At 42.5% G+C, this 144,179-nt stretch overlaps 2 protein-coding genes and 1 pseudogene across 2 annotated transcripts; 1 reads left to right on the plus strand and 2 right to left on the minus strand.

Moving 5' to 3' along the window:
- Positions 1-24,625: 24,625 nt before the first annotated feature.
- On the minus strand, positions 24,626-81,258 carry MBTPS2 (membrane bound transcription factor peptidase, site 2). Its single transcript, XM_041000328.1, has 12 exons — positions 81,060-81,258; positions 77,947-78,095; positions 75,972-76,188; positions 63,884-63,987; positions 61,905-62,032; positions 37,618-37,736; positions 32,418-32,598; positions 30,163-30,257; positions 29,601-29,796; positions 27,906-27,981; positions 26,353-26,831; positions 24,626-26,294 (listed from the first exon to the last, which is right to left on the minus strand). Exons 1-11 carry the CDS (start codon positions 81,132-81,134, stop codon positions 26,609-26,611), a joined length of 1,563 nt encoding a protein of 520 aa, XP_040856262.1. The 5' UTR covers positions 81,135-81,258; the 3' UTR covers positions 24,626-26,294; positions 26,353-26,608.
- On the minus strand, positions 46,985-48,424 carry YY2 (YY2 transcription factor). Its single transcript, XM_041000343.1, has one exon. It carries the CDS (start codon positions 48,389-48,391, stop codon positions 47,288-47,290), a length of 1,104 nt encoding a protein of 367 aa, XP_040856277.1. The 5' UTR covers positions 48,392-48,424; the 3' UTR covers positions 46,985-47,287.
- A 60,728-nt stretch (positions 81,259-141,986) lies between the features above and the next one.
- LOC121171600 lies at positions 141,987-142,497 on the plus strand (annotated as a pseudogene).
- The last annotated feature ends 1,682 nt before the right edge of the window (positions 142,498-144,179 follow it).

Below are 144,179 nucleotides of genomic sequence, written 5' to 3' on the forward strand. Positions count from 1 at the left end.
CTTCTTTACAATCCTGTACCATTTTTTTTTTCAAAGACAGGATCCAGGGACTGTATGTATCAAAATCACATGTTTTGCTACTCAAAAATTAAGATTCTAAGGCTGGCATCTCAGACTTCATTAAAAACTGTGATACAGGAAAATGTGCCCTTTGATAAGTCTTCAGACAATATTTTTAAGACCTAAGTTGGGCCACGCCGCAATAGTTCAGTTGGGAGAGTGTTAGTCTGAAGACCTAAGTTGGAGAAATTCTGCCCTAAAACTTGGCCCAAATCTCTTAGCAACAGGCATTTAGAGGATATTATTTAATTTTTGTTTAGAGGTCTGCCAGGGCAAAAGAATGCTGCAAACATGTCCTGGATGGCAGGTGGTCAGGGCTTAGCTCTCCCATTCCGCCGCCCCCCCCCCACCACCAATCTGAAAGTCTCCTCCTTAAGACAAGATGGTACCAAGGAAACCCTCTCAGGGGCCCAGCTGCCATCCAGAGCCAAAGTCTGCTCCTCCCGCATGCACCCACATCAGCAGTACAGCTCATTCCAATTGGCCAGAGCAGGCTCATCACTGATCCTGTTCATTACTAGGGAAAAGTTTCAGAAGGCCTACTGACTCTCAAATTCACTGGTAAAAACAACTGCAAACTAACTTCTCACACACACAAACACACACAGGGCGGGAGAGAGAACAAAACAAAATAACAGGGCCTGGGATCCCATAAGGGTGCCGGTTCTAATCCCTGCAGCCCCTCTTCCCATCCAGCTCCCTGCCTGTGGCCTGGGAAAGCAGTCGAGGATGGCCCAAAGCTTTGGGACCCTGCACCCACGTGGGAGACCCGGAAGAGGCTCCTGGCTTTGGATTGGCTCAGCTCCAGCCGTTGCGGCCACCTGGGGAGTGAATCATCAGACAGATCTTCCTCTCTGTATATCTGCCTTTTCAATAAAAAAAAAAAAATCTTTAAAAAAAAACAACAAAATAACAAAGTCTGTAAAGTCCTTTCTTTTAGGAAATGATGGCAGTTACAAATCATGGTTTTCTTAACACTTTCATTTGTCAAAATGAGAATTACCATGCTGGTTTTCAACACTATTTTGAAGTTGTACTGGCTCAAGAAACCTGTAGCTCACAGACTTACTGGCTCACATCTGCACAAACCACTTGAGATTCCAATCTCCCAGAGCACTCTGGGCCTGCCTGCTGAAGTGTCCGCGAGCAGCAGGCGGATCTGCATTCCACACTGGCAGGAGCATGATTAACGATGTATTTGGATTAGCCAACAGAAACCTGTGTTCCTATGTCACTGTGACACGGTTACTTGAATTTCTTAGCTGTGGTCTTGCTTTTGAGTCCCAACGCTTTCTCGAATGTTTGCCTTTGCTTTCTTGCAGGAAAAACATGGAGCCAAGCAGTTGGTACACAACATCTGTGATTTCTCGCTGCTGCACTAACAGACGCATCTTACACTTGACTCAAGTTTTAAAAGAAAGCCTTTGTGTGTGTGCTTGTGTTTTACCCAGCTGAATAACCTTAATAGGAAAATGTGCTCATGTTACCCAGCAGAGGCTTCAATAGAAAGTTTCAGAGAATTTGAGCTTTTTAATCAATGATCCCACTCTCAGAGAAAAAAGAATTCCACGGGGAACCTGCTGTTCAGAGTAGACTGTGTTCTATTGTAATATTTCTTTTCTTTGATTGCTGCCTAACCAAGAGAACATTTTTCAAAAACCACCTGAGTAAAGAGACCAAGTTGTTATGAGAATTTAAAACATCAAATCTGTTATGGAAATTATTATCAGTTGGAGAGTGGTTTACATGTAAACTGCGGTAAATTCATGAAAGTGAATGCAACTCTGAGTATGCCTTATGGATGGAATCATGTTTGCCACTGCAGTAACCTAATAGGCTGGGGCCACCTATATAACCTATGGCAATTAAAAAATAAAAATCCCATGTTCACATGGTTTCACTGAGCCAATGAATCTGATTATAAGGGAACTGTTGAGGCCAGTTGGGTCTTTCTGGGTTATAACTTTAAAGGAAAGATAATTTCAACATCTTTAAAATCACACTTTACAATTTGGGAAGCAAACGCATTCACTGGTGTCCCAGAGGCACAATGGTGAACTTGCTGTAAATCCTCAGCTTTGATTTCTGTCGGCTCATTATAAATCCATTCATGGATCTTTAGTCTACCAGCTTTTCCCAGGGTGGTTTCATATGTCAACTAAGGGGGGTTAGATAAATGCAACATTCAAGTGTATTAAGAAAAATTATCCAACATTTAGAAACCAGGCAAATGGAGGACTGCTTGTCTCCTCAGCTGCAGGACTGACACTTTATTTAAAGACTTTTAACTAAGGAGCCCACCCAAGGATTAGTCCGTTCTTACAGGAATGCACCGTTGCTTCATTAAGGCCCAGACATGTTAACTTGGAGGTTTTTGTCCAGTTGAGAAATGCAAATGATTGCTGTGTGGTAAAAGTGATAACCCCAAAGATTATGGTTTTATGACCCTGTTTTGCTTCTAACTTAGCACAACATTTTGGCATGCTTCTCCGTTTTCAACATATAAAGTTTTCAACTTTGTCTTTTGGAGTCTCTTTGTACAGATTTCTCATCCTGCTGCTCTCCTCATTACTGCATAAAGCCTATGAGGTGTTCATTCTGTATTTTCACAGGGGTCACATTTTTTGAAAATTATACTTTGTCTCTAAGAAGAAAAGTGACAGATCTCACAAGACACCCAAGAAAATGAGCATCTAATCATTCCGGCTCCTCCAATCTTATCTCTTTGGGGAGCACATTTTGTGAGACCTCAATCAACGCATTTTGCTTTTGGCTTTTTAAATCTCATTTCTGAGTAGCCTTCTGACAGAGTCATCAAGCTTTTTGTCCCAGGAAAGAAAGGATAGACAGGTGCTGTGTAAAACAGAGAGGCCATTCATCTGCTTCAAAGCTGATCTTGCTGACTTCTTTTTGGTAAGACAATGAGCATAAGGCCTAGACTTTCGGAGGAATAGTCTTTCTAACTAACAAAGCTGCCTTTCAATACACAGGCCTCATGTAAAAGATAGGAGGGTAAGAAGAGCGGGAAAAGTATTCCCATCCCCCTTTGGGCTCAGTTGTTGGGGGAAAGAAAGGAACAGGCCACTCTGGAAGGCAGGTGGCAGGGCAGAATTGTCCTGACAGCCTCCTTGCAAGATGGAGTATGAGGGCAGGGTGGATGTCAGACAAGCTGGTAAGAAAGTAAAGGACCAGAAAGGGGCAAGGTCTGCGTGTCACCTTGATTTGGGAGGATGAATGTTTATTTGTGCTTTGCCACCACAAGGTCACGCAACAGGATGCCATTTAGGAGAGGGGTACAAGAGGAAGAACTCTTGCTGGCTGAACACACTTAACTGATTCCTCCAAGTGATACTATTTATGACGACATTTTAAATATAAGACTGAACTGAGGTTAACAAATCGGCTCCGTTTTTTTTCCCTCCTCATTTCCACCTAGAGGACAGGGATATATAACATGAATTAAAACAGAAAGAGGAAAATTATATTTTTTTTTGCCCAGATGGTTCTATCTGGAGTACATGTGAAGCACTGCTACCGAGTATGTATTGCATGCCCCTCTACTCTCTTCTTGTAATACACAACCAACAGAAACGTTGTTACTGTTTGCACAAAGTGCTCCAAATCTGCTTGTGACTTTTGGTTTCCATTTGCTATATCCATATTCTTTCCATAACTCTTGCATCTAACAAGACGAAGTTGGTCACACTGTGTAGCAAGTGGCAGGAATATGACCACTGTGACTTCAGATTTGTTGATGTGTCCTTACAGATCTGCTATTTCCTGACTGTACTCTGAGTTCCATTATTTGGTGCCATTTATGAACTATCACCTTATGACTAATCCAATCTCCACAACTACAAAGTTAAAAAGGATTTGATTTGGGAGTTTAAGGAACTGCAGTGTGGTAGACACAAGTTCTGATATCTCTGAATCAGTATTCTCAAGAAGGCAGGGGATAAGTGGGAGCTTAAATGAGTCAACAGCACACAATGCTAAAAATTCCTTTGTTTCAAACTTCTATTGAAATTGAGAAATAACAGGTGCTGTGTGACAGCAGTTGTGTGACAGAAGATAAAGAAAAGAATGTGTTTACAAGAAGTCCTCCAAATTTTCAAAGAGAATGCCCAGTATGAAAAAAAATACTATACACAGATTCCAAAATGTTTTTCACCAAAAGGAACTTACATTAATATGTCACAACATGTCTGAAGAGGATCTAATTTGGGACAGGAGGAGGGATAAAGAGCTCAGTTTTGTTCTAAGGAAGTAGACATTAGCCTGTGTGTGTGAGAGAGTTGAAAGTGGGGTTGAAGGGGAAGGGGACAACAAGGAAGTTTCTGTGGTTGCATGAGGAAAGAATTAGAGAAGCATGTCTTGGAAGCAGTACAGCATTTGCATATTGAAAATCCTGCCTATGTGTAACAACTTTATACGTGGGTCCCAGCCCTCCTCTTGGGACACCTCAGTGGAATCTTCCCAGTTCTGAGCCAGGGGAGCTATTGGATCCAATAACACTTCACTGAGAAAGTGCTGGGAGTGGTTTCAGGCATTGCACGCTTGGCAAGCACTCCCCTCAGCAATACGCCAGGAGCAGAGAGAGAAGGGAGGAGAAAGAGTGTACCGAAACCCACAAAAACTCCGGTTTCAATGCAGCCCAACTCTCATTTTTGCATTATCATAACTAAGTAGCTTGTTAACTGTTAATCTCAGCCACACATCTGAAATTTTCTAATTTTCACACAATATATCAGAAATAACTCATTCACTTTTTGGGTACATTTTCCTTTTGTGATCCATACTATTTGCACTTACTGATTTATCTTTATGCCCAAATAAACAACTGCATAGTTTTTATTCAATAATTGATGCATGAAGCTGAAAGTTATTAAATAGTTTTTACAGAGAGGAGAGACAGAGAAAAAGATCTTCCATCTGTGAGTTCACTCTCCAAATGGCCTCCATGGTCAGTGCTGAGCCAATTCAGAGCCAAGAGCCTCTTCCGGGTCTCCCACATGAGCACAGGGTCCCACTGCCATCCTCCACTGCTTTCCCAGGCCACAAGCAGGGAGCTGGCTGGGAAGTGAATCAGTCGGGACATGAACCAGCACCCATATAAGATCCCATGTAGGATTTAGCCACTGAGCCATCTCGCCTGGCCCTACTAAACAGTTTTGATAAAGATTTTTAAAATTGTATTGAAATTATTTTCTTTTGGGAAGATAAGAACCTCTGATTCAGCCATCTGCAGTAACAGTTTGCAAGGAGCTCCTATCAGAGCAACATGAACTCTGGAGAAATTGAAGTAAGAAGGGTCACATCTATGGTGAAATCATGGATACATTATAAAACGTTTTCAGTGTCAAGGCCCAAAGATATCACTAATTTACAAATGGGTAACTTGTCTTCAGAAAGGATGATGTTGAAGATGAAACATGTAGCAGTAGACAATTCATATCAATTTACAAGGAAAAAGCTCATTTTGTGTTCCAGTTGAAAAATACTGACAGAATGGCAGAAACAATAGCCAGCACCACACACATCTCAACTAGTTTGGTTGATAGAAATATTACAGAAAAATTAGGGAAATTTTTCTGCTCAATGGGTACCAAAACTGCTGTATCCAAATCAGCTGCAGAAAAGAGCAAACTTTTTAAAAAAATATTTATTTATATTGGAAAGGAGGATAAACAGAGAGGAGGAGAGACAGAGAGGAAGATCCTCTGTCCAATGGTTCACTCCCCAGGTCGGAGCTGAGCCAATCTAAAGCCAGGAGCCAGGAGCCAGGAGCTCTTCTGGTCTCCCACATGGGTGTGGAGTCCCAAGGCTTTGGGCCATCCTCAACTGTTTTCCCAGGCCACAAGCAGGGAGCTGCTTGGGAAGTGGGGCCTCCAGGATTAGAACCAGCGCCCATATGGGTTCCTAGAGCATGCAAGGTGAGGACCTTAACCACTACACTATTGTGCTGGGCCCAAGAGCAAACTTTCAATGGAAATATTCAATGAGTAAAAAACCAAGATCATGAAGCATTTCCTTGAAGAATTAACAGAAGATGGGACATGACTACTAGTATGATCTTGAACACAAAGCACAATCAAAGCAATGGCTACAAAGAGATGAAAGTGATTCAGGTATTTTGCTTGTTGACTTTCTAGAGGGCAAATTAATGATAACATCTCCTTTTTATGGGAGTGTTTTGAGCAAGTTAGCTAAAGTTTTAGCAGAAGTTATGTGAAAAACTTTATATCAGATATTTCACCATGAAAAAGCTCATTCCTGTCATCAAACAAGGGCAATTTTGCAACAGCTTCAAAGGGAGATCCCTAGGCCTCTACCTTACAATCAAAAAATTTCCTTCTGATTTTCTTTTGCAGCATGATTTTTAAAAATCTCTAAAGAGTACCCATTTTTCTTTATTTAATAAGGTTAAGAATTCTGCCATTGGTATGGTTAAATTACCAGCACCCATAGTTCTTGAGGGATGGAGTAAATACTACTTACGAAAGAAAATAAGGCTTACAAAATTGCTTACCAAAGTGTCTTCAATTTGATGGGGCTAATGTTGAGAAAGAAAAATTTTTTAATTTATTATTATTTCATGACACAGTTTAATAGGCACTGGGGTCTCCCTTTCCCAAGTCCCCTCCCCTTCCGACTGGTCTCCCCTCCAGTCCTACAATGGGTGTCTTTCATGAATTTTCACAAGCCCATCATGCTGCCACTGAGGTGTCTGCCAACAATGTAGGAGATTATCAACCATTTTGCTGTGAATCAATACTTGTACTGCATGTATAAATTTTCACTTTGTAAAGATCACTTTATTTGAAAGGCAGAGTTACAGAGGAGGTGAGAGAGAGAGCTCTCTCCCAGCTGTTAGTTAACTTCCCAAATGGCTGCAACAGCCAGATCGGGCCAGGATGAAACCAGGATCCAGAAGTTTCATCTTGGGTCTTCCATATCAGTGTGGGACACAAGGACCTGAGCTATCCTCTGTTGCCCTCCCAGACACTTCAGCAGGTAGTCTGATCAGAAGTGAAGCAGCTAGGATTTGAACTAGTGCCCATATGGGATCCTGGTGCCACAGGCAGAGGCTTAAGCCACTGTATCACAACACTGGCCCCTTATTATTATGTATTTGTAAGATTAATTTTTAATGGAATGGCAGATCATCAGACTTACAGAGAAGAGGAGAAACAGAGAGCACTCCCCAAATGGCTGCAATGGATAGAGTTGAACTGATCCAAAGCCAGGAGCCTCTTCTGGGTCTCCCATGTGGGTGCAGGGTCCCAAGGCTTTGAGCCATCTTCGACTGCTTTCTGAGGCCACAAACAAGGAGCTGGATGGGAATGGAGCAGCTGGGACATGAATCAGCACTTGTATGGGATCTTGGTGCTTACAAGGTGAGGATTTAGCCTATTGAACCATTATGACAAGCCCTATTTTTTATCTTTTAGCTCTACCTTTACAATAACTTTTTGAAGTCCTTTTGCACTTAACAAAAATGTCATAAAATAAGAATGCCTCTTGATAGGTATCTTGAATCTCTGAACGTAATTATCTTTTCTAGCTGCCTGTAGCGAGAAGATAACTGAAGGCTGGAATCCCAGGCAGTCGCTGGAGTCATGCCTGGACTTTCTCCCTTGATGGCCTCTTGATTTTCTTTTGAAAAGTTGCTTCAGTGTTGTTTTGATTGGAATTTTCCTTCTATTATCACAAAGCTATTGAACTCACTTCCTGGTCCCCTTCTGACTGAACAGGGCCATGTGAATAATTGTGGCCATAGTCAAATCAGCATAACATGGAGGTCAGGGCACTCTGTTGCTATGTAACTTTGCAGAACTTTTACTAGCAAAATCTAACATGGGGTCTGGTCCACACACTGTTTCTGCGTCACTATGGTGGACAGAGGTACCAGATAACCTATGGCTGACCCAAAGCATGGGTGGGAAAGATGACTTTGTTGTTCGGGCTTGTCTGTTACAACATACCCTAGCCCATTCTAGCTGAGACAGGTATGACTGGGGTGGACCAGGGCTGAAGTCAGCAGCCAGAAGCTCAATGTGGGTCTCTGCAGTAGGTGGCAGGACCCATGTCTCTGAGCTTCCTGCTGCAGTATACATTAGCAGAAAACTGGATTTGCGAGGAGAGCAGGAACTAAAATCAGGTACTGTGATAAAGAATTCTGAATTCTGGTATATATATGTGTGTGTGTGTGTTTGGCGGGGGGGGGTGGGGGGGGACGACGACGGGGGTCTAAACTGGTGGCTAAGAGACTGGCCCTGAGAGCAACTTAAAAGAAGCGATGTAACTGATGTGAAGCAACTAAAGTTCTTTTTCCCAAATAAGTATTTTGTCCAAGGTCACTGAAATCTGGGCCTTGATTATGACTGTTGACTGCATTTCTCACTTATCTAACCTATTTGCTCCCTTGCTGGCATTGCCATGGTGCAAATCTTCCTGAGCTAACTTTCCAAAGGCAGCGGCTTTTAACCACACTGCTAGACAACTGAGAATGTGATGTCCTTTTGAACAACGCTTGAGAGGAGGCTGAATAAAACCCTGGAGGTCTTGAAAAATCCATGGAATGTGGAGGAAGGCTTGCTTCTCCTGAACCCCTCAGCAAGGGCAGAATTTAAACATCCACCTTTAAACTGGATGTCAGCTCCTGGGAATAGCGTTGCTGTCCTCATCTGTTGTGTTTCGTAAAGTCCTATTCTGTCCTTTGGCTTACTGGTCTTGAAGACATGCAGAAGCTAACTTAAAAGAATTTTTTTTTCTTATCTGTGTGGGAAGTTGGGGTAGAGGAGGGGACAGAGAGATGTTGGATAACAATTGGATAGAAAGAATGAGTACTCATGACACAGCACAGTGGGTGAAAATAACTTACAAGAACCTGTTGTATATTCTATGAAAAATTAGAAGACAGTATCTCAAAGGTTTCAAAGCAACAATAAAGAAGAAGGAATTGCTAACTATGTTGGTTTGATCAGTAATGCTCCATACATGTGTTGAAATATAACACTGGGCACCATGAATATGTACAATTATCACGTTAATAAAAAATGCTTGAGGGTAAAAAAAAAAAAAGAAGTGACATAACTGAGCCAACATGTTTCTTCTGAGGAAGAAATGCGCTGGTGCTTTCTTTTACTGGCTCATGAGTTCACAAGTGAAATATGCAGGTAATTCATACTTACTAAAGATTTATACATATAGGAATAGGTACAGTCTTACCTCCTCCTATTTTAAAGGATTTTTTTTGTTTTTTGTTTTTTGGTATGTGTGTCCAACCATCTCAGTTGCATTCTTTCTCCTTTAATGTATTGCGAAAAGGCAGGCATTTCATTCAACAGTTAAGATGATGTTTGTTTGACATGTCCTGGGCCTAGGTCTGTGTGCTGAAATCTGAGTCCTGGCTCAGACCCTGACTCCAGTTCCCCACTACTGTGTGCCTTGGAGGACACAGGTGATGGCTGAAGTAGTTGAGTCACTGCCACAAGGAGCTGGATCGAGTCCTGGATCCCAGCTCCAGCCTGACCCCACCCAGGCTTTTGTGACCATTTGGAGAATAAAATCAAAAATTCTCTCCCTTTCCCTCTCTCAGTGCAGTATTCTTTCATTCTGGGTATGGGGAATTCAAGTCTTCTGGTCATATCAAACAAGGAGGATCAGAAAATGTCTTCATATTTTTAGCTTTTATGGCTGATTTGGGGGAGTTGGGGCTCTGGTTCAGGTGATCTGACTTGGGGAAGAGGAACTCGTTCTGTAGCTTGTGTGGGGCAAAGATGAGGGATGAGAAAGAAGGGAGGATGGAAAGTCTGGAAGAGACGGTTTCTACAGCCTTCACTTTGCAGTTACCTTCCCTGGGCCCCAACACAACCAAAATATCTCCAGACACTGCCAAATGTCCCTGGGGTGACATAATCATCCCAATTGAAAATGCTTGGTATGATACAAATGGGGTATTTCATTCTGTTGTTTAAACGCTAGTTACAGCCAAATGACAGAAGGGAAAGATGAAGCGTTGGGCACTATGTTCTTTAGCAACTATTTTCACATTGATTTCACTTTTTAAACTCTACGTGGCACATTTTGAAAAAAAAAAAAAAACCCGATATCTCACAGCTAATAAAAGTACAAGTAAAATGGGCATCATTTGAGAAATCTAAACTATTTCCAAATCTGTAAACTAAATGTATGTGCACAGTAATCTAAAATTCATTTTTGCAAAACACTGTGTATAAACAATGAATCTGTTCATTATGGAATTGCTTGTGATTAACAAAATCTTATCAGCAAATAGCTTTTTCCAATAGATAAGTAAAATACAAGGTCAGATACATGGCATGTCTATGGCATTACAGAAACAATTCAAAACAACTTTGTTTCTGAATTCTACTTTCATTCTGCACAATTTACACTGCTCTCCAAATAAACAATTTAAAGCCTGTGTTATAATCAGAATAAAGTACACATGTCAATGGAATCCTTAAAAAAAAAAAAGGCCTTAAGATTCAAAGCAATCATTTCTGGGTTATATCCTAATAACTGTGCCAATCAAAATGGCTAAAATGGTTTCTTAATCAGAATGTTTCCCCTCCTACTTCATGGACAATTCTTTCCTAGCCTTTCGTGTCCGAGGCACACCAGGGCAACTCTTGGCGTCAAAGCAGGTGAACTGTCTTTATCTTGGTGCTCTGCTGATTTACTCCTACGTTTATGCTCAGGAACACACCTTTCCAATATCTAAAGGAAATTGGTTGCAATTTGATGCAAACTGCTTTCTTTCTGCACCATATTTAAAATCCTGTCGAATCTGTTATCTTCAGCTATAAACCACAATATCCAAATTAAAGCGGCATTCTCAACAGTATGTTACGTTGCCTTAGCTGCTTTGTTTAGAGGTCAATGGTCCCAGGCTCATGCCACGATGTAAGTTGCCATCCTTAGCGTGGGCATGTCTGTCTACTACATAATGGTTGCAGTATGGCTTTCACAGTTCCCGTAAAAGAAAATGTCCGTGAAATGACAGGAAGGAAGAGAGAATGGGGAGAAAGCAGTGCTTGAACATATTTTGCTTTCTCTAGGAAGGCAAATCTTTTGAGGAGATCCCAGGGGAAGAATACTGCTGGAAGGGTCATTTTTCAATCACATGGTTAGCACAGGGTTCAAGAAAATGGAGAGTGGGGGGAGAGCGAGCTTGAGAGCAAAAGTGAGAGAAAGGAAGTGGAGTTCGAAGAGAAGTGTGTATCTGGCAATTCTGACCTCTCTCATTCAGACCTGTCAAAAGGGAAAAGTGAGTCCTCTTCTCCAGATTTTCTCTGGATTAAAAAAATACAAAATGAACTCTTAAGAGATACACCCCACTATGAGAAATATACTATATTAGACAACCACAGGTATTGCTGAAGCAAAAACCAACTTGATCTTGTTCTTAATCAAAGACAGCCTTGCATGATGGTTCAACTGGCTAATCCTCTGCATGTAAGCACCAGTTGTGTCCCAGCTGTTCCACTTCCCATTCAGGTCCCTGCTGGTGGCCTGGCAAAGTAATGGAGAACGGCCCAAAGCTTTGGGACCCTGCACCCAACTGGGAAGAAACTCCTGGCTTAGGATTGGCTCAGTTCTAGTTGTTGTGCCCATTTGGAAGTGAACTAGTGGATATAAGATTTTTCTGTCTCTCCGCCTTTCTATAAATCTGCCTTTCCAATGAAAATAAATAGTAAAAATCTTTTCAAAAGATATCCTTTGAGATCCCATGTGTTACTTGTCTCCACAGACCTTACATGCTTATCCAGATGCACTAAAACAGGCAATGATTAAACACCTTCACTTTTTAGGCTGTGTCCAGTTAGTCATTCAAAATTTAATTCCTATCCCAACTCTCCAAAATAGGTTGCATCTGTTGCTTACTTGAAATTGACTGTGGATGGAGCATGGCCTTTCTTCCTGTGAACGGGTGGTTTTACACTTGGACACGCTCCCTGAAAATTCTTCCGCATGATCTAGCAGCTGCTCCTGCCAGTCAGAGAAATGGGCTTTGAGTCCGCTTGGGGCTGCTCTGATATGGCCATATTTCCTTCGAAATTGTAAACTTGGATTTTGCTTTGAAGTTCTGATGCCTTATAGCGTGGCTGCCCTAGTGAGAAGGGACTCAAAAGTCTTCACCTTCTGAAAGTTACAAGTGGGTGGCAGAGCTAAGGACCCCAAACATGTCTTGTTTCATGTATCCTGTTCTTATCCTTCGATGTTTACAGGAATTACATGCCTATCAAATAGCATGACAGGACAAACATATCTTCACAGTTTTCAGATGACATCAAGGATTGATTGTTGGTAATGCACTAGGCGCATTCCGACCATAATGTGACAGAGCTCGATTCTTTTTCTCAGGGGATAAGAAGCATGACCAAATTCTCACCTGTTTTGCATTATCAAAAGATGAGCTTCTTTCCCTTCTTTGAATATTACTGATATATATTTTCTTTTTTTAAAGATTTATTTTATTTTTATTGGAAAGGCAGATATACAGAGAGGAAGATCTTCTGTCCGATGATTCACTCCCCAAGTGAGCGCAATGGGCCGATGCTATGCCGATCCGAAGCCAGGAGCCTCTTCCGGGTCTCCCACGCGGGTGCAGGGTCCCAAAGCTTTGGGCCGTCCTTCCTGGGCCACAGGCAGGGAGCTGGATGGGAAGCAGGGCTGCCGGGATTAGAACCGGCGCCCATATGGGATCCCGGGCGTGCAAGGCGAGGACCTTAACCACTGTGCCATCTCGCCGGGCCCTACTGATATATTTTTACACCAGGAAGCGATATAGTTCAACAAGCCTCAAGTTCATGGGCTTCCCAAGCTTCGAACCTGGGCATTCTTCTTGGCAGGCTCCCTTTGAAACAGTAAGAAAATGATCACGCTCACCCATCTGCTGGTCTGCAATAGCGAAGAGTCGAGACACCAGCATACAGTACAGCAGTGTGGGATACTTCACAGTGATCTGCATTCATTCACTCAAGAGATTTCTCCAACCCCCTTGTGAATTAGGCACTACGATGGCGCTGACAGTAACTAACAGCCAAGCATTCCAATTCTCAAGGAGTTTAAAAACCAGGAAAGGAAATGGGACACATGAGGTTACAGCTGAGTGTTATAAGCTCAAGTGTTTCTGAAACTGAAGATACAAGCTCCAACAGGGGGACTCTTGAGGCCATGCAAAGTGAAAGAAGCCTGTCACCAAAGGGGAAATACCATATGCTCCACTTTTACGAGATACGTACAGCAGTGACAGGGAAGGGTTTTTCCCAGGGCTGGGGGAAGGAGGCATGGGAGTTGTTGCTTATCGGGTGCAGGGTTTCAGTTTTGCAACATGAAAAAAAAAATCTACTGATGGATAACGGGTATACAACACTGAATGTACTTAATGTCACTGAACTGTGCATGAACTGTGATTCTAAGGCAATTTGGGAGTTGACACAGTGACATATCAGGATAAGCCTTTGCCTGCAGTGTCAGCATCCCAAATGGGTGCCAGTTCGAGTCCTAGCTTCTCCACTTCTGATCCAGCTCCCTTCTTATAACCTGGGAAGACTCCACCACCTGGAAGACCTGGAAGGAGTTCCTGGCTTTGGACTTGCCCAGCTCTGGCCGAGGCAGCCATTTGGGGAGTATATTAGCAGCTAGAAAATCCCTCTGTCTCTTTTTCTCTAACTGTGCCTCTCAAGTAAAATAAATATATATATTTTTAAAGATTTATTTTTATTGGAAAGTCAGATTTACAGAAAGGAGGGGAGACAGAGAGGAAGATCTTCTGCCCACCGGTTCACTTCCCAAAAGGGCACAACAGCTGGAGCTGAGCCGATCCTAAGCCAGGAGCCAGGAGCTCTTCCGGGTCTCCCACGCGGGTGCAGGGTCCCAAGGCTTTGGGCTGTCCTCGATTGCTTTCCCAGGCCACAGACAGGGAGCTGGATGGGAAGCAGGACTGCTGGGATTAGAACTGGTGCCCATATGGGATCTCAGTGTGGGCAAGGCAAGGAATTTAGCTGCTAGGCTACAGCACTGGACCCAACATAAATAAATCTTTCTTCTTTCATCTTTTTTTTTTTTTTAAGGTATCTTAGGATGTTTATTCCAGTGGGGCAGGAACTAGATGGAGGTGGTGGGAAAGCAAAGAGGAAGGGGGAGGAAGAGGTTGAGGGGGGGAAGCCGGAAGGAGAAGAGTCAACATAAATAAATCTTAGAAAAAGAAAATAATCAGCGGTAAGGTAATTGTGGGGAATTAAAACAGATAAAGTATGAGAAAGGCATTTAGCTAAGTGTATGGCGGGACACAAAATATGTAGTCATCATGGGGGTGTGAGGGAACATTTTCTTGAGAGAAATTGGACTTGAACTGGTCATGCAAGGATCAGGACTAAGATTTACTGAGTACCCATTGTATGCTCATCTCTGTTCATGTAGCAAATGTCTGAAGAGGTTATTCTCATTTACATTTACAAAGGAAGAAATAAGACACTGAGATATAATTTGCCCAAACCTTAGAAGCAGCTCTTTCAAACTCCTCATCCTCTCTAGTCACAGGAATTAGTGAAACAAAAAGGTGTCAAGTTTGGAAATAGAATAGGGCTTGGTGTGGTAGCCTAGTAGTTAAACTCCTCGCCTTGAGTGGCGGGATCCCATATGGGTGCCGGTTCCAATCTGGCAGCCCTGCTTCCCACCTAGCTCCCTACTTGTGTCCTGGGAAAGCAGTCAAGGACAGTCCAAAGCCTTGGAGCCCTGTGTCTGTGTGGGAGACCCGGAAGAGGCTCCTGGCTCCTGGCAACAGATTGACACAGCTTCAGCCATTGCAGCCACTTGGGGAGTGAATCAATCAATGGTCAGAAGATCTTTTTCTCTGTATCTCCTTCTCTGTATATCTGACTTTCCAATAAAAAAATAAATATATCTTTTTTAAAAAAGAAAGCAGAACAAACTAGAAAATGAAAAACAAACAAACAAACAAAAGAAAACAAAGAGCAGAGATGATCCACAAATGGAAAAACCAGTTCTTACAAAAAAAAAAAAAAAGGTATTTGAAATAATTTCAAATAAGTTTCCCAGAGAACAGAAAGAACTTCTTTACCCTGCACCGACATTCAGCAACTTTCACTGGTTTTCTACATTTGCTGTAGTACCTTTCTGTGAAATATTTGAGAATTTCAAAGGCCATGCCTCTTCGTTAGGGAGGAAAACCTTCTCTACTAGTTGAGGTTCTCTCCTTGGAAATGTGCAAATTAAGCAGGTAAACCAACAGATTTAATGATGCAAGAGGCAAGCATGGGAATTCAGGAGGAAATGTGATGCAAGGAGACTTTAAGAAGTTTGTAAAAAAAAAAATGGTATTTAAAGACATGTTTATTTAAGGGAAGAGTTTTCAAAAGGTACACATATTTTTCCCAAAATATACACACATTTTCCCCAAAATATTTTCCATTAACTTCATGAAGGTCATTTGTGTATCATCTTAGTAGGTGATGGGAAGGGGCAGGGGACAAAGGATTTTCTTAGGGGATGTGGGGAAGGCAGCACAACTATTTTCTGCTCAATATACATATATTTCAACTCTCTCTCTATATATGTATATTGCCACAATGGCTTATTCTGGATCCCTTTAACACCTATTCTTCAGCCTGTGTTTTCTGAGAGTTTAGGTAAACATAGAACATTCTCAAAATCGGGATTTGGCACTATTTCTCCAGAGCCGAGCACTCTGTGCTTGTTCCTGCACCTCTTGGCTGGGAGTTCTCATCTAGAAGTGGCGTTGGCCAGGCTTCTGTTTGCAGCTCGGTGAAAAGCCGTGTGCTAGAACTCAAATGATGCTTGACGGAGACCCACAGGCACATCTCATCGATCTTACAGACAACTATGTCCACACTAATGTTTCCTCTCTACCTGTCTTGCTGAAGGTTGCCACTCTACTTAGGCACTGGACTCTAGCTCCTTCCTTGACCATCTCCAGCAACTCGTGCCTTCAGCCTTCACCACCTCTCTCTCTCCTTCCAAACTGAACTTGATGGCATTTTGGCTTTTGGAGCATCTACCTGCATACAACCCGTGTGGCTCCTCCCCCTGCTCCAGGCTGGATCAACTTCACCAGCTGCACTGGACCAGCTCTCCATGGATGCTCTGTGAACTCTGCCGCTAGAGCCCATGGATGGTTTTCAGTCCTCATTCTACTGTTCTCTCAGCAACATCTTCATATTTTTTGGTATTCCTTTTCTTCCCCCCAAACATTTATTTATTTTTATAGGAAAGGCAAATTTATAGAGGAGAAGAAACAGAAAAATCTTCCATCCTCTGTTTTACTCCCCAAATGGCTGCTATGGGTCAGAGCTGAGCTGATCAGAAGCCAGAAACCAAGAGCTTCTTCCGGGTCTCCCACATGGGTGCAGGGTCCCAAGGCTTATGGCTGTCCTCTACTGCTTTCCCAGGCCACAAGCAGGGAGCTGGCTGGGAAGTGCAGCAGCTGGGACATGAGCCAGTTCCCAAATGGGATCCTGGCACTTGCCAGGGGAGGATTAACTAGTTGAGCCACAACCGAGCCTGATAGTCTGTTTTTCCTGACACACCCTCCTTTCTCTAATAGCAGACGCCTCCTTGTGGTTCTCTCCTTAATTGTCGGATGCTCCTTTTTAATTTCCCTTTGAGTCTTTTTGTTTCACCCAAATGCTGGCGTTCCTGAGCTCTTTACCCTGGACTCCTTCACCTCTCTTTTCATCTAAGTTCTCTGCACACTGATCTGCTTCTGCGGCTGCAGTTAGACACCTGCGGTGCATGAGCCCATTTCCAGGACCTCCAACTGAGTCCCAGCTCTGTAGACAGGCGTCTCCTTCCCATCTCCACTTGGCAGGCTTTCAGGTATTCAAACTCAAGAGTTCCAAATCCAACTGCTCCCTTTCTGGCATTCCCCAGTGCTGCGAATGGAACTGTCATCATTTGTCTTCTTGTCTCTTTCTTGAGCCTAATCCACACTTTGCACAAAAGGTGGATTCTGATCTGTCCTCTTCATTTCTCTCGTCACCATTCCACTGCCTGGCATCATCATCTCTTGCTAAAGATCACTGAAATCATCTCTTAAGCTATTTCTTTGCTGTTCAACTCACTTCCCTCTCATCCCATATCTCATCTTTATCCAAGGTAGTGCAACCAAGATGCAAATCTGATTACAGAATTCTCTTGCTTCAAATTCTCAATAACTTTCCATTTAGGATGAAGTTTCAGTTCATATTCTTCCCACCCCCACCTCTTTTTAAGAATTTTTAAAGAAACAGTTACATAGGCTCAGGGATTCCCTGCCCACCCCCCCCCCATACACACTGATTTCCCTTATATTACTACTATAGTATAGTCCTTCACCAACAGTCATAAGTCCATCATTTTGCTATTTAATTGTATCATGACATTGTAGGTATAGACAATGGTAGAAAGTTCATCCTAGTGTCAAGATACATTTGGCAGTTTCATTGGGAGTCCATCTTATTCAGGAGTAGAGGTGTATACTACAATGTATCTTTACTCTTCAGTATGCTAGTCACCATTATACAGTTCTTCTAGATTAATAGGTGAGCATATATATAGTATGTGCATACCTTGTATTTCGCATGAAGGCTGTCTTATATCAGAGAACACATAATACCTGCTCTTTTAGGATTGGCTCATTTCATTGAGCATAGTGGTCTCTAGTTGGGACCATTTGGTTGCAAATGGTAGGATTTCATTCTTTTAAATTAAGTTTATATCCTTATGAACTGCTTTTTTTCTTTTCTTTTCTTTTTTTTTTTTTAGATTACTGGAGAGCCTAACACTAAAATTTTTTAAGGATTTCTTTTTTCTTTGAAAGGTGAAGAAATAGAGAGGAGAGACAGAGAGCAAGCAAGTGACAGTGAAATAGCCCATTTGTTCACTTCCCACAATGGCTGCAATGGCCAGACAGAGCTGAGCTAATCCAAAGCCAGGAGGTTCAGCTGGGATTCCCATGTGGGTACAGGGGCCCAAGGACTTGGTCATCCTTCATTGCTTTTCTAGCCCATAAGCAGGAAGCTGAATGTGAAATGGAGCAGCTGAGATGTGAACTGGTGCCCATATGGGATAGTGGCATTTGTAGGCAGAAGCTTAGCCTATTATGCCACAGCACTGGTCCCTGAATTTTTTCTAATAGTTGGCTTCTGCTAACTTTTTTGGCTTAATCTTTTGCTACCCACACTTGTAATACTTAGTAGTGCCAAAGATGTATCTGTCAGCTTAAAAAAAGTGCTAAAGAGAAAAACTGTCTTATCTACTGATATATTCCCAGATCCTAGATTACTGCTTGGCTTATAGGGGTGTTCATTAAATATTTGCTTAATAAATGAAAACCTACATCAGTTCCAATGATTCAGGAATAGGGAGAAAATCAAGACAAAAGAAAGAAAACTTTTTTTTTTTTAATCTTAGTGGAACATATGTGTAAGAGTCACATTCTAATACCTGGATTGGTGGCCTAGTGGCTAAAGTCCTTGCCTTGCATGTGCCAGGATCCCATATGGGCTCCGGTTCTAATCCTGGCAGCCCTGCTTCCCATCCAGCTCCCTGCTTGTGGCCTGGGAAAGCAGTTGAGGACGGGACAAAGCCTTGGGACCCTGTATCTGCATGGAAGACCTGGAAGAGGCTCCTGCCTCCTGGCTCTGGATCAGCTCAGCTCAGCTCAGCTCTGGCTGTTTGCAGCTACTTGGTGAGTAAATCAACAGATAGATCTTTCTCTCTGTAAATCTGAATTTCCAATAAAAGTAACTTTAAAAAAATCAATACTAAGGAGTTACAAAATTAATGCTCAAAAATCTACGACACAAAAACAAACAAATAAATAAAATTAAAAATTCTGTCATTTTGATGAAAATAGTACCTGGAGATAATGGCGAAGGATTTTCTCCACATTGTCTAAAGAAAACACTATTTCCACACACACACACACACACATGACAGCACCTAAAGGGAAGAAGAAATGACTGAAATGCTCTAATCCCTTCAAGTGATGAAATACACACTTCCTTGTGTTACTGAATTTTGAACAAATAGAAAAATAAATGACTCCCTATGTAAATAAAATTATTTTTCAAAGTAGAGGCAATTTCAGTGTGGTGTCCTATTGGGTAGCCACTTCCCCAAATCGCAGACTTGCTGCTCAGTACAATCATAATGAGAAAAGTCTGAGACAGTGCAAAAGCGACTCCTTGCACTGAGGACAGGCCACAGAACAGCGAGTCCATCATCCTGGGCTCTGGTCTCTTCTCTGTCATTTCCCTGTGCCTTTCGGCTGGAGCCACCACTGATTCATACTTTTGGTCTGGCAATGCGTGGCAATGCACTGTTAGCTTGACTGAGCCTGCCAGCCCTCCTTCCAAGAGAAAACATCTGACAGCAAGTCTACATGCTAGGGCCAGTGTCAGCCGTGGCCCAATGGCCAGGCCAGATGACACACTCAGGCACCTAACCACGCCTGCCAGTTAATCATGCCTGCTGGCTAGTAGGGCGGACGCCCCTGGTGAGTGCGCCACCCCAACCACCGGTGCCAGGTTTTTAACCCTTTGCGCCAGGAGGTGTGGGAGCCTGGAAGCGATGAGGACAGTTGCACAAAGCACGGGGAAGCTATGGGGAGAGCAGCCACCTCCTCATTTCAGTGCCCACAAGGACCTGGTGAGGCCTGGAGAATGAGTAAGCATACACAGAACACACACCCCACTACCCCTCACCAACACGTGGCCAGGACAAGGCACACAACAAGCCAAGTCTGGTGTAAAAAACAAAACAAAACAAAAAAGCTTTAGGGCACAGGAACAACTTAGACCGTGTACCATTAACAGGGAGATTAACAGGAAGTGAGATCCAGTGCATAGAACATTGGACTTTTAGATAAGCACAACTATTTTATAAACTTATAATGCATTTTACATAGTTGAACTCAAACAAAGATCTCTCCAGGAATCTGCCGAGAAGGCCCAAAGTCAGAGAACTTAGCTTACATCTTTAACTTGAAAGCACTGTCCGCAATAAACATAAGCTGAGAATGGATTTAACCTGAACACTAACCAAAGCTGTGGGCCAGATCTAGTGAGAATCAACGTAATCACGTAAACTCCTTGAAGACTCGATTCCCCCACATAATCAATGCTCAATATTGGCAACAGAAAAACACCTGACACTTCCCCCAAAACGCGCAAAATTCTCATTATTTAAGTCAGTTACAACAGCAGAGAAATACGCTGACTAAAAAGATTAGCACATGACATCAACATTTTCTAAGCCTGGAGGGCAGAACATTTAGGTATAGAAACAACTGCATTTTGTTTACCAGCAAACTCAGGGGCTTCTTTCCTCAGTTTAGTATAGAAATAAAAAGTGAGGAATTGGTTGCAGACAGAGAAGTTTTGTGAGTGAAGCGGCTAGGTGAACATGAAAGGAAGACGGACAGGAAAAGCACCTCCCAGGAGAGGGTCGGGGGTGGGGTAGGGTGGGTTGCCTCTTGGAAGGAGAGAGGGAGAGACCACAGGTTTGAGGCAGGGCCTTGGGATTTTAGGAGTTCTCTGACTCCTTGTGTGGGCAGATGTTTCCCTTCTGTGGGGAAACATTCCCAGTTGGCGCTCTCCCAACTGATTAAGAAATGGCTGGGCAATCCCCGGGCTGCCCACTTGAAGGTGTGGCCAATATTTTAGCAGGCTTGGACCGCCTCATTTGGTCCCATATGATGTAATTGCAAATTACAGAGTCCCATAAAAGGAATTGCAAATATTTTCAGAGAATTACAACTGCATGACAAAAGTACTTAGATGATGCCCATGGGTACTCAGCAATTGGCATTTCAGAAGGCACAGCAGGACTGTGGACTCGCATCTCTCAGGCCTCATGACCTACGATGGAGGACAGTGGTGATTGGAGAGTCCTGGGTTCAATCAGCTTAACGAGGCCAATGTGGCCCCAACTGTAGAACAGAAAGATCTCAAACAAGTGGGCAGAGACGGCCATAATTAGGCAGAAGGGCTAGCAGGCCTACTCTTGCTAGTCTAGAATATTTTAGGAGGGAGTTGGAACCAATGGCCCTGCAGGTATTCCAAATAGTATTTCAAGCGAACCATGTCATCCAAGTGGCAATCAAAGAGGCAGGGAAATGTAGCATGGGAAGTAGGGAAGGCCAGCTGAGGCCAGGCACTGCGTCTCGGCTGTCAAACAGCCTGGACATTTCTCCCACTTGCAAACATTTGAGACAAAGGAGAGAGTATAGTGGACAGATAAACAAGGCAGGGCCAAGATGCCCTGGGCAGAGAGCGTGAAAAAGGAAATGGCCTTGGCCTCTTATAGAAGAGTCCCCCTGCAAAAGCTCGGCCAACTTTGGCTGGAAGAGACAGAGCAGGGCAAAGCTAAGGTGTTTAGGCTACAAGAAAGCCGGCCAGCCTATCAATTGTTGATGGAGAGACTCCAGTGGCCACTAAACGAGGCAGGGGAAAGGCTAGAAGCAGCAATCCTGGGAATGAGGGTGCTCAGAACTCACCCCTGGGCCTCCTCCGGAACCCATGTTGGGCGTCACGGATGTTACCGGGATCGGTAACTGCTCTCGGCTCCTGTCTTCCTGTGCGAGAATTCAAGTGTGAGATAAAGAGTGTAGTAAGTGTGCTAATAAAGCTTCAGCAAGAGAACTAATGCATGCATGCAGAACACCTGAGAGAGCAGCCAGGCATCTCAGGCAAGAACTGGCCGGCCACTCTTCACTCAGAGTGGAATTGGTAATGGCTGTTGGGTATGGGTTTTCTTTTACATTTGTTTATTTATTTGAAAGAGAGAGAGAGCATGCCTCCATCCACTGGTTCTTTCCAAAAAGCTGTAAGAGCCAGGGCTGGGCCATTCTAAAGCTAGGTACGAGGGTCCAAGGACTTGGGCTAACCTTTGCTACACGTTAGCAGTGCAGCAGCCAGAACTCTGGTGCCTATATGCAATGCCAGCAATGCAGACAGTGCGTTTACCTGCAGAGTCACAGTACTGGCCCCAGTATGGACCTTCTTTTTCCTTCCCCTACACCCTTTCTGGAATATTGCTGGCTGGCCAGCTTTCTGGGTGTGGGATTCCTCCCAGAACTTGAAGAGTCCCCTTGGTGAAGGGCAGCTACGACTCCAGGCCTCTGCAATGCTAGGAGGGCGGGGGGGGGGGGGGGGGGGGGGGGCCCTACTCAACCACAAATTGAACAATGGCAAGACTTTGGATATGTAAATACTAGTTTGCCTCCAAGGCTTGCTTCTATCACACAGAAAATTCTCATTTTTCTTTAGCCCCTCACACACACAGGCCCTTGTCTACCTGGTTAGCTTAACACTCGTTGCATTTATTCTCTCCAGAGGATGTAAACTTCTCTCTCCCCTTGGCCGGTACGAAAATAAGAACCAGCTCCTTTGGGACAACTGCTTAGTCAGTTCCAGAAAACAAAACATAGGGTTATAGCCCTCCCTACTTTGCAGTAACGTCAGATGATATGACAAGTGGGCTAAAAAGTTAAAGGCTTGAAAAAAATCCAATCATAAAAATTTTAAGGATGACAATTGTGAATATAAAACTCTCTGATCAGGAAAAAATTAAAAATATATCACCAGGGGCAGGTGTTATATATCAGTGATTGGCTCCTACGCTTTTGATCCAGCTTCTTGCTTGTGCGCCTGAGAGGCAGTAGATGATGGCAAGTCCCTGGGACCCTGCCACACATGTGGGAAATCCAGATGCAGGCCCTGTGTGACGGATAGGCTAGTCGGCAGTTAGCTCAGGTCCCTGCTGGAATAAGAAAAGGGTGAAAGATGCTTTCTTTTTGCCCAAAAGGTGCTTTTAGCAAGACCAAAGTGCCATCCCACCCTTCTGAGTTTCTAGTTTCCCAGGTGACAAACGGGCAGCTGGATGGGAAGTAGAGCAGCTGGGACATGAACTGGTGCCCACATGGGTTGTGGTACTTAGAGCTGGAGGATTATCCAGCTGAGCCAATGTGCTGGCACATGCGTTCATGAGAACAGAAAGAAGTTAACCATCACACTCTTCAGATGGCTCTTTTATTTTGTAGTGAGCAGGCTAGAAATAACTGAAACATTTTTTCCTCCCAGTCTTTTATGATAGGTAGGTTACATTATACTAAGTATATGTACACTATTGTTTGAATAGATACGAAAAGAAAAACATTGCATACTTTAAAGGAGTGAATTTTATGGGATTTAATTATATCTCAATAAAGTTATTAAAACAGCTTAGAAAATTGGTCATTTAGTCTTGTGGCTTGTAACTGTAGTGCAATGGGATGAGAGAGGAGAAGGAGAGGAATGAGGCAGTGAATGAGGAGTTGGGCTAAATTCCCAGCTTATTTGGCCCTTAGTAATGCAATAGAGATAAAGAGACAGAATGGGGACAGAGGGAGGGAGGCTGGCGCTAAGGAAAAGGGAGGCAGTTCTAGGGCAAAAGGTTAAGAGGAACCAAATGTCACAGCTACAAGACTTTAAAGAATTCTTCAAAACATGAACTATGTGACAGAAGACTTCTGTCAGACATTAATGGAAGAAAACATGATAGTTCTTTTCCTTCACCCATACACCAGCCACTTCCAGAACTGCAGCAAGAGTAGAGGAAGCTTACTTAAAAAGCATATTTCTCAAGTCTGCAACAACTTTCACATACAGATTATATGAATGAATACTATAGGCTGTTTTTAGAATCAAAGATTTAAAACAAAATCAGATCTTTATGCAATGGGGAAAATTCTGATAGGAAATGAGCACAAACTTGATTTTGTTTTAAAAAGACAACACTTAAGATGCTGATGAACATAAAATGCTGGTACACATTTATTCTTTTATTGCTAAACATTAAATGCTGGCAATTTTATCTTCAAACCAAAGCTTAAGAGTGAATTACAACACAGTCAAAAGATTTATAGAAAAAGAGTTGTGCATCATTGCACAGACATTCAACACATATCCTAGGACAATGTGACGACTGGGAGCCACCTAGCTATGAAGCACATGTGTACAGTCCACTGTTGGCAGACACAATGACCTGTAAGGGCGATTATCAAAAGGTCGAGTTTAAATGAGCATCTTTTCAAGCAGAGATGCTGAAAAGAATATATACATTCTTTACATATGATGGGTGACTTAAAATAAAAATCCCTAAAAATGTAAACAATGCAGAGTTGGAACACTGAGAATAAAGTTTCACTGTTGGACAAAGTGACAGCACAGAAACAATGCTCTCTTCAATTTCTTGAAATCATTTTTCTAATAATTGTATAGAAAACCAGATGGATCCTTTCTATAAAGATGATAACACACCAAGGACACTAAGACCTTCTAAGTTTTTGTTTTTCATGTTGATGTGTATTTACAGTAACTATTCAATAATACTTTTTACAGCTTACTTAAATAGAAACATGCTTTTCTAATCCATAAATAACATTAGTCATCATCCATTCAACCATATTTGTTAAGTACTTATGACATCTCATGCACTGGGCCAGGGAAGCAAATAGAAATCTGATGTGGTCCTTGCTCTAGAAGTGCCCACCAACGAGCTGAAGAGACAACACGTAAGATTCTCTTTCTTACACAACGAAGCTATTTCTATACAACTGGTACTGAATGCTCAGTTTGCTATCAGAGTGGTTCCTATACCCTATGCATCAAAGATCAAGGTGTTAGACAGCTAAAACCAAAAGGCATTTTGATTTTGTGCTCAGAAAAAGAAGTTAAGGGATAGTATTTTTTTTTTTTACTTGTTAAAATCTATTCTCAGTTTTTTTTAATTGACTTGGCACATACCTTATACCATTTTCTTAGTAAATTTCTTAGTCCATGTAATTGAATTAATTAGGTATTTCACAGAATTTCCCACGCTCTACTACGTGAACAGGTCCAATCATTACTACACTAACATACTTTGACCCCAACTGACTATCTAAGAGCAGAATAAATGCAATGTTTTCTTGGATAAAACGGCAATTTGCACAGTTTTAGTAAATAAGGTTGATGAGTCATTAATAAAATGTTGAAATGATGTCCAATTTAGTTTCATTTTAAGACAAATTTGTAATAGAATCAAAAAAATTCTAGAAATGATACAAACTGTTTTAGTGTTTAAAGAGCAACTGAATGGCCTGAGAAAGTGACTCCATCTAACATCTCACTGAAGAAGTTGGCTGCATGGCTATGAATGAATGATTGCCTTTTATTACTTTATGACTGTGTGAGAGAAGCATGCATTTTTCATCAAGGAAACAGCATGCTTGTGACCCTAACCCTAACCCTAAGACCAACAGTTTCACACTAGGCAGTTGACTTCCCTAATTTCCTAAGGCTGTGTCTCAACAACAGAAAACCTTAAACCAGGAGTAGCTCTATCCAGCTCAAGAGTTCATTCCCAGGATCTGGACAATCCACACTGGTACTCATGGGTAGCCTTTCTCACTATACTACCAAGTCTTACATGGACCCACAGAGGTAGCTTTAGGGAAGAGATGGCAAACAAGGACCAAATGTCTAATGACCGGACAGAAACATGGGAGCCGCTGATGAGGAGAGTATGGCTCAGGGCTGAAGTGTGTTGCTTCTTAAAGACAGGAAGCCTGCAGTGAGGCCCTGCATGGCTTCATAGCACAAGAGAAAATGTCTACCCTGGAAGAGTTCCAAGCTTCAAAGCTCTACAGGAAATAGAAAGGAGGACTGCTAAGGATCTCGTGGTTGGTCTTGAGATTTGTCAGAAGGAAGACGGGGCTCTGCTGAGAGGTGCACACATGAGCGCTGCTGCGGCTCCTTTGGGGCGGTGAGGCTGCTGCCGCCTCAGAAACAGTGCATCTTGTCACACACAGGCCCTGCTACTTAGGGTTTATATATTTGGCATCACTTGAGAAAGATTTTCCCTTTCTTGTCACTAGATTCCTTTATAGAATTTTATTATTTACAATCAGACCTCGGTTGTCGGAATACAAAATGATACACTGTGAAATTAAAAAAAGTTTTTTTTTTTTTTTTTTTTTTAAACAAGACAAAGAACAAGAGATACAGGCCAAGAAAATGCTTACCATTTGAACTTGGCCACAGCCTGGACTCCTACAAATTGTGATGAACCAGGCTTTTGCCAATAACTTTTTTTCCTAATTAATTCCACCTAATTCTGTTCTCCTTTAGGCTCTACAATGATATGCAGTTACCAAAAATGTTATTACATCATTAGCGCGCCCGGCTAGCTCAGTCAATAGAGCATGAGACTCTTCATGTTATTACATGATTGACTTTGTACTTACTTAGAAAATGTTCCACATCCACGTGAAATGTGGATTTGCAGTCTTTTTAAAACCAGACTGTAGTTGGGGACTATGCCTTATTTCCTATGCTCTGCCTCCTCTCCCGCCACAGGGTGTGGTTATCCTGGTACTTTTAAGGAAACACACTTCCTATTTCATACAAACTAAGGTTTTGAGTGGTGGTGGATCTTACTGTAACTCAGAGATTTGGTTAGATGAGGACGCATGTTACCGTGCCGTAACCATCCAGAGGCCGAGAGTCACGTTGGCAGCCAAAAGGACACTGCCACCAAGCAAAATGAAAAATCCTATCAGGTCTTTGACATCATTGTCTCCAATCACTGAGGTAAGAGTGGCATCCAGGAAAGAGTTTAAAATCCACTGGCCATCCAAAGCGAAGCAGGGCACTGCATTAACAATAGCCAGAGCTCCAGACAGAGAAATCAGGTACCTGGATTACAATCAGTTAAGGACGTGATAATGAGGAACGAGTGGAAAGTACATTTCCATGAGTCAGGAGATATGTAACTGCAACTGAAAGCAATGTTCCACTAGATTTCTCTACTTTCTTAAAATCTTTGCCCTCCATGATTGAATCTCTGATTGAACTAAGTGAGTTTATATTATGTCAAGATTCAAAAACCTTGACTAGAAAAATAAAGGCCAATGACTTATAAACTAAGACAATCTGTAATGAACTCTTAGCAAGACTAAGCCTTTCTAGTCCTCTAATGGCACAACAAGGAAGCAGAAGGTGGAAGGAGGAAGGAATAAGAGGCCCTGACGTGGTGGAGGTAGACACCTGACGTGTTACAACACCTGGCTCTAGTGCTAGGTTTTAGCTTGCCATGTGATCCTCGGGCTGCGTGCACACCACCACAGCCAGCCTCTTTCAAAGGCCACATTAATGAGACCACTGGAAAGTAAACTGTGAGATGAAATAAACCTCCCTTCCAAAGTAGCTCTGATATTTAAGTAAAAACAACAAAAAAGCTGACTAATACAGTCAGGAAAACGAACAGTCTGACCCTTGAACCCTGCTTCAGTCTACTATCAGCTATAAGACTATTAACTACATACCATAAAAGTACAAACTCTAGAAGGTAAAATCTTGATCATATAATTTGTTGGGGGTGTAACTGTATGTCTGTTTTCCATTTCATTTGGCCATATTTCATCACAGACAGAAATTTGAGATATTTAAAAGTGACAAAAGAATAACTTGCAAAACTTTCCATTCATTAAGTTGCACGCTTACTGAAAGGTTTTAAATCTGTAAATTGAAGCCTTAGTTTATATTCGGGGTTCCTTTTCTTCCACATCTTAACTTTTCTCCCTGCGTGATCAGTCTTTCTCTTCTAACTTCTTTCTTCCTAGGTAGTCTGATCTCTTAACAGTAAAGCATTATTTAAGTTGCCAGTGACTAAGTAATATTCAGAAGGTCTTTACTTGCAATGCTCTATTTAAACTGATGAAGCTCTAAGCAACACACTTTTGAAATATTCTTTGCACACGGAAAGGATACTTGACAAAGGTCTCCAACACCACAGGCAGGTCTATGCTTAGAAAGTTGAAACGTGGGATGAAACTGGTGATGCTCACTAAAAAAGAAAAAGAATAAAGAATATTAAAAACTATGAATTTTACTTGACTAGCCATTACGTAAAAAAGTCCTTCATAAACATATGCAGGCTGGCTATCTCACATATAAAGACAATTATTCTATAACATCTAATAAAAGTGGTAGAATGAAAAAATTCACCTCCTAATATGTACTTATGTTTTAAATGGAGGGTAAGATAAAGCTGACTATCCACCGCATATGAGAAACAGTCTGATTTAAAGAAAAAACTACAATCTTTAACATGAGTTCTTACTCTTTAAAAGTGTTAGAACACTTCAATTTTTTTTTAAAAGATTAATTTATTTTATTGCAAAGTCAGATATACAGAGAGGAGACAGAGAGGAAGATCTTCCATCTGCTGATTCACTCCCAAGTGGCAGTTATGGCTGGTGCTGCGCTGACCCCAAGCCAGGAGCCAGGAACCTCCTCCAGGTCTCCCATGCAGGTGCAGGATTCCAAGGCTTTGGGCCGTCCATGATTGCTTTCCCAGGCCACAAGCAGGGAGCTGAATGGGAAGTGGGGCTGCTGGGATTAGAACCGGAGCTCATATGGGATCCTGGCGTGTTATAGGCTAGGACTTTAGCCGCTAGGCCATGGCGCTGGGTCCTATAGATCTTTTTTTTTTTTAAAAAAACTGATTTATCTTTATTTGAAAGGCAGATATACAGAAAGGAGAGCTATTTAAACAGTACTATGAAACCTATATATTCATCAACTGATGAATGAATAAAAAAATTTGGTGTATCCATGTGCGAATATCATTTGGCCACAAAGGGAATGAAGAATTCATTTATGTTGTAACATAGATGAAATTTTAAAATATTATGCTAAATCAGAGATGCCAGTTATAAAATATCCCATTTATACAAAATGTCCAGAACAGGCAAATATTAGAGAGTAGGTCAGTGAGTTTCCAAGGGCTGAGGATGAAAATCATCTGAGAGTATACCATGGTGCTGATTGCATATTCTGAATATATTAAAAATTACTTAATTGCACACTTTAAATGAGTGAACTCTGTGTTACATTCTCACAACAAAGAAGTAACACAAAAGATTCTGAACAACAAAATGAATTAGGTTATACGATCTTCAATCATAAGGAGAAGCCATATATTTAAGCCCAATTATGTCACTAGTAAAATGGTTGTTTATATTTACCATTTAAAGATGTATTTTTCATTTGAAACTCACGTGTGTTGCATAAACTATGTTATAATCACACCCCTTTGCCTCCAGGTACTCCCTAGGGTAGGCTGCTTCTGTTCTTGCTTTAGGAGCTCGGTGAACTTTATAAATAAACTCTCAAGGGACATGTGCGGTGTCTGCTTGACTTGGGCATCAGCAGCAGGGTGGTGGCAGGGTATGGCTCTCCAGGCGCAGGCACGGATACAGCTCTCCCTTGCTGTATAAACTCACCTTACATTCTTTCTGTCTAGATTTCGTTTGACGATTGAGAATAAGTCAAGAATACTTAAATAAGAGATCAAGCTTAAAAAAGTAAGATGAAACACAAGGATTTTTTTAATTGAGTTGTACTAATAAGAATATGTGTAATCTTAATGATTTTCTCAGGGTCTTCTACAGTGATACACACCTGTGTAGTGGAGATGCAGTGGATGTCCAACATACAACATATCAATCTGAGGCGGATGCTTCACTTTTATTAAGCGAGTATGAGTTTCCAAAGATGGTATTATACAGTAACTTGAACTTGAGCTCTTTTTACAGTCTTTATTGGTTCTACAAACTTGGGTGGCTTCAATTGCTTTCCGGGCAGGTAGACATGTATGCTATAAATAAAATACTAATTAGTCAATATTAAACCTTATTTATGAAAAAGAAAAATTCAAGTCCCATTCATTCAATTTTTTCATGACATCTAGTATACTAGGAATGAAGTCTGTATAAAAGAAATGCAATTTATGTACACCTATTGTAAGTTAGCTTCAAGTATCCCAGTTTGACCAATTAATATATTACAACTATAAATTTTTAAAGATTCACAGATGAAATGTGATACCTGAAATGCAGAGATTTTAATAAAATTGTACAAAGTGAATAGAGCAAGATGGAGCTTTCAGATTCCATTTTACCTCTTCATGCTGTTTTTGTAATAATTTTATGAGACAAGCAAGAATTCCTCAGGAACAACTTACCAAACGTTTATTAAAATTATTTCTGTAGGAAAAGCACACATCTGTGAGGCTGTGATTGTTACAGCACTCAGTAGAACCATCTAGCCGTTTGTATGCTAAAGAGAAATATGGTGTTTATTAGAATCCGTTACAGGAAATATAACAGTAATAAAAATTTTGCTTCTAATACAAAATGAGTAAGCAAAACGGCATATGAATTTGGAAGCAACTGGGTAATTCAGAATTCAGCTTGACAGCCACTGACTACAATTTGACTTTACATTACCAAAGAAGATCCATCCAATTTGAATTCAAGAACCTGCACTTACCCTCGGACAGCTGTCCTTATACAAGCTTACCCACCCATAAATCTGGAGTTCCAGGCTCTTGGTAGGTTTTGTCATAGTAACTCCCTTTCTGAAGTAGATAGTGAAGAAACGCCTATCTACTTCTGAAAAGTTTTGGAAGATGTTAAGTGGTTCTTGAGAATAGGGAAAATCTGTACATATTTCAACCTTAAGGAATCAGGTTGGTCCATCACTAACGGAGAAAAGCAGACACAGGGCGCTTTCTGAGATGATGCAACAGGAAGGACCACATACTATTCCTTATGAGATTTGCCAAAAAAAAAAGGGATTAAAAAAGGAATCCTGAGTCTAATCTAAACTTGATCACCTGTTGATAGCAAATCAGGAGACATCCGAACATGTTAGTGACATTATGAGGATGAGATGACCAAAGAAACTGAGAATGTAGGAAATTTGAGTAAATAAAAAACTCGATGTCTTAACCAAACAAATGTCAATTCAAGAAAATGGGAGACTTATTATTAATTAAAAGAGACTAGGAAGACATACCAACCAATTTAAACAAACCAATTATTAAAAACATGAAAAATAGATGTCAAGTAGATATGAATTTTGTTAGGCATGGCAGTGGTATTGTAATCATGTTTAAGGAGTTGAATCTGTTAGACAGGCTGAAGTCTACACATGCTCTGGTAGGACGCCTGGGATTCCCTTAAAATATTCCCCCCCAAATATCACTACTTAGATGGAAAAACCGGCAAATTGTCAACATTTGCTAAAGCTCATGGAAGAATATCTGACAACCTGAATATACTTATATTTTGTTATTTAAATATTTTGTGCTAAAAGTTTGTAAAACCAGATTATACATGGAAAACTAAATTTGAAAGAATTTAAAAACACAGTTCTAACTACTTTTCCTACTTTGCAAAGTGTTTTGGAAAAATTCGCAGTATTAGTCACATTTGCCTACACCAACAGACTTAGACAAATAGAGTAATTTCTTTCCTAAAAACACAGTCTGTGAACATAATCTGTATTTTCTAACACTTCCAATATTTTGAGTCCCACAGTTTTGTGTAAAATGGTGGGAGGCCAATTACTCCAAACTGAACAAACTCAAGATAAGTTCAGCAACTTCTGAGAAGACATTTCCTTCAATCCTGTCGCTTGTCACACACAGCAAAACATCTCACTTCACAGGGTATATTTTTGGAAGCCAAGATAACTTCCCGGGGAAGTCTACCACATGAAATATATAAAATATCTATTCCAGATGGCGTCAGACACGTCACTGCCCACAGAACTACCACGAAACTTGTTCAAATTATATTTTGGCCCAAAGATATAAAGGAATCTTTTCTCAATCTCCGGTGGGTTTGTGTTTACCAAGTTTCTTTTATTTCTATAAATCTTTCCTTACTGCAAGCTTGTTTTGGACTAGCAATACATTAATATAGAAATCTATGCTTTGATTTTTGTCTATCTAGTTGGTAATTTCTGATTGTTAATCTGTTCAAATATAAACTTATACAAAGGAAAAATTTATCTTGCTACACTTATTACTTGTTTTACATTTTAGAAGTACAAATTAAAGTTGTTTCCTATAGCTTCATACATATCCACAGAGATAATATTATACTGGTTTGCATTTATTTATTGGAGTTTTAGCTAACTGGCTAAAGGTGAACTTAAATTCTGCTGTAGCACAATTTCTTGAAAGCAGAAAAATTGGATTCAAGGATTATTACATACATAATTAGGAGATTAAAAACAATATACAATAAAGGAAATTTACATTCTAATATTTCACTTACCAAGAAAAGTATCTATTATTTTGGGCTTATTTGCTTTCTTAATTTACTTACAAAAGTTAGGACAAAATAATTCTACAGTTATACTCCAAGCACTAGTGAAAGCAGGTATCAGTGTTTGGAGCATGATATTACATTAAGGAAATAAACACACCTCTAACTGGGAAGCTTAACTGTTGTAAAGTCGATGCACTTATACAATAGCCAATTTGGGGCTCGTAGGCAATGGTGTCTAGACATTCATTCCAATCTTGCACATTAGTAACAGGACAGTCCTGTAGATGAGTAACAAGGTCTCCCACAAACAGGCCTCTGGGTCCAATGGCAGGTGAATCCTTGGGAAGAGAGCAAAACTAGATCAAATGATGCATGAAGACAAGCTATGATTAACCTGGGCAAATAATAACGGTCCTATGCGAACTAAATAGAATATTTCAAATACTGCATCAGTTTCTAATTGAAATTTTGTCTGAGGTATTAATCAGACTACCTCCACTTTCTTGTACCCTTCATGGATAAACTGTAACATAAATCCTTATATAACACAGTCCCAAATTTGTAGACGAACCATGAGGACAACAAACATGTAAGCCAATTTCTCAAAGAAGTTATTTTCCATTTTGCAATGTCTGAAGAGAAGATTTGATACCACCATAGTACTTTTGTATAAGGCTGTAAAATTCAGAGTTGAATATGTTAAATACAAAATATCCTGCCAGATACTGTGGGTTTCAGCTTTGTCCTATTTGTGTAATAACCAGGCTTGGCTCTGCAGGGAGGTCAGGCACGTGCAGGGAGGTATAGCTTTAGACTGGGTTTCTTCTGTCTCACTTCTTAGGACTAAAGACATTTGAGATTTAAAAGATAAAATAAAATAAAATAAAATAAAAAGCTAACAGCACCTGCCCCGGCAGCTCGCTGGGCCTGGGCTGGGGAGGGGTGGGTAAGTGGCCTGCCGCCATTCCCACCCTGGAGGCTCACTGGGGCCGGGGTTGGTGGGAAGCCTGAGAGGGCCAGTGGATTTTGGCTTGGAGCGGGGAGGGCTGGGAGTACATGAGGAACTGGGAGCTCGCCTCCAGGTAGGTGGAGCAAATCCGGGAATTTCCTCATATGCTTGGCCCTGGGTGAAGAGAGCGGAGGGCAGAGCCCCAGATCAGCATACTGTTCTGGTGTGCTGGTGGACCAGGCATGCAGAACCTCAATGGGCCTGGATCTTGGGTGTGTGGAGGAGTAAGGCACCAGGCCAGCACATGTGCCAGGAGATTGGGACTCTGGCAGGTGAGGAGAGCTTTGGATCAGCACACCACCTGCTGGGCTTCCAAAGGCTAGACTGGAGAACCCATGCACTCCTGGGCATAAGGATTGTGGACTGAATAGGAAAAGGAGCAAAGGGAAATGGTGCAGGGAGGGTCGCCACAGGAGTATTTTGCAGGTGAGGAAGGACTCCTCAGGGACTCACAAGAACAAGGACATTGTGCTTGTAGGTAAGCGAGGGGACTGAGACCTGGTGGTTTGGAGGGCAGAGATTGGAAGACCTTTTATGGGTCAGATCGATGGACCAGCCCACATGGGAGACCTGAGCTGGGATTATTACCATGGATCATTGCTGAGTATCACACGTCAGCCAGCCCCCCTGAAAGCTAGGGCTGGGGGCCTGTCCGGCAGGGCTAGATTCTAGCACCTAACAGTGAACAGAGGATGGGTCACATTAGGATGGGCCATGACACCAACCAGCACGCAAGAGAACCAGGCCCGTGGATAGATATTGTGGGGGATAAATGGACCCAACCCCATGGAAATACAAGTCCTGCTGGTTAGTTTAAGAATTCAGGTGGTGATGGACTGAGCTAGCCATGACCATGGAACCTGCCGACATGGGTACTGGGGCTGGGAACAGGCTAGGCAGGTTCAGGCTGCAGCACCTGAATGGGCACCTTCAAAGAAAGCATGGGGCTGGCTAGGCTGTAACATCCACCAGCTGATACAAAGGCTGGGGAACTGGGGGCAGGCTATGCTGGGTAAGGGCCAAGCACCTGCTGGCATATGTGAGATCTGAACCTGGGAGTGGGCCTAGTGGGGGAACATGGGAAACTCCCCTAAGGGGAATAGCTCCCACTGGTGAGCATGTGGTCCAGACCCAGGAGTTGGGCAAACTGGGCAAGTAGCCCCATTCGTTGGCAAGTGTGTGGGTTGGAAGGGGACAGACCAGGCAGGGCCAAGCAAACCTTAGCCCACTGGTGAGTGCAGATACCAGGCTGGAGTGCAGGTCATACTGGGCTAGGGTATCATACCTACTGGTTCACATGAGCCAGGAATGGGAGCAGACTGAGCAGGGCCAGGTTGCAGCATCCACCAGCGAAAGTTGGGACTGGGGGCAGGCCGGGTCAGGCCAGGCTGCAGCATCCAAAGGCAAAGGCCAAGACAGGTGAGGGGCTATGCCAAGCTGGGTCAGAGCAACCACTGGCACAGGTGAGATCTGTGGCTGGGATCAGGCCTGGTTGGGGAGCTAAGGGGACACCCTGGCTGTGGTGCGATTCCCATTGGTGAATGTGAGAGCAGGAGAGGAGGTTGTGGTCTAGTCTGGATATGGCTGCAGGGTCCCTCGGCATGGGTGTGGACTGGGTCTGGGGTGTGTCAGGCTGGGTTAGACTTCAGCACCAGGGTGGGTGTAGGACGGGCTAGGCTAGGTTTCTGCCCCTGCTGAGCCATGTGGACTAGGCTGGCTGGGCTGTAGCACCCAATAATAAGAACTGGAATGGGTGCGGGCTGGTCAGGAAAGGCCATTGTTCCTGCTAGGACAGGAGGTGGACTAAGTAGGGCTGGCTCATGGACCCACCAGAGGGTGCAAAATCTGGCATTGAGAGAGATGGAGGAGCTTGGCCTAACTCCTCTGTCAGGACACAGTCCCTGCAGGTGAGTGCAAGAATTAAGATGGGGAACAGCCCAGACCAGACCAAATTACAATACCTACCAGCCTACATTTGGCTCAGGTCTGGGGTGAGCCCAGCTGGGCCAGTTGATATCACCCACTGGTGAATTTGAGGACCTGAACGGAGTGTGGGTCAGGCTGGGTCAGACCACAATACCAGCTAGTTCACATTAGGGTCAGGACTGGGAGCTGGCAGGGCTGGGCTAGGTTATAGTCCCCACCAATGTGAGCTAGAATTCAGGGTGGGTCGGGCCGGGCCAGGCCGGGCCAGGCTACAGCAACCACTGGCAAATGACAAGGTGAGGCAGGCTGTGCCAGACTAGGCTCAAGCACCCAACTAACACACATGAGACACAATGAGGGAGTGTGGGGACGAATTAAGTAAAGGGGCTGCATGGGCCTCCCTGCCGGGCCACTACTCCCACTGGTGAGCCTAAAGCTGGGATCAGGGGAAGACTAGGCTGTGCAGGGCCACAACACCGGTGGCCTACATGTGAGCTGGATCAGGGGAAAGCCAGGCTGCGCTGACTGTACCTTCCGGTGCATGCATAAGCTGGAGTGGGTGTGGGTGGGTTGGGCTTTGCCGCAGGATCAGTTGGCAGATGCTGGCATGGAGAGCAAATTCTGTCAGGCTAAACAGTGGAACCACTTGGAGAGTGCAAGATCCTGGAGCAGGAGTGGGCCCATTAGGGAAACAGTAGACATTTCCCTCTTGGGTTGCCACTCCTTGTGAACATGAGAACTGGGACTGGGGCAGGCATGATTAGACAGAGAGTGGCACCCATTGGCACCAATGTCGACTGGATAATGAAGCAGGTTGGGATGGATTGGGCTTCAATGTCCATTGGCATGTACGAGAACTGAATGGGATGTGGGACAGACTGGACCAGTCTGCTGTACATACTGGGGAAAACATGAACCAGGGCATGGGGTGGGCCTACTGAGGGTTACTGGGTGTTGCTCCGATCTCTTTTCAGTTCCCACTGGTTTGTGTGAGGGCCGAGTGTGTGGTGGGCAGGATCAGGCTGGACTGTAACATCCATTGGTTTGCATAGCAGGCAGGGCTGGAGGCAGAACTGGCCTGGCAATTGCAACCAGCAGCATGTGCATAAGCTGATTTGGGTAACGGACTGTGCCGGACCCTGTATTGGCAAACACACATAAGAATCAGGTCCGGGATCACCTCAGATGAGGTTTCTTTGGCAATTTCCCCCAAATGAACTGCTGATCTCAGAACCCCAACCATGAAGAAAATTGTAGTTTCTATGATCTGACCGTGGAATGTCTCCTCAGTGGGCCTCCTCAGTGGCTTAGAGCAGTGGACAGCATATCCAGGTGCACATGGAGGATATGGCAGTACACTGGAGTCTGCAGAGCACACCTGGTGCCATAACAGAGGATGGAGGACGTAACAAATTGATCAACTATCCCAGTCAAGTGTTGGCAGTGTAAACCTGGGCAAACTGAGACTCTAAGGTGGACTATATCAGCCAGTGGACTCTAGAGAGATTTCATCGTGCTTGAAGTGGTGAGATCGGAAGCAATGCAGAACTGTTGAACTATCAAAACCACGTGAGCAGGACCCCCGGAGCCTGCCAATTGTGGACCTGGGATGGTTGGGAGGCTGGGTGTGTCTTTTCCCTTTATCTTTTCTCTTCCCCCAGACACAGGAAGGTAAAAAAGAGAATGTGGAAATAATGGTCTCATCTACTTTCCTCTAGACCTTGACCCTTTATACCCTAATCAGCTATGTAAAAAAATCATCAAAAAATAAAATTTAAAAAAATTCTAATAAAACAAAAAACAAACAAAAACAACAAAAAATTAATTGCAGGGCCTGGTACAGTAGCCTAGTGGTCAATGTCCTTGTCTTGCACGTGCTGGGATCCCCTATGGGTACCAGTTCTAATTCTAGAGGCCCTGCTTCCCATCTAGCCCCCTGCTTGTGGCTTGGGAAAGCAGTAGAAGACGGTCCAAAGCCTTCGGACTCTGCACCTGTGTGGGAGACCTGGAAGAAGCTTCTGGCTCCTGGCTTTGGATTGACTCAGCTCCGGCTGATATGGCTGCTTGGGGAGTGAATCAATGGATAGAGGATCTTCCTCTCTGTCTCTCCTTCTCTCTGTATATCTGACTTTCCAATAAAAATAATAATAAAAAAACTAACAGCAAAAACTAATAATACATACTATCAATCAACTACATTTTGAATAATCCTATCTTTGTAACACAGGACCAAAATGATTTTCCATGTTCTTTTTAAAAAGTCAATGTGTTTCACACTATTTTGTTAGATTTTCAAGTATCACAGTAATTTCTTCAAAAGAAACAGCATCGTGCATGAGGAAACACTGAATAAACTCTGTTTACATTAAATAACACCATGTCACATGTGGTGCAATAATGCTCCAAGTCATCCACTGTTTACCTCCGCGACTTCCGTGATAAGCACACCGACTCCAGTGTAGTAAAATGGCAAAAGAATCACAGGGAGGAGAACAAGGACTAAAATACCCAAGAGGGCAAGGACGAAATTATGCCAGATACCTGAAAAGACAAAGAACAAACACAAGAAACTCAGCAAAGTGCAGGGATGGTACAGGTCGCTGAAATTCCTAATCCCGAGCCATTCTGATAAATTAGCAAGAGACCAGAAGAAGCTGTGAAGCAGAGACCTACCTTAGCCAGGCAGCACACAGACCCTCACTTAGAGGTTGCCTTCGTTTCAGGTACAGAAATCTAAAGTGAACATGTTAATGCTAGCAGAATTAATATCTTCTAAATATACTGCTTTTCAGAAAATGTACACATCATTGACTTTAAGTTAAACATACTTGTGATGGGAAGAAACTTCAAATATATTCAACTAAAAGTTAAGGTAAAATCTTATTATTATTTTTTTTTTGAGCTGCGATATGGAAACCTAAATGCTACTTGGATGAGGAGAATGTATGTCCAGACTCCACCTACCACAGAGAGTAATGTTGGTGGGATATATAAAGCATTTCTTTGTATCATATCACAGATCACAAAGCAAGAAATCATGAAGAAGGTACGCTTTTCTTTCAAAACACCTAAAATCCATGTGATCAAACTCACCAATCTTATTGAACACATACTCAACCATTACAGCTATACAAAGAAAGACTTTCCCACCTATAATAATATACAAGTAACCATGTTTTGTAGAGCAGCCTTAAGCAGTTTTGTTTTTACATTATAGTCTTTTACAATTGCAATTTATATACGGTGTGGTTTACAGATGCATAACTTTATTCAACTGTTTAGCCAAGTGCTACTGTTTTCTCTCCCTCAACAACTAAATTCGATTTTTAACAAAGAGCAGAGCATATTTTTCATTAACATATTTCTGGATTTTCCAACCTTTTCTAGACTATTTTAGTGGCAATAAACAATTATAATTATTGGTATCAGTAATAGTTTAGTATTCACCAACTAAACACACTGAATTTATATCGCTTTATTTCTATTCTGATAGATTTGAGATTCATTTTTACAACCTCCCCAAATTATGCAAATTAGCATTTCTATGTACTTCCACATGTTTGACATAGGAACACAATCTTTCTACATATTCATTCTTTTACATCTTTCACTAAAGATTTGTAGCTTTCTCTAAAGAGGTCCTAAATATTTCTTGTAAAATGTGAATTTCTGATTTTTTGTTAACATGTTAAATAACTTTCTGAATAGGAGCATTTCTTATTATTACATTATGCAACTGCTTGACATACAGAGGGATAATGTACTGAGTTTTCAATATCTATAATCAATCACCAAATTGAACTTCTTACTTAGGATTGCTTAGTTTTAAAATTCATCTCTTGGATTTTCCTTGATCTATTCATTAGGAGCACTCTCTTCTAGCACTCCTAGCCCATCTGCACCCTTTTTTGGTCTTGCAGCAATAGCTAGAACTTCTGGAACAATGAGAAGTAGCTGCTACGGCACGTGTTTCCTCGTGAGAATATCTAAGCAGTAGCAGGGCTTCGAGAGAATGAGGGACAATTTTATTCTGGTTTATATGCCATCCAGTGAGACTGGCACAAGAATAGAAAAAAACATGATCATAGGCTTTAGGAATGAAGTGGTTCCATAAAGCAGACAATCTGTGTCCGTGACTGAAGCAGTCAGGTGCACAGAGCCCTGAAGCCACTTGTCGTAATTATTCCATGGGACTAAGTTTTACCTCAGTGAAGACTGACTTGTGCTCAGCACAGTCTGGAAACAAAAAAGGAAACACAACCACCTGAATTTCCTAAACACACGATTTATTTTCTTGGGTCATAAGAGTTAAATCTGAAAAGTTGCAATTCATCACCTGGGTATAAGGCACATCCTTTGTATGGTTACTAAATGTTTTCACCTTACCCCCAAACAAATGCCAAATTAGTATTAATAAGAACATGATTCGCAATATTTAAGAAAGGTTTTACAAGCATTTAGTATGGGGCCAATGCCATGGCTCAATAGGTTAATCCTCAACCTTCACGCTCAGGAATCCTGCACCTGCATGGGAGATCCAGAGGAAGCTCCTGGTTGTGGATCAACTCAACTCTGGCCACTGCAGTCATTTGAGAAGTGAACCAACGGATGAAATAGCTTTCTCCTTCTATTTCTCCTTTCTGAAATTTGCCTCTCCAATAAAAACAAATAAATAAGAGACAGAGAACGACCTTCCATTTGCTGGTTCACTCCCCAAGTGGCCACAACAGCTGGAGCTGAGCTGATCTGAAGCCAGGTGCCAGGAGCTGCTTCCACGTCTCCTACACAAGTGCAGGGTCCCAAGGCCTCAGGCCATCTTCTATTGCTTTCCCAGGCACAAGCAGGGAACTGGATGAGAAGTGGAGCAGCCAGGATACAAACCAGCACCCACATAGAATCCTGGTACATGCAAGATGAGGATTTAGCACTAGGCTACCCCACCTGACCCAATTAATAAATCTTTAAAAAGTGAAAAGCATTTAGTATGGAGCCAGAAAAATCAAGTTTTATCTTCAATATTTAAAGGTTAATTTAGCAAAATTTAGCAAAAAAAAAAAAAAAGTTTACAGCAATTTAGTCTTCACTTATGATCGGATAGCAGATATTGTTTAATTCTCCTCCTAAGAATTATTTATATGCGGCCTGGCATGGTGGCCTAGCGGCTAAAGTCCTTGCCTTGAACACGCCAAGATCCCATATGGGCACGGGTTATAATCGTGGAGGCTCCACTTCCTATCTAATTCCCTGCTAGTGACCTGGGAATGCAGTCAAGGATGGCCCAAAGCCTTGGGGCCCTGTACATGCATGGGAGATCCGGAAGAGGATCCTGGCTCCTGGCTTCGGATTGGCACAGCTCTCGTCATTGCGGCTGTTTGGGGAATGAATCATCAGATGGAAGATCTTCCTCTTTGTCTCTCCTCCTCTGCATATCTGACTTTGCAATAAAAATAAAAATAAAATAAATCTTAAAAAAAGAATTATTTATATGCACCAATTTAAAACTTTAAAGTCCCTCATTTACAATACATTTAGGAACTATCCTATCTCCTTTTCTCTTTCTTCTTCACCAAATTTTAGATGAACAGCTACTAGATTTCTCTTCTCAAAGTTAGCATAGCTTAAGAAAAATAACTAGGTATTTAAAACTGCATTATAAAAACAGTTTTAAATATTCCTGATTAGATTAATATAGATGATAGCTTGGACTTTTTTTCATGGAACCAAGATGACATTTTAGAAGAAATGAAATTATATGTTCTTAAGTTTAAAACCAATAAATTAAGCCGTGGGCACATTTGAATATGTAGCTCTCTAAAAATACCCTTTTCTCTATCCCCAAACTTGGGGGGAACACAACAGATTCCCTATGCCTTGTTCCCATCTGATGGCAGCGCCAAGGTGAGCTTTCATCTCAGCAAATATTTAGCAAGGAATGAGATACTAACTACTCTCTTTTGCCAAATCTTTGAATTTGCCCCCTCTTGCTTTCAGGGCAAGATAAACATTCCCTCCACCTTCTTGCCTGGGAAAGATGGCAGGGTAAAACTGCTCAGTACTCCACTCAGCTGGCAATTCAAAGCCGGGAAAGAGAAGGTGATTCTGCATAGCAAGACTAGACAGCTCTATGGCGGTTAATCCGCTCTGACGGAGATGTGGGGCACAGATACTAGTGTGGACAGACAACCTTCTTTGGCCCTAGATTTAGACATTAGGTGCCAATGTATAAGGGCAAAAAAAAAAAAATCTCAGTAAATTTTTAATCCTAACATTAAATGAATTAAAATATTTAACTGGCTTCAAAGTTATTGAATAATATATATTAAATAAAACACCCAAACAATATTGAAAAAACGAATAAAATGTTATTTTCCCTAAGTGTTAGCCCTTAACCGCTAGTGCCAGGAATCACAACAACCTACTATTAATTTCTGTTTTTATCAAACTAGATATTTTCTTTACCAACACCAACATACACACACACACACACACACACATCACAATTTATTCAAGAGCACAACACAGCAAGTTTCTAACAACTTTTAAATAAAACCTATGGGTGACATTTACAGATCATGTTAAAGGACATTAAAGATGATTATCCATTAAATAAATAATCTCAATAACTGAAGAATGAGTGTGGTATGTAGTTGCAGGCTGTGCCATTTCACATGTCTGGAAACACACACACGCAAACAATAAAAGGCTTTTCAAGACACATTTTTAAAATTCATTCCCCCCTTAATATCTTATATGCAGTCCCACAGTGAGGATAGTTGAGTGAACCTAGTGGCTTACCTCAGGGACCGCAGGTCGGCTGCTTGGAAATGGCCGTGATCGGAGTATTCATGCCGCGCAGAAACCACAGAGACGCTGCTGTCCGAAGTGCGCACCCCTGCCTCTGGAACCCAGAGGCCAAGCTCCACCAGCAAGCATCAGATAACCACTTCTTGCACTCCTAGTCTGCCCTATTGCTATTTCAGGTTTTCTCATAGAGCAGTGTGGCAGGGACTAATAGCACAAGGATGTGAGTGGATGCGCTGGATACATGTCCCCCTTGCAGGCTGGAGGCACACAGCGCTGATGGAGCTGGACTTGAGTCCACGACACAGAAGCTGCTTGCTGGGAACAGCTATAGGCAGAGCTAACAAACTGCAGAGCCTGGCCTTCATCCAAATCACAGTATGATTAGAATTACCCCAACCATTTACACTAGCAACGCTTTCTAAGAGTTTAGGTCACTGTTATTTTTAGCTACCAGAGCAGCAAAATACTCATAACACATGTTCTATGTACTGTGTTTACACTGCAAAAAGTTCCTTAAAGTGATTAAATTCCAGAAATACTTAAAACAGTTCTAATGCCAGGTCTTGTTGGACAATCTTTTCTATCGCATACAGATACATCTTTTAAAAACACCAATGGGGCCCAGCGCGGTGGCGCAGTGGTTAAGGTCCTCACCTTGCACACCCGGGATCCCATATGGCCGCCGGTTCTATCCCGGCAGCCCCGCTTCCCTTCCAGCTCCCTGCCTGTGGCCCGGGAAAGCAGTCGAGGACGACCCAAAGCTTTGGGAACCTGCACCCTCGTGGGAGACCTGAAAGAGGCTCCTGGCTTCGGATCGGCATAGTATCGGCCGTTGTGCTCACTTGGGGAGTGAATCATGGGACGGAAGATCTCCCTCTCTGTCTCTCCTCTCTGTATATCCGCCTTTCCAATGAAAAAATAATAAAAATAAATCTCTAAAAAAAAAAAAAAACCTAAGTAGCGGGCAAAAGGTCCACTTCTCTTGACTATAAGAAAATGGCCTCGGGCCCGGCGTGATGGCGCAGTGGTTAAAGTCCTCGCCTTGCACGCCCGGGATCCCATATGGGCACCGGTTCTAATCCCGGCAGCCCCGCTTCCCTTCCAGCTCCCTGCCTGTGGCCTGGGAAAGCAGTCGAGGACGGTCCAAAGCTTTGGGAACCTGCACTCGCGTGGGAGACCCGGAGGAGGCTCCTGGCTTCGGATCGGCATAGCATCGGCCGTTGCGCTCACTTGGGGAGTGAAGCATCGGACGGAAGATCTTCCTCTCTGTCTCTCCTCTCTGTATATCCACCTTTCCAATAAAAAAATAATAATAATTAAAATAAATGTTTAAAAAAAAACACCAATGGAAGTGGGTGTTTGGCCCAGTTATTACGCTGCCAGGCGGGACACCAACACTCCACTTAGCAAAACCTGGCTTTGAGTCCTGGATCTGCTTGATTCCAGATTCTTGCTAATGCACTGAAAAACAGCAGGTGATGGCTGTGTGGGAGACCTGGATTAAGTTCCTAGTGATTTGCCCAGCTCTGCCCCCGCAGGAATGTGAAGAATGAAATTAGCACATGAGAGCTCTCAAATAAAAAAATTTAAAATATTATCAGTGGTATCAAATGATTTATATCTTGCTTATTTAAATATTTTGGAATTTTCCCATGTTTATATATTCATATCTATCCCATTTCTTATATCTGTTACAAAGTAATTCATTTTTAAAAGATTTATTTTTATTGCAAAGTCAGATATATAAATACAGAGAGAGAGGAGGAGAGACAGAGAGAAATATCTTCTGTCCAATGATTCATCCTCAAGTAACCGCAAAGGCTGGTTTTGGCCAATCCGAAGCCAGGAGTCAGGAACTTCCCACATGGGTGCAGGGTCCCAAGGCCTTGGGCCGTCCTCTGCTGCTTTTCCAGATCACAAACAAGCAGGCATTTGGATGGGAAGTGGGGCCACAGGGATTAGAACCAGCACCCAGGGGCCCGGCGCAGTGGTGCAGTGGTTAAGGTCCTCACCTTGCACACCCGGGATCCCATATGGGCGCCGGTTCTAATCCCGGCAGCCCCGCTTCCCTTCCAGCTCCCTGCCTGTGGCCCAGGAAAGCAGTCGAGGACAGCCCAAGGCTTTGGGACCCTGCACCTGCGTGGGAGACCCGGAAGAGGCTTCTGGCTTCGGATCGGCATAGCATGGGCCGTTGCGCTCACTTGGGGAGTGAATCATCGGATGGAAGATCTTCCTCTCTGTCTCTCCTCTCTGTATATCCGCCTTTCCAATAAAAAAAAAAAAAAAGAATTAAAAAAAAACAAAAAGAACCAGCACCCATATGGGATCCCAGCACTTTCAACCAAGGACTTTAGCTGCTTGGCCACAGCGCTGGGCCCCTAAGAAATTCATTTTAAATAGCATATCATTTTTTTTATAAGGTTCTCTACCACTGATCAAGGTCAACATTTTCTTATAATGTTGCAATAAACAACATTGCTAATATTGTTATCCATTTAATTAAGTCTGCATCCATTAGGTTATGGAAAGTTACCTAAAAATTGAATCACTGGGCCAAAACATGGGCACTCAAATTGACTTCCAATGAGATGGTATGATTTTATACCTTAAAATTTCCCTATCCTGTAAATACTGGAAACTGTCGTAATGTTTCCTAACTTATTTCTCTAATTAGGAGTGAACTTGCATTTTTTCCAAGGTTATTTGCATGTCTTCCGTTTTTTGCTTTTTAAAAAGATATTTTATTTGAAAGGCAGAATTAGAGAGAGAGGAGAGGGCAAGGGAGAAGAGAGTCAGTCAGTCAGTCGCGATGGCCAGGGCTGGGCTAGGCTGAAGCCAGGAGCCAGGAGCTTCATCTAGTTCTTCCGTGTGGGTGTAGGGGCTCAAGAACTTGGGCCATCTTCTGCTGGTTCCCCAGGTCCATGAGCAGGGAGCTGGATCCAAGTGGAACAGCCAGGACTCAAATGAACACCCATATGAGGTACGGGCGTCGCAGCAGGTGGCTGAATTTGCCACAACATTGGCTCCTAGTTCTACTTCTTTTGTCTGAGAAGTGCATATTTTCAGACATTGCCTATTGATATGTTTGTCAATTCTTTGAATGGGTTGCCATTTTAAAAAAATCTAGTTTATATTACTGGTGTAGACATTGAAGAATGTGGTCCTCTGTGATAAGTATTCTAATTTTCTACTCCAAGTTTGCTTTGCTAGTTTTGTAGTTTTTTTCCATACAAACATTTTAAATTTAGGGGTGCTCAAATGGTTCCTGTGTATTGAGTCTTTTAAGATTATAACAGGTATTCATCTGTTTTTTCTTTTTTTATTGCAAAGTCAAATATGTGGAGAGGAGGTTAGACAGAGAGGAAGATCTTCTGTCCAATGCTTTACTCCCCAAGTAACTGCAAAGGCTGGAGCTGCACCAATCCGAAGCCAGGAGCCAGGAGCCTTTTCCAGGTCTCCCACACGAGTGCAGGGTCCCAAGGCTTTGGGCCATCCTTGACTGCTTTCCCAGGCCACAAGCAGGGAGCTGGATGGGAAGAGGGGCCACAGGGATTAGAACTGCGGCCCATATGGGATAGGGGTGTGTGCTATCCCATATGGGCCGCACGTTAGCCCCTGAGCTGCCGTGCCCTCATCTGTGTCATCTTACACCCTTCTCATAACTTCGTCAACAAAACTAAAACCCTTGTAATTCTTTGAGGCACTGGAATTTACTCTGGAGAAACTAATTTAGAATACTAGTGCCCACTCTCCCCCACCCTACCCCCATGCACACACAAGCAAGGCATGAACAGCTGACCGAAGGCGGTGGCACACAGCAGAACTGGTTGTTTTACTCTTCAGTAGTCTTCTATTTCCAGTCTGGCATGCAGCTGGCATTAGACGGTCCCCTCCACATTCCGGATTTGCCCATGAGAACCAAGCGGCAATGGGGGGGGGGTGCACTCACACCCTCACACATACTCCATTCATCTAAACAACCTCTTGTCCAGCAATGATTGTATGTACACCTGAGGAATTTTTATTACACTTTTTCCTTTCTCTAGAGCAAAATTTCTTCCCAGTGCTTCTACTGGCATTCTGAGGTGCTGTACTGTGCACCGTAAGATGTCCAGTAGCATTCCTGGCTCTCTCAGACACCAGTAGCCCCTGCCTTCTCCTGATTTTTTAGCAACTGTGCTTATAAAGGCAAACTACCAGGTTTTTCTTTAGAACAAGTATTTTATTTTTGCTTTTTGTATTGCACAGGACGTGTATGTCAGATGTTAACAGTCACTATATACGCAATCTTCTCTACTGAGCACTGCCATGATGGAGCAGGCAGACATTGTGCTAAGCAACAGCATCTGGCAATACTTAAGAAAAAATAATAACTAAAATATGCTTCCATTTACTAATCCTATTACATTAGCTAATATTCAAAACAAAACATTCACTATAGCTAAAAGATAAAAAATGTATTAACAGAATATAACCCATATTAAAACAACAAGCAAAACTTATATAGCTTCCTCCGCTCTGAGATGATATGTAGTTTTCTGGGAGGAAAATAGGCATACACCATAAATGCTCACTCTTTCAAAAAAAAAAAATCTTTCACAGATATAGTTACGACTCTACAGAAAAGAAATACAGAGAATTTGAAAGTATACTGCTAAAAGTATGAACGTTTAGAAAACGTAATCTAAAAAAATTAGTAAGAAATAAGTAAACTTCATATTGGGATAAAAACCAAAAACATTTAAAACATACCATTTTTAAAAGGCAGTGTTCATTAAGCAAACTTCACATTTAAAAAATTTGAAATATAAAAATTTTAAAAGGTAATAAGCATTTAGTAAAACTTTCCATTTATAATATTAACATCTGAAAAGTAAAAGAGCCAATAAGTTAACTTTACATTTATACTAAGAAACATAAACATGAAAAATAAGTTTTAAAAAGTATTAAGTCAAATTCACATTATTAATAAGAAAAGTCCCCTTTTTACTAGAAGTATATAAAAAACTATCTTATGATATTAATGAAATTTTCTCATTGGGACCAAACTCGACTACAAAATACTGCTATAGAACAAGGTAAAGGATCTTAGCAAGGTAAAGCTCAAAAAATGCAAAAAAGCCTTTAACTTTTCTCTCTATTCTCTCACAACACAGCCATCAGATACTTTTTCCGGTTTTTTATTTTTTAAACTATTTTCTAAAGTGAAAAACAAGGAAGTATCGTAGTTATTGCTGGTCACAGATCCTGGAAGCAGTTCTTAAGTTGGAGGAGGCACTTGCTTGTCTTCAGCGGCTGCTTTTGTTCTTGACGTGGGTCAGCATGTGCGACTTCAGGTTGGTTGACTGGGTGAACTTCTTATTGCAAGCGTCGAAGGGGCACACGTACGGCTTGTCTCCGGTGTGGATTCGCACATGGGTGCGCAGGTTGAAATCGAGCGAGAAGCGTTTTCCGCAGCCTTCGAACGTGCACTGGAAGGGCTTCTCTCCGGTGTGAACCAGCTGATGGCGCTTCAGCTTTGAGTTCTCAACGAAAGCTTTGCCACATTCGGCACAGACGTGGATCCGCGGCCCGTGGGTGTGCAGGTGTTTTCTCACGGCGCAGTTGTTCACGAACATCTTATCACAGCCGGTATGGGGGCAGACGATCATTCTGGAACTGTCCTTGGGTTTCTTTGGCTTCTTTCTGGTAAACGCTGCAAGTTGCTTCGGATCGGACAGGTCGATGCCAGGCAGTCCTCCGGGGGGCAGCTTCTTCCCCGTCATGTACTCGGAATAATCAGGACTTGAGTTGCGACTCTGTGCGTCGGCCCCCGGTTGCGGTTCCTGGTCCTTCTTCTCGTTAGAGGTCCACATGGTGACGGAGAACTCACCTTCCAGCGTTCTGATGGGCACTTGCTTCTGCTCCCATTTCTTGTTGTTGTCAGCCAGGGCTTCGCTGCTGCTGCTGTTGCAGGTTTGCCGGCGACGGCGTCTTCGGCCGCGGCTGCCGGGCTTGCCGCCCTGCTCCAGGGACGCCCCAGAGGTCAGACTCTGAAGGACACACTCTTCGCTGTTCCCCGGGAAGCAGGTCGGGTCTCCAAAGTCACTGCTGGCCTGGAGGTTGTCTGTGTCATAATAGCCCACGACTTCCTCTTGCGTCTGCACGAAGATCATTTCCTGGTCGGGGTCGCCAGGGAACAGGCTGTCGCCGAGGAGCGGCTGCAGACCGATCAGGGGTGGGTGGTCGTGGCCCCCGTGGATCCAACTGCCGCTCGTGTCTTCCAACATGTCGAACAGTTCCAGCGGCACGGAGGTCAACGGAACAGAGTCCGGCGCGGCGGACTGTAACTCCACAATCTCCGTGGGAACGCAGGTGTCCGTGGGGATGCTGAAACTGTCCATTGAGGCCATGGCTCCCGGCAAGAAGCAGTCGGCCGAGCTGCAGGCCCGCGGCTGAAAAGTAGTGAAGAAACGCTGAACGCAAGCGCTGAGGAGAAAGCCGCACTCGACGGTGGCGGCGGCGGAGAGGGCGGTTGGTGCGGAAGACGCGGGTGCGTCTGGGAGTCCCCGGCGGCGTGGGTACGTGAATGACTCGCACGTGCGCACTTGGCGCGTGCGGTTTCAGCCACTCAGCGACGGGAAACAGCACGTGCCAAGGTCGCGCCCGCCCCTAGCGCGTGCCCCGTGCCCCGTGCCTTTACTCGGCGCATGCGCGGTGACCCCCCCCCCTCCCCCCCCCCCCCCCGCCGTTACTCGGCGCATGCGCTGATGCTCGAGCTAGCCCGCCAGCCGGCTTTATCCAGTTTTTGTTAGTCGAGTACCGATATAATTATCAAGCTCCTGACAGAATTTTTTTGTGTACTTCATTTCTTTCTACATTCTTGTCTCTGGTATCAGTGATATAAGTCTGTGGGGGATGAGGGGGACCTTATCGTTTGTAATATTAATCCGTCTTTTTTGTTGTCTTACGTTCACTAACACCGAGACACATTTATAGTCCAACCTTGAATAATATCCAGAATATTTGATTTTCACAGAGACAGACACAGAGAGACAGAGATAGAAACTACACTAGAGAGCCCGGCGCGATACTCCTTGCCTTGAATGCGCCGGGATCCCAAATAGTCGCCGGTTCTAATCCCGGCGGCCCCGCTTTCCCTGCTTGTGGCCCGGGAAAGCAGTCGAGGACGGCCCAAAGCTTTGGGACCCTGCACCCGCATGAGGGAGACCCTGAGGAAGCTCCGGGTTCCTGGCTTTGGTTTGGCTCAACTCCGGTCGTTGCGCTCACTTGGGGAGTGAATCATCAGTCGGAAGATCTTCCTCTCTGTCTCTCCTCCTCTCTATATATTCGCCTTTCCAATAAAAATAAATAAATCTTAAAAATAAAAAAAAAGAAAGAAAAAATCTTTGGGGAATAGTGCTGTGGCATAGTGAATAAAGTCACAGCCTGCAGTGCCAATATCTAACCAGGGTTCCAGTTTGACTCCTGGTTGTTCTACTTCAGATCCAACTTGCTGCTAATGTGCCTGGGGTGGCAACAGAGCATGGCTCTAGTGCTTGGGCCCCTGCCACCCACGTGGGAGATTCAGAAGAAACTTCTGGCTCCTGGCTTTCTACCAGCCCAATTCTAGCCATTTTAGCCATTTGGGAAATGAAGCAGTGGATGGAAGATCTTTGTCCCTCTCTCTGTAACCCTGTATTTCTAATACATAAAGATTTTTTTAAAAAAAGAGGAAACTATTATTCACTAATTGCTCCCTTTACAATTATTTGCCTGGGTTTTCCCCACCTCCTCTGAAGTTAATTTCAGCTATTTTTATTTTCTTACATTTATCCTGTTTTCTGAAAATTTCCGTAAAGTGGTGGACAAAGAATACTTATTATTTTAAAAATCACTTTCGTTCCCCAACATAACTGCTGATTCTATAGCTGCTTTTCCTTGGTTTAATATTTTTTTATTCTCCAAAGAACTTGGAATTTTTAAGAAAAGAAATTTATATTTTTATTAGGCAAATTTATAGAGGGCAGACAGAGACAAAGACCTTCTGTCTGCTGGCTCACTCCCCAAATGGCCACAGCAGCTGGAGCTGAACCCATACAGAGCCAGGAGCCAGGAGCTTCTTCAGGGTCTCCCACGTGGGTGCAGGGCCCTAAAGGCCTTGGGCTGTCCTTGACTGCTTTCGCACGCCACAGGCAGGGAGCTGGATGGGAAGTGCAACAGACAGGACACAAATCAGTGCTGTGATTCTAGTGCTTAGAGGTGGAGGATTAGCCAAATGACCCATCACACTGTCTCTAGAACTCTTGCATTTAAAATTTTTTTGTTTTACTTTTATGAAAGGCAGCTTTATATAGAGATGGAGACACAGAGAAAGGTCTTTTACCTACCATTTCACTACTCAAAAAGTCACTATTCAAAAGTCACAATGGCAGGTGCTGTGCCTGGCTGAAACCAGAAGTCCAAAATTTTATTTTTCCTACGAGTAGTAGGGGCCCAAGGCTTGAGCCTTCCTCTGCTGCTTTCCCAGGTGCATTAGCAGGAAAGTGGAGCAGAAGCAGAGCAGGTGGGCCTCAATGGGTGTTCAGATGGGATGCCAGTGTCACAGGTGGCAGCTGAAGTTGCTGTACCACAAAATGGGCCTCAAAACCCTTAAAAGTAATGGTTCAATGTATCTTTAAGGTATATTTTCTGTATTATCACAAATAATTGCCTCATCATTAATTCATTTTATAATTTTCACATTTCAGTTGAATGTTTAAGGGATTCATTTTCATTTGCAATTACGCAATAACTGCCTAAGGCAGTGACTTTCCCTTTAAGGAGAACTTAACATATTCCAGAAAAGTGACTTCATTTTCATTATTTTTGCCACAGCAATGTTTTTGAATGAAATTGATCAAAAATAACATGAAGGGGCCTGGAGCGATAGCATAGTGGTTTAAGTCCTGGCCTTGAATGCGCCGGGATTCCATATGGATACTGGTTCAAATCCTGGTGGCCCCGCTTCCCATCCAGCTCTCTGCTTGTGGCCTGGGAAAGCAGTTGAGGATGGCCCAAAGCTTTGGGACCCTGCACTCGCATGGGAGACCCGGAAGAGCACCTGGCTCCTGGCTTTGGATCGGTACAGTTCCAGCCATCACTTGGGGAATGAACATCGGATGGAAGATCTTCCTCTCTGTCTCTCCTCCTCTCTGTGTATCTGCCTTTCCAATAAAAATAAAATAAATCTAAAAAAAAAAAAAACCAGCAATCTACAATAAAGATATAAAAAAATAACATGAAGATAAATAAATTTAATGTGAATTTATTTAGGTTCTTGCTCTTGGGAGTTTATTGAGGTTCAATTTTTATGTTTCACTGGCACTTGATATGAAATTGATGATTTTGATCAGTACAAGATAAAACAAGAGGGCCAGAAGAGGGACATTTCCAGGGGAGAGCTGCCGAGAAGTGTGTGGGCAAAAAATCCTACCAAAGAACGCCAGACATGGTGAAGCAGCCCTTAATGTGGCCACACAGCAGCAAGTGGGCACAGCACCCTTAGCTCCTGCAGCTGAGGGCTGGAGCAGATGTGTCTTTCTGACCACAATGGAACTAAGCTGAAAATTAACAACTTAAAATATTCTAGAAAATATAAAGATACATGGATATTAAACAGTCTTAAATGAAGTTAGTCATAAAACAAGTAAAAAGGGAAATAAAAATATTTCTGCCTGTGAATCAAGATGACAAAAATCACACATCAAAACTTAGGCAATAGAGAAAAAGCGATGTTAAGAAAGTTTATAACGGATAGCTCGGTGGCTCAACATGCTAATTCTGTGCCTGCAAACTCAGAGATCTCATATATGTGCCAATTTGTATCCTGGATGCTCTACTCCCATTTCAGTTGTCTGCTTATAGTCTGGGAAAGCAGCAGAGGATGGTCCAAGGTCTTGGGCCCCTGTACCCACATGGGAGAATTGGAAGAAACTCCTGGTTTTGGATCAGCTCAGCTCTGCCTTTGTGGCCATTTGTGGAGTCAACAAGTGTATGGAAGATCCTTTTCTCTGTCTCTCTTTCTCTCTGTATATCTGCCATTCAAATAAAAATAAAAATAAATCTTAAAAACAGAACAAAAAGGTTTACAGCATTTAGTGCCTATATTAAGAAATTTAAAAAGTATCAGGTAAATCATCTATCAGTGTGCCTCAAGTACTCCCTAACAAAAACAAACCAAAACCCAAATGGTGAGGAAAGAAAAAATTAAAATTAGACAAGAAACAAAAGAAGAGATCAGAGCTGTTTTTTTAAAATAAGCAAAATTGAAACAACACTTGTCCAACCAGTCAAAAAAGAAAAAAAAATAACAAAACTAAAAAAAAACCAGGATGAAGGCCAAAATTAGTAAAATGGGATATTCCAACAGATACCACAAGAATCGTCAGCAGTTACTACAAACAACCATAAGCTAACAATGTAAATTCTTACTGTAATATCAAGAAGACATGGATAGATTTCTGGACATATAATATTTCAAAATTGAGTCATGAAGACAAAGAACACCTAAATAGACCAGTAACCAAGACAAAGATTAAATTAGTAATAAAGACTCTATCAACAAGAAAGCCCATTGCAGGATGGTTTCGCTGATGAATTCTATCAGACCTTTAAGGAACAACTAATTCTAATTGTTATCAAATTTTTCAAAGACAGTTGAAAGGGAGCCATTCCTCCCTAACTCCTTCTATGAGGCCACTTTAATTGCAAGAGCAGAAAACGACACAAAAAAGAACTATGCATCAGTATCCCAGATTAAAACAGATGCAGGGGTCAGCATGGTTGCTCCACAGATTAATCCTCTAATGTCAGCGCTACCATCCCACATGGGCACTGGTTCTAGTCCCAACTGTTCCACTTCTGATCCAGCTTCTGGCTAATGGCCTGGGAAAGTAGCAGAGAGTAGCTCCTATCCTTGGGTCCCCTTCCTTCACCCATGTGGGAGGCCTGGAGGAAGCTCCAGTTTCCTGGCTTCAGACTGGCTCGGTTCTGGCCACTGTGGCTATTTAGGGAATGAACCAATGGATGGAAACTCTTTTCTCTATCTCTCCTCTCTGTAAATCTGCCTTTTAATATAAACTCTTTTTCTAAAAGAATATAGTTTTAGAAATGAAGAGATGTAAAAATGCTCAAAAAGATATTAGCTAGTTGAATCCCACAAAACATGAGAAAGACCATTCCTCCAGAGCAAGTGGGATTTAGTCCTGGTATGAAGGGATAGTTGGACATGTACACACCAAGTTAACATAGAGCAGTGCAGCCGGGGTCGCGCGCCGGGTCTACGTGGACGCGTGGGGAAAGCAGGGGCGCAGGCGCAGGGCGGGGCGGGGCGGCGCACACTAGCTCACAGGTCCTGTTGGGTGGGCTGGGCTGGCGGCTCCTCCTTCCCCTTTGCTGCTTCTCTGGGCAGCCCTGGTGGTCCCGGTGAGACGGTGACCAGGCTGGCGGAGGAGGCGGGAGGTGATTGTAGCTAAGGCCTGTGGCCTCTGCCCCCACAGTGAGCTATACACGTGTGAGCTGGGGCAGCCCAAGGCCGTGGCCTTCCTCTGCGACCCCTGTGCTTACCCCTGGCTGAAGCTGCAGCTCACCCTTCTGGCCCACAATTCCACACCCAAAGCATGGCTCACCCCTGACTCCAGCCTCCAGTGCAACGGGCCCATGGTACTGAGAGCGCGGCGGGGCTGACCCTGGAGATGGCATGGGTAGAGCCCTCCTGGACCGCCCACTGCTGAAGAGGAGGCAGTAGGGGAAACAAAGAAAGTGGGATTCCGCGCTGAGGGGCTTCCTGGGCCGTTCCCCTCAGGCCCCGGGAGGCCGTGTGGGAGCGTGTGTACCCCGGCTCTGACCCTGACTCCCAGCAGGTGGCCTCCCGTGCAGAGGTGACTTGGAGTGGGCCCAGGCGGCCTTCACCCAGTGGAACCAAGAGGCGGCGGCTGCAGCCCCAGTCCACTCCTCCCTCAGGCTGGAGATTTCCCGCCCCATCCCCCAGGAACTGGAGGCTCCAGCAGCCACAAGGAGCTCGAGTCCTTGGCTAAGGGAGCCTGCTGTTCCCTCACTACACGGGGGACCCAGAAGCAAAGCCAGCTCCAGGACAGGAGTTCTGGAACCCACTAGGAAGGGCGGCCCGAGGAGCTGTGCCTGCCCCACCCAGGGTTCCCTGGACCCTTGGGCAGCTCAGGATCCCACCCCACGCACCGAGAAGGACGAGTGGGAGGCCATCCCCTGACCTTCCTTTTGGCGCTGCTCACCTTGGCCACACTGTGCACGCAGCTGCACTGGAACTTCCGCCAGGGAGAGCATCTACTGGAGGCCCGCCAGCTACTGATGCTCCCGCGCCGGCGCAAGCGCTCACGGCGGATATCCCTGCTCCCGCCCAAAACAGACAGTGGCCCGGATGGGGACAGCGCTGATTAACCTGCCCCAGCCCTGCCTCAGCCGCATCCAGGACTCCTCCCGCTGGGAGGCCGTGACCTCAGCCACGTGGATAGCACACGGCAGCGCCCCCTGGCGGCGGACTCAGCGCGGCCGAAACTGCTCTTCCTGGAGTGCTCCCTGCATTTTAAAAATTATTTTGTGATACAGCTCCATAGGCCTTGGGATTTCCCTTACCCCCACCCCCAAGTCACCTCCCCACACTGAGTTCTCCTATATTATTACTGTAGTAACAGTCATATGTCCATCATTGCAGGCATGGACAACAGCATCCTATTGTCAAGATATAGTAAACAGTTCCATTTCAAGTCCATCTTTAGTCTACAATTACAGATGCATACTGCATTGTATCTTCATATCTGGATATGACAGTCTCCATTACGCAGTTACCATACATCCTCTTAAACGAAAAACCACAATAAAAATTCAACAACAGGAAGAAAAACAGAAATTTACACCACGAAGTTCTCAAGTGGTTTTGATAGTTCAACTGTCCTGAACTGCTGTCGATCCCGCCACTCCAATTGCGATGAAATCTCTCCAGAATCCACTGGCTGCTATGGTCCACCTTAGAGTCTCCATCTGTCCAGATATTCACTGCCAATGGTTGGTTGGAGTATTTGATCAATTCGTTCTGCTCTCCGCCCTCTGTCATGAGTACTAGGCGTCTTCTGGAGGCTCCAATGTACTGTCATATCCTCCATGTGCATCTGGATATGCTGTCCACTGCTCCATCTGAGACTGGGGAGGCCCAGCTCTGACATGTGCACTGCACAGTCAGACCATGGAACCTGCAATTCTCTCCATGGTTGGGGTTCTGAGTCCAGCGGTTCAGTTGGTAGGGAATCACCAGAGAAACCTCATCTTGTGTGTGTTTGCCAATACAGGGTCCGGCACAATCTGTCACCCAAATCAGCCTCCGCACACACTGGTAGCTGCAACTGCTGAGTCAGCTGGCGCTGGCCCTGTATGCTATGCAAACCAATGGGTGTTACGGTTCAACCTGATCCTGCCCACCACATACTCGGCCTTCAGTGGGAGCTATCTGCAATAGTCGGAGCGACCCACAATAATCCCCACAGCCCCACCCCCCAGCTCCAGTGCTTGCTAGTATGTACAGCTGACTGGTACACTCTGTCCCATATCCCATTCGGCTCTCATACATGTCAATGGGCACTGAAGCCCAGTTCACCCCAACCAGGCCCACTATCCAGTCTACATTGGAATAGGTGGGTGCCACTTTCTGTCTAGCTATGCCTGCGCCTGAAAGAATTTGCCCCCTGTGCCAGCATCTGCCAGCTGATCCTGCGGCAATGCTCAACCAACCCACATCTACTCTGGCTTATGCATGTACCAGAGGGTACAGTCAGCCCAGCCTGGCTTTTCCCTGATCCAGCTCACACGTAGCCCATCAGATGTTGCGGCCTGTCCAGCCTGGTCTGGCCACATCCCAGTTCTCATGCTCACCAGTGGGAGTGTTAGCCTCCACAGAAACAAGCCCCTGGACCCATACCCACAACCACCTGGGTTTCACATGTACTGGTTGGGTGCTGTGGCCCAGTCTGGCACAGCCTGCCTTACCTAATCACTTGCCAGTGGATGCTGTAGCCTGGCCTGGCCCGGCACACCCTGAATTCCAGCTCACACTGGTGGGGGCTACAACCTAGCCCAGTCCTGCCAGCCCCAGGTCCGGCCCTAATGTGCGATGGCTGGTATTACGGACAGACCCATACTCCATTCTGGTCCTTGGATTCTCCAGTGGGTGATATCAACTGATCCAGCCTGGCCTGCCTTGCCCCAGACCTATGCCAAATGTATGCCAGTGGATACCTTATTTTGGCCTGGTCTGGGCTGCTCCCCATCTTGGTTCTTGCACTCACCTGCAGGGACTGTGTCCTGACAGAGGAGTTAGGCCAAGCTCCTCCATCTCTCTCAATGCCAGATTTTGCACCCTCTGGTGGGTCCATGAGCCAGCCCTACTTAGTTCACCTCCTGTCCTAGCAGGAACAATGGCCTTTCCTGACCAGCCCACACCCATTCCAGTTCTTATTGTTGGGTGCTATAGCCTAGCCAGCCTAGTCCACATGGCTCAGCAGGGGCAGAAACTTAGCCTAGCCCGTCCTACACCCACCCTGGGTCTCACGATCACCATTGGGTGCTGAAGTCTAACCCAGCCTGACACACCCCAGACCCAGTCCACACCCATGCCGAGGGACCCTGCAGCCATATCCAGACTAGACCACAACCAGGGTGTCCCCTTAGCTCCCCAACCAGGCCTGATCCCAGCCACAGATCTCACCTGTGCCAGTGGTTGCTCTGACCCAGCTTGGCATAGCCCCTCACCTGTCTTGGCCTTTGCCTTTGGATGCTGCAGCCTGGCCTGACCTGGCCTGCCCCCAGTCCCAACTTTCGCTGGTGGATGCTGCAACCTGGCCCTGCTCAGTCTGCTCCCATTCCTGGCTCATGTGAACCAGTAGGTATGATACCCTAGCCCAGTATGACCTGCACTCCAGCCTGGTATCTGCACTCACCAGTGGGCTAAGGTTTGCTTGGCCCTGCCTGGTCTGTCCCCTTCCAACCCACACACTTGCCAACGAATGGGGCTACTTGCCCAGTTTGCCCAACTCCTGGGTCTGGACCACATGCTCACCAGTGGGAGCTATTCCCCTTAGGGGAGTTTCCCATGTTCCCCCACTAGGCCCACTCCCAGGTTCAGATCTCACATATGCCAGCAGGTGCTTGGCCCTTACCCAGCATAGCCTGCCTCCACCTTGGCCTTGTTTGAGCCTCCTGAATTCCAGATTTGGACAGGCTCAAGTCTAGCTGTTTTGTAGCTATTTGGGAAGTAAACCAGCAAGTGGTAGATCTCTCTCTCTATCTCTCTCTCTGTATAACTTTTCCAAGTAAAAATAAATCTGCTTTTAAAAAGAGTCCCATATGATTATCTCAAAAGATGCAGAGAAATTATTTGGTAAGATACAACACCCTTTATGATAAAAAGAAACCTTAAGTAAGTTGGGTATACAAGGAACATTGATCAACACAATCAAGGCAATATACAATAAACTCACAGGTGGCATCGTACTGAATGGGGTAAAGTTGCAGCATATCCACTAGCACACAGATGTATACTTTCACCATTGCTATTTAGAATTGTTCTATGAGGTTTAGCCAGAGGCAGTAGATAAGAAACAAATCAAAGTGATTCAAGTTGGAAAAGAGGTAAATTGCCCCTGTTTGTAGATGACATGATTCCATATACAGGGGAAACAGAAGACTCCAGTAAGGGACTACTGGAACTCATATTATTGTTAAAGTTGCAGGGTATAAAATCAACACCAAAACAAAACAAAAAACAAACAAAAAAACATAGCTGGGTCCAGGAGCGATGACTCAGTGGCTAAATCCTCACCCTGCATGCTCTGAGATGCCATATGGGGGCTGGATCATGTCCTGGCTGCTCCACTTTCGATCAAGCTCCCTGCCTGTGATCTGGGAAAGCAGTAGAGGATGGTCTAAAGCCTTGGGATCCTGCACCCATGTGGGAGACCTGGAAGAGGCTCCTGGCTCCTGCCTTCAGACTGGCTCAGCTCTAGTCGTTGTGGTCATTTGGGGACTGAACTAGTGGATGGGAGATCTTGCTCTCTGTTTCTCCCTCTCTATGTAAATATGCCTTCCCAAGAAAAGTAGATAAATCTTAAAAAAAAAATAGCCTTTGTATACACAGGCAATACTATCACTGACAACTTGTAAGATCAGTCTCATTTACAACAGCTATTAAAAATTGAAATACCTTGAAATAAATTTAATACAGGAGGTGAAAGATTTCTACAATGAAAATTATAAAACATTAAAGAAAAAGAAAATACACACAATACACACACAATGGAATGTCAATACTACCAAAAGCAGCTTACATATTGTATTTGATCCCAATCAAAAGTCTAATGGCATTCTCTTGAGATCTATAAAAAATGATGTTTAAAATTCATATGGAAACACAAGAGATCCAGAATAGCTAAACTAGTCTTGAACAACAAAAACAGAGCTGAAGGCATCTGATGGTCAGACTTCAAGACATCGCCCGGTGGTTATAATCAAAACATCCTGGCATTGGCACAAACATAGACATGTAGGTCAATGGAACGGAATAGAAACCAGGGAATTAATCCGTATATCTAGAGCCAATTAATCTTCAACAAACAACCTGAAAACAATCCCTAGAGAAAGGACAGTCTCTTCAACAATTGGTCCTGGAAAAATTTGATCTGTGTGTGCTGAATATAAAACAAGACCCAATCGGTCCACCTTGTTAAAAAATCAACACAAAATGGATCCAGGATCCAAATCTATGGCTGTGCACCATCAAATTACTAGAGGCAAACCCTGGGGAATTCTGCAAGACACAAGCATGGGCAAAGACTTAGAAAAGAGCCCAGAGGGCCCTGTGTGACCGCTTTGTGGCTAAAGTTTTCGCCTTGAACGCGCCCCAGGATCCCATATGGGTGCCGGTTCTAATACTGATGGTTCTGCTTCCCATCCAGCTCCCTGCTTGTGGCCTGGGAAAGCAGTCAAGGACGGCCCAAAGCCTTGAGACCCTGCACCTGCATGGGAGACCTGGAAGAGATTCCTGGCTCCTGGCTTCGGGTCGGCCCAGTTCCGGCTGTTGCAGTCACTTGGGGAGTGAATCATCGGATGGAAGATCTTCCTCTCTGTCTCTCCTCTCTGTATATCTCTTTGCAATAAAAATAAATAAATCTTTTTAAAAAAAACCCAGAAAGTTCAACACAAAACATAATGTACTTATGCAAATACCTCAAGCTAAGAAGATTCTGCACTGCAAAGGAAATCATCAACAAAGTGAAGAAGCAACCAACACAATGAGAGAAAATATATGCAAATCATGTGACTGAAAGAGGATTAATATCCAGTATACGTAAAGAGCTCAAGGAACTCAAGATAACAACAAAACAAACAATCCACTTAAGAAATGGGCAAAGGACACTGATAAGCAACTTTCAAAAACTGAAGTTCAAAACCACAGACACATGAAAAAATGCTCCGGACCACTAGGCGTCAGGGAAATATAAACCACAAAGAAATTTCACCTCACTTCAGTTAGAATGGTCAACATTTAAAAATTTAAAAAACAATAAACACTAGCAAAGATGTGGGGAGATCTGGCACCTTAATCCACTGCTCGTGAGAACATAAAATAGCACAACCATTATGGAAGTATGTAAGGAGAGTTCACAGAGGTCTGAAAATTGATCCCATATGACTCACCCATTCCCTTCCTGGGAAATTACCCAAACAAAATAAAATCAGGCTTCTGAAAGAATTATCCACCTACCCAGGTTTCTATCAGCCGAACTCACAACAGCTAAGAATTATAGCCAACCCAGATGTTCATCAACAGATGACTAGATAAGAAAACGTAGTACACGCTACAGAATAATATTCAGCCACAAAGAAACAATAAAATCCTGTCTTTGAGGCAAAATGGATGTAACTGGAAACCATTAAGCTTAGTCATTTTAACAGTCTCGAAAAGAAAAACGCATTTTCCCTGCAATGCAGCAACCAATAGAGAATGCAATAAAATATAGAGTGATGCAAGGTCCTTTGGACTATGAACGTCATTTTCAGCCCATGTCTATCCCCAGTGAGACTGCGCTCTTCCTACTTTTTCCTTATTGAATATTATAATTGTCATATTAACCCTCTGAAATAAAATTAAAATAATGCCTCTGCAGAAAATCTATGGAGAGGGGAGGGAGAGAAGGGTACAGGAGGAAGGGAAGCAGGTTGTCTTGGAACTGTACCTATGGAATGCAAACATCCGTTCTCTTCATATTAATTAAAATATTTAAAAATCTAAATTCTCTATCTTCAAAACAATATGGGTTCAGGCTGATGGCTCAATGGCTAAATCCTCACCTTGCAAGTGCTGGGATCCCATGTGGGCGCTGGTTCTAGCTGCACCACTTCTCATCTTGCTCTCTGCCTGTGGCCTTGGAAAGCACCAGAAGATGGCCCAAGTGCTTGGGCCCCTGACCCCATGTGGGAGACCTGCAAGAAGCTCCCGGCTCCTGGCTTTGCATTGGCTCACCTCTGACAATTACAGTCATTTGGGGAGAGAACCAAATGATGGATCTTTCTCTCTGTCTCCTCCTCCCTCTGTAAATCTGTCTTTCCAATAAAAGTATGTTATTGGAATAACTTATTATTATTATAAATAATTCTTGCTATAAACATTTATCTCTATTTTTAGAGATTTACTTATTAAAGATTTCTTTTATTTTTTATCGGAAAGGCAGATGTACAGAGAGAAGGAGATACAGAGAGAAAGATCTTCTGTCTGCTGATTCACTCCCCAAATGGCCATGCCAGCCGGAACTGAGCCGACCCGAAGCCGGGAGCGCACAGCCTCCTCCGGGTCACCCACGCAGGTGCAGGATCCCAATGCTTCGGGCCATCCTCGACTGCTTTCCCAGGCCACAAGCAGTGAGCTGGATGGGAAGTGGAGCAGCTAGAATATGAACTGGTGCCCATATGAGATTCCGGGGGGATGCAAGGTGAGGATGTAAGCCACTAAGCTATTGTGCTGGGCCCAATTTTAAGATCTATTTTTAAGGTGAAACAGGAAGAAAAGATCTTCCATCCTCTGGTTCTCTCCTCAAATGAGTGCAAATGGCCAGAGCTGAGCTGATCCAAAGCCAGGAGCCAAGACCTTATTCTGCATCTTCCACATTGGTGCAGGGTCCCAAGGCTTTGGGCCATCCTCTACTACTTTCCCAGGCCACAGGCAGGGACCTGCATGGGAAGTGGTGCAGCCAGGACACAAACCAGCACCATATGTGATCCTGGCACTTGCCTGGGGAGTAATCCCCAGGGGAGCTAACTGAGTCCTTGCACTTGGCCCTGACTTATCTATTCATGCCTTACTAAATAAGACTTATCTATCCTGAATATTTACCTATGCAATGTTAAAAGATGGGTCTCTATAATACAGTTCTTTTTCTCCTTGTGCTTTTTCCATTTTCCTTTAGTGCTTTGATGGTTATTTGATACAGCAAGGTGTACCACTATTACATTTGGTTGATTCTTGTTCCCCCTTCCTTTGATGCACATTTCACATCTTTGAACGCAGTCGATATCCTTGGTAGCTTGTAGTTTCAACTTTTTAGCCATTTTTTGCTTCAGAAAAAAGTTTTCCTCTCTTTTTTTAATGTAAGCTTAAACAATTTGCATTTTTATCTGGGTTTAAACAAGAAACTGGATTTCAAATGAGTTTTGCTGGATTGCTTTTAAGGGAGTCTCATAAATTGAATTCATTAACCAAAAGATAACATGAGTATTATTTGTGATGTGAGCACTTTCATAAAACCACTAAACACAGAAATCAAAACAAAAAATCACATATACACATTTGAAAAAATGAAGTGTTACCTGCACAGAATATCCTTAGCTGCTGCACTGGTGATATAAGTTGCAAATGAGTGGTGAACAGATCAACAAATGCTCCAGGGTAAATAATGAAGAGAAAAATCCCAAAGCCATTAAATCGAACTTGTTCCCTAAGAAATCACATTAGAAAAGAGATTTCACTAATTGTACTGCATTTGTCAAATTTGTAATGTGTGCAAACTTAAAATTCTTCATTGTAAATAAACTTCTTACTTACAAAAGAAAAAGTTACCCTGGACAGTAAAAAAATTGGATTGACACTATATACACTCATAATTTCACAAACCACTGTTCAGAGCTGTTTACCTATGAAACTGGATATTGCAAAATAGGGCATTCTGAAATAGACTTGCAACTTCACAAAATTTTAAAACCGATATGCTCAGCAAATTGAAATTACTCACATATATATGTTTAAGAAGTCTATGAGAAACTAAATGAAAAATTTGTATGGTATACTATGAACTATTTTCAGAGTCATTGGTGAACATGAAATTCAAGTAAATTATCTTAATACCTACATTTGTCACAGCTTTTACAAACAATGGTGGTGATATATCTCAGTGTATTGCATTGAGCTAATATTAACATTTTAACAAGCATAATGTTCAGAATGCCATTACCATATTTATGTCCATCAGTCCATATTCTACAAATGAACAGTATATTTAGGATACAGCTACTTTTTGAAAAAGCAGCAGCTAAATACATTGAGTTGTCATTTAATACTAAAAATGTAAGTTAACTGTATAATTTATTATTGGTATCTGAGATTTTACAAAAGATTATCCAAATCATCTCACATACTGTGAATTACTAAGCTAGTATTGATGATGCTTGTATATATAAAACTAAAGGCTGCAAAACTAAAAGTGTGGAGGCAAAGATGAAAATCATTAAGATACTACCACTCACACCTGTGCAACTGTAGATCACCTGTCAAAACGACAGTTCATTTAGGCTTGACAGGCCCTTGTTCATAAGCCAAAGACATAATAAGAAGTGATTAGATTTTATTTAATATGGTTGCTCTTTTTTTATATAAACAGTTTTCTTTTTTAAGATTTATTTATTTTTATTGAAAAAGTAGATTTGCAGAGAAAAGGAGAGACAGAAAGATCTTTCACGTACTGGTTCAATCCCCAAGTGGCTGCAAAGGACTAAGCTGAGTCAATCCAAAGCCAGGAGCTAGGAGCCTCCTCTAGGTCTCCTGTGCGGCTGCAGGGTCCCAAGTTTTTGGGCCAACCTCTACTGCTCTCCCAAGCCATAAGCAGGAAGCTGGATGAGAAATGGAGCAGCCGGGACATGAACCGGTGCTCATATGGGATCCTGGTACATGTAAGGCAAGGATTTAGCCACTGAGCCATTGCACCAGGTCCTAATACAGTGGTTCTGAACCATACATTCTTCCCATCATAATTTTAAGTGTAGAATGCCTTAAGCAAATCAGATATAATTATGCCGATGCACTGAATTTGCGGGTCTCATCTAGCACTTGGGTTCCTAGATCACCTTTGCTACTTGTTAATCCCAGAGCTTTCTATTTTTCTTGCTATAACTAGCACAGGATATGAGCAGAAGCAGGAAATTCTTTCAACTGCTAAGCCGAAGAAAGGACTAAGAGGGGTAGGCTTGCAGAGCAATAATTATCATTTCAACCCAAGGATGAATAGGAAAATTCGTTTTCAGGATTGGATAGAAAACCTTGAAGCACTATGAGGGTACGACATGCTGGTAAAAGGCAAAGGAAAGGATGGGCTGCAGCACACATACTCAACATGGTTAACTGAACATATGCTTTAACATACTTTCACTGTAAAAGCTACCGCAAGTAAAAAATTATGCATATACACTGGGCAATATCCACACAGAGAAAATAATGCAGTATCAAATTAAGCAGATTATAGTAATAAATCCTCCTAAATGAAAAGCTTTGCAAATTTCAGAATGAATATTATTACCTAATAGCTGCTATCCCATGTCCAATTTCATGTACAACACCACTAATGAGGACTGCAGCGAAGAAATAAGTCAGTTGATTGACTGGCAAATTTATGCCAGGAACCTGTTGAAAGACACAATATGGCAGTAATTAACATTGGTGGGGGTAAAAGGAATCCCAACTTGCACACCAAGGGACATGATTTTTATTCTATGTTATGGCTTAAACCTCCAAATGAATGTTCTGTAAACTAAAAGTAATATAACCATCCAAGTTTACTTCTTTATCATAATAAAAAGCAAGTTCTAACTAAAATGAGTTCTTCAAATCAGGTAGTTTTTCCGGAATAAGCGCAGCATCAATGCATAAGGAGCATCCTGAAGTCTTCATCGTGGGAAAGGCTGAACAAGCCTAGGAAAGTGCTAACCCATGCAAGGTGACAGCGAAGCAGACAGTAAATGATCCACCAACTCACCCTTAGGGACACGATATTCAATTTGGAAATTCTTGTTCAAATTGCAATTTTTCTGCATTGTTACTGCAAGGTTCCAAGAACTTGTATTTTTAAAAAAGATTTATTTATTTATATTGGAAAGTCAGATATACAGAGAGGAGGAGAGACAGAAAGGAAGATCTGCTATCCGATGATTCACTCCCCAAGTGACACAACGGCCAGTGCTGTGCTGATCTGAAGCCAGGAGCCAGGAACCTCCTCCAGGTCTCCCACAGGGGTGCAGCGTCTCAAGGCTTTGGGCCATCCTCCACTGCTATCCCAGGCCACAAGCAGGGAGTTGGATGGGAAGTGGAGCTGCCTGGATTTGAACCAGTACCCATATGGGATCCCAGCGTGTTCAGGATTAGGACTTTAACCACTAGGCCATGGCGCCGGGCCCAGAATTTATGTTAAATAAGTACTCCACCACCCTCTCCCCAAAGCAATGCATTTCCTCTTTTTTTTTTTAAATTTATTTTTTTATTGGATAGTCAGATAGAGAGGAAGATCTTCTGCCTATTGATTCACTCCTCAAGCAGCCACAAACAGCCTGAGCTGAGCTAATCTGAAGCCAGGAGCCAGGAGCCTCTTCTGGGTCTCTCACATGCATAGAGGGTCCCAAGGCTTTGGGCCATCCTCTGCTGCTTTCCCAGGCCACAAGCAGGGAGTTGGACAGAAAGTGGAGTAGCTGGGATATGAACTGGCACCCGTTTGGGATCCCGGCGTACGCAAGGCAAAGATTTAGTCACTGCACAGGGGTCTACTTATTTTACTTTTATCACACAGAGATCTATCTTCCACGGGTTCGCTTCCTGATGCCCACTACAGCCAGGTCTGGGCCATTCTGAAGGTAGGAGCCAGGAACTCCATCCTCGTCTCCTACACACGCGAAAGGAACTCAAGCAGTAAATTCACCCTTTGCTGTTTCTCAGTGCATACACTGGCAGGCAGCTGGATCCAAAGCAGAGATAAGATTCAAACCCTAGGTACTCTAACAGGGAATGTGGGTGTCCCAAGCGGTGGTTTAACCTGCTTTAGCACAACACCTGACACAGTATTTTCTGATTCCTTATGATCTGGAACAGCCACATTATATGCAATGGAATGATCTGTTGAGCATTTAATTGTCTTCAAAATTCCTGCTCTTATAAATAAGGTGGATACAAATACAAAAGCGCAAATACTTGGGGGCCTATTACTGTGTCTGAGCTCCTGGTACTATCACCAACCAGCTAGACAACCTTGAGGAAGTTATTATTTCTGCAAAGCTTGAGTTTCTTCTTCAGTAAACCATAAATAACAACATCTGTATATAGAGTAATTCTCAGGCAAATTCAGCTGATTTTTGTTCAGTGCTTAACATTATGCTTCACAGTCAGGTAACATATTACAATGTATAATTTAAAGGATTTGGAGACCTTTAATTAAGCTGCTCTTCAAAAACGGATTCTTCCATAATCACACAATCTCATTTTATTTGAAATTCAGTTAGTGGGTTTTTTTTTTTGGTTCCTATGGAAGCTGAACTTTTCCTCGATGTTTGGCCACTGTTCTTTTGGGGGCTGCCTATTCATGACTTTCCCCCCCCCCCCAAGGCGTATATCTTTGTCTTACTGATCTGTTAAGACCACTTCAAATATTAGTACTGAGCCTTTGTAATACATGCCACAAATATAGTCACAGATTTGTTGGCTTTTTAACTTTATTTTGCTGTTACTTTTTGCTATTTAAAATATTTAGGCAGCCTTATTCGTTGCTCACACCACGCGTGGACTCCTAAATCAATCAGGGACTCAGGGTGAGCCATTACCATAGTTCCTGGCCCAAAGGAATGTACTGCTATGCTGGAGGATGCTGACGAGCAGGCAAAGCATGCCTGCGTGGAGGTACGAGACGTATGGAGAATTTTGTACCTTACTTTCAGTTTCGCCAAGAACCTAGAACTGATCTTAAAAACCAACATCTTTAAAGAATCCAAAATACAGACGTCACTGTTATATTCATAAAAATTCCATGGTTTCTGACAGCTTTATTTTTTCCGTCATTTTCTGTTCACAGTCTTTTTTCTTCTACTAAGTTATTTTATATTTTAGAGTTCATTCTTTTTTTTTTTAGAAAAAATTATTTTTCTTAATTAGAAAGGAAGACTTACAAAGAGAACGAGGGACACAGAGAGAAATATCATCTATCCAACCAAATGACCACAATGGCCAGAGCTGAGCTGAAGCTGGAGACAAGAGTCATGTGGGTGCAGGGTCCCAAGGCTTTGGGTCATCCTCTGCTGTTTTCCCAGGCCACAAGCAGGGAGCTGGATGGAAAGTGGAACAACAGGGAGACGGACTGGCACCCATATGGGATCCCAGCACTTGCAGCTAGATGATTAGCCAGTTCAGCCATTGTGGTGCCCCCCAAATATTTATTTTTAATTTACTTGTAATTCATTTTTGTATACAATAGTAATTTCCACTTTTTAAACCACCTTTGGTAACCGAAGAGCAGATTCAAATAAAGCTGCTTGAATTATTTTCTGAGTTTCATTAATTCCAATGTTTAAACTAGTTTTTATAACCATCATCTTTACTTATCTTTTTAAATTTATTTATTTATTGTAAATTTTGTATTATTTTATGACACAGTTTCATAGGCTCTGGGATTCTCCCAGCTCCTCCCCAAGCCTTCCCCCCATACAGAATTCCTCCATATTGTTACAGTAGTACAGATCATATCCTGTCATGATTCCTTCATTGCGGGTATGGACCATGCAGAGAGTCCAGCATCCCATTGTCCAGATAAATTTAACAGTTTCATTGGGAGACTATCCTTGGTCTAAAAGTAGAGCTGGTGGAATATCATCTCCTTCAATGAGATGTCACTACACATTTTCAACAACAGGAAGAAACATTGAAATTAAGCACATCATGAAGCCAATCAACATGGTATTGAGTGACCAACATGTTAGAAAATCCTAGTTCTTAACCACATCCTGTAACTACTTCCTTGGCATCTCAATTTTAGTATATATACAACCAGCTGCTATAAACCCTTTTTTTCTTCCAAGCTAACATGTTTTTGAGTTTAACCTAAATCAGAGTGGCACAGGAACAGTGGAAGCATCAACATTAACATCCATCATATATACAACCGCTGAGTACAAACTTAATATCAAAGTTTCTATACTGTTACTTCTTGTTTAGCATTAACAGTCATAAATTGATAAAGTTTTTTGGGGGAAGAAAATTAAGTCACAATTTAAACTTTGCTGTATAGAGTGATTAAGCATGGTTTTACAGAACTTTGCATTTTAACAATTGAAGAATAGAAAAGTTTTAGGCAGGTGAACAGGGAAATCCCCAACAACCCAGTGAGTGAGGAAGAATTTAACTCTACATCTTACCTAGTAAAGTCTGTACCGGCCAGCTTGGCCAGTAGTATGGACACGGCGAGGGTCAGGGAATCAGACACCGACAGGAGACCAGTAGTGGTGGAAGAGGTCTCTCTCAGCCTCCCTTTATTTAGCCATATATACCTTTACCCCAAGCCTCTAGCAGCACAATCGGATGCTAATGAGTCTGACAGACCAGGTGCCACTAGCCTCCAAGCCATTTCCTGCAGGAGCCAAGCTTAACAAATGCTAATCAACTCCTCAGCCCACAACAGTATGGCCTTCTTTGTTTTAAAGCAGACTTGTCTGCGCCTGTCTTAGGTTGTGGACTCTAGGTTACCAGCCTTACCCGTCATTGGGAATCTCCGTAGCATGACGGAGCCCCTGTCTTAGGTTGGTCAGTGCCCGGTCCATCTTACCCGTCACTGGCTGCCATCCAACGCGTTGTCTGCTGCAGCTGCACAAACCATACTTGGGGAGGTTGGTTACCCTGTTCCATGGCTAGGAGTGATTTACCTCAGTAGCAACGAGCAGGCAGCAATTCTTGGGCTTGGGAAAACAAAGCACTACACAGATGAAACATACATAGAGGCATAATGGGAGACAAGAAGCCCTGACCATAGAAACATCTTAGTTCGGTAGCAATGCACAGACAGCAATTCCCGGGCCTGGAGAAACATTTTGCACTACAGGGGTTACACACAAAGAGGCATATGATGGAATACAGGAGGTCAAACCAAATCTCACAGCATCTGCTGTTCTATGCCAACAAATCAACCCACAATTACAGCGTAAGCGTGCCCACCCCTCATGTTCATAGTAAAGTCCTGTTGTTCCATAACACTGGCAGTCAGATCTACGACCTCGATCACTGTCACCACGATAGCTGCTGGTGGCGGCTGCTGATGTACTGGCTACGATGGTTGCCGTTATGCCAAAGTCTCTTTTGAGCTTATCAGGCCAACAGAGGCCTCTCCGTCAGTCCCAACAGGCACAGGCAGGATTCAGGGCGGCTGCAGGATAACAGCAGAATCACAATAGCCATTCTAGCATGCTGTCAGGGTGCACTGGAACTCGGTGTCATTCACTTTAGAGGCCTTTTTTGTCCCCTCGATCTTCCGATTCAAATGCCATCATCTTGGCTAGTACTCGAGCTTTCACAAGACTCAGCAGCAGGAACTTGCCGGACAAGCCTCTCAGGAATCCACCTTGGACCATTTTCGTTTTCTGGGAAAACACAAACTGAACCTCGCCCCCATATGAGGACAGGATCTGGGCCTTGCCACTGCCCAGTCAAGGGACCCTTCCACATCAAATAACCCTTTTCTCCTTATGGGATGGATTCCAATGACGATCTGCAGCAGACCGTCCTTCAGCATCCAAAGTTAGGAAATTTAAGATAAATAATACAAGGTTCAAATGATCTCGGGGAGTACTATACTCCCCCTTTTTAGTTTTAGTAAGATAATCCTTGATAGTACGGTTGGCACGTTCTATAATACCTTGTCCTTGAGGATATTAAGCAAGGAAGGCTTTAGGTCTGAAATACCAGGTTGTTTACTCTTATGGGGACAGTATAGAGTGAAAACTGTCAAATAATAGCTTTATATCAAAGTAAATGAGTTTGTAGCAAAGTTTTAAAAATCATTTAGATACTTTCACAGTCCTATCAGAAAGCTCTGGGAGTATCTGTAGAATTCAGAGCTCAAGGCAACCTGCATTTACTATTGATATGCAAATTATGTGTCCTGGGTTTGCAGCTAAGGATCCAGATAGCTGATGAGACAGAAGTGTAAATTTACCTGCTTTTTAAAATGTTTCCTACAGGAAGTTTAAACTTAATTCACAAAAATCTAGAACATTTTCTGACTAATAAGGAGACAGTAACACATTATTACAATTTTAAACAACTTATACAGAAGACAAACTTAAGACACACATGTGCGCGCGCACACACACAGACACAGACACACACACACTTTTAGAGACTTAAAAAAAATTGTTCTCAATTAAACTTAGTAGTAGTAGTGTTCACCAGAAACTAGTAGCTGAAAAACCATCAAGTAAATAGCTTTGAACCACGACTTTGAGAGAGAAAAGTCATATTTAAGAAATTCTTTTATCATAATAAGAATGCGAATTTTAGTCTTTTCAGTAAAACAGCTATGCTAAGGATACATAGTGAATAACCAGATACAACTGCAGAGCTAAACCATTAAAAGTGTGTAAACTAAAATTTAAACCTTCACAATTCCATAGGTGTGTACATTATGACACGACAAAATTTTACTCCATTTAGCAATAATCTTAATCCAATCAGCCTGATTAACTGTCTCCACAAAACAGGAGATAAATCCGTTGGCATTCCTGAGGCTTTATACGAATACCAAGGGACCTAGAATTGGAAACTTGAATTCTTGGATGCCTTTTTAAGGATGGCTAAGAATATCTAAAAGAAGGTTTTTGTTGTTGTTAGTCTAACGCATTATAGATTAGACTCCAATATTGACATGGAATCATCACTCAAATACCTTTAAAACAAATACAAAACCTTTACCAATTTAAAGCAGTGAGAAATTTGATAACCAGGCAAAAACACAAGACTTATTTAAAACTATAAAAATCTATGTATACAATACCAGATTAATCTAACTTATACCTTGAAATAATTTAACAATGCGTTAGAGTTTACTTCTAAAACAAATTATTTGCAATAAAATTTCACATTTTTGAAAATATCACAAATGAAACTTAAGAGATTTGCCTTGCATTACTTGTATTTCTTAGAATTCTAAAACCCCAAAAGTTGCCATGGGCCATGGATATGCAGATGAAGCTAGCTTGCCAAACATTTATCACAACAAAAGACCTACCAAAGTACAATTTGCAAGACTACAGGACAAGTTCTGTAAAAGTCTTTTTTCTTGACTTTACCTTATTTCCTGATCATATTATAAAGATATTTAAAAGGTGGACAACCAGGCAACAGAAAACTTAGAGTCAGGTATTGGAGGTCTGGATGAATCAAAAAGCAGCCAGCAAAAGCATTCAGCCAAACTTCCAATGGGCGGGGGATCCTTGGAAGACTCACTTCCATCCTCTACTCCTTCCTCGTCCTCAGAAGAGAACTCTGAATCTACTTCGCACAATTGCTCTAGACTTTGTCTGTTCTGCGGTTTCTTTTCCTTATTTGCCCTGGTTTGGAATTTCTTCTGTCTACTTATTCTGGTTCGATGTTCCTTCTGTCTACTATTCCTGGCTTGCAGCTCCTTCTTTGTTAGCCTGGTTTGGAGTTCCTTCTGTCTACTTACTCTGGTTTGCGGCTCCCTCCCCCTTCTTACAGATAATTTTTGAAGGAAGGGATGCACCACCACTTGATGGGATGACAAAGCAATATTTACCAAGTGCCAGAGGAAAAAGGTGGCTACAAGGAGAGCAAACCATGGGGATACGTCGCAGATAGTTTCAACGAACTTCTGCGAGGCCTTAAGCTTACTGTCGGTGCCTTGTGAGTGGAGCAGATCTCGGACTCCCTTAATTACCTGCATTTTAGTGAATTATTGCTCCCTGATAAATTTACTTATGCCCCTGCGAAAATTTTTAAACCTGCCTCTACATTTCCGGGGTCCCTCAGATTGTCCCTCGTGCCCCAAAACGGGGAGAAGGTCTGGGGATTAAATCAATTATGCCCCTCCAAAGTTAAATCCTAAACTTGCCTCTGCATTTCCGGGGTCCCTCAGATTGTCCCTCGTGCCCCTAAACGGGGAGAAGGTCTGGGGATTAAATCAATTATGCCCCTCCAAAGTTCCAGGGGTCCCTCAGATTGTCCCTCGTGCCCTAGCGCAGGGAGAGGGTCTGGGGATTAAACCAATAATGCCCCTCCAAAGTTCCAGGGGTCCCTCAGATTGTCCCTCGTGCCCTAGCGCAGGGAGAGGGTCTGGGGATTAAATCAATAATGCCCCTGCAAAATTCTTAAATTCTAAACTTACCTTCGCAGGTCCAGGGGTCCCTCAGATGTTCGTGCCGTGCCGTGCCGTGCTGTGCCGTGCCGTGCCCCACGTTAGGCGCCACCTGTACCGGCCAGCTTGGCCAGTAGCGTGGACACGGTAAGGCTCAGGGAATCAGACACCGACAGGAGACCAGTAGTGGTGGAAGAGGTCTCTCTCAGCCTCCCTTTATTCAGCCATATATACCTTTACCCCAAGCCTCTAGCAGCACAATCGGATGCTAATGAGTCTGACAGACAAGGCGCCACTAGCCTCCAAGCCATTTCCTGCAGGAGCCAAGCTTAACAAATGCTAATCAACTCCTCAGCCCACAACAAAGTCCAGGAGAATCTTTACTTATTTTAAAGATTTATTTATTGGGCCCGACTTGATGACTCAATTGGGCAATCCTCCCCTTACAAGAGCCAGGATCCCATATGGGTGCCAGCTCACGTTCTGGTTGCCCCACTTTCCATCCAGCACCCTGCTTGTGGCCTCAGAAAGCAGTGCGGAATGAAGTACATGGGAGATCTGGGAGAGGTTTCTGGCCCCTGGCTTTGGATTGGCTCAGTGGCCATTTGGGGAATGAACAAGCAAATGGAAGATCTTTGTGCCTTTCCTTCTCTTTTTAAATCTGCCTTTCCAATAAAAAAAAATTTCGATATATTTTTTATTAGAAAGGTAGATTACTGAGATAAGACACAGAAAAGGATCTTCAATTTGCTGATTCACTCATGAAATGGCCACAATAGCTAGAGACTGGCTGATCTGAAGCCAAAAGCCAGTATATTAGCAGGGAGCTGGACTGGAAGTGGAGCAGCTGGAGCTTAAACAGTGCCCATATTGGATTAACCTATTAAACCGTGGTGCCAGTCCTTATCTATATTAATGTAAATAAGATTTATTCAAATAAATCAAATTTATCTGAAAGGCAGTTACAGTGAGAGAGGAAGTCTATCCCCATGTGCTCACTTCCCGAATGGCCACAACAGCCAAGGCTAAGCTAGCTCAAAGCCAGAAGCCTGCAACTCTACTGGGTGTCCCGTGAGAGTGCAGGGTCCCAAAGCCTTGGGCCATCTCCTGCTGTTTTCCTAGGTACGTGAGCAGAGAGGTGGACTGCAAATGGTGCAGGTGGGACTGAACAGATGCCCATACAGGATGCTTGCATCACAGGAAGCAGCCTAACTTGCTGTGGCACAATGCCAGTTCCAACACAACCATCATTTTTAAGTGTCTATACAAGATGTCACTGAATAACAACCCAATAAATTAATCTTTCTACAATTATATACTTTGTTTGCTTGTAATTTTTCATAATAAGTAATGTTAGAATGAAGAGCTTGATGAATACAATCCCCTCCCCCCATATTTGGAAGTAACTGCTTAAGCTAGAGCTCCAGTGTGGAAGTAAAGCATAACAGGTTACAGAGATTTTTATGCAATCATTAGACATAATTCTTTTTACTCCTACCCTACTGAGCCCCTTTTTTTCTGTGTATATTAATGTTCTTTTTTCTATAAACCTGTTCCCCAAAAAAGGAAAAAATAAAACAAAAGAAAAAAAAAAACCTGTTCCCTTGCCATGTTGTCAAGCCTCTGTTTAGTGCAGTAGTTCTCTTTTCTCTGACCTGCCTAAATTTACATACTTCAGATGAATTTCATATCTAGATACAAAATACACTATTTACCTTAAATTCTTTTGGAAACAACGAAACCTGTATATAATAGCTTAATTGCTCCCCTTTTTCTTACAATTTGCTGGATGTAAAAGTGAGAGATAAGGTCGGCATCTGAGAGTCTGAGTGCACTAACAGATGGCAGGGTTTATTTCCTGGCAACAGAACACGAATGCCCATCTGTCTCTGCCGTGATCACGCAGGGTATTAGATGTACCAGAAAACTGAACACAGAATACTTTCAACAGCACAGAGTGCCAGGGTTTTGGAAATTAATACTGCACAAGGCTGTAGGGAATTACAGAGTAAACTAAAAAGCATGTTCTCTAAGTGACAAAAGCACATAGCATAGTCAGGGGATACAACCTTCTAAAGTTTATGCAAAAAATGCACAGTGGGTCACATAGAGCAGTTAGCTTCTTGATGGTTCAAAAGAACAGATCTCCTAATAGAGTCATTCGCATGAGCACTATTAATTGAAATTCAAAGAGAAGAAACGAGTTCTCTTAGAACGTTTTGCCATAAGGTAATGATCATATTTTTTCCCAACAAGCTTCTTCTCTCCTATCCTCTTTTTCAGTGAATAATAATCAGGAAACCTGAGAGTTATCCTTAAGTCTTCCTTCAGCTTTGCATTTAGTTAACATGGAGGCCTGGGAACCCCACTTGACTTTATCCCCTTCACTCTTGCTTTTACTTTGGACTATTATCCCTTTATTACAGGAATTATTTCAACTGCCCTGTTAAATGGTTACCCCGTCTTCGACCTAATCAACGTTGATTCATTTTGCACAGACCTGCTGCCTGGAAGGGAAACTGCAAGTTCTCAGCAGGTCCTTTCCTAACCTAGGCCCTCCCTAGATCTCCCTGCCTTAGCTGCTGGCCACTCCTATCCCTCACAGTCACAGGTCAACAACACTTGCAGCTTCTTGAAGAATTATCTGTCTTAAGAGGAAAGGAAAGAGCATAACATGCGAAGGCTCTAGTCAGTGATATGGACTCTACTTACAGCCTGTGACCACAGGCAAGAATCTTAATCTCTCTGTGCTCTGATGTTCTCATCCGTAAGTCAGAGGTAACATCAATATTTACCTCTGGCTTGCCGCAAGAATAAAACAGGACAGACAGGAAGGACCTTACACAACAAGTGCTGCACATTAGCTAGGCTTTACTATCACTGTGACCATTCCTGCCACTTTCCCTGGTTGCATTGTCCACTCTATCACTGGCATGCTCAATTTCAGTCTTCCATTAGCAAGCATGTGGACTCCACCCATCTTTCTGCTGAAGTTCTGTATTTTCTTCCCAGGGCCAGGCACACTTCACACTCCTTCTCTCTGATCCACCAGCATTTTTGCACACTGTCCCACTGGAGCACACTCACAACTACTCTCCTTCCAGAGTTAAAGCTCCGCAACTACTCAGACTGGGTTGTCCCTCAAGCAAGCAGGATGTAGTACACAGCTAATGCTTATAAAGCACACCAGAAATGTGTGCTGAAGAAATAAATCATTTGTTCTGAGACCTTGGCTGGTGAATCTAAGAGCGAGCTATGACCACAGGAGAGATGCTTTACTGTTCTCTACAAATGACTTCTAAGACCTCCTACAGCGATGCATCCTAGTGGAAGCCACAATGAAATGACTTCGAAAACAAAATATGTGGGCCAGGCTCAATAGCTCGATTGACTAATCCTCTACTGGTTCATGTTCTGGCTGCTCCATTTCCCTTTTAGCTCCCTGCCTTTGGCCTGGGAAAGCAACAGAAGATGGCTCAAAGCCTTGGGACCCTGCACCCACGTGGGAGACCCAGAAGCTCCTGGCTCCTGGCTTCAGAAAGGCTCAGTTCCGGCCATTGAGGCCACTTGGTGAGTGAGCCAGCAGACAGAAGATCATTGTCTCTCCTTCTTGTAAACCTGCCCTTCCAATACAAATAAATCTTTAAAACAAACAAAAAAACACACTAAAATATGTTACTAATCCCTAGACAGTCTATTCCATTAATAAGACTATGATGAAAAACACCTCTGACTCATGGACACAGGAACTGCACACCTAAAAATGTGAAGCAAAGCCGAGCCATCGTAAAGTGCCTTCCAGACTCCGGAGACAGGAAAAAGGCAGGCGTTACCCGGCCAGCTTGTTCTCATTCCATTGAGACATCAGTTACCACTCAGAAAATTCTTGTATCTTCAATTAAAAGGAGATTATTGGTTAGACTCTGACAGTTATGGAGAGGAAAGGGAAACACAATTTGGAAAGCTGCAAGCTTATTTCTTGGATATAATCATTTAACATCTTAAGCAGACAGCATGAATTAAGTATCTGTAATTGGTGAGAGTGCTAATCACAGTGCAATTTTCTCTGCTATGACTACTGCTCCCACCAAACAGTGCAACAATTCCTGGCTAGCATCCTAGTGAGGTTTTCTATGTAAGTAGACTATTTGAAAAGCTGCAAGATTTTAAATTTAGTTTTCAAGTTATAGAGTAGATGGGGGTTATGCTAGTCATAAGTCAAATCTTGTATCTACATGTCAACAAAGGTTTAAAGCAAAAAGAAGGTACTTACCACAACTTGTAACACCTGTTCATTGTGAAGAGACGACGAGGAGGAAGAAGATGAGGAAGAGGAAGCAGAAGAGGATGAGGATGAAGAGGAAGAGGCAGAAGAATAAGATGACGGAGAGTCAGCCATCATTTGTGCTAAAGTCTGCATTAGTGTTTTGCCAAGGAGAAAAAAAGAGCTAAACATGGCAATTACACCAAACACCATTCCAAAATTGAACCTGTAAAGAGAGAAAAAAAACATAAATGTGCAATTCCTCGCAGTTCATGTACTACATAATTCATTGACCAGCCTCATTTCACAGTTTCAAAACAACAGCTATGAAACCTCCGTAACTCCATGGTCTTTTCTATGCAAACTTCAAACACCAGACTGAAAGCTGCATGCTAGTTCCCTCAGGTCGCTCTGACAGTTTACACATCTCTGGTAACTAAAGAGACTGAATATCACTTCCAATGAAAAACAGTGCTTCCTCTCAAGTGTTTGCTCACTTACATTCTTCCAATCGTGTACTCACACAGTTACAAAAGCTTTTTAATACCAGCTATCCTGTTACATTTCTCTATTGTATTGCTTGCATTGTGTTTTAGCTTTGTTTTGTGATAAAAGAGCTTAAATAATATGGTAAAATTTAATGGAAATTTTATCTTCCACAGTTTAATATTTAAAAATTACCTTGACATAATTGAGAATAACCTTTACGTTTTCTAACCTTTTGGTAAGTTTTGCTTTTCTAGGAGCTTGTCTATTTCATCTAGTTTTCCACATTTTTTAAAAAAAAAAGATTTATTTTTATTGGAAAGTCAGAGATACAGAGAGAAAGATCCTCTGTCTGCTGATTCACTCCCCAAGTGGCTGCAACAGCCAGAGCTGAGCCAATCTGAAGCCAGGAGCCTGGAGCCTTCTCTGAGTCTCCCACGCAGGTGCAAGGTCCCAACAAGGCTTTGGGCCGTCTTCTACTGCTTTCCCAGGCCACAAGTAGGGAGCTGTATGGGAAGCGGGGCCAGTGGAACATGAACAGGCACCCATATGGGATCCTGGTGCATGCAAGGTGAGGACTTTAGCCTCTAGGATACTGTGCTGGGCCCCAGAAATTTTCTTAAAGACTTATTTTTTTACTTAGAAGGCAGATTTAAAGACAGAAGGATGGACACACAAACAGAGATATATATTTTTTTCTGTTGATTCACTCCCCCAATGGATACAATGGCCTGATATGAGCTAACCTGAAACCAGGAGCCTAGAGCTTCCTCCAGGTCTCCCACAAGGGTGTAGCGTCCCAAGGACTTGGATCCCTGCTGCTTTCACAGGCCATAAAGTGGGGAGCCTGATCAGAAGTGGAGCCACTGGGACTTGAACCAGTACCCACATGGGATGCCAGCACTGTAGGCAGAGGACTGACCTATACACCACTGTGTCAGCTCCTAGTTTCTGAAATTTAGAAAATTTCGAAATTGTCTATAAACTCTGCAGTAGTATTCTCAATTCTGATTGTTACTTACTGTTGTTTTCTTTTTCTGTTGGTCAATCATGATATAGGCTTGTCAAATTTTATGTTTTAGAATTTTGCAGATTTTCTCCAGTGTATATTTTCTATCTTACTGATTTCTGCTGTTTATTTCCTTCATCACTTTGTATTGCTTTGATTTTGTTTCACTTTCTACTCTTTGCTTAGCTGTAATCCAATCAGACCTAAGTTTTTAATCAAGAGGAATTTAGATAATACCAAGCTTCTCAACTACAGAATGGCAGTATCTTGGGGGTCTCAGATCACTGGAAACTCCAAACCACAAAGCACTGTATACACCTTGAGCTTGAATATGACGTCATCCCAAAAGTTCGTATAATAGCATAATTCATTCACATTGGCAATATTTTAAAACTCAGTACATTAGAAAATGACAGAAATCATGAGTTTAACAAGTATGCCTATGGTCACAATGACTAATTTAAACCAAAAAGGGGAAATAAAGAATACCATTGGTAAAGCATTCTTGCTTTCCGCCGGCCCCAGCTGTAAAAAGCACGATTGAAAACAGCAGTTTGCCATCTGATGTGAAAAGGGGAGATGCTCAATCCATTGTTTTCCAGCCAGTCTTCATAAGAATGCTTAAAATAGACGGATGACTAAGAGAGAAGGAAAAGATCCACATTACTCAATTTTGGAGAACAATTTATAGCGTATAAGAAAAAAAAAAAAGAATTTTCTTCAGGAAATGGAGCTGCCGAGTGTTGAAAGGTTTATAATGTTAAAGCTTTAACTTCAGGATACTAAAGCTCCCAGGCTAGCTGGTCTACTGAAGGTACAGTCTGGCAAAGCACAGCTATCAGATCAATCTAAATGTGGTCTACAGCCTGCTCTCATTCAGCCTGAGAGCTCAGAATAGTTTTATGCTCTTAAGGAATTAAAAAAAATAAATAAAAATAAAGACTATGTGACAGAGACCCTGTGTGGCTGTTTTGTGTGTGTTCCCTTACCAAAAAAAAGTTTACTGATCCCTTCCAACCAAAACACAATGTGCACCATAAATTAGTCTAGTAGCCAGATTTTAAAAAACAAAAATATATTAGTTTTATATATTTTTCAAATCCAAATATCCACGGTATCATTTCAGTATGTAATTAACATAAGCTATTTTCAAAATACCTTCTTTTAAAGATTTATTTTTTAATCAAAAAAGCAAATTTACAGAGAAAGAAAGACAGATCTGTCTACTGGTTCACTCCCCATGTTACTGCAATGGCCAGAGCTGAGCTGATCCAAAGTCAGGAGCCAGGAGTTTCTCCTGGGTCTCCTACATGGGTATAGGGTCCCAAAGCTTTGGACCATCTTCTGCTGCTTCCCCAGGCCATAAGAAGTAAGCTGGATGGGAAGTGGAGCAGCTGGGACACGAACCGGTGACCATGTGGGATGCCAATGCTTGCAAGATGAGGATTTAACTACTGAGCTATCATGCTGGGCCCAGAAATATCTTCTTTAGGTGGGAATGCTTCGTAATCCTGTGTCAATTTTACTTTTACAGCACATGTCAATATGGACAGTCTCCATTTCAAATGCGCAATAGCCAAGTGTAGCTAACAGCTCCCATACCGAACAAACTGACTAGAAACCTTGTTGCCATAGAAAGGAAAGAAATCTTGTGGTAGAACTTAAAAATCTACTCCCTGCAGCCTAACCAACTCAACAGAAGGCACACGGTAGCACACAACAGTTAAGACCGGGGTTTCCTATCTTCTGAACACAGTCTGAAGCAATCAGGCCAATTTGGATGATGCAAGGGTACATAACTTACCTAAGGCCATCAAGGTCTCAGGAATGTCTTTTCCAACTATCTGGGGCTGGAGGGACAGGTGAAAAGTCTTATCTTTCGCATCTCAGTTATTAAGAACCGTGGGTAACAGAAGGCTGTGTAATGTGCCTGACACTATTACAGTAAGCACAGAAAATACTCAGTCATATTGGCAACCCTCAGGTGAGAAACTTTTCTGTCCCGAAAAGTTATTTCCGCCATAACACAAGCATAAAAATGACCCAAGTCTAAACACCAGCATCGTTTTGCTTTGGCTCTGCGAAGAATCTTTGCTTGGTTTTTAAAATCTGTTGGTTTCCCTGGTGTTGGAAAAGGAATGTGACACATTACTTTCTTGGAAGTTTACTGTGAAAATCTTACAAAGTCAAGGGTGCAATAGCAGACAGAGCCGGAAGCCGAGAATCTGAAGGCAAAGGCTCCTGGAATCTGAAGTCTTACACAATTAGGCCAGAAACTGTTGAGATTTGAAAAGTTCTTCTTATCTTCAATTTCATTCATTCAACAAGAAGAAATCATGTGGCTTTTCTTTTCCGAATAACAAAACCACTGTAGGCTATATTGTGTAAGAGGCATTAAGCACTAGGCTAGGTACTTTTAGTACTCAGTGCTTCTCGCAAAGGTTCAAAGGATGCACCTGGGGCTATTTAGACACACCTGTTAAACTGATTTGGAAGGTCTGAGAGAAGCCTGAGAGTCAGCGGTTCCGAGGAGTCCCCCCCATGCTGTCAGACCCTGGACCCGAGGGAGCACTGGCAGTATGCGAGCCAGAATCTCAGGCGCCTTTTACCAGGTTCATCCCTGTGTAGAGCTGAGAAAGTCTGGGCCACACAATGACCTGCCCAGGGTCCCAGCAGCTAGCTATGACGTGGCAGAGCCCTGCTGTACACCCACTAGGGCTGGGCAAATTGAAACCTAACCACAAAAGCACATGTTTCTCATTTTACTTTATTGTTAAACGTAAAACACACGACTTTATCAGACTCTATTCCTAATTGGAGTTTTTATTAAGTATTTGATAATTTATATGCTCTTATTTCACAATCACCCCAATATTCAATGCAAACTGTGGCTTAAGCACGTGATGAGGGTTTTTTTTTTCCTTCTGGTGTTTGTTTTTGCTATCCTTCCCAAATAACTGAAAAATATACTGTGAATCCGAGTTGTGCACAGTTTGTACGCAGAAAGGGTGTAGGCAACAAAGTATTACTTTAGTACAGGCTGCTTAAATCCTTCCTTCCTACTTGAGTGCGCTGCTTTCAAGTACGGTCTGTGGACCCACAGCACAGATCGCACTGGGAAACTGCTTAGATAGGCTGGCTCAGAACTGGGATGCTCACCGGACGGCTGCGTGATCCTATGCGCTCGAAAATATGAGACCACTGATGTCCATCACGTGACTTGGACTGTTCCCAATATCAGGGTATTTACAGAATAGTGACCTCAGAAACAATGCCTGCCCTAAGCAGGCATTTTATCTCCTCCCTGGTACGCGGCTGCCAAATGGTCTGACCCTCCCCAGCCCACCACCGACGCCTCCCGGGCAGGATTCTGGGCCTGCACTATCCCGCACTGCCGAAAGCGACAGTCGTGAAGGCTTTTGCCACACCCCTCCCGCAGCCAGCCGGGCTTTATTTACTCCACGGGACTGATGCGCCACTCGGAAGGGCACACGTGGGCACCGGCTGCGCGGCTTCCAGCCAGGAGGCGCGAAACAAGAGAAAGGCCCTTGCACTCTGGCCCTGGGCACCGCGGGCTTGGGCCTTAGGCCTGAGGCCCTCACCTTCAGCACCAAGTCGGTCAGGTAGACTGCAGTCCAGCCACCCACCACCACCACCACCAGCGACACCGGAATCATGGCGGCGGCGGCGGCGGCGGCAGAGGGAAGGCGAACTCTGATGTCCTCCTCCCTGCGAACCGCCAGCAGCGGACCGCGCGGTGCCTTACAGCCCCAGCATCCGTGCAGGAACCAAGCCGCTGCCGGCTCCTTTTCTGCAGTGGCCACGTTTCTCACCGAACTCTTCCGGTGGGGGCACGGATGGGAATGACGAACACCGGAAAATGGCGTGAGGGCTTGTTTTGGTGTGACGCCGGGCCGCCGGCCGCCGCGCGGCAGCAGCTGCGTCTAGCCTGGCAGCCCTCTAGCGGTTTCTCACGCTTTGGGCCGCCCTGCCGTCAGTGCTTCATTCTCAGGGACTCCGCTCTAGGCTGTGCTTTTTTTTCCCCCTCCTCCTTCTTTTTTCTTTTTCTTTTTTCCTTTCTTTCCTTCCTTCTTTCTTTCTTTCTTTCTTTCTTTCTTTCTTTCTTTCTTTCTTTCTTTCTTTCTTTCTTTCTTTCTTTCTTTCTTTCTTTCTTTCTTTCTTTCTTTCTTTTTTTTTTTTTTCTGTTATGATCATTTTATGAAACAGTTCCATAAACCCCTGGGATTTTCTCCCCCCCCCCGGACTTAGGGTTAACTAAGTGAAGTCCTGATCGTGTCCGCATTTAAGTGAATTAACTTTAATCCTCATTTTAGTGAGCAGTAATGAACATGAGTGTAGCAAAAAAAAAAAAAAAAAAAAAGGTCTCACTGTCCATTTCTGTGAATATTGATAAGAATATACATCCGTGTACCCTAATCAAGATAAGAAACTTTGAATTTGTCCTTCATTCCTTCCTGATTCTAAAACTTCATTACATAGAACTATACAGTGAGTACTCATCCTAGTACACTTGGTCCGTTCTACTCTTCAAATTGATTCATTTTCATGACTAAATTAATCCTTTCTCAATTTCTCCCTTTGTAATAGTTGAGATTGGTGCTGTGATTGGAAGCAAGGAGAGATGGAGGGAGGCAGGGAAGAAACAAGGGACAGAGAGAAGCAGGGAGAGAAAGAGGAAGAAAAAGTGAAAGAGAAAGGGAGAAGAAAAGATTCACATTGTTACAATTCCCTCTAGGAACCACATGGAATCTGTTCTCTTTCTATTAATATCACATTAACATAAAAAGTATCAGATGGTGAAATGAACAAGTCAATAGCCTGCAGCCCTGAATACCTGCGAGTTTTCTTATATCTGATTGTCTAGTGAGCAGAGCAGCCCTTCTCAACCTTGGATACATCACGCCACAGCTTTTAAAACTCCCAGGACCTATTCTTTAGCCTAGGTCAATTAAGCAAACTCGTTGGAAACCAAACATCTGTATATTCTCCGTTTCTCAGGGCATTCCAGTGCGCAGTCAAGCTTGAGAACCACTAATTACATCATCTCAAACAGGAAGTGAAGCTAGTATTTTTTTTTCTGCAGATGCTTAACATATGTTTGTTAGTTATGTCCTTCAACTTTTCTTGAAAAGTCTCATTAATAATAATGCTAATACCAACATAGAAAATATACTATCTTAAGAACAAGTATGGCGATGAAAATGCAATGCTCAATCCCTTCAAAGTGTATATATGTGCATATACAAATGTATACACACACACACAGAGGTATATAATACAGAGGTATATAATAATTACCAGAAACCTGTGTTACAGCACTCTACCTAATTTGTCTTACTCTCCCATACCTTTTGTATATAGTTTGAATCACATCTCTTCAGATTCGAGAACTCTTAAGGCTCAGTTTTACAACTTTTTGCATGTATGTATGTAATTGTGTTGTAAATTATTTCAGTTTTCTTTGGACATAGTGTTACAAAATTTGGGCTTTTAAAAACTTTTATGTTATCTTTGATATTGTCAAGAATGCATGCCCATGAGGACCACTGAATACGGTGGGGAGGGTCGAGGTGTGCAGGAAGGTGAGTAGGACAAATACTTCCAATTTTCCTTTTCTTCCCTTTTCTGCTGTATCTGGTGGGGATGGGAGGGAGGAAAGGAGGCACTCCCAGCTGCCAAGCTACATCAGTACCTAGGGCTGGGAATGTCCACTTGATAGCATCTTAGAAACCCTAAGGCGGAGAAGAATGTTCTAAGGGTATTGCTTGAGTGGTCCCAATAGTTCTGAGACACTGTTAGTTTTGCTGCTCCAAGGTTGAGAAAATCCTTTCAAGCTCCACTGGCTGACAGAGTCCACCCCAGTGCATCCACTCACCCAGACATTTGCTGCCAAAGCTCAGCCAGGAGAGTTGTCCAACCCATTCTGTGCTCCATCTTCTGACATGGCACTCATCATCCTTCACAGGCCCAAATGAGCTGGCCATCATGTCTCCCTTATGCACCTGGGCATGCTGTACAATGCACAGGCATCAGGTGTCAAGGAGGCCCAGTCCCAACACATACATTCAAACTCCAGCGGTCCAGTTGGGGAGTCCCCCAAGACACCTCACCTAGGGTGACTCCTGAGGGTCTGGTTCAGTCTGTCACCCATATCAGCCTAAGCACATCCTGGTGATTATAGTTACCTGGTCAGTTCTGTACCCAGTCCCACATCCCATGCAGACTGACAGGTGCTGTGACCCAGCCCGACCCAGCCTACCACAGACCTGGCCCTTGCACACACCAATAGGAACCTGCAGCCTAGTTGACCTCCAGTAATCCACACCAGGCCCGCCCCAGCCCTGGTTCCTGCACACACCAGTGTGTATAGCAGACTAGTCCAGTTGGCTTCCCAACTCAGTCCATACACCTGCTGACAAGTGGATTAGCCTTTCCTGATCTGGCTCACATCCAGCCCTGACTCATGTGCTCACCAGCTGGAGCTGCAGCCAAACAGGGGAGTTCCCCAAGTTCTTCCACCAGGCCCACTCCGAGACCCGGGTGCTAGGTCCCTATCCAGCATAGTCTGCCCTCGAGTCTCAGCCTTACTGTGTGCTGGTGGATGTTATGCCCTGGCATGCCCCACACCCAATTCTTGGATGCATATACAGGTGCTACAGCCTGGACCATCCTGGCCTGATCCTAACTCCAGTTTCCGTAAATGTCAGTGGGTTCCATGGTCATGGCTAACTTGGACTGTCACCATCCCTAGCCCTCCAGCACACCAGCAGATATTGTAGTTCCACAGGAGTAAGCACACCAATCCCCCATAGAATCTGCCTTTAGATCCAATTCTCTCACATGCTGGCTAGTGTCACAGTCCAGCCTAATGTGGCCCACCTCCTTCCCTTAGACTTCTTTGTGGGTACTGTGGTCTAGTTCTGTCAGGCAGGGCCCCAACCGTAGTTTTCATGTGCACCAGTATCCAGTGGTTGATGTTAACTAGCCCAGCTCTGGTCTCTGACATGGGCAGATGCATTGGTCTGACCCAGAAAGGTCCTCTGGTTTACGTGCTTCAAAATGCCAGGTCTCAGCCCTTTGCCTTCCCAGGCCACAAGCAGGGAGCTGGATGGGAAGTAGAACAGTCAGGACATGAACCAATGCCCATATGGGATGCCGACACTTGTAAGTGTAGGATTAGTCAATTGAACCAATTCTGAGACTATAGTGATATTTCTTCACTCCCTCCTCCTTTCCCTTTTCTTTTCTCTTCTTTTTTTTCTTTGTATCTCCCTCTCTCTTCTTTCTCTTTCCCCCTTCCTTTCTTCGCTGAACCTACATTGACTTAAGATTATTGTCCGTATACTATTGTGTTTGGACTGATCTTTGTTTGCTCTTATATAATGACTCTAGTTTTTAACAGTGTTCTTCCCTGGGAGGAGAATATTAATTTCAGTATTGAAATGGCTTTGCTTTTGTTAGTTTGAAGCTTCCTCTGGACCCCTTGCTGGCACAAATACAGCTCTCTGATAACTCAAAATATATTAGAAATGAGCTAGATTGTGCTTTTCTCTTTCCAGCCTAAAAAAATTTAGTTATTCAACTGACTTGATATTCTCATCAGGAACTCAGCAGTCAAAACAAAGGGCTGAATGGACTGCTGCTGGTTGCTGGAATTCAGTAGTAGTGGGAGCCAGCTGGTGGCTGCAGAAGACAGAGGATGCTAGATGGCAACAATGCAAGAATGCCTGAATTATGGATCAAGATACACTTGCTTCAAATAAACCTGTAACTGAATAATTTGCAAATCATCTTGGGTTGCTATCAAGCAATTGTTTAAATAAAGGCCACATAACTAAGCTTCTATTCCTGACATTTTCATATACTATATTATTTTACAAGGGCACTGCATATATTTTGGTCGACTGCAAAATAGCTGCATGTTAAAAATCAATAATTGGCTGAACCAAAATATCACTATCATAAACTTCTGAGAGGAAATAAGACATATTCACTAGGGAAATTCAATATTGAAGATTAGAATTTCATCATTAAAATGTTAGTATTCAATTAGAAATTCCATAATGTATTTATAATGCAAACCAACATGTTATTTGTGATATATTCATATTATATTCATTGGTCAGTTAAAATCAACTTTTTTCAGATTTGACTTTTGGGGGAATCATCGTAGTTAATATAAGCTGACAGTTTGTACCTGATGCTGTTATATGATACTAAATTGCACTGTCAGGATAAGGTAGGTTATGTTTTAGAAATAACCCTGAGAGTCACTGTCTCTCATGAGTTGCTAAGATGTACATGCAGGAGGGTAACACAGTACGCAGACTATTTTTTTAAAAAATTATTTAAGAAGCAGCCAGGCCGATATACAGTAATTTCCCATCTGCTGGCCCATCTCCCAAAGGCCTGCAAGGGCTAGGGCTGGGCAGGGCCAAACCTGGGACTTAGGAACTCAATGTGAGACTTAGGCCTCTCACACGAGTAGCAGTGACCCAACTACTCTAGCTATTATCACTTCTGAATTAGCATGAAGCTAGACTCAGGAGCCAGAATGGGAAGATTGAACTCAGGTACCCCAATATGGAAGGCTGGCATCCTAACCACTGCCCTAATGCCTGTGCCAGAAGCCAGCCTTGACTACTTCCTTTTATCCAGTCCGCAGCTAAAGACGAGGCTTAACATTCAGAAAGCGAGAGTGCCGGAGAGGTTTACCAATCCAGAACCGAGATGCTTGTTATCTACCCCATAAGTAGGTGCTCCCTTTCACTTAAGGAAAACACAGTCATACACGTTCGGTCAGCCGTACTGTTATCGGTTACCATTAGTGCTGATTCTACCACAGAATTATTACAGTTTCCTTTCACTTAATAGGAATTGAATATGGTAAAAATTTCAACCCTATGAACATGTTACTCTTGGTCAGCTTGCCAATGACAGCATAGTCTGCTTGACACAGTCTCTCAGATGGAAGCTTAGAGTACCAGCTGAAGAAAGTGTCCTCAGAAACTTTTCAGAAAGTGTTGTTTGCCCTTACATCTTAAATTTTGTTTTATTTTATTGGGTAGTGTTATAGCCAAAATGGCTTGAAAGAGACGATCTTGGTTCTTGTCTCAAGTGAAGGAAGATTCTCCATGTGGATAAAAGCAATGAGCAAAGCAAGATTTATTTAAGTCAGAAATCACCTGCTATATCAGCCTGGAGGGGGAATTGCAGAATATAAAAAACCCAAGATAGGGGCTGGTGCTGTGGCATAGTAGCTTAAGCTTCTACCTGCAGTGCTGGCATCCTATGTGGTTGCCAGTTTTAGTTCCAGATGTTCCACTTCCCATCCAGCTCCCTGCTTATACCCTGGGAAAACAGCAGAGGATGGCTCAAGTCCTTGGGACCCTGAAAATACATGGGAGACCTGGAAGAAATTCCCGGTACTTGGCTCCAGTTTGGCTCAGCTCCAGCTGTGACAGCCATCTGGGGAGTGAATCAGCAAATGGGGAACATCTCTCTGTCTCTCTCTGTCTGTCCTTCTCTCTGTAAATTTGTCTTTCATATAAAAATTTTATTAAATTAGCTGTAATGGTTAAGTCTTCTGTTTTAAAGGATTTATTTATTTTTATTGCGAAGTCAGATATACAGAGAGAAGGAGAGACAGAGAGGAAGATCTTCCATCCATTCATTGACTCCCCAAGCGGCTGCACGGCTGGAGCTGCATTGATCCAAAGCCAGGAGCTAGGAGGCAGAAGCCTCTTCCAGGTGTCCCATCTGGGTGCAGGGTCCCAAGCTTTGGGGCCATCCTAGACTACTTTCCCAGGCCAGAAGCAGGGAACAGAACGGGAAGTGGGGCCGCCAGGATAAGAACTAGTCCTCATATGGGATCCTGGTGCATGGAAGGCGAGGATTTTAGCCACTAGGCTACCACACTGGGCCCCAAAATGCTCTTTAAAATTTTTTTTTTAATTTGACAGACATTTTACAGAGAGGGAGAGTGAGAGTGAGAGACAAAGAGACAGAAATCTTTCATCCACTGATTCACTCTCCAAATGGCTCAATGACTGAAGCTGAGCCGATCCAAAGCCAGGAGCCAGGAACCTCTCCCAGATCTCCCACACAGGTACAGGCTCCCAAGGCTTTGGGCCATCCGCTGTTGCTTTCCTGGCCACAAACAGAGAGCTGGAGGGGAAGTGGAGCAGCTGGGACATGAACTAGCTGACACCCATATGGGATGCCACTGCTTGCGGGCGAAGATTAGTGTGCTGTGCCAGCGTGCACATGCTACCAAGCCAGCCCCTTGGAGGTCAAGTCTTTCAAGCCCACCTCTTGGAAAAAAAGAATAGCAGGTGACAATCAATCAGGCCGGGGATAAAATCCATCAAACGCATAGTCCTAATTAGTCTGCCCACGATAAAGCAAAAACGTCATCAGAGGTTTAGCATAGGTAAGTTCTTTGTATTCCCACAAAAAGCTGAAAACTCAAAAGGGCGAAAACACTATTTCTTTCCTCTTGTGTTGACAGAAATGGAAACCCAGAGGAGCGGGAGCAGCACTGTGATCTGGCTTACCGGCAGGCTTTTTGCTTTGTTTTGTTTTTGCAGAAGCAAACATCTTCTACATTTTAAAGGGACTTCTCTTTTTCTCAGTCTAAGAGGGACCTGATTCTAAGTGCCCCTTTTAGTTCATCTATCTCCTTACAGCGCTATCCATACAGTCATTTTAGCAAAATCTGTCTTTAAACCTTGGCAGTTCCCCACTCCTGGGTACTGGGATGTTTGGGATTCTGGGTGTGGCTCTCCCCTTCCCCCAGAGACAAGAACAAATGGGGAATTAGGAAACAATGATTTCACCCACTTTTCTCTGATCCTTGATCCTTCCCACCCTGATCAATTCTGTAATCAGCATCAAATAAATAAATAAATAAATAAATAAAACCCCTTGACTCTACAAGTGTGGAAATGGGGGCCCAGCCCAATAGCTTGACTGGCTAATTGTATCCCGCAAGTGCTGGAACCCCATATGGGCACTGGTTTGTGCCCTGGTGGCTCCACTTCTCTTCCAGCTCCCTACTTATGGCCTGTGAAAATAGTAAAGATAGCTCAGAGCCTTAGAACCCTGCATCCAAGTGGGAGAGCTGCAGGAATCTCCTGGCTTCAGATCAGCTTAGCTCTAGCCACTGCATTCATTTGGGAAGCGAACCAGGACATAGAGGATCTTTCAGTGTTTCCTTCTCTGCAAATCTGCTTTTACAACAACAAAATAAATTTTTAAAAAAGTGTGGCAATGGAGCAATATAATTCAATGTAAAAAAATCCTCTTGATATTTCTTTACGTGTATGTTTCAGTCCATGTGCACTGGTAGTGTCAGCATCTTCTTGGAGTAAATTAGGGGTGTTTTCAACGACTATCATGTAAGCAATGCTGATTTTCTGGAATTACTGAGTTGGTCACTTATTAATCAGGTTGCAGAAAGCCAATTACTTTCTCAGCAAGCAGTATTAGTAAGTTAGACTACATTTTCACCTAAAACATGTATGGTTCTTGTTTCACCAAGATTACTTTCAGGGGCACAGCGCAGTAGCCTAGTGGCTAAAGTGCTTGCCTTGAACACGCCAGGTTCTCATATGGACGCTGGTTCTAATCCTAGCGGCCCCACTTCCCATCCAGCTCCCTGCTTGTAGCCTGAGAAGGCAGTCGAAGACAGCCCAAAGGTTTGGGACCCTGCACCCACGTGGGAGACCTGGAGGAAGTTTCTGGTTCCCGGCTTCAGGTTGGTACAGCTCTGGCCATTGCTGTCACTTGGTGAGTGAATCAATGGATGGAAGATCTTCCTCTCTGTCTCTCCTCCTCTCTGTATGTCTGACTTTGCAATAAAAATAAATCTTTAATAAATACATAAACAAATCTTTTAAAAAAGAAGTGGTCAGAAATTTACTTCTACTCTAAAAAAAGCAAAAAAAAATTACTTTTAAACATGTGGTAGCTGTTATTCTATCTTGTTTAGATTTCTTGGTTTTTCTTAAAAGATTTATTTTTGTTATTTGAAACATTTATTTGTATTTATTATTTATTTGAAAGGTAGAATTACAGAGAAAGAGGTCTTGATCCACTGGTTTACTCCCCAAATGATTATAACAGCTAGGACTGGGCCAGGAACTTTCTCTTTGTTAGCCATGTGAGTGCAGAGGTCCAAGGACTTGACCTTCTTCCATTGCTTTTCCGGAGATTGGAAGTGGAGCAGCCAAAGCTTGAACTGGTATCCATATGGGATGCTGGCGTTTCGGTCAATGGCTTATACTGTTATGCCACAGTGCTGCCCCCCAACTGCCTTGTTAAATTCATAATAAAACGTCCCAAAATATTTGAGCATCATGTGTTTTGTCTTTACTGGGTTTTGAAAAAGTTGTCCACTAACTTTTGTCTAAAGTTATGATTGCCTTCTGAGGTATTATGAACACAGTATCTTTGTATTTTGTAAGTTACCCTGAGGCTTCACTATGTTTATCATCTTGTTGATAATACCTGTATGACATTCTTCTTTACTAAATTTTCCATCCTATGGATGCCTTTAGTAAGAATGTATTATGTTGATAACTATAGGCAATCTTTTTTATTTATTTATTTTTCTTTTTTTGTTGTTTTTTTTTCTTGATAACTATATGAAATTTTTAGGATCTACCACTCATCATACATGAGGCTATTTGAATCCAATATTAATTCACCAAGATACCAAATTTGAATATGAATTGTAGTTGTTCCTGCATATTCAAATACTTGATATCCAAGAAAAGGTACACTTAATGATATCATAGCCTTTCTGTACATACAGCAGAATATGGTTCAAGAAAAAGTTTTTTAGAAGGAACTAAGTAGAAATTCATAGCTTCAACAAGTCTCGGAAACCCTTTATCTTCAACTACTGAAAATAATTCATAGTCTGTAGAAGGAGTTGTCCAACCAACACCTGAAGGCCAAGTTCAGCTTGTTTGTGGAAGAAGTCTTGTTAGAGCACAGCCGTGCTCATCAGTTCCATTTTATCTATGGACACTTTGTGTTACAATAGTTGAGTGGCTGTGATGGAGACCAGAAGACACACACCAGCTAAGGTATGTTCTATCTGGATCTTAACAGAAAGAATTTGACGACCCTTGGACTATAGCAATATTATAAGTAACTGTTCTTTTTTTTTTTTTAGCTGCTCTAGAATTACAAACATAAGGAATCCTCAAAGATTTTTTTTTAAAAAAATAGAGATGATTACTTATTTTAGAACATTTTATTATCTGCTTTAGTTATTTGAAAGGCAGAGAAAGAGAATCTCCCATCTGCTTTTTTTGTTGATTTACTCCCCAAATGCCCACAACAGCCAATGCTGAGCCAGGCTGAATTTTCTGGCTGTCAAATAGTGCCAGGGACTCAACCACTTCAATTATCACTTGTTACATTCCAGGGAGCAAGCTGGAATTGAGAACAGAGCCAGAACTTAAACCTGGCGCTCGGATATGGGATAAGGGTCCCCCAAGTAGTATGTCAATCTCTATGCCAACTATCTACCCTAAAGCTTGTTATTTTTATGTTTGATAGGTGAGATTAAAGTGTTCTTGCTGCTAATTCTTCTGTAATACTTTGTCTTACACTTCTTATATTTTACATTCTTTATTTATGTCTAAATGGAGGTGATTTATCAAAGATGTTCAACAGAATTTTTGCAGTTCTTGCTGGCAGGCTAAAATTCTGTTTTACATTTATCCTTGCAACATGTGAAAGATTTCCTATAAACAATTTTTCTTGTGAGACTTACGGCTTAAGTGAAATAACAAAATCCTAAATATACCTGTTTGTCTTATAATTTATTACTGCAGAACAATCTGGTAAAAACTTAACAAAGCAGAGTTTTAATCATTGGTTTTCTACCTAAATTTTAAAAATTAAAAAATCATAGCATAGCATTGTTATGTCATCTAAATTTTAAAGATTTTTAAAAAATTTATTTGAAAGGTTGTATTACACAGAGAAGAAGAGAGAGAGAGAGAGAGAGAGAGAGAGAGAGAGAGAGAGAGAGATGAATCTTTCATCTGCTGGTTCACTTCCCAAATAGTTGCAAAAGCTGGGGCTGGGCCAGACTAAAGCCAGAAGCCAGGAGCTTCTTCTGGGTCACCCACATGGATACAGGGGTACAAGCACTTGGGCCATCCTCTACTGCTTTCTTATGCACATTAGCACGTAGCTGGATTGGAAGTGGAATAGCCAGGACTCAAATAGGTGCCCATAAAATATGTTGACATCAAACACAATGCTTTGACCTGCTACACTGAAATTCTGGCCCTGGCAGTGTTTCCTTAGACAACTGAATGCTCACCATATTCTTTTTATTTCTTTCTTTTTAAAACTTTTATTTGCTTAAAAGTCGGGATTGCAGAGAGAGGAGGAAAGACACAGAGAAAGATGTATCTTTCATCTGCTGGTTCATTCCCAAATGGCTTCAGTGCTCAGGGCTGGACAGGCCGAAACCAGGAGTCAGAAGCCAGGGCCCAAGCAGTTGGACTATCCTCCACTGCCCTTCTCAGGTGCATTAGCAGGGAGCTGGACTGGAAGTGGAACAGCCAGAATTGGAACGAGAACCCATATGAGATGCTGGCAGCACAGTGGGTGGTTTTATCTGCCATGCCACAACTCCAGCCCTCTTTATCATATTCTTTGCTGAACTTTGCTTTTGTGTGTCAGGACTTAATTTTGAGATAATATATCTTCTTTTAAAAGTGTGTGTTTCAGGGCCCGGCGCAGTGGCGCAGTGGTTAAGGTCCTCGCCTTGCACGCCTGGGATCCCATATCGGCGCCACTTCTATCCCGGCAGCCCCGCTTCCCTTCCAGCTCCCTGCCTGTGGCCTGGGAAAGCAGTCGAGGACGGCCCAAAGCTTTGGGACCCTGCACCCGCGTGGGAGACCCGGAAGAGGCTCCTGGCTTTGGATCGGCATAGTATCGGCCCGTTGTGCTCACTTGGGGAGTGAATCATCGGACGGAAGATCTTCCTCTCTGTCTCTCCTCTCTATATATCCGCCTTTCCAATAAAAAAAAAATAATAAAAAACTAAATAAATAAATAAATAAAAGTGTGTGTTTCAGAAATTTTCCTTGCAGAGTGTCAGTTTGTAAAAAAAAAAAAAATCCTGAGTTTGATTGAACGTATCTTAATTCCCTATTATCTTTAGATGGGCAATTTCAGATTATATGCTTTGTGGTTGACAGTTGTTTTTACTCAGCACTCTAAGAATGTTGTTTATTTTCAGGATTCTATTGTTGCTGTTAGAAAAATTGTTATCCAGATGACTGGACTCAACAACCCCTGGCTATAAGGAAAATCACAAAGGTGTGGTCTAACCTTGGAGTGCATGTGTCAGACTGGGCCTCCTCAGGCTGTTGCCTGTGCAATGGTCAGCATGCGTCTGCATACGGGGCAGGACAGCCAGCTCATCTAGGCCAGTGGAGGGTGTTGAGTGCCTTATCAAGAAGATGGAAAGCAGAGCAGGTTACAGCACTCTTTGGCCAAGCTTTGGAACATGATCCTGGGCCTGTGAATGCACTAGAGTGAACTTGGTCATCCAGTAGACCTTGGAAAGATTTTCTCAACTCTGGTGTCACAAAGCTGACCACCTCTCAGAACTATCAAAAGTGCTTAAGTAACACCCTCAGAATGCTCTTCCCCACATCAGGGTGTGCTCCCCCCACCCCCTGATGCTGACGGAGTTTGGCAGCAAGGAGAGGCCCCTTCCCCTTCCCTCACTGTGGACACAGGGGAGAAATAATGAAACATTTGTTCCACTCACCTTCCTCCAAGCCTAGACCCTCCCCACCCTAATTGAAAACTCACATGGGCATTCATTCCCCCCCCCAACTATATAAATAATGTTAAACATAAAATTAAAAATAAAAATCCTTTGTTAACTGTCATAGTCGTGTGTGTGTGTGTGTGTGTGTGTGTGTGTGTGTGTGTGTGTGTGTTTCTTTGAGAACTCACATTTGTGGGAATTCTGTCTGGTAGAAATACTTAATGCCTACGCATATGGTGAATTCGATCCTGATAGTGACACCTTGCATAGCCCGTTATTTAATGTAATGGAGTAGACTTACTGATAATGCTTCTAACAAATGGAATGTGGGAAAAATGATGAGCCATTACTTCGGCGATTAGGTTAAGAAGATGGTGACTTCAGTTTGTATATTCTCTCTCTCTCTGGCTCTCCTCACTTGCTCACTTTGATGAATCAAGCTGATGAGCTGCCCTTTGAAGAAACCCAGGCAAGGAAGGAGCTGAGGTCAGTCTCCAGCTAACAGTCAGCAATGATCAACAGCTTTTCAGAAGCTCAGTCCTGTTCACTACCACGAGAGCAAGATTGAAAATGGAGCCTTCCCATTGTTGACTACTGAGATAACTACCATGCCAGCCACTGCCTTGGCTCTCATTTTGTGGGACCCCCTGAGGCAGGAGACCAAGCTACACTATGCACATGTTTCTGACTCAGAGAAATGGGGGCAACAATAAAAATTGCTTTAAGTCACTATGTTGCAGAGTAATTTGTTATCCAGCAGTGACTACCTAATGCACACATCAAAAGTGGCACCAGTACCACTTACCTCTGTACAAGATTAGCCAGAGCTAGATCACTATTTTCAGTGATGACTATCATTGCTTAAGAGGAATCTAAATGGGCCCGGCACCGTGGCCTAGCAGCTAAAGTCCTCGCCTTGCACACACCGGGATCCCATATGGGTGCCAGTTCTAATCCCAGCAGCTTCACTTCCCATCCAGCTCCCTGCTTATGGCCTAGGAAAGCAGTTGAGGACAGCCCAAGGCCTTGGGACCCTGCACCCCTATGGGAGACCTGAAGGAAGTTCCTGCTTCCTGGCTTTGAATCGGCACAGCACCAGCTGTTGCGATCACTTGGGGAGTGAATCATCAGACGGAAGATCTTCCTTTCTATCTCTCCTCTCCGTATATCTGACTTTGCAACAAAAATAAACAAATCTTCAAAAAAAAAAAAAAAAAAAAAGAGGAGTCTAAATGAGGGCTCAGCGTGGTATCCTAGTGGTTATGTCCTCACATTGCACATGCTGGGATCCCACGTGGGTGCCAGTTCCTAATCCTGGAAGCCCACTTTCTGTCCAACTCCTTGCCTGTGGCTTGGGAAAGCAGTGAAGGATGGCCCTAACCCTGCACCCATGGGAGACCCTGCACCCATGTAGGAGACCCGGAAGAGGCTTCTGGTTCCTGGCTTTGGAATGATTCAGCTCCAGCTGTTGTGGCCACTTGGGGAGTGAATCAATGAATGGATGGAAGATCTTCTCTGTCCCTCCTCCTCTCTGTATATTTGACTTTCCAATAAAAATAAAATAAAGGGACCTGGTGTGGTAGCCTAGTGCTGGGATTCCATATGGGCAATAGTTCGAATCCTGGAAGCTCCACTTCCCATCCAGCTCCCTGCTTGTGGCCTGGGACAGTAGTTGAGGATGACCCAGAGCCTTGGGACCCTGCACCTGTGTAAGAAACCCAGAGGAGGCTCCTGGAGCCTTGTTTTGCATCAGCTCAGCTCCAGCTTCTGTGGTCACTTGGGGAATGGAATCAACGGAAAGAAGATCTTTCTCTCTGTCTCTCCTCCTCTCTCTCTCTCTATATCTGACTTTACAATAAAATTTAAAAATAAAATAAATCTTCAGAAAAAGAGGAATCTAAATGAAAAACTACTTAAATGGGGACTATTGGGGTTGGGAATAGTAAACAATCTGAGAAATAAGTTAAATGAAGAGCTGCTGAATGAATCTGATGTGTTGCACTAGAAAAGTTTATCTGTATTTATCTTTTTAAAAGATGGTGGGAAAAAAGTTTGAAGTAGGAACAACTAAAATTCCTAAACATATAGACCTCAGACCTAATGGAAGACAGCTTGTAATCAGACTTCAGGAAAGAATTGTTTTCTTTATCTTTAGCCAAAGCTAATAAAGGCAAACTTCTTTAAGGTCAGATTCTGGAAGTGAATGGTTTATTCTCTCCTACCCACCAAAGGTCCAGTTGCCAAGTCTGTTTCTTATCTTGTGTCCCCACTTAAAGTTCCTTAAGATGGATCATCTAAGATAAACAGGTGACATCACAGCCACAAGTCCCTCCCAGACTGAGGTTTTCTCATCATGGATCATGTTTTTAACCTCCGAGGATTTCCACAACTTCCTGTGATCTCATCTATGCATTTATGACATATTTTGAATATTTTACTCAATGTTTTGATTATTTTTATATCTAATAAGCTCATTTAATAGGCCATTTGCCTAGGAATGTGAGTCCCTTCAGCTTGTTTTCTGAGTCGTGAAGAAGCGTATAATAGCACCAAAATTAGCCTTTAGGCCATTTTAAGTGTACAGTTCAGTAGCATTATGTAAATTCACAATGTTGTGTAACCATCACCACTATATAGTTTCAGAATTTTCTAATCTTCTGAGATAAAAACCCTGTACCCATTAAACAACCTTATAAGGTGCTTCTCACAGACGGGCACAAAAATTAGTGCACCAACCGGCATACTTTGCAGATTTCATTCTACAGGGCTGAAAAGATGGCCCTGATCACATTCTTTCAACTTGGGTTCTGCAAATATGTTCTCAAAGATCTGTGCTAACTTTCACCTTTCAAACAGATCCACAGCAGAGTCCCGGAGACAAAGTGGGGAAGGCAAGTTGCTGTTTATCTACTTGTATAGTTAAAATTTAAAAGTGTCAGAATTATTACTTGTACAGCTCAACAACCACCAAAGTTCTTGTGCAATGATGCTGGCTTTCAGCATGTTGACAAAGCAGAGCAAATAAGTGCTACAGTTTTAAAGTATTTTCAGAGCTCAGCAAAATTTTGGCCAATTTTTTCAAAAAGGAAATATGATGCACTTGACTATATTTTTCTTACCCTTTCAAAAATGGAATTGTCCACTATGTAATAGTCCACAATTCCAAGAAAATCTTCTGCTTTCAATTAGCTATATAGCAATTATCTCTAGTAAAAGCATTTTACCTTAGTAGATTCCAATAAAGGTTTCATCTCTTTTGAATAAATAGGCCAAGATTATTTTTCCAGCAATAGGGAAAGTGTCCTTGTGCTGTATAATGATCCAGACTTGTTATTTTCTCTAGCAATGGTTCTAAAGCAGAGAAACACATCAGACTCAATTGTGATATAATGTCATCAAAATACCCTGGTCCCAGGGCTAGGCTACTGCAAGGCTGGAACTCTGAGGCCAGACTGTGGACATATTTTTGTCTACATACCTCCTAGGCTTTCCTGCAACATCTATTTTGGGTAATGTGACAATTTCAATAATGTAAAATCTCACTAGAGAACTTCTAGAAGTGTTGGCTAGTTAAGAGAAACATCGTCTTAAGTGCCTAGTTATGATAACAAGGCAAGTACAGTCATGGACCACTTAACAAGGAGGACATGAGCTAAGAAATGTATACCTATCAAATGAACATCCTAGTGAGCACTCACATATCTAGGCTACATGGGGTGTGAGTGTGTGTGTGTGTGTGTGTGTGTGTGTGTGTGTGTGTGTGTGTGTTAGAGGTTATTGCTCTACTGCTCTTAGGGCATGATAAACAAAATAACCAGAGATTAAACCAAGCAATAGTCAAAATGATGCAATCAAGACAGCTGGTAGGTGCTGGTGCAGTGGTATAATGTGCTAATTCTACCCATGCAAGCTCTGGCATCCCATATGGACACCAGTTTGTGTCCTGGCTGCTCCACTTCCCACCCGGCTCCCTGCTTGAGGCCTGAGAAAGCAGTCAAGGAAGGTTCAAAGCCTTGGGACCCTGGACCCACGTGAGAGACTTGGAAGAAGCTCCTGGCTTCAGATTGGCTCTGCTCTGGCCACTGTGGCCATTTGGGGAATGAATCTGTGGACAGAAGACCTTTCTCTCTGTAAAATCTGGTTTTCAAATAAAAAAATATATCTTTAAAAAAATGAAAAATCATGAAAACAGAGGAAGAAGCAAAAAAAATTTTTTTAAAATATACCTGGTAAACACTTCAGACTGCCCAGCAGTAAACTTCTTTTTGTATGTAGGAGTGCAATCTAAAGTAGCAAAAACTTTAGTATAAATACATAAACTGATAACATGGTCATTTATTATCACTGTTAACTATTATGCCCAGTGCATAATTATATGTGCTATATTTAGAGATGATTGGCAGCACAATAGGTCTGTTTACACAAGCATCCCCACAAGCATGGGAGGAATGCGCTGTACTGTGGCGTTACAATGGCTATGACATCACTAGACCATAGCAATTTTTTCAGACCCATTGTATTTTTATGGGAACATTGTTACTTACATGGTCTGTTGTTGATTCAAAGGCTTTTATGTGATGCATGACTATAGCTCAGCATCAAAACTAGAGCAGGTGCAGGCATTCTGTTTTCCCTAGCAGAGGAAGAGAGTGGTATTTCAGTCTTTATAGCCAAAGGCATAGGGTTTGAACAGCTTTGGTGGTTGGAAGACAATGCTCTGTGCACAGACAAGAATCTTATCCAAATGTGGATCCCTGGAAGGTTTTAGCTGAGTAGAAAGAAAAGCCATTTATCAGCTGTAGTAGAAAACAAAACAAAACAAAAATGTGTTGGCCCTTGCCTGAACTTTGACTGAAAAAAATATCCATGAGAATTAATAATCACCACCTTTGGGCAGTGTATATCCTAAATTTATATTCCTTGTATGGGCTGGCAGCCCTAAGTTGGGAAACTGGCATAAAATAATATGGTTGCAGGCTGGGACACTCTTCGGGTTTGTGGAAAAAGGTAATGCAAGACTTCTCTTGAGGAATATACTCAAGCCAAACTGTGGTGATGGGGCACATGGGGGTGAAGGGGGCAGTACCTGAGAGCTGGGGGGACTCCTGCCATGCTGGTAGAGGCCAACTCCTGGAGTTGCCTTCTCCAAGTGCTTCTCACTGTGAGTCTGACTAGAAAATTTGCTTGGTGACATGAAAGAAAGCAGGTGTGAGCCACTCTGATATTTTTGAGCTTCTCAGGTCTAGGACTCTGTGTTCTTCCTGAATTTTCTCCTTCAACATTACCTGTAGATAACATGAAGCAAGGGAGCAGGTGCATCCATGGGAATGTGAGCTCATAGGCCCAATTCATCAGGCATTAGAGCAGCACAAATACCTCAAAAGACAACAAACTAGAAGCCATCAATTGTGTTGGAAATACTGACAGACAAACCAGGTAGTATTTATTTATTTGCTTAAATATTTATTTTCATTGGAAAGTCAGACTTCCAGAGAGAAGAAGAGACAGAAGAGAGAAAGATCTTTTGTCTGCTGGTTCACTCTCTGAGCTGCCACAATGGCTGGAGCTGAGCTGATCTGAAGCCAGGAGCCAGGAGCCTCTTCTGGGTACAAGGTCCCAAAGCCTTGAGCCATTCTGTGTTGCTTTCCCAGGCCATAAGCTTGATGGGAAATGCAGCAGATGGGGCATGAACTGGCACTCATATGGGATCCCAGGGCCTTCAGGGGGAGAACTAACCAATTTAGCCATCCTGCTGAGTCCAATATTCTAAATAAATATGACATTTTAGAATGTATAAAGTTGCAAAAACTTTCCTTCTCTCCCTACCAGGTGATTTCCTAAGAACCTCTCCCTCAGACCCACTGCATGGAAAATTGCTACTATTTTCCAGTAAAGTGTATAGCAAGAAACGTATGAGTAAATGAAGACAAGCAAATTTGACCAGGATGGTAATCTATGGTGGTTTTCTTTCTGTGCTTTTGCTAACATTTTCTTCATTCTATGCAATCTTATCTTGAAACTGCTTAGTCAACTAGGGGTTAGTTGGTGGAGATGTTGAGGTGCATATTCCACTGCCACAACGATTTATGACTTCATGGTTCATTGGAAGACCAAGAAGTGTTCAAGCAAACCTTGAAAAATTCTCCTACATCCTCTGTCATGAAAGCGTAACTCCAAACCAGAATGACCATGCCAACATTGTCATAAGATAACCAAATTTATAAGAAGAGATAGCCAAATTTAAATTTATTGAACACTAATTTTCTACAAATTGCATTTGACTTGTCAAGTCTCGTGTGTTGAAATATTCCATGCGTAAGGGCCCTATGGCAGGTGCAGGGAATGGCCTATGGAGACTCTTTGGCAATGCAGATGTCTAATGTGAAGTTCAGGGTTCAGGAGCCCTATAGAAAAAGGGGAGTTGGGTAAACACGAGGGGTGTTTTTCTATGCTGTGTCTTGGTAAAACTGTCTCTGATGAATCTTGATAAATACCCAACATGCCTGATACTTCAAATACTGAAATTCGATCTGGCTAATAAAACCCATGTTCATTTTAACATTAAACTCCCCTTTCTTTAATTCCATAAGCCTCAGGTTACTTTCTGGTGATTAGACATTCACTTTTGCTTGTATAAAGAGAAGAAGATACTGGCTAGATCAGACTTAAAAAGCCTACATGACTAGAAGGGACTGTGTCAATCAATGAACTCTTCAATGACCACATCATGATTGGGGTGGCGAGACTGGCAACGACCCATGAATGGTGAACTATTGGAACCACTTGATCGAGTATCTCGGAGCGCGCCCCACACCCGGGACTTGGGGTGGGCGGGAGACTGGGTGGGGCTTCTTCCTCTATATCCCCCTTTAGACCTTGACCCTTTTTTACCCCAATTAAATTTGTAAGGATTGTCAAAATTAAATTTAAAAAAAAAGCCTACATGATAGATTCCTTTCTAAAAATTCATCATGAAGTGTATTAAGACGTACTCTTTTGTCCTTTGGGGTTAGTGTGAATCATGACCTCTGGGAAAAAGCTCCTGGACATTGGCAACCAAAGGCTAGACTTAGAGCAGGGTGAATTCATTGAGTCAAGATAGCATCAGGATAACAGCACTAGCCTAGCCCTTCTTGGCAGGATGCCTTCTTTCCTGCATCTACACTGCATAGGGGCATATTCTTATCCCTGCTAAAGTAGAACATGGAACCCAAACAGGCAGCATTAAAAAGCATTCGCTTGCAATGTGGTTTCTTCAGCCAGCACTCTGTCAAGCTTCTCTCCACAAGTCGATAGCAGCCTCCTGGCAGCCCAAGGCAAAGGTGACTCAATATTCTTCCTTTCTTCTCCCAGGCCCATGAAAGCTATGTACCATCATACAAGATCATGGCGTTCCTATTTGAGGCAGTGCAGACAGAGGGGGGCACCTGGGAAACTAAGCCCTGAACACAAAGATTTATTAGGCTTCTACTAAGTACTAAGAATGTTCTTTTAGGCACCTGGGATATACCAGTGAATAAAACAAAGACTCCTGCCCGTGTGAAGAAATATAAATGTCCCTGGAACATTAATAAAGGATCATGATCTCTTTTTTTCCCTATTCTCCCTGTTATTATAGTATAGCACTGACAACATACCATTGCAATTACTTATTTACATGTATGCTTCTCTTTCCCTGAATGTGGGAATTTGGAAAGGACATAGCAGGATTTCGATAAATGGCAGGAGAATGAATACATGAATGAACAAATGGGTCTGGACTTTTAAAGTTGTTGAGCTCTAATGGTTTAGGGAGGTCTTGTTTATTTTGGCTTTAGTGGAAAATAGATTTTTATATTAAAAAGAAAAAAAACCCACACAAATACAAACTACACTCAGGGAATTCTAACTAAAATCAGTACTTCTTTCCATCTCCTAGCACCGGTACCCTAGGCAAGGCAGCCAGTATTTGTCTCTAGGTTAACAAACCTATCCCCCAGCTGGTCTCAGCAGTGCCTCACACTAGTCGTTGATCATTCTATTTGCTCTCCAAAAGGAGTGATCTGAAATACAACTCTGACCATATCACTCCTCACTTTAAAAATTCTGTACACACATACAACTGTATATACAAAGTTTGGGACTGTATACAAATAGCCATGCTGATGGACCAGTTCAGAGGAGAAGGGGGCCGCCCCACCTCCTGTGCCCGCCACCTGGAGCTCATCCCTGCCCCCTTCTGAGGTTGCTAGCTTGCATGTTCCGGGAGGACATGTGAGTGAGAGCCCCATGTAGCAATGGCCACTCAGAGAAAGCTCCTTTGCCCCTTTAGTGCATTACTATTGTAATAAAACCAGCATCGAGTTCAAAACACACACACATACGCACATGAACACACATATATTTAAAAGGAGAAGAGTCCCTCTCTCTCTGTCATACACACATAGGTTGAGAAAAAGAGATCTTCCCATCTACTGGTTCACTCCTTAAACAGCCACAATCACTGGGGGCTGTGCCAGGGCCCGGAAATCTATTGAGGTCTCCCTTGTGAATGGCAAGGTCTCAAGCACGTGGACCGTCATCTGCTACTTTCTAAACTGCATTAGCAACTAGCTGGATTGGAACTAAACCAGAGATCTGATACAGGATACCGGCATCACAGGCATCAGCCTAGCTTACTATACCACAAACAGCCGTCCCTGCCATGGTTTTGTATTTCAATCAGTTTCTGTGATATAACATCCTACAAATTTCAGAAACTACAAAAATGAGAATTTTTGTGCTTTCATAAGTCTCACTGAGACTGGGTTAAGTTACAAAGGATCCTAAACTTTGGGTTGGATCAGGTCTAGTTTTTAAACCTTTGCTGGCTCTAGGATGAACAGGCAGCAGCTGCCTGAAGCTATCATTTCTACAGAACACGTTCAGTGTGGTGGCAGAAGGCAAGCCAAATCACAGTCTTTCTGCTGACATTCCATTGGCTAAACCAATGGTTCAAACTGTAATGCAAAATCCAAACTCAAGGAAAAGAGAAGTATATTCTGACCTTCATGGGAACCTGTGAGGGGAAGAATTGGGAATAACATGATCATCCTTTCTTACCCTAGCAGGGGATGTTCCAACACCCCCAATGGATGTTTGAAAGTTGTGCCACGTTTTTTTTTTTTTCTACACAAGAATATCTATGAAAAAGTTTGATTTATTAATGAAGCACACAGCAAAAGGAACAATAACAGCACATTTGTAACATACTGAACTATAACAGTTATATGAATACTACATGAATCTGAGTTCTCCTTCTCCCAAGGTATCTTTACTGTACTGAAACTTATTGTACTAAACTGAAATTGTATGAAGCAATTCCTCAGATAAGTTGTTAGGGGGAACAACCTTGGAGTCAAGTTCCAAACCATTCACAATCTGTTTTGGTTGTATTTTTCCATTTTCTCCTCTTGCAACTTCTCCTCACTCTAATCACCTGGCTGTCTCAGTTCCAACACTGGAACATGCTGTGGTGCACATCGGAGCTTTCATGTGGACTTTAGCTTTGTCCTGACCCACACTTCCCTCAATCTTTCTTGCCCTTCTCTTCCCCTGTCACTCTCTCTAGGGCATATTGGTAATGTAAATGTCATCTCCTGCAGGAATGAATTCCTTCTATCTTTGCTTTATCAAGGCACTAGCGCTGGATCTCATCAAAGCCTTTATCATAAGGAATTGGGTTTTCTGGTTTAACCATCAGACTATGACCTTCTGAATGTTGAAACCATTTCACTATCCTGTTTCCAGCATCTGATACAGCATACAGCAAGTGCTCATTTTGGTTTTTATCTAAGGAATGAATACAAGGGCAAGAACAAACAACTGTGAATAGAGTTTGGTTTCAGGAACTGCTCAAAGAAATTTATTCGGAGAAGTCTAGTGTATTGACAAGTCCCCAAGATTCATGGTAATGAAATACGGGTACAGTCTTTGAATTGTTCAAAGTCTTCCCTGCTGTTTATTTTCACTACACACAGCACCCCCCACCCCCATTCCTTGTTTGACCTCTGTCATCTGCACACTAAATTACAGGGTAGCCTACAGGTGACCCTAAGAGTTTGGATAGAGACTGTCCTGTCCCCATGATTAAAAACAAAACAAAACAAAAAACAGGAAAAGAAAAAGCTGGGCTAATAATGCTTGCAGCAGGTCCAAAAGAAGCATCCTGAATAATTATCAGCTCCTATGGGTGACTGAACACCAAGGGGACAAAGGCATGTCCCCAAGCAAAGTGCCAGGCTGTGTCCCTGTGAGATATGATGCTCCAGGTTATTTGTTTATAGCCAGAAGACTAATTCTCAATTGATGCATATCTGAGTGGAAAGAGGCCCAGATGTTATACGTTCATTTTCTTTTTTAGAGTGTGTGAATTTATGTACTTGTGGTTTAAGGGCTGGGGGAGTCAATCAGTCACACCTGACTAGCTGCTCGGCATGAAAATACCAACAATAAGGGCTTGTCTCTGCATTTTGAGGAAGGAAATCTTGTTAGGGATAGGAGCCATTCCTAGTCCAGAATAAAGGGCAGACAAAAAGGCTGACTAAGGAATTGAGAATGATTGGCTGCTGGGTGTGGGAGGTGTAGGGGGAAGGGAAAAGAACCCCACCTTCCAAGGTTTCAGCATATGGATTTGTTTACTTTGGGAGGTAATTGCCAGCTGAGGCCCTCATGCTTGCAACTCATTTTGAATTCTTACGATAGAGAAATTATTCCTTTTTCTGATGAGAAATCTGATGCAAGTTGCATAGGCTTGGAAATATCTATGCTAGTAATTTGCTAGATTTGAGGGTATAGAATTTCACAATTAGATTCTCGTTTAAGAAAAGTCACCTTGCTTTATTTAGAGAATTAGTCTTTTATTAGTCAGAATGGATTTGCTTCTGAGGTCTAAACTATTTGGATTCATTTCAGGCAAATGTTTTCTAGGAGCTGGGTTCTTAAATTGAAAAAGAAGCATAAGCCAAGATAATAACATATTTAATGAACTGCACAAATGCCCTGGAAAATCTCATCCTGGCCAAAGATTAGAACAGAAATCACTATGGAAGGTGCCAGATAGTTTCCATTTCCCCTAAAGGCCCACCCAGCTCACCTAAGGTTACAGTACATAGACTTACGCATTTGGTTATTCATTATTTTCTGCAATGTTTCTTGTGTACAACTCTTTAAAATTTGTCCTCATATTCTAGGCTACCTTAAGGACATGATAGTAACTCAAATCAATTGGTTCTGAAATGAGATTACTATTTCCTTTGAAAATAGTGTATGTGTTGTGTTAGCATGTGTGTAGGGGTGAGATGACAGATAGTTGTAGTTATGCAAAGACTTTGCAACTATATAAATCCTGGAGCAGGCATGTTGAGAATTCTATGTAGTATAATTAGCCTCTTTTAGAATGTGTACCACCTTCCCCTCAAAAAGGAGAATGAAAAAAATTCATTTTTTACTGGAAAGGCAGACTTAGAGAGAGGACAGACAGAGAGGAAGATCTTCTATCCATTGTTTCACTTTCCAAGCAGCCACAACAGCTTGAGCTGAGCCCATCTGCAGCCAGGAGCCAGGAGCCACTTCCAGGTCTCCCACGTGGGTATAGAGTCCCAAGTCTTTTGAGCTGGATGGGAAGCGGAGCAGCCAGAACATGAACCAGCACTCATACGGGACCCCAGCTCCCAAAAGGGGAGGATTAACAAATTGAGCACTTGAGCTGGGTTCCAAAATGTGTATTGCCAATTCTTTGTTATAAACTTTCATCTTCTAATTATTTTAAAAGTTGACATGAAATTTTCAGCATGACTTTAAAAAATTCTCAGTATTTGAGAGATAATGAGAGATATCTTCCATCTACTGGTCTACTCCCCAAATGTGTGCTGCAGTCATGGCTACACTGGGCTGAAATCAGGAGGCCAGGAATTCAAACCAGGTCTCCCATATGAGTGCCAGGGACCCAACTACCTGAACTATCACCTGATGCCTCCTCAGTCGTGTACTGGCAGGAAGAAGGAATCAAGAGAGGAGCTTGGGGCCTGGCACAGTAGCCTAGTGACTAAAGTCTTCACCTTGCATGCTCCAGGATCATATATGGGTGCCAGTTCGTGTCCTGGCTGCTCCATTTCCCTTCCAGCTCCCTGCTTGTGGCCTGAGGAAGCAGTGGAGGATGGCCCAAAGCCTTGGGACCTTGCACTGGTGTGGGAGACCTGTAGGAAGCTCCTGGCTCCTGCGTTCAGATTGGCTCAACTCTGGTCATTACAACCGCCTGGGGAGTGAACCAGCAGATGAAAGATTCCCTCTCTCTCTCTTTGTATAACTGACTTTCCAATAAAAAATAAATAAATCTTAAAACAAAAGAATAGAGCTTGGGATTTGAATCCAAGTACTCTACTAAGGGGTGTGAAGATCACATCTAGAATCATAATACCCATCTTTCTGCACAGCTTCTTGAGCTTGATAATGACCTTGGGAATTTTCTCCCTGCCAATTTCCTTCCCTAGCTCAGGTAGAAACTTTTTGATGATCAGAGAGAAGAGCTCCCACTGGGCAAGGCCCGAGTAGAGTAGAAATATAAGTACCGGTGTGATGGCTCAACTGGCCAATCGTCCACCTCCAAGTGCCAGGATCCCATGTGGATGCCGGTTTGTGTCTTGGGTTCTCCACTTTGCATCCAGCGCCCTGCTGTTGCCTAGGAAAAGCAGTGGAACCTGGCCCAATGCCTTGGGACCCTGGTCTACCCATGTATGAGGGAGACCCGGATGTGGCTCCTGTTTCCTGGTTACAGATTGGCTCAGCTCTAGCTGTTGCAACAATTTAGAGAGTGAACCAGCAGATGGAAGATCTTTCTCTCTGTTTCTCCTTCTCTCCACAAATTTGATATGTCTTTCCAATAAAAATAAATTAATCTTAAGAAAAAAAGGAATGGAGATACAATAGGAGAGTTCTCCTGAGAGATACAACTAATAGGAAATATATAGAGATACGTAAGAGGGGATTTTTTTTTTTCTTATGTGAATTGGCTCCCACTGTGGACTATCTACAAACTGGAGACCCTGGGATTGTAGTTCAGTCCAAGTTTGAAGACCTCAGAAGCAGGGAAGGTGATCATGTAATTGAGTCTAAGGCCCAAGTTCTAAGGGAGCTGGAGTTCAAAGGTCAGAGAAGCTGAAGTTCTGATGGTCAAGGGCAGGAGGAGAGTGTTTCAGCTTCAACAAAGACCAATATGCATTTCTCCTGGCTTTGTCCTACCTAGCTTCCCCAGCTATTTGGATGGTGCCTGCTCACACTGAGGGTGGATCCTTGCCATTCAGTCGGCTAACTGACATGCCAATTCCTTCTGGCAACATGTTTGCAGACACATGGGGATATAATGTCTTGCCAGATTTCTACATAGTCTTTTTTAAAAAGATTTATTTTATTTTTATTGCAAAGTCAGATATACAGAGAGGAGAGACAGAGAGGAAGATCTTCTGTCCGATGATTCACTCCCCAAGTGACCACAATGGCCAGTGCTGCACCAATCTGAAGCCAGGAGCCAGAAACTTCCTCCAGGTCTCCCACGTGGGTGCAGGGTCCCAAGGATTCGGGTTGTCTTCGACTGCTTTTCCCAGGCCACAAGCAGGGAGCTGGATGGGAAGTGGGGCTGCTGGGATTAGAACTGGCACCCATATGGGATCCTTGTGCATTCAACGTGAGGACTTTAGCAGCTATGCCACCGCGCTGGGCCCAGATCTCTACACAATCTTTAATCCAGTCAAGCTGACATCTAAAACTAAGAATCACAGGAGGTTAGGGAGACAGGGAAGGGGGCAGAAGCAGAGGTTGAAGTGGGATCTGGAGCACTAGAAATTAATGAACAGGAATGTAAAGAAATGGCTCCTCAGGACACACATTTTTAAAGTTCTAGGGTTAAGAGTTAGAAAATAACTTTCCTGGACAAAGAATCCGCTGACCACACTGATCTGACTTGATCTTCCCAGTACTATGCTCCCCTTGGCATATTATCTCTTTGATGATGCTACTACAATCCAGAGCCAATACTCTTAGAGCTCCCAGAAATGGTTCTAAGTCCCCCATGGCTGATCAGCAATTGCCAGGTTTGCCATTTATTGTTTGAAGATATGGTCAGTGATAGATTAGAGTTCTATATCTCCTCCCCCGTTAGCAGGTGAAATATAGCCATAAAACAAGCCACAGACCAAATTCTGCCAAACATGCAAGTACTTAGAGCAAACATTCCTGAAGCAGTCACCCCGTACCAGTGAACTCAGTGACCTTATTTTCAATTCATTAGGCATTCTAACAAGCAATGAAACTTTATTCCAAGGTGGATTCAGCAATATTCTGAAGACAAGTGAGCGAGTCTTTTAGTCATACCAGACTTCATTATCCTTTAAGAAGGAATAGAGTTCTAGGCCTAGATGTTAAGTAGACTGTTGGGTGTGCTGGATTATTCTTTCTCATTTTAAAAAGAGCTGTGTGGATCATGTGGTCTTTCTGACCCATTAACTACCATGCACACCCTTCATTTCACCAAAGTGAAATTATTTCTACTATCCCATAAATTAATATTGAAGCTCCAGGGCACATTCAGAAGGTTATGTTTGTATAGCTATCCTGGAATATGGATTAGTGACTAGAACCCTTCTGAATTAACTAGTTGTTCCTTGGGTGAAGGCAAAAGCGTTACTTTCACTGACAGATTAGCTCTTCTTCCACCACCCACCCCATAAGCAATAATATAAACATCATTCATAAAGAAAGAAAATAATTCAAACAAATCCCTGGCAGTCCAGCCAAATCAGTGTGGAGATTTATTAAGATGTTGTTTTTCAATTGCAAACTCTTCTTTGTGATTCTGGGATGGAGCTCTGCAAACCACTTTTCTACTTTGTCAGCTGTTTTTGTTAGGTTTTGCCTACAGGACTAGAAAGTCTGCAAGGTGAAAGCAAGAACGGACTGTTCCCTCCTGTCTGCTTCTTTGCCTGTCAGCAGTATCCCATCAATTGCAATTCACATTACTCATCAGCCAGTTCTAGCACCGACTGGCTGTACTTTACAGATAAAAACAAAACCCAAAGATTTAAAAATTTATTTTAAAGGAAGAGAGAGGGAGCAATAACAAGCGAGAATTAGAGCCAGAGAATGTTTTCATCTGCTAGTTGACTCTCCAAATGCCTCAAACAGGCTGAAGTTGGGAGCCAGGAACTCTATCTGGGTCTCCCATATGGATGACAGGGATCCAAGTACTTGAGCCACCATCTGCTGTCTCCAAGGTGCACATTAGCAGGAAACTGGAGTTGCAAGTGGAGCCAGGACCCAAATCCAGGAATGAAGATATGGGATGTAGGCATTTTTTGGGTAACGGTTTTGAACTATCATTGACATACTATAAAATACACCCACTTTTATGTGTGTAACTTGGTAATCTTCTCTAAGTTTAGAGTTGTGCAACCACTAATAAGGGTGGGGCTTCAACAGCTTCCTGCACAGCTACGTGCAGAAGGAAGGAAGCCCTCCTGGAGGAAGAGGGAGAGGAAGAGGAGGAGGAGGAGAAAGGGGAGGAAGATTCTGTGCTCAGAAGGTGACCTTTGCTTTGGGTGGGTTTGCTTTGCCCACATGACCCCACTCAAGGCACCCTGCTTTGGCTGCACCCCACCCCCTCTGCCCTTGCAAGAGGCAGGGTGCATGCACAGACAGGTGGTGGGGAGAGCATCCCATAGGCTCTGGATGCAGCTAGAGATGAGTCCTGGATGGGATATGTGTGTGTGTGTAGGGGGGTGCTCCTCTGATTTCCATGACTCAATACATGAAGTTTCCAGAAGGGAAGAAAGGCCCCATACAACCCCAGGGAGTTGCATGTGGGGACACCAACATTGGAGGCATGCTCAGCTACCTAGGATGCATAGCTGCTGGCCCGTTGACTGCCCTGAAGCAGCTGGACAGCCCTAAGAGGAAACCTGCCCTCCATGGCACTAGGACTACGCCCTCATCAAGATGGACTACTGGACAAAATGGGGGGGGGGGTGGGATGGGGGTTGCAGATATATCTCCTTGGCTCCCAGGTCAGACACCACCTATGGCTGCTCTGGCTACTATATGAGCTGCTCACATTCAAGGTGTACCAAGTGTCCCTAGGTCAGCTGGAGGAGAGGATGCGCCCATTCACTGACAGGAACACCAAGGCCCTGGCATGAGGTAGGTGGAGCCAGCTGTGGTACTAGGGAATGACATGAGGAGCTTGGGACGCATCATATAAAGATGTAGGCCCTTCTTAACAGCTACCTCCCTGTACAGACCAGCTCCCCTGGAAAAGCCTGGGGGATGGGGTAGCAGCAGGTTCTGCCTTGTTTTGTGACTCTGACATTGGCCTCTGCGCTGGTCTTCTTCCCCTCTCAATTTGGGACCATGAGAATCACAGCTTGAACTCATGGAGCCCTTTCTATGCAGCAGCCCCACCCTGGGAAAGCCAGTGTCATTACTATTCTATGCAGGGCAGGCCACAGGTTAGTAGCTGCCATGGAAAAAAGATAAAGACACTGCCCATTTGTGATCCTGTGTTTTTTTTTTTTTAAAAAGATTTATTTATTGGAAAGTCAGATATACAGAGAGGAGGAGAGACAGAGAGGAAGATCTCTGATGATTCACTCCCCAAGTGCGCGCAATGGGCTGATGCTATGCCGATCCGAAGCCAGCATCCAGGAACTTCTTCCGGGTGTCCCACTCGGGTGCAGGGTCCCAAAGCTTTGGGCCATCCTTGACTGCTTTCCCAGGCCACAAGCAGGGAGCTGGACAGGAAGTGGAGCTTCTGGGATTAGAACCGGCACCCATATGGGATCCCGGCACGTTCAAGGCGAGGACTTTAGCCGCTAGGTCACGCCGCCAGGCCCCAATACTGTGGTTTTTGAGCTAAATATTTTCCAAACTGCTGATGTCTGAGCTTGCACCAACCTGGGATTGGAGTCCAGTGACCCAGGGTCTCCCTCCAGAGGTGTGGGCCAGCAACAAGGCGAGACCAGGAAAAGCTGTGCAGAATCCCCTCCCCCCCACAGGCTGGGCAGTGGGCAAAGGAAGGCATGGGTCCACAAGACTGACCACAGGGTGCCTGATTACATTCCTGAGGTTTCCATCCCTGGTTCCATCTGCTCACCCGCATCCTGCCCCGCTCCTGCCTGCTGAGTTGAACTAAGCCCTTTCAACTAAGGAGGCCTCAGTTTCTCGTTGATTTTTAGATGGTTCTTTGTCCACACCCAAATCTGCAGGAGTCACCCTACTGCCAAGGCTGCCCGGGAAGGGGAACGGAAACACAGAGCCAGCAACTCCAGATGTTGAGCTTCTCCCTCCCCACCAACCCCTAGGAGGAGGGCAGGCAACAGGAGGTCTGAACAGCTCTGGTAATGGGATCAGTATGTGGAGAATCAGGCTGGGAGCCCAAGGTCATGAGCAAGGTCACAGAGTGAGCCTGAGCTCACAGAAGTGGGGCCAAAGGTGACCAGGCCTCCCTGCCTGTTCCCTGGAAGAAACAACTCCTGCCTCCTCCTTGGAATCCTGTGGGCAGCCCAGCTGGCCTGCACAGAGGCTCTCTTTGTGTTTGCCCTAATCCGCCACCTGTGGCTAGCCCAGAGTTTTGATTTTCCTTGGGGGTGGAGGCCCAGGCACTGCTAAGTCTAGCTCCTCTTGGCAGGGGCAAACAGTGCACAGCTGGAGGAGGGTGAGAGTAGATGGCTAGGACTACTCCAGAGATCCCCCCCCCCCTGGGGCCTGGAGGCTACCCACATCCCATCCTGAACCCCCAGCATTCTCACACTCTAACAAGGGCTGCAGCTGGGGAGAAAGACTCCCAGGTGGAGCTTGAGCAGTCATTTCCTGAACCTGCCTCCCTGCCAGATGGAATGTAGGCATCTTACCCATCAGGCCAAATGCTATCCTGAACAGTCTGGAATTTCTGATCTCAATCACTAAGACCAAGACTAACGGCATATTGTTCCTTCTCTTGAGCTGCATAAGCTTCATAACTCAGTCAGTACACTATGAAAAGCCTGTGCACAGGGAAATTAAAAAATGGAAACTTTTTCATATGGTTCCCAAGGTTTCTCAAAGCTTTCCTAACAAGAATTTCTATACCTCTAAATGATTCCTTTTAAGCTAGCTGCTGGTATCTGTTTAGGGAGAATCCAAATTTATTGGATGGGCTGCTTGAGAGATGGAAGATAAAGCACTTCGATATTAAATGGAAGGAGACAACAAATATATAGGCAAAACTGCCTGTATAGAAATGGACAAGAATTTCTGGAGTGAGGACAGAGGACAGAGGAGGAGGGGTAGTAGAATGTGAGAGATCTGGTAAGTTAGTCATCAAGGTCCAGGGTCAGAGTGAGGCTGAGAATGAGAAGGAGAAAGGGCAAACAAGGCCAGAGGCCAGCTTCCATGAGGAAAGACAACTCATTACAATTTTTAGGAAAAAAATTGACAGTATTCACTATATAGTGTGGACATGTTTTTTTTTGGGGGGGGGAAGTTTCCTATTGAACTTGATATAGAAATGAGAATAGAGACTCAAACATTCTTGGAATGGAACATTTGACATTTACTGCAGATTTGCATGTGGGAAGAAGGGAGGAGAGCAGCTACAATCCAGAGCCAATGCCAATTTTCTTTAGGCTCAGTTTTACCAGTTGCCTCATTCATGAGTATAAACCAAGAGTTTTGAGCCCAACCCTTTCTAGAAGGAATTGAGGCTCTTGATAAACAAATTTCTCCAGATTTGGGAAGCAATTCAAGTATTCATTTTGAAAACAAAATAGATAAAACAGGTGTTCACTTGCAAAACAACTCATTATGGGAAACTAAACATGATTGACTAGGAGCTTAGGATATGACAGTATGGCACGCGTGGGCTTCTGCAAGAGCTGAAGAGCTGATCAGGTGAAAGACATTGAGACAGGCATTCAGTGCAGTGGTCAAAACTCTGGTTCAGATGCTTACATTCCATATCTGTGTATCTGAGTTGGAGTCCTGGCTCTGCATCCTGATAATGCACACCCTGGAAGGGAGCAGGTGATGGATGGCTCAAGTATCTGACCCTTGGTCTAGGCCAACTGTTGCAGGCATTTGTGGACTGAACCAACAGGTGGAAGCTCTGTCTACTCTGTTTCACAAACATGTGTATACATGTGTGTATTTAAAAAGAACAATTTAAGAACTGGTGTTATGGCACAGCATGTTAACATCCTGTGGGAATGCTGGCATCCCATATGAGGAGTTCGAGTCCTGGCAGCTTTGCCTCGGATCCTGCTAATGGACCTGGAAGGCAGCAGAAGATGGCCCAAGTGCTACTCATATCAGATGGACTTTCTGGTTCCTTCCCTCAGCCTGCACAAATAACAGCTGTTGTGGACATTTGAGAAGTGAACCAGGAGATGGAAAAGTCTCCCTCTCTAACTTTACCTTTGGAGGTTACTGGGGCCAGCATTGAGGCACAGCAGGTTACATTGTCAACTGTGATGCCAGCATTCCATATGAGTCTCAGTTGCTCCAATTCTTGATGAAGTGTCTGGCTCCTCTTTGCCTCTTACAGACCTAGCTATTGTGACTATTTAATGAGAGGGCCAGCAGATGGAAGAACTCTCATGTTGTATTTCCTTTCTCTGTAACTCTGCCTTGCAAATCAAATCTTTAAACAACAAAAAAGCCATTAGGAAATCAGGAGCTCCTAGGAATTTTCAGATATTTGGGAAGGTCACAGAATTTTTCACAAGGTCTGGGGAGGGTTTGCACTGAGCTCCTGCACATCCAAAGGAAATATGCAGGGCAAAGTACAGCTTTTCTCAAGTGGATTTCAAGTGAGAATTAGATTTCATGGTGTTGTGAATATCCACTGTATGTAACACATCTTTTTTTTTTTCCCTCTGTAACTTCTTAGACATATCCTCTAAAGCAGTATTTGTGATCATTTCTCCTCATGAGAGTCGAGAACAGAATGACTCAAATACTGTGTCCTGGGGCTCAGATATAGAAGCCACTTGAGATACCAGGGCTTTTTAAAAATTATTTATTTGAAAGGCAGAGTTAATAGGAAGAAACACACAGAAAGACCAAGAAGTAGTGAAAGAGAGAAAGAGAGAGAGAGAGAGAGATTCCATCCATTGGTTCACTCCCCAAATGGCTGTGATGGCTAGGGCTGGGGGCAGGCCAAACCGAAGCCAGGAGCTTTATAAGAATTGGAGGCCCTGGTTGGTGGAAGAGTCCCAGTCTCTAGCCATACAGCTTTCCAGCTATAGGGTATCTTGTGAGTCATGAAATATACTTTCCTTGTTTTGTTTTTATTTTCAAATTTATCTATTTATATAAAAGGATAAATTTTGTTTATATTACAATACAGATTTAAGAGTTCTCTGATATTCTACCTCCTATCCTGCCACCTGCATTTTGCATGCTCCCTCATTTTTCCCCATAGTTTTTACAATAGCATATTTTCATTCCATTTAGCAATCACAGATTTAATAGTTGGTTAAGTAAAGATAGCAATGCCTGCCAAACAGGAAAGGAAAAAGAACAAAAAAATCAAGACAGGACCCATCACGATGGCTCACTGGCTAAATCCTCTCCTTACACATGCTGGGATCTCATATGGGAGCTGGTTCATGTCCTGGTAGCCCCACTTCCCATCCAGCTCCCTGCTTATGGCCTGGGAAAAGCAGTCAAAGCCTTGGGAACCTGCACCTGCATGGGAGACCTAGAAGAGGCTTCCAGGTCCTGGCTTCGGATTAGCTCAGCTCTGGCTGTTGTGGCCACTTGGGAAGTAAGCAGCAGAAGGAAGATCTTTCTCTCTGATTCTTCTTTCTGTAAATCTGCCTTTCCAATAAAAAATAAATGAAATCTTTTTCAAAAAGTCAAGACAAAAACAAACTAAAAAACCTATCATTCCTCAGGTGTATATGCAAAAGTTGTGTACAATAATTAACTCTCAGAATGTCACTCTTACACCTATAAATTACTTTTTTGGTACTCTGTGTATTAGTTATCACAGATTAGGGAAGACATATGATGCTTGCATTTTTGAGACTGGCTTATTTCACCAAGCATAACAGTTTCCAATTCCATTCACTTAGTTGTAAAAACAAGAATTCATTTTTTATGCCCTAGTAGTATTCCATGCTATATATATATATATATATATACACACACACACACACATTGTTTTTATCTGGTCAACGTGCATCTGGATTAATTCTGAATCTCAGATATTATTAATTAAGCTTCTATAAACATGGGGGTACAGATAACTATCTCATATGCTAATTTCATTTGGAAAAACTCCCACAAGTGGGATGGTCAGGTCATATGGTAGATACATTTTCAGATAACCAAATGGTTGCATTAGCTTGTGTTGCTACCAACAGTGAAATAGAATTTATTTTCCTCTATATTCTCACCAGTATTTATTACTTTTTAAAAAATTTTTTGGATAATAGCATTTTGATTGGGGTGAGGTGAAATCTCATCCTGTTTTTTTATTTGAATTTCCCTGATGGCAAATGAACACGTTTCCTCAGCATGTCTGTTGACCATTTGAATTTCTTCCTTTGAAAAATGCCTTTTATTCTCCTTTGTCCATTTCTTTACTGGTTTTTGTTGTTATTGACGCCCTGGAGCTCTTTATATATCCTGGATACTAAATCTATAAGTTTCATAGTTTGAAAATAATTCCTCCCATACTGTTGGCTGTCTCCTTACTTTGTTGATGGTGCCTTTTGCAGGACAGAACCATCTTAGCCTTATGTAATCCATTTATTTATTTTTGTTTTGATTGCCTGTACTTCTGGGATCCCTTCTAAGAAGTTTTTGCCTATACCTATGCCTTGCAGAGTGTCAGTGATATTTTCCTCTGATATTTGATGGTATCATGTTGTCAGTCTATAGAAGGATCATTCATCAATACAATTCAGGCAATCTATGAAAAACCCATAGTCAGCACCATATTGAATGGGGAAAAGTTGGAGGTGTTTTCACTGAGAACCAGGACCAGACAAGGATGTCCACTCTTACCATTACTATTCAATACAATCCTGGAAGTTTTAGTCAGAGCCATTAGGCAAGAAAAGGAAATCAAAGGGATATAAACAAGAAAATGGGAAGTCAAGTTATCCCTGTAGGTAGATGACATGATCCTCTGACTAGGGGAACGAAAAGATACTAAGAGACTATTGAACAAATAAGAAAATCTGATGAAGTTGCAGGATACAAAATCAACACACAAAAATTAATAGTTTCGGGCCCGGCGCAGTGGTGCAGTGGTTAAGGTCCTCGCCTTGCACTCCCGGGATCCCATATGGGCGCCGGTTCTATCCCGGCAGCCCCGCTTCCATTCCAGCTCCCCGCCTGTGGCCCGGGACAGCAGTCGAGGACAGCCCAAAACTTTGGGACCCTGCACCCGTGTGGGAGACCCGGAAGAGGCTCCTGGCTTTGGATCGGCATAGCATTGGACATTGCGCTCACTTGGGGAGTGAATCATTGGACGGAAGATCTTCCTCTCTGTCTCTCCTCTCTGTATATCCGCCTTTCCAATAAAAAAAATTAATAAAAATAAAAAAATTAATAGTTTCTGTATACACAAACAATTCCATGGCTGAGGAAGAACTTACACATTCAATCTCATTCACAATAGCTGCAAAAAAAATTTACTTTGGAATAAACTTAATCAATGTTGTGCAAAATCTCTGCCATCAAAATCACAAAATGTTGGACCCAGTGTGGTAATCCAGCAGCTAAAGTCCTTGCCTTGCATGTGGCGGGATCTCATATGGGTGCTGGTTCATGTCCTGATGGCCCCACTTCCCATCCAGCTCCCTGTTTGTGGCCTGGGAAGGCAGTGAAGGATAGCCCAAAGCCTTGCAGCCTTGTACCTGTGTGGGAGACCTGGAAGAGGGTCCAGGCTCCTGGCTTCAAATCGGCTCAGCTCTTGCCATTGCAGCCACTTGGGGAGTGAATCAAAGGACAGAAGATCTTTCTGTCTCTCCTTTTCTCTATTAAATCTGACTTTCCAATAAAAATGAATAAATCTTAAAAAATAGAAAATGTTAAAGAAAGAAATAGAAGACACCAAAATATGCAAAAGCCTTTTATACTTATGGATTGCTACAATTAATAGCATCAAAATGTCCACCCTACCAAAAATAATCTGCAATTTCAATGCAATCTTGGTCAAAATACCTACCACATTCTTCTCAGATTTAGAAAAAAATGATGATAAAACCCATTTGGAAACACAAGAGACCTTGAACAGATAAGGCCATCTTAAACAACAAAAACAAATCTGGAGATGTCACAATAGCACATTTCAAAGGGCAGCTGTAATCAAAATACCCTTGTAGTGGCACCAAAACAGACCTGGAATCAATGGCATAAAAAATAAAACCCGGAAATGAATCCACAGATCTATAGCCAACTAATTTTTGATAAACAAACCAAAATCAATCCAGGAAGGAAGGATAGTCTCTTCATCAGTTAATTGGTCCTGGGAAAATTGGATCTACATGTGCAGAAATATGAAACAAGGCCCCTACCTTGGACCTTTTCCTTACTTTCTTGACTGTGAAATTGAAATTCTGAGAGGACAAAGTGCTTTGTACTTGGTTACCATCTACTTAAGGCAGTGCGGCTGGAAGTGAAAAAAAGTTGTTTTTGTTTTTTTTTTTTAACCCTGGGCCTAGGCCTCATTCGAGAGAGAATCCCATTATATTTTGTGGTAGATTCTACTACTATTCGTCCCTTCTTCCCTCCTTTTGGTGAAGCTTCTCTGTAGTTTCTGATCTTTCTTTTTGTTTTCTTCGACTGCCTAGGTGAACATGACTGAGAGCAGAGCTGTGATGACAGGTCATGCGAAGGAGAAGTACTCCTCTCTGCCTGCAGTCACTGCAGTGCTTATCATAGGCCACAGCCTATCCCAACAGTTGTGCTTTTCTTCTGCCTTGTAAGCAGGCTGCCTTGAGAGACATAATGCACTACCTGCTGAAAAATGTGGAAACTATGCTTCTGCTGTGTACTGTTAATTTGGAATGCTACTACAAATTCATTTCCTGGGAGTCTGTGTGGTATGAACAGTGTCTGAACGGATCTGATCAACCTGGGTAACTGGAATACAAGAGCCACGAGTTCAGAAAAGAAACATTGACTTTGAGTTTTTCCCTGATCACCTCTTTTTTTTTTCCCCACTATGGAAGAGGATAGAAAGAGAGGTGGGAGGATGAGGGGAAGGTGGCCAGATAGAGAGAGAGAGATGGTGGGGGGAAGTTGCAGATAAACCAAACCTTCTGACTTCACAGGACCAACTGGGAGAGGCAGCTCTAGTATTTGAGCCTTTGAAGTTTCCTAACTGGCTGCCCTTCCATGTGAACCAGGATCCCATTCATTATTCCTAATCAGAGCCAGAAGGAACTTCTAAATTGATGGCTTGGGGGCTGTATCCTCATCATTCAATTTCAATTGCCAGGTTAGTGGTGCAAACCAAGGGCTTTGTTCTGTGCTGTGCTTTCTTTATCCCACATCAAGTGTTATGTGATCAAAGAGGTTGAAGTATGATACTTCTCAGTGATAATTTATTACAGATTTCACTAATGCCATTCACTGTATGCCATTAAAGTATTTGAGTTTAAGGTGAGGTAATGGCAGCTCCTGAGTTGGATTATGTCATTAGAGAGTCACTCTTTAACATAATACATTGTGTAACTTCCTTGTGATTCTTAGATCATTCAGAAGAAAATCCTGACCACCTAGTTTAGATCAAATGCTAGGTGTTTTTGAGCTTTTGGAAGTTTTGCTGTCCCCTTGAGAGAGTCTAAATGACCTTAGAGGGCCGCTAGATCCAAGGGAGACTCGCTATTATAATTACTGCCTCAAAATCTGTTCATTCAAAATTCCCCATATCCTAACTCAAATTTTGTGTATTTGTGAAAGTAGAAAATAACCTGAAGAATGAGCCTTGTATGAAATCTGTATGCAATAAGAGGCTTCTTCAAATAAATTGTATAGCTGACACGTCATGGATAAGAAAAGGACTAAGGTACTTAAAACTGCTGGGAGCTAACCTTTGTATTTTAAACATCGGTATCTCATGACTCCAAAAGTCATGACAAAAACTATATCCTGTCAGTGTTAGGCAGGCCACCATAAAAATCTTTCTGAAGTAACTACATGAGAAATAAGATGTTTTGCTTATACATTTAACAAAGCTCACAAAGATTCCATTATGTGGGAATGTTAAGTGTAACCCAAGTGACAACCCCATCCTAACATATACCATGTCTGATCTTGCCCGGCTCAGAGCAGCCTAGCTATGGGACTGTTCTTTCTATAAATATTTGGATTGGATGCTCTCCGTTAAGACTTTTTGTTATCACAGTATGCCACTGTTCGACTGGAGCAATTTTCACAGCCCAGTGGCTGCCACCACAACCTGTCCACCACCACACCAGCTCGAAGTGCCAGACCCTAGGCCTCAATGAATGAATGAACTGCAGTGTTCACTATTTCTCCTTCATCCACTAGTTTCCTACTGCTTCTGTAAACTGCATGCTTCTGCTGTATTTGGCTGAAGCACTACAAAGTTTATTTGGATAAGAGGCAGTGTAGTGATTCAGAGCACATGCTCTGGGGCCACATTCCCATCTTCCTAGCCTGGCTTTGCTACTTAATTAGCTGTGTGGCCTTGAACAAGTTCTTCAACCTCTATCTAACCCTCATCTCTGAAACTTGAGTGGTGATAACATCACCTATTCACTGGGGTTCTTGGAAAGGCTAAATGAGTTGGGCCTATGGAGGGTATATTGAAGATACTATTTCTGGTTCATGGACAATGCTCTATGAACATTAGTTGTGACTTATATTTCTGGTTGTGATTGCTGTGATTTCAAATTGCATTTGTCAGGGGAGAGTTTACTTGATTAGGAGGACTCTCTCATATGCCCAGATACCTAGAAAACTATTTTGAGGGAACGAATTTGAGGTCTTGGCACCCTAAGGGACCCCAAAGATGCCAGTGCTTTTAAGAGCAGGCTGACTCAACTGCAGTCACTGGGAATGACCAGGTGGCTCCTGCATGGTCATCCCTTCTCTCATCTGAGTGCGGCCAGGTCAGACCTGCCTGGTGTTGACATGCAAAGATGGGCCATTAACTGGCAGTAGGCAGGATCCTACAAAGGGCAGGAGGATGGGCTTTGGCATTATTTGTTATACAAACAAAGTATTTCATGAATTCAGTTTTAGGTTAAGATAATCTAATTAAAACATGTGGCATGCCAAAGACCTTTAGCTACATGTGTAGTTCCGTACAGACTCTGAGCCTTTTGAGTGAGAGCATCAGAAGTTCCATTCTATTTGGCAAAAGGGGTTGGAGTCGTCCTGGCTAGCCAAGCCGGGCGTCTTGGTGGCTTGATGGAGTCTCTCGGCCTCAGCATTTCCCAATCAACTGCTGTCCCCAGGTCTCACTGTGACAGACACTGCCTGGCTATGTGAGACCTGCTCCTTTTATTCCTTTACTCCCTCATGCCAGAACACTGGAAAAATCAAATACTGGCAACTCTTATAGGTACACATGGCACAGCACTGGCCAATGAGACATAAAGGAAACTCTTCCGGGAAATGCCCTCCCCACTCTTTGCCTTTGGGAGAAGCTATGCGAGGATATGATACCTATTTCAGTGGCAGCCTTTTTGTGAACAGTAGATAACATGTCCAAAGGAAAAACACCAATAGATTGCAGAGTGGTGGAAGGAAAGGATGTAAGAGACCAAAATTTCAATGACATTGTCGAGATAATGAATGCTAGGATGGCTTAACTGTGGACTCTTCATTAGGCAACAAAGTTGAAGCCTTGTGGTATAACCAGAAACATTGCCAGATGAGAAATTATCATCTGTGTACTTGAACTGCTGTTTCTTCTTCTCAAGCAAGCCCACGCATGGGTAGGCTCTAATAGTTGTCTAACTGCTGGCACTTTTCTCTTTCTAGATGCTAGAGTCTACTGTGCCCAGTTCCTGGCTAAGACTCAGGAATCCCCGTTTCTCTGCAGCAAGATGAAGAATCTGAATAGCAATTCAGGCCATTCACTGACTTGCACCTCTTACGGGTTGGTGTTCTACCAAATCCAAGTTCTATTATTTTAGACACAGTGATTTGAAACTTGGAGTTACCCAAGGCAAGGATAGCACCCTTACCATGGGCCACCCAGCTCTAACTACCCATGCCTTCTTGCTAGACCTTCACTCGAGCTGCCATCCTAGCCTGGCTGGCAGCTGGACCCATGCTACCTGGCACCCAGATAGCCTGGAAGGGTCTTCTCTCAGCCTGAACATTTTGTGTTCTAGATGCTCTCTCTCTTCTCAGGTTTTTCAGCCTGCTAACTTGTCACTTTGACCCTGGCCAAGAAACCTGATCTTCATCCCTGCACTGCATCTGTTCAGAACGGTATTTTGGAAAAGAGGCCTGGGTTTCAGAGTCAGGAGGTTTTGGCTCAAGTCCTGTTACCCCCACAAACAAACCAAAATAGGTGGCTAATGTTCCTTTCTGGGCTCGTGTAGTCTGTGCATAAAATGGAGCGTTGATCTGAGCCTGGCACTGCCATTTACCTATTTAGAAAGGGAATTTTGAGCTTAGAGACACAATAAAACATCTAGATCACACCTTAAAGCAATTTTTTAAGGATATTTAGGGGCCTCTCTATAAGTATTTATGGTGATTTTTAGCTTTTGGAGAGTTTAATGAAAATTTCACAGGAGCCAGTCATAATTGAAGGGAAAAAAATCACCTTCATTTTCCCCTAGTGTTTTCTAACACAAAGAAATAAATTATAGAACGGAGGAAAACAGCACCAAACAGTAATTCTGCCTGATTGTAAACGTCACTTTTTATGTGAATTAAGTCTTTGATCCCTTAAAATCCATTTTACTCTTGGACAAATTCCAGAGCCTCATCCCTCCTGGGGATACATGGTGCCAGGGACAGAATGACTGTTCAGAGCTGAGTTTCTGCTTACAATTGTGCTGATCTAAGAAAGCAGCTTGAGGAATAACAGGGCTAGCTCTGAGCTTAGCGACCCCGCATTCTGGCATGCAGAGGCACCACCTTCTTTCACTACTGCTCAGCAGCTTCCTCTGCCCACTTAGGAGACACTGCCTTGACTCTTTTCTCTGGTGAGTAAATTTGTCTTTGTAACTCTGCAAGGCCATCACCATTCTGCTGAATAAACAGCTTGGAATGGCAAGGCCTTCAGTGTGGAGTCACTTCTGTCCTTGTGTCAACCTGTCAGTTTTTCCTATGTGAGCGTCTTTATTACCAATTGTTCTCCCCAGATGCTCTAGGAGGACAAGTGGGTGGAGGACAGGGAAAGAAGCAAGTACTCAGAGTGTACTGCTCATGGAGACATTGAAAGTGTTTTTTAGAAATTACAGGAAATATAATCATTTCAACCATTTGCAAGTATAGAGCACTCACAGTAACATGCACAGTGAAGGGTACACATTACCTATCTCTTCTCTCCAAATTTCCCATCATCCTCAGTAGAAACTCTGTACCCATTCAACAAGTCCTCACTTACCCCTCCTTTTAGTTCCAGGCAACCTCTATGCTGCTTTCGATTTCCTTGAACTTGCCTCTTCCAGACATTTTTTTCAAGCACAATCATACAATATTTGTCCCTTGTGACTGGCTTTTACTTTGCCTGAAAGTTCTTCCTTGTTACAACATATATCAAAATCCCATTCTGAACGGCTGAATAATATTCCATCACACAGATAAATCACATTTGTTTATCCATTCATCAGTTGATGGACAATCATTGGTTGAGTGGTTTCCTCCTTTTGGTTATTGTGAGCAGTGCTTTTAATGAACATTAGAGTACAGAGATCTATTTGGAGTTGTTTTATCATTTTTTTAAAATATGAGAGTATACCTAGGAGTAGAATTTCTGGATTGTATGCTTTACACATAGAAATATAGTGTCAACAGTATCAACAGAGGCTGTAGAGATTTGTAAAGACAGGACACATAGCCATGTTCAGAAAGTTAGTGTGACAGTAAGTTAAAGTTCAGAGCCAAGTGAAACAGGATAGGGTTGGAAAGGATGGCCTGTGTGGTTCCATTATATAAGATCCATTGATTCAATCAGGCCTGTGGTCAAATCAGAACTTCAGCAACCTAGTGAACTATTCCTTTGTACAAAGACTTCAAGTCCTTCAGGGAGGATGAGGCAGTGACAATAAGAAGCCAGGAAAGTAACAGGCAGAGTTGAGGTACTAGATGACTTTGGGGACATGTCAGCAGAACCAAGCTCTTGCTCAAATGTTATTGTATAGTAAAGAATCAGGGAGTCCATTGGAACTAAATGGCAGAGCAGAGTTGCAATCAGGGACCAAACAGGTCATCCAGGATGCAATAAGGGCCCTGGCAACCAAAAGGCCTTGCTGCGTTGGAATTTTCCAGCCTCCTAAATCCTTCCTGCTGCTACAGGAAGAACAGCCCTTATGGCTCTTGGCTTGTGAGAAGGGGTATCAAAATAAGGGCAGAAGGGAACCAATCCTATCTATGGAAAGGAGTTTATGACATAATTCCTTTTGGAGACCAAAATGGGCAGGTCAGGATTCAAGGTGATCTATCATTCTGGACTATAACGTCAACAATGGCAAGTTTCGTCACATGTCACACCTGATTAAACATACTGCATGTGTACTGAGCACAGCTTTCTGTTAGGACGCCAAGAAACACACATACTAAATTCTACATGATGACTAATTCTCAACTACTTGGCTTAAAAATAACGATACGGGCCATTCCAGGCCACTGAGCTCAGTTGTTGCATGAGATTGCAAACCAGGTGGTATCCTAATCCCCCTAACGCACAACCTTCTGGGTAGGGTGCTGACATCTCATCTTGAGGTTTATCCCCAGAACACAGCAATACTGGCAGAAAAAGTCCCTGAGATAGCCAGAACAGCTGATTGGGACAAAGTCAGGGTAGGTGAGTTTGAAGTCAGGATTATAGGGTTGTATACTTTTGAACTTGCCAAACAAGGGTATCCTAATCTAGGATGGAATGAAATCTGCTCAGAAGGAAAACCCAAGTGTCCTGATTGCTTTTTCCTCTCTCTGTCTCTCTCTACTGCCTTTTTCTTTTGTATCTTTCTCTTCCTTTTCTTTTCTTTTTATTCAAAAGGGCCTTCTAGATCAATTCTCTTTGGAGTAAGAATTTATAAAGCATAATCCAGGCCAATTTATCTGACCTCAGTTGGATGCATTTATATTAAAAATAACATCCAGCTATAGTTAGGAAAGATTTTCTCTTCTGCTTTTTCTCTGTCAGATTGAATTGCACTACTACGAATGCACAAAGTGAATCGACACTGCTTGGAATGCACCAAATGCAAAATCAAATGCAGGAGAATCCATATGATGAGAGCAGTTACTTCATGTTCGTTAGCAATTCTGTTACCCCAAGCATTCTAAAGCTGGTCTCACTAGAAACAGGCCTAACTGCAGTCACCCAGACTCAGCAAGCCCTGTAATTTCTGGCTTCCAATGTATGCATGGATGCTAACTGCCATTTCTGGTGGGTCCTCTCACCTGTTCCATTTGTGCAACTGAACTCTTCAAGGTTCACACATGCCTATTGCAAACCCCTCCCTGGGATTGCTTGCTATTGGATGGGCCTCACCTCGTCTGAGAGCCACATATCACTTCCATTGTCTGCTTAATCTATGTGTCTTCACATCTCCTCTATTATATGCTCAATTTTTTGAGGACCTATGTCTTTCTTTATCTTTCCACTTTTCTGGCATGTCTTGCACTTACAGATATGCAACATTTATAGAAGTAATTAAACAATGAATTCATGCATGTAGGAGCAAATTATATTTAGTACAATTTTTTGGAATCCCTATTCTGTAGAGTGGAATGTGCCAATGTATTTTAGGGAAGCATTCTGGTATTCTGATTTAAACTCCTGGTGTTTCAATAAACCTGTTTCTGTCCCCTGTCTTTCTCTTAGTAGAAACAGCAACCATCTGCTGTTTTACTTAAGGAATTAGGGAAGTGATTAGTTAGGTCCTAAGTGTCTCTGCAGCTCCTCCTTCTGGTGACTCCTTTCTTTCTGCCCTTGGGTTTCTAACCCCACTGCCTTAGTTTTCTGACTGTTTGCCCCCATGGAGTTGTTGCTGTGATGTTAAATCATCCAGCACCAAGGAGATGTTTGGGAAAGTGGTCGGCCACAGACGAAGTGATGCTGGACCAGAGACATTTCCACCACTGCATAGGACAGTACATCTGACCCTATGGAAGAAGATAGTGACCCCAAAGAAGTCATTAGTCATCAGGCACCCTAGGGAGACTGTGCTGTGGGAGTAGAGTGAGAAACAGGCAGAGAACAGGACTAAGAAAATTTCCTCCATTAATCATGGCACCAAGAACAGAGCTCTTTTGTGTACCCACTTAATCACAAACAGCACACCTTGCCTTCAAAGCTGCCCATATCGAAAACACACAAGTGCATTATTTCAAAGTCACAGGAGTTACTTTCCAGAACAAGACAGCCTATTTAAAAATGAATAATGTGCATCTCTTCCTGGAAAGAACAAATCAATAGCCCTCAGTGGGCTTGGCGCCACGCAGCAGCCTCCACATTGGGCTTCATCTTTATCCAGAAGTGGGGCTGTGGACAAGGCCTTCCCTTCTCTCCAAGTGAACTTGCCTGGGCTCCCCCACCCCTGGGTGCACGCTCCTATCCCTCAGCTGAGCCTGCAGCTGAGGAGCAAAAAGTCCACCTCTCCTGAACAGCACGTTCTACATTTCAGCTGTGATGGATGCTAAATTTCTTCTAAACCTCTAGCAAATTTGAAATTCAGATGGATTACTCAGAGAAGCACAGTTGTCCTGTTTCTGGATTCAGCTCAAAACCCTCGGCAGTAAAATGCAGTTAAACAGACTTTTTCTCATCTGTTCTAAGCTTTCCTTACTGGTCTTTGTCTATCTGCTCTAAGTTTTGAGCTGTACTACTATAATAATATGGAGGAAATCAATTTGGGGGGAGGGCTTGAGGGAAGTCCAGAGCCTATGGAACTGTGTCATAAAAGGAAATAATAATAAAAAAATGTAGTTAAACAGGTATTTTTAGGTTTTATTTTCTGAGCTTGTAGTACATCAATCCCTTTCCATAACTCATTCCATTTGGGGCCAGGCATTTGGTGCAGCACATAAACTGTGGGTTGAGATCTCTTGTGTCCCATGTCAGAATGCCTACGTTCAAGTCCCAGCTTCAATCCAAGTTCCAGCTTCCTGCTAATGTACACCCTGGCAGAAGGCGATGGCTCAAGTAGTTGGGTCCTTGCCACTCAGATGGGAAACTTGGGTTGGGTTCCATGTTCTTGCCTTTGGCCTGGCCCAAGCACAGCTGTTGAAGGTGTTTGGGGAGAAGATGGCAGCAACAATGGCAGTGCTCTCGCTCACTCTCTTAAAAAAAATGCCACTCAATTGTCTCATTTTAGAAACCCCACCAGTGGGAATGGAGAGGGGTGCCTCACTACTATCAGGTGACAGTGTAGTCCAGCTTCCTCACATGCTCTTTCCACCAACACCAAGAGTTCATAGAACAGAGAAAGTTTTGGTTCTTCACATGGCCTTCTCTGACAACACTCTGGTGGATGGAGGGAGGCACGTGTGATACCTTGTCACAGCCTTGTGAACTGGAAATATGCATTTGCCACTTGGCCTGCCTAATGAAGCTAGCTTTCAGGTTGCAGTGCATTCTACAGTATTTAACAGGAGTAGGGTGGTTATTGTGTGAATATTTTTCTGACTTGCTGGGATATCCCTTTCCTGGTCCTGTAATTAATCAGGGTATATTTTTCTTGAGGCCTTTTTTGCTGTGTTCAGTAAAATGTTTGATGTTCCAGCACCTGATCTGAGTTATTGGGCAAAAACAAAGCCAATACCATCCCTGATCAGAAACTCCCCACTGGAATATCTTCAAACCCATAGTCTTAAGCTCATATGGTTTCTTATTTCTACATTTTTAAGTCTTGTATTTATTTGATAATGTTCAACAAGAGGGGGAGGTTAGGAGGGTAGCTTTACTTAGCAGGTAAAATGGTAAAAAGTGTATCTGTGTCTTTCTGAAAGTCTAAGTTCTTTCAGAAGGGTGGTTCTTCAATACAATTTCATGATGTTGTGGGGTTGCAGGGTTTTCCCTCAAGGGCTGTCATGGAGAAGAAAGGGTACAGCAGAGAAGGCTGCTCAATGGCAATATTCCAGGAGCCCTTACCTGTGACTTAGCAGAGTACCTTCACTTTTGTTGATTTATACTGGGGTTCTACTTAAGATGTCAGGGGCAAAAGCCATCTGCTGATTAAGAGATATTGGAAACCACTGCCATAAACTATCGAAATGTCCTCAAGTTTCAATGTTTTGGCTTCCAAATTATGTCTCTCATGGGTTTTGTAACACCTGAAGAAATGCAAAAATCTTTTGTTATAGCCATATGTCCCTGTTTTTAATTTGATCAACATGGTTGCTGTAACTGTATGCTGTGAAAGCAAAAGTCTAGGAAGTCCCAGGTACCTACCACAGCTACTTACCACACCTACCACAGCTACCTAGCCCACCTACCACAGCTATTCCATTTTGCTGCTCTCTCAGCTCCATGGATGAGAGAATTATTCAGTTTCTGGGGTCCACATGCCTAGAGTGAGTATTATTAATCCATGGCAGTGTGATATTATGGAAGTGACAACTTCTCAGAGCTTTCATGTCTTCATCTAAAAACAGTAATAATAAAGTCTGATTTATGTGATAATTTGTTAAATGCTAGTGGGCCATACTAAATATACATAAACTTAAGGAGCCAACCTCTGTAATGCTGCACAAAACACGGCCACAAGCCACATGTGGCTACTGAGCACTCCAAGTATAATAAGTATAATTGAAGAATTTGATTTAAAATTTAGAAACTGATGTTTGGTTCAGCTATTGGAAAACTTTCAAGTGTGTTTGAAAGAACTATTATGAGTATTTGGAACATCTTGAGCATGGAACAACTCTGAATGGTTTAAAATCTAAGTATGGATTGAATTTTTTCTTTTTTGAAGATTTAATTATTTGATATACAGGGACTAAGAAAAAGTGAAAGAGAGTCTACAGCCATACCATCCTGACTGCGCCCAATCTCATCTGATCTTGGAAGTTAAGCAGGGTCGGGCCTGGTTAGTACTTGGATGGGAGAAAAGGTGAAAGAGAAATGGAGAGCTCTTCCATCCATGAGCTCATTTCCCAGATGACTCCAACAGTTGGCATTGGCCCAGGCCAAAGCAGCTAGGAATCCAGAATTCCTGGGTCTCCCACATGGAGTCAGGCACCAAAATACCTGGGTCGTATGCCACTGCTTTTCCAGGTACATTAGTAGAGCAGCTGAACTGGAAGTGGAGTTGCTGGGACTCAAAGTGACACTCTCTTATGAGAAGCTAGTGCCACAAGTGGGAATGGCACCTGCTCCACCAAATATCTCTGATGATAATTTAGTGTCTGAGTTGCAGTGTGATTTAAGTATAAAATACAGTGGATTTTGAAAGATAGTATAAAAATGTAAAATATTGATAATTTTTATATTGAGTTCATGCTGAAGTGATAATATTTAAGATAGAATTAGTGCATATTGTTAAAAGTAATATCACATATTTTTTACAGTTTGATTTATTCATTAATTTATTTACTTTTATTAGAAAAGCAAAGGGAAAGGAGAATCTCCCATCCACAAATGTTTGCAAACCTAATTCTTCTGTTGGATAGAACAGTATGCAGTCATTGAAAAATCTCATTGAGAAAGACACTGAGAGACATTGAAATGTGATTACAAAAGCAACTTGTGTGCAATGATCCTGATTATATGAAACATACAAGCATATAAAACAGTGCCGCAATGATTGTCACCAGCAAATCAGGCTAGGGCGCTTCACAAAGTTCCTGGACTAAGGGCTTTGAAGGTAATACTGTCTTTCCACAAGCTTTTTAAGTGCCCTCCTCATTCATCTCATAATTGTCTTGAATTGAGCCAGAAGACAAGACATGGACAATGAGACTTCTAATCCTGTAGAATTTAATATTTTAAAAGATATTAAACCATGTTTATGCTCATTGTTTGTTTCAAGCAATTAACACGAGAGCAAAGATACACTTAAAATACAGGAAGCAGATGGTAACATCAGCAACCGGACTGGAAGAGAAAATGGTTGTTTCTTCTGTGCATGCGTTTGTTACCAGGAGTCAGATTTCTCTTCACAATTCACTTTGTCTGCAGCAGCAGACACTTCATAAATTCACAATAAAGGTGTTTAATCAAAGCTGGGCTTTGATCTAGTTCAAAGATTAAAGGTCTCCTTCAGCAAAATGGAGTTACTTGAGACTTATAAATAAGTTATGAAACAAAAAGCACTCTCCATTTTTTCACTGCCCACTGAAAACTACTTGGCCCATCCTGTGCTTTACGGGCCCAAGCGTTTGGTTCTTCACCATTTTCACTATCCTTTAAGCTGCTCCCCCTATCGAACAAGCAGAAGACTGCACAAGGCTATGTGTTTTGGAGTAGTGCTCTGCAAGTGAGACTGCCCTGAAGACTGAAGAAATTATCTGGCTTCCTTCTCTTAGGTACAAGTACTGTATTTAAGCAATGACTAAGAGGGACTAACAGCAGTTTAGAGTGCTGGAGGAGGGACGAGTGTCCAAAGGAGAAGCAAATTCAAAGCAGCTTCCATAACTGCTGTTTTCGAAAGGTAGCAGATCGTTGGAATTGCATGTCTTCTGCCCCATAGTGGAGAGCTAACTATGATCTACCGGCTCCATATCCAGCCTCTAGCTATTTTGAAGAAACTCAAATGGGTGGGAAGAGTGAGGGAAGGTAGGGGAAGGACACGGGGTCCTGGACAAACAACTGCAAACCAAAGAGAGTAGCTATTACATTAACACCTACCTTGAGCCAGACACTGGGCTCAATATTTTAACTATGTTATTTCACTTGTAATTTTGTTTTCAAAACCCTTGGAAAGAGAATCTTATTTTACAGATGAAGAAAATGAAGCTCAGAAAACTAGTGATACTATTATCACCACTGCTACTACTATGGTTTAATTTTAAAGAGTAATTGCTATGCACCAGACACATGTTTTGTCTTTGTCTTATTTAATCCAGGGAACAACCCAAGCATACATCTAGTGTCATGAGATTCACATTCAAATTTGTTTGACTTTAAAGTCCAATTTTTTCCATGGTACCATATGGCTGTCTTTAAAGTGGGAAATTAACAATGCAAATGAAGGAAGACTGAACAAACAGAAATTTCCTTGATGTTTTCTTCTAGTTGTGAAATTGATAGAGATTTCTTTCAGGGAGGAGGTTGGTAATGTATATGTCACTGATTCTTCTCCTACCCTTTGAGGAAATTAATTTTGGGAACTTGCATGTGTTGCAATGTTTATTTCCATCTGATTCATTAAAGGAGAAATCCTTGGCTCATTCAGCAAGATTTTGGGGCTGATTGTCGATGTGTTCCCATTCTAGCCAACCCAGTTCTCAACAAGCATTAACTATCCCTGTTTTCCTTGAAAGCTTATTAGGAGCTGATGTTGTGGCCCAAATGCTGGAGTCCCGTGAGTGCAAATTTGAGTCCTAGTTGCTCTACTTCCAATCCAGCTCCTTGCTAATGTGCCTGGGAAAGCAGCAGAAGCTAGCACAGGTGCTTGGACCCCCCCCCCACATTGAAATGGGCGACTCAGATGGGATTCCAGGTTCCTGACTTCAGCATGACTCAGCCACTTCTGATGTGACCATTCAGATTGAAAGTAGATGGAAGATCACTCTCTGTGTTTCTCCCTCTCTCTGTTATTCCGCCTTTCTAACATATATTTTTCCTGTTTTTAAAGAAAGCATGTATAGGGGCCAGCACAATGGTTCAATTACCTAATTATCCACCTGCAAGCACTGGTATTCTACACTGAGAGCTGGTTCGGGTCCTTGCTGCTTCACTTCCCATATAGCTACCTGTTTGTGGCCTGTAAAAGCAGTGGGGGATGGCTCAAAGTTTCTGCACTTGCATGGGAGACATGGAAGAGATTCCTGGCTCTTGGTTTTGTATCTGCTCAGCTGTAGCCATTGCAGCCATTTTGCAGGGTAAATCAGCAGGTGTAAGATCTTTCTGTCTCTCCTTCTATCTGTAAATCTGCCTTTTTAATAAATAAATCTTTAAAAAAATGTTTAAAGCCAAGCCAGAAGCAGAACAATCTACAATAGTGAAGACATGGAAACAACCCAGCTGCCCATCCAAAGAGGAATGGATAAAGAAACTGTGGTACGTCTACTCCATGAGCTACTACTCAGCCATTAAAAATAATGGAATTCAATTCTATCATTTGCAACTAGATGGTCCCAACTCGAGACCCTTATGCTCTGTGAAATAAGTCAATTCCAAAAGGACAAGTACCATATGTTTTCTCTGATATAAGGCAAACTTCATTCAAAATATAAGATCAATAAACCCTTTCAATACTGTTTTGGCTGCAACCCATGGGTTTTGATATTTTTGTTTTTATTTTCATTTCTTCAAAATAGTTTTTCTCTTATTAAATTCTTCACTGACTCATAGAGCACACAGTAGCAGCATTTTCTCCAAAAAGGTTTTCTGTTTTCTTTTTCATTGACACATTGGTTATTCAGTAGCATTTTATTTAACTCCATGGTGCTGTAAATTTTAAACTTTATTCCTGTTGTTGATCTTGTTTTGTGGCTTTTCATTTAAGGGGATATATAGTAATTGTGTAATAGAGACTACCATATCCAGATGTGAACATACAATGTAGTATGCATCTCTACTTCCAAATCAATGATGGACACCAATAAAACTGTTGGATATATCTTGCCAAAGGGATTCCGGACTGTCTGCCAGTGTCTGTATTCACAATGTCAGGATAGACTTAAATAGAATGATGGACTTATGACTGCTTATGAAGGACTATACTACTGTAATAATATGGGGGAAATCAGTGGTGGGAAGGAGTTTCAGGAGGGAGGTAAGGGAAATTCCAGATTCTTTGGAATTAAAATTAAAATAGAAGGAAAATAAACAGAATTGATTCCAAATTATAGTCTTTTGTCAAGTGGATTTGTCACCATGAAGTAAAAGTCATTTCCAGGCCCAGCTATATTTTCTTTCTTACATATATATATATTTTAAAGGATTTTTTTTGAAAGGCAAATTTACAGAGAGGAGAGACAAAGAGAAAGATCTTCCATCCATTGGCTCACTACTCAAGTGGCCACAATGGCTGGACCTGAGCCGATTTGAAGTCAGGAGCCAGGAGCCTGCTCCAGGTCTCACATGCCAGTCCAGGGTCCCAAGGACTTGGGTCATCCTCTACTGCTTTCCCAGGCTGTAAGGAGGGAGATGGATGGGAAGTGAAGCAGTCACCCATATGGGATCCCTGTACCTGAAGGGGGAGGATTAATCAATTGAGCCATTATGCGGGGCCCTGTTTTATACATTTCATTTTTCTTGAAGAGCTTGTGGATTAAATAGTTATTTTAATATATTTTAAATACATGTTAAACAAACCTAAACCATAGCAAGGCTAGCCTCAGCATGGTTATTCATTTAAAAGAAAAACCTAATTCTATCCATTGTGTTATAAATGTCCAAATTTCACTCTTTTTCGTGCCTGGTAACAGTCCATTGTGTCCATATATATGACACATTATCTAATAAGTAAAATAAGCCAGAGAAAAAAGGCAAATACCATATACTTTCTATCATATGTGGAAGTTACACAGTTATACACACAAACATATGTATATACTTGGTCGATATGAACCTAAAATAGCAATTATTAGAGGCTGGGAGGGGTGTAGTTCTTGGGGGAGAGCTGATAGTGGGAACTAAAATGCAATCAGGTAAGGGCATGGGTTCTGGAATTTCACAGAATAATAGCGTAGGGAGAAATCTATCAGGAAGTTAATGGAAGGCCCAATACTCATGTCAGATTGATTTGCTCTGTGTTTGTCTATTGAAATGTTACACTATACTCCCTAAAATATACAGATATTTCATATTAGTTCAAAATTTTTAAAATTGATAATTTATTTTAAACATTTATTTTGAATTTAAGAGCAAATTTACAGTGAGAATGAGAGACAGAAGGATAGGTCTTCCATCTGCTGGCTCATTCCGCAAATGGTCACAATGGCCAAAGCTGAACTGATCTGAATCCAAGAACCAGGAGCTTCTTCCAGGTCTCCCGCAAATGGTTCAAAGGCCCGGTGCTTAAGCGGGGAAAGACTTGAAGTAGGACCCATATGGGATGCCAGCACTAGGGTGTAGATTAGCCTTTTAAGCCACTGCACTGCACAAAATCAATGAATTTTTAAAAAAGAAAAACCTACACTCATTCCAAAGCCTTCAAGACTCAAGCAGATATTACGATTGGTGTGGCACTTACAAGTTAAATTGTCACATGTGAGGGTGGCATCCCACATGGGTAATACCTGTTAGAGTCCCGCCTGTTCTGCTTCTGATCTAGCTTTCTGCTAACGCTTCTAATTCAGTATGGAAGGCATCAAGGCCGGATCAAGTAGTTGTGACCATGCCACCAAGTGGGAGACCCAAATAGAGTTTCTGGCTATTGCAATAGTTTGGGAAATCAATCAGCAGATGGATGATTCCCACTCCTACCCTGCCTTTCAAATAAATAAGATTTAAAATAAAGTAATACAGATATTTAATCAATCAATCATCATTTAGCTTTCACTTTGTTTTTCCTTTTCCATGTATTTTCAGTCACCAAGTTTTACAAGGATGCATTTGTGTTTGTAAAAATTCCCAATATCAGAGTAACACTTGGGAGGAATCTGTTTATTTGTCGTGTCCCTGTCACCTCTTGCACACTGTCTATTTAAAATTGCCACTCTGGTTTCATGTTTGAATTACATGGGAAGTTATGTAAATACCAAAAGCCCCTAAACCTTACCCAGATCAGTTAAGTCTGAATTTCTATGTGGGAACAGAGACTGGCTACTTTGTTTTTGTTTTTATTAATCTTTCCAGGGGAGTGTAATGCTCAACCAAAGTTAGAAATCTCTGTTTTAAGGGATTTATGTTTGGATTCTTCTGTTTTATGTCCTCCAGGAGGTAGGAAGATTCCTTTTCATCTTTCCTGTCTTTTAATATTGCTTTGATTTTTATATGCACTCTGCAACCTTTCCCTGTTCCATTCTCATTTTGTCCCTTGAGGCAACTTGTTTCCTGATCCACATATGGAATGCAAAAATAGAAGTAGCAGTCGTTTCTTTGGGAAGTGATTCTAGAAGATATCAGTAAGGGACGTACTATCCAGGGTGTTTATGCCAGACAACTTCCTGGTTGTACAGGTAAAACACATCTCCAAGTTATCCTAGCCTAGAGGGAAGGGAATGGGGATATTTATCTACTGATTCCTACCGTCCCTGTTTGAGAACTGCTCCTAGGAGGCCTCAGTTCTCTGGTATTTCAACCTTACTCTGCATGCAGGAGAGAGGGATGTTAGCAGCCAGAAAGAGTCTTTAAGCAAAGCACTATGGGTACTGGCAGTTGGAGGACCAGCCAATAACAGAAATATAGCAGAAGGAAGCAACAGCATGCTTTTGTTCCCAACCACCGGAGAACAGGTTTCCGATTTTGCAGTGTCTGCATTGACTCTGTCCTATCTCACCATCTGTGATCTACATCATGTTATTTCACACCACGGAGCCTCATGCATGATCTTTGCCCATATTTCTCAGTTTCTCTCTGGCACTCTCATTGTAAGTGTGAGGTTATGAAGCCTTTCCTCTTGGCAAATCTGCACCAAACACTGGTTATTTAGGGTTATGTAAAGAGTGAGGGAATAAGTAGGATCCAAACTGCTGTCACATAGAAACTCTGGTGTGTTTCCAAAAACATATATTACAGCATTTTCCCAACTCTCTGACCCCAAGATTTGGTCTGTTCCTTTTCCTACATTTGCATGTGGTTAATTTATCTCTGATATTCAGCTCGGAGATCATCTCTTTTGTAAAGTGACTACTGAAATACAAATTAATCCCCCTTTCTTCAGTGTTGTCAAATTGTATGCAGACAGTATCACAGAACATCTTAAGTATTCATTCATATACTGGGTTCCTCTAACAGAACAGGAGCTTTGGGAAGATAAAAAATCATTTCACTTTGTATTCTTCCCCCTGGTGCAATGTGCCACAGAAGTTCTAACAGCGTTTCTAGGAATACATCAAAGTCATATTGACTTGAAGTTGGTTTTGGAATATGAAAATTGTTTTGCATGTGTACTAACAAATGCATCTGTGGAAGACATACCTAATGGATCAATCATCAGAAATGAATCTTGGGATTTTACCTGATATGTGAAGAGTGACAATGATCTGTTGGGGGGGTGGGAGTTTAGGGGGGAAATCCCAAATAAAATTTTAAAAATGCCATTAAAATTCAGTAAAAAAAAAAAAGAGTGACAATGAAAGTTGGGGAGTGACTGGAGGACAAACAATGAGTTAGAATCACTATTACACTGAACTCTTTTCTGCATGATAAACTAGAACATCAATCAAAAGAAGACATGTACCGGATGGTGGAAAACTCAGAAACATGAATCAAAATAGCTTCACAGTTAAACAAGGTAGAGGTGGTGGGAAAAGGCATTATTAGGGGGATCTTGGAGCAAAAGAATGGTATAGAGGAACTCCCCAAAATAATTTTATGCAGATTTTCCATAGAAATAAAAGGATTCCCATTATAGTCCTGAATTACAAGTTTTTCCACAGAACATGAATGCTTGATTTAGCCATGAAGTTATTAGCAATTTGACAAAATACTTTTCTTCCCTCTGACACCATTTTACTTGAACTGGTATTTGTTTTTATATATTTTATTTTCAATATTCTTCAAAATTTTAAAGATCTTTTAAAGTTGGTAAGCACAGAGATACAGAGAAGGTTCTTCCCTTCTGTTTTACTCTCCATACGCTTATAGCAATTTGAGGGGCAAAAGCTGTGAGCTAGGAAGCTAGTCAAGGTCTCCTACATCTGTACTGGGGTTCCATTGCTTAAGCCATTACCGCTGCCTCCTAGGCTCTGTCTGAGCAGGAAGCTGGGATCAGGAGTCAGAGCCCAGAGGCTTCTTCCTCAGGCACTCTGATGTAAGTTTCAACATCCTTGAGTTAGCAGGATTATGAGGCTGTGGGGGTCCAGAATCAAAAGGGATTCTGTCAGCAAGTAAAATTTTAAGACGCTCTGGTAGGTATTGTAATTTATGAGTTGGAGAACCTTTTCATAAAGAGAACAGATAAATGACAATTTGTATATTTTTTCCAATTCAATTTATTTGCTTAACCTTCTCCACATTAAACATGATAAATTCCTTTAGCTTTCCAATTGTTACTGCTTTATTTTTAATGTTAACAAATTTTGGAAACGTATAAAAGTAGAGAGACTAATAAACAACTTGTGTTTATAGGCCATAATTGCTTAACATTTTATTAAATTTAATACAAACGTAAGTAATTAGACAAATTTGAAATCTGCTCTTTACTCATTTTCTCCTTTTTCACAGGCAATTATCTTCATACATTTCATATGCCACCTTCTCATCTAATTTTTGGGCTAATATATTTAGGATTTACTTTTCAAATATTTCAGAAAATTTATTTTCTGAGGATTTTATATTTGAAGGCTGGTGTGTCTTCCCTACCTGGAAAACTCCTATTTGTCAGGGTCCAATCTAAACATCATTATCTCTTTGAAGTCTTGATTGGCTATACAGATTAATTGTGGATTTCTTGGTATTTCTACAACATTTAGTTGCTGCTTGTATTTCAGCGCCAGTCATCTTGTTTATCGTGTGGTTAGTTTATCCTTCGTCTGTCCTTTCTGTGAGGTCGTCAGGAGTCTGAACACATCTAGTTCACTACCTATCACAGGCTTTCTGTAAATATTTGTTGAACAAATAGATGGAAACTTAGACCATTTGAGTGGCCATGAATTGATCAAAGAATTCTTTTACTTGGAAAAGAGACCTCATGGAACATGAGTGGGGAAGAAAGAATTTGATGTGTTAAGTTTTCCAAGATTATGACTGACTCAATCTGAGTTTCATTTGTGAGTTAAATATACAGAAAACCAAAGAAGAAAATGAACCCAAGTTTGGTAAAAGCTTCAATTACTTGCTTGAAACTCACTACAACTATTTTTTTTCAAGATAAAATGGAAATTATAAGATGTTTTACTTGAGGGGGATGTATAAATACATTGTTGAGGGGTTATGAATATTTATGAGGAATTATTACTACAAAAATAGAAAAATGATTCAGGCTCAAATTTGTTCAATCCTATGATTGTTCCCCGATATAAAGTGTGAGCCCTAAACAGATCTACCATTTGCAGTTTTATGAAAGCACATTAACCTTCAAAATATAAATTCAAAGAGCTCAGTGAAAGACTTTGAGGTAAATTGAGAGTTTTTCTTTCATTGTTTCTGGTAGGCTGGTAAGGAAAGAAACAGGTCAGACAGAGCTCTTTGGAGATCAAGGCCAGCCCATCATCACAACAGCTTCGGGAGTGCCACATGCAAGTACCATCTTACAGACCTCATCATTCATGTGGCATTGCCAAGTCCTTTTCTACTGCTGACCCCTCCTGTTCCCAATTTCTGGGGCTTTGGAGCTGTCAATGCTCCCAAATGTTTTAACTTTCAAAGAGATTCCAGGTATTGGTCGACTGTCTGTCTCCAAGGACTGTTATATGACCTTGGCCCCAAAGGCATCGGGGCATTTGGGACATTTTGGAATCTAGTCACTGGTCACGGCATAAAACCTAATGGGATGCAGCACAAATTTGTCTTTTTTGGTCTGTGCGTGTTTGTGTGTGTGTTGTCTAAGTTACTGAAAAAATGGTTTGTTATGATTGCATGGTATCAACCTATCTACATAAACATTTTAGTTTTTAAAGATGTACTTGTTTTTATTTTAAAGGCACATTTTACTAAGAGAGCAGGAGAGGGAGAGAGAGAGAGGTTCACTCCCAAATGGCCACAATGGCCAGAGCTGAGCTGATCCAAACCCGGGAGCCAGGAACTTCTTCCAGGTCTCCCACATGGATACAGCGTCTCAAGGCTTTGGGCCATCCTACACAGCTTTCCCAAATCCAAGTAGGGAGCTTGTTTGAAGTGGAGCAGCTGGGATTCCAACAAGTATCCATATGGGATGCCAGCACTTACAGGTGGGGGGAACAGTCTATTATGCTACCACACTCCCCCTAGATGTAACTTTTTTTTTGTGCCCAGAAGCAATAGGATTGAGGAGTGGCAGGTGAAAAGTGTGGGCCCTAGGAGCACCACGGAGACGGGGAATAGTGGGCAGGGAGTGTGGGGCCTGGGAGTACCAGGAGTACTGGTGACGCGGGGAGTGGTAGGAGTGGCGTGTGGCACCCTGGCCGCAGACTTAGATTCTACTTTTAAAGAGAGATTTTCAATAATTCATATCTGAAGGCTTTTTTTTGGATAGTTGAGGTCCTTGTATATCTATTCATCAGGAGAAAAATAATGAAGTAGAAATCGAGAACATATCTAAAGTAATTATATTTTGAGTTAAAGCATTCACTGAGCATTTTTTGAAACAAATGCCTTTCATTTTCAGATGGTACTTTCACTGTAATTCAATGAATGGTAGCGACAAAATGCATGCTTTTTTATATATATTAAAAACTTGGACTTGGAAATTACAAGCAAAAATTTTACAAGTTGGTGAATACCTGCTTTAGCAGAGGAATGGAAAAATGAACCATGGTTTGAATATCTCCTATCCAAAATGCCTGGGACCAAAAGTGTTTCAAATTTTGGAGATTTTTGGATTTGGGATTATTTACATTGAGAATCTCTCATCTGAAAATCTGAAATTTTAAATGCTCCAAAATCCCAAACCTTTGGAGTATCAGTTAGATCTTGATATTTTGAATGAGAAATGCTCAACCTAGAATTCCATACCTAAGAACACTAATCTATGTACATCTAACTGGTGTTTGCCCCATAGTGGTGTGTTGAAGAAATGAACCTGGGACAGAGGGTGTCCTGGGACACAGAGTAGTATGGTTGTAGACATGCAGATGCTGGTAGATAGTCTTATGGGGACTCTGCTGTGTGAGCCTGCTAGGGCTGCTGTAACTAAGTGCTACAAAATTGGTACCTTGCACAACAGAGATTCATTGTCTCATAGTCCTGGAGGCTTGAAGCTAGAGACCAAGGTGTGGACAGTGCAGCAAAGGATAATTTATTTATGCCTTAGTTTAAGCTTTTGGTGGTTTGCTGATCATCACTGGCTTTGTCTTATAGATGCATTACCCAAGTCTCTGCTTTTATGTTCGCATGGTGTTCTGTCCATGTGTGTCTGTGTCCAGATTTCCCCTTTTTATAAAGACACCTGTCATACTGGACTACGTAGGGGCCACCCTAACCCAGTATAATTTCATATTAACTAATGACACCTGCAATAACTCTATTTCCAAATTAGATCACATTCTAGGAGCTTGGGACTTTGCACATCCCCACACATTTTGTGTGGGGGCAGGGGGAGACACGGTTCAACCCATAACTTCTCCTACTGGGAAAGGTACCAATCATGTACTTAAAGCTCAGCTATGTTTAGAAGCAGATTGTGAGTAAATCCTCCTAGTCAAGTGTGGACACACAATTTATTCAGAATTAGCAGGAACATTTCTAGACCCCTTCTCTAACCAAATTGAGCCTTTCTTCACTTTGGTGGGAAGATAAACCTCCTATCTGCTTTCCAAACTTTTCTTATGATAATGAATATATTTCTTCCTCTGGACTTTCTTGGTCTAGCCTAATTCTATTTTGGGACAAGGTCAGTCTTCGCAACAGGTGTCCTATAACCACCCCCACCCCCAAAGTTCATGTGTCCATCTTGGTTAGGCCACATGTCAGTGGCTGCAAGTTTCTGGAGATTACAAATACCAATGTGTTATTAGTCCAATGTCAGCTAATACCTTAGATTTTCAAAGGAGCTTTCACTGCTGGACATTTTCTATATTCAGAGTACATGGTAACTAAAACAAGTCTTGAGTCTAATGCAGCTGTCCTCGAATTATGTTTCAGTATTTGTGTAGGCTACATTCATAATACACTTTGTAAGAGCTTAATATAAATTCTTGGAACTCAGATAATGCCTCTATGTCTGTTAAAGAAGTTAGAACACTGGGATTTAACATGAAGTTGCTTGGCAATAACAAAAAAGAGTAAAGTAAGTCAACACAAGGCAATTATTTTTTTCTACAAAATATGTACTCGTAATTGAGGGAAAAAGCAATTATTTTAAAAAGATAGGTGGGACAATGCTCCATTTTTAGATTTTAAAAAGATTCTAAAAATTTATTTATTAATATATAGGACAGATTTTGTGAATTTAATGAATATGATTCTTCCCTTCCTTACACCCTCTGACTTCCTTTTTTTCTTAATCTTTTGTGATGGCATACTTTCAATGTACCTTATAATCGCAGGCTCCATACTCTTCTAAACAAAGAACTTTACAAGTAACAGCTACAAAGACCACTGTTCCTCAAATATATAGACAAACATTATAAGTAAACAATCAAATCACAAGATGCCAGCTGGAGTTGAGAACTGGAAATAGGAATTGAACCCAAGTACTCTGACACAGAACATTGCTGTCTAACTCAGCCTCTTTACCTCTAAGCTGAACACCTTAAAAGCTTTCATTCATTTTTTAAATGATACAATTCCATAGGCTCTGGAATTTCCCTTACATTCTTCCCAAATTCCCTCCCTCCCTACTGATTTCCCCTGTATTATTACAATAGTATAGTCCTCTATAAGCAGTCATAAGTCCATCATTCTGGTATTTAAGTGTATCCTGATACTGTAGGCACGGACAATGGCAGAAAGTCCAGCATCCTATTGCCAAGATGTAGTTAACAGTTTCATTGGGAGAGTCCATCTTTGATTTAGGTACTGCATCATATCTTCACATCTGGATATGATAGTCTATTGCACAGTTATATACTTCTCTTAAATGAAAAAAAGCTTTCATTCTGAAATGCTGGGGAAAAAAGCAAGTAACTACATTGTAAAATACATCTTTTTTTACTTATGAAAGCAACTTTTTCTTTCCAAAAATTCAGTAAAATAGTAAGCAATAAATAATAATTCTGTGCAATTTTATTGTTGGATGAGTTGAAAATTACTATCCTGTGTTGGTCATATGATTGTAAAGACTTTTTAAAAATCAATATGATCTTTTTTACAAATAAAAGTAATATTCATTCCTCCCAAGGGAAAGGTTCAGGAGAGCTGGCTGAATGCTAGGACATTTGAATGAGTCCATGTATCAGAGATTGGCTATCTTCTGCTTTAAAGGGAAGATAGCAATATTTTACACTTTATGGGCTTTGCCATTTCTGTGCAAAGGCAGCCATATGCGATAGGTAACCAACAGGTGCAGCTATGGCTCAACAAAATTTTATTTGTAAATAAAAACACAAGTAGAAAGTGATACTTTTTCAATTTCTGCTATTTATTATAGGGGCACCACTACAGTCAAGTCATAAATATGGGCAATATAGACCTCGTTTTATTATAACATTTAAAGATAATTTCCTATGTATTTTTCATGGCATCACTCCAGATTTCAACATATAGAAAAGCTTCAATGAACATTGTAGGAAAGCCTTTACCAAACAGTGAGTTCCCAGAAGACATATTCACATCCTATTCTCCAGTGTTTGGAAGTGTTTATTGAATTGAGCCAGTACATTGGCAATAAATTCAATGTACTTGCTGTATCTCCTTGCCTATGCTACTTATCCTGTTTCTGTGATACAAGGTAAATTTCACCCTTCCCAGCAGTTGTTCCATTAACTGTTGCACATATTTGCAATCTTCTACTTGTATGCTGAGTATTTATATATATAAGTATTCCTAAAGATATTCCAGTTGATCCAAAGAATTAGGGTGGAGTTGATGGTTTTTCCTCCTTGTATCTAACTAGCCTATGTGGATCAACCTCGCTGAGCATCCCTCACAAGGTTACGAAAAAAGGAAAGGGGCTATTCAATTGAATGCAGTAGACAGGAAAGAAAAGGCAGAATCCTTTACTTCTCTATTCGCCTAACCCCAGAAGCAAGGCAGGATGCTCTTCCATTTGGCTACCCCACTGAATTGGAAGTGACTAGAGAGGATGAGAGGCACTCCTGGACCAATTCATTACTGCTGATAGAGCTTGCTTTGATTCACTTATTCCTGAGTAGGAAGTAGTTAAATTTACTAAACTGGATCTCAAAGCATCATACACTTCAACAGTTTCTAAGCCTTCCAGTTTCTGTGGTCTAGTGATCCACATGGCCGGACCCTTTTACAGCTCTTCCACTGAGAGAGCTTTAGGGTACAGGGGTGGAGGGGCAGCATTGACTCAAGAATTGGAATTTGATGTTGTTTTGGATTCTCTGTGACTTTACAAGTTGGCCTGCAGTGGCTACAGGTTCCCCAGCCTTCCTCCTTGCTCTGCTCTTTTGTTTTGGTTCAGAAGTTAGCATGTTATAAACCCTTTTCCCCAAGATGGTGCCAAAGGGGAAGAAGGAAGCCCCTGCCCCTCCCAAAGCCGAAGCGAAGCAAAGACTTGGAAGGCCGAGAAGGTGGTGCTGAAAGGTGTCCACAGCCACAGGAAGATCCTCATTTTACCCACCTTCCAGTGGCCTAAGACGCAGCGCCCATACCAGTAGCCCAAATACCCTTGGAAGAGCGCCCTCAGGAGGAACAAGGTTGACCACTGTGCCATCATCAAGTTCCCCCTGACCACAGAGTCTGAAGAAGAGAAGACAACAACACACTGGTGTTCGTTGTGGATGTCAAGGCCAACAAGCACCAGATCAGACAAGCCGTGAAGAAGCTCTAGGACACGGATGTGGCCAGAGTCAACACCCTGATCAGGCCTGACGGAGAAAAGAAGGCGCACGTGTGGCTGCCTCCTGATTATGATGCTCTGGGTGTCGCCAACAAAAATTGGGATCATCTAAACTGCACCCAGCTTTCTAATTCTATGTTTTTCACCATAAAAAAGAGAAGTTAACATGTTACTTCCTTTCTTTCTCTTTCTCATTGACTGAGTCTTCATTCAGGAGTTGTAGAATGATATATTATTATCTTATATGCCCATAAAAAGGGAAAAGCACTGCTAATATCTTTGTAAGGTACCACAGTTTTTTTCCAAGATTTTTAAATTATTATTAATTGCATTGCATTATGTGACACAGTGTTATAGGCACTGGGATACCCCCCACAGTTTTTTAAAGAGTATCAATTTCAGATATTATAATTTTAAAACAAGTGCATCTTTGAATGTATAAACTATCACACACTCTGATCTCCATGACTACAGACTCCTACAGACTCAGTTATTCTCAAAACAAGAGCAATGTCCCTTGTTTCTCCCTCTTTTATCCTCAACACACACTTAGTGGGTATCTGTTATAAATAAGGCCCTGAGTCAGATGGTTTTGGAAAGAATACAAATCATCTGGGACCAGAGTTCCAAATTACAATCATGGTGAGAAAGTTTTAGCATTTGCCCACAAATTTTGTGATGTCCTCCCACAGAGAACTCTCACCCCATCCTTCTCTTGAAGTAGTGCAAGCTTGTGAGTATTTTGACAACAGGATACACCAGAGTGACACTATGTGAGTTTCAAGGTAGGCAGGAAAGACCATGCAACTTCTGTTTTTATCCTGGGTCACTTACTCCTGGAGCATTACCCTACAGAAAGTCAACTACCCAAAAGCCACCAGCCTGGAGAGGTCACATGGAGGTACTCAGTCGACAGCCCCCCTTAGCCCAGCCTTCCAGCCATTCCTGCAAAGGCACACAGATGTGGAAGTGAAGCAGCCATCTTGAGAGTGAATCCTCCAGTTCCAATGCCCCAACTAATCCAGTTCCTAGAATGTACTTACGGCATGCAGAGGTCAAGTAATCCCAGGCTGTGCTTTGGTAATGCTATGATCGAAATAAGACTTGGCTTCCAAGTTCATGATTATGTTTAATCCCAAAAGTTATAAGTTAATGGTACAAAGAGGGTGGAAACCATTCATGCAATACCAATTATGGTATTTAAGAGGTCACCCTAGTGGGAGATCTTTCTGTCACTGACAGTATTCCCTTGGAAGTGGGTTCTTGAAAGGGTTGATTACAAAGCCTGAGTCAGACTCAGCAGCACTCCGTGCTTCATGGCTCACCATGTTATTGTTTGTACATGCTCTGCTATAGCAAACCGTGACCCTTCACTAGATAACCAAAGTAATGGAGCCTGCCTGACCTTGAACTATGAGCCTTCTAAGCCATAGCAAAAATAAACTTCCTTCTTTCATAAATCATTTGTCTCAGGCATTTTGATATAGCAATGAAAACCTAGCAGTTAACAAAACCACAATTTCTATAACTTTACATGTATAAATATGTTATACCAATATCAAAGTCTCATGTGGGCTGATGTTCCTTTTACATCTTGTAGCTTTAAGTCCAATGTCCTCTAAGTTGTTATAAAGAGGGAAAAAAAAGGTTTTGCTGTCACAACAGGTTTTTTAATGGCCAGGACTTGAATGGCACACAAGCAGTGCTTTAAAAATAACTTGAGGACCAGGTTTTAACAATCTCTTAATCAACAATGTGCCAATACTTTAGTACAATGTAACAAAAGTGAATCATCAGAAAAAGGAAATTCTGTTTGGATGCAGTGGCAATATTAGGTAGCTATAAAA

This window comes from Ochotona curzoniae, unplaced genomic scaffold (genome assembly GCF_017591425.1).
Source record: "Ochotona curzoniae isolate NIBS_2020 unplaced genomic scaffold, NIBS_Ocur_1.0 contig_1274, whole genome shotgun sequence".
NCBI classification, from domain to species: domain Eukaryota; kingdom Metazoa; phylum Chordata; class Mammalia; order Lagomorpha; family Ochotonidae; genus Ochotona; species Ochotona curzoniae.

Bases quoted from the DNA above. Each gene is read 5' to 3' on its own strand.
- MBTPS2 (XM_041000328.1), bottom strand. From the start codon at position 81,134: ATGATTCCGGTGTCGCTGGTGGTGGTGGTGGTGGGTGGCTGGACTGCA. The intron at 62,033-63,883 runs GTAATAATATTC...GTGATTTCTTAG, and splicing joins CATGGGATAGCAGCTATTAG to GGAACAAGTTCGATTTAATG. The intron at 29,797-30,162 runs GTAAGTTGTTCC...TTTTATTTATAG, and splicing joins ATAATTTTAATAAACGTTTG to CATACATGTCTACCTGCCCG.
- YY2 (XM_041000343.1), bottom strand. From the start codon at position 48,391: ATGGCCTCAATGGACAGTTTCAGCATCCCCACGGACACCTGCGTTCCC.